The 144,179-nt window shown below is 47.4% G+C and overlaps 1 protein-coding gene across 1 annotated transcript; it reads left to right on the top strand.

Annotated features, from left to right (window-relative positions):
* Positions 1-34,233: 34,233 nt before the first annotated feature.
* Positions 34,234-117,941, top strand: LOC122383180 (serine/threonine-protein kinase/endoribonuclease IRE1-like). The gene is made up of 11 exons (XM_043369342.1): positions 34,234-34,356; positions 48,126-48,211; positions 51,294-51,385; positions 51,739-51,870; positions 52,044-52,237; positions 55,268-55,455; positions 88,341-88,459; positions 102,863-103,019; positions 103,307-103,510; positions 107,981-108,168; positions 117,770-117,941. The coding sequence occupies exons 2-11, from the start codon at positions 48,158-48,160 to the stop codon at positions 117,939-117,941; spliced, it is 1,500 nt and encodes a 499-aa protein (XP_043225277.1). The 5' UTR covers positions 34,234-34,356; positions 48,126-48,157.
* Positions 117,942-144,179: the final 26,238 nt, after the last annotated feature.

Genomic DNA, 144,179 nt, shown 5'->3' with positions numbered 1-144,179 from the left:
ATGCTGGAATATCAGTGTAAATGTTTTTGAATATACGACTTCTTAGAACCCTTTGCTGTCTGTTGGGGGGGGGGAGGGGAACTGGAGAGGGGGGGCACGCAGCTCATACCTGTTCTGAAAACTAACGGTTCAAAAACGTGATGAAACGTGATGATGAAAACTAACGGTTTGTAGAACGGTGATTGGTGATTGCTTAGAAATGAAGACCCAACCATCAAACGTAGTTCACATGCAAGCACAATATACCTAACGATTTTAAATGTAATTAGTGTTTAGAAAGTGCCCCTACAGCGCGTTGTCGCGAGTTGTCTCGTGCTGTAAATACATCGGGTCGCCGGCGGACGGAGGCTGGCATGGAACCACCGTTTGTATGTGTGGATGGCGACCTCAGTGATTATTTTGTTTTAACCCGCGCCCCGTTGGGCTCTGCCGAGCAACGCGCCCGGTTGGGGGGGGCCATTTTGGCCCCCCCCCCTAAGATCTCGAGAACCACGCAACATAGCGACAAGCGGTAAACGGCGTTGGATAGCCCCAACGGGGAACTACCTTTTGACCTAATTTTATTGACCTAGGTCAAACCGATGACGTCACAGGTCAGGTCAAAGGTCCAATTTTCACCGTTTACAGGCACTTCAAGAAATGCGTTGTAAAATCGAGTAAAATGCATTTCATTGAAAATCATCGATGGTGAAATGTTCTTCAAACACATATTTTGCTATTTGAGGTCACTGATACCAGGTCAGGTCACAGAGGTCAGGTCACGGGGAGGTCACAATATGAAAGTGTCGTGTGATACATGTTTTATGGTCCATTTTACATGACAAATGCGATTATATGGGTCAGGCAGCCTTTGGGGCCAGCTTAGATCACGTTTTGGTCAAGGTCAGGTCAAGGTCAGGTCAAATTAGGTCAAATTTCAAAGTTAATATTTTTGCATAAAATGGGTATCGAATCGATGCAGCTCGTCACGGGGAGTTCAATGGTGGTCTCTGTTTTGCCGTACGTGGTCTAGAATTGATAAAAATTGAGTTCAAAAATTTGACGTCATCATTTTTGAACAGTTTTTTCGCTATAACTTGGCCAAAAAACGAGATATCGATCTGAAATTTGGTATGTATATAGAAGAGCGCTGGGACTATCACATATATTCCGGTTTTTTTCGAAATTCGGAAAAATTTTGGATTTTTTCAAAGTTTTTCTAAAAAAATCAATTTTTTGATTTTTTTTTTGGTCAAAAACCAAAAATTTTGAAAATCCGAGATAGCAGTTTTGTAGCACCGCTTTTTGCTACTAGGCCATATAAAGAACTTTGAAATTGCTTGATAACTGTAGATTTGGTGAGCGTTTCAAGATTGCATGTTTTTTGCTCATTTTTGCTCGAACATGACCTCAGTTTGACCTCAATAACTCCTGACCTAAGGTGACCTAAGACTTGAAATTTGGTGTGAAGGTGTCAAATTGATGCCCGGGAAGGTACTGAAAATTTGGCGGCGCTGCGCGCCGCCGTTTTCTTGCTATTCAGGAAAAACCACAGGGGGGGGGGCCAAAATGGCCCCCCCCAACGGGGCGAGGGTTAATGGGAGCGCGTTTGCAAATAAATAACCAATTGTTGCCTTCACAACGTTCTGCATATCATGCCTGTGAATCTTCTTCCGAAATGCCGCGAACGGCAATCGAACGATGCGTTTGGAGGATTGTCAGCAATAATTTACACGTTACTCTCACATCTAGAGGCAAGCTCAAAGATCAGTTCAACAGGCGACGTTAAAACTCACATATAATGTATTTTCCCTGCGTTCTAGCTTTCAGAGGTGACCCAGATGTCACACATGGGTGACCTGGGTTTGACCTGAGAGGCCGTCCGTCGTAGGAGCCCCTCCAACGATAGCTGAAAGCCGACGGCCAATAGCAAATCCGCCGATGGCAGGTCACCTCATGTCTGAGTCTGCCCCTGAGTGGTGTGACGCTCGGGCCTCTATAATCCTGTAGAGACTGTCGTCGGAACAGTCGAGGTGGGCTCGATAACGCGGCGTCGTTCAAATATTGCATGACGCTAACGGCTCTCCATCGGGAAATTTCCACTGCAATGAGTGGTCCCCTATTGATATAGCTAATGCCCAGCGAAGGCCAGCCCGTTTTCACTAATCCGAACAAGGTATGTCTGTTGAACTCTGTCCTGTGTCACGTGAACTCGACTGGCGTCTGGGAGGGGGGGGGGGCTGCAGGCACGGTACACTGTCGGTCACGGGGCCGACAATATACTGCTGACCTGACTAACTGACCAGGTCAGTCAGCCCCCGAACAGTCTGGGCTGAATCCGGGCTGCAAAGAATGGGGTGGCGTTTATTGGTAGGTACAATTTGTCCCGCTGAGGTCAAACGGGGTCACATATCGAGAAACTGTTTTCAAGGAACGTTACTACGGCTTATAACCTGACCGATGATGTGCTTTGATTTGGGATTCGGACGAGGCTCATATACTCGAGAACCGTTGTGCAAGTTTATTTTCGAAATATCCAAAAATGACCTTTGGTCATCGTATGAAACTGGAGACCAATTTGCTACCAAGAAAGTAAGATGTAATACTGGCGAGTCGTCTGTTGTCATTTTTAGCGCCTTAGCTTTACTGGGCTGGTTACAATCTGCTGCGCAAATTTTTCGTCACGTGAACTCTGTTGACCTCTGCAGGTCAAACGGCTGGGGGTGCTACCGAATGGCTCGGGCTGTGAATAGTGTACGTCACAACTTCTATTGTGTGCATGTTTCAGCTTGATCTCAAGTGTCCAAAATCTGGGCTGAATCCTGCCTAAGTCTTGGCTGAATATGGGCTGTCTTGAAGTCCTCTGGCCACGGTCATGAATCGATGATGACGTCATCGGACATATCAGTCATCGGCAGCATGTTGATGGTGGTGCCGTCCTATATGATCGCTGTACTCCATCTCTGTGTACATACTGGGTGGGACCGACAGAACATGTCAGTCATCGGCAGCATGTTGATGGTGGTGCCGTCCTATACGATCGCTGGACTCCATCTCTGTGGACTGGGTGGGACCGACAGAACACGTCAGTCATCGGCAGCATGTTGATGGTGGTGCCGTCCTATATGATCGCTGTACTCCATCTCTGTGGACTGGGTGGGACCGACAGAACATGTCAGTTTATCGGCAGCATGTTGATGGTGGTGCCGTCCTATATGATCGCTGGACTCCATCTCTGTGGACTGGGTGGGACCGACAGAACATGTCAGTCATCGGCAGCATGTTGATGGTGGTGCCGTCCTATATGATCGCTGTACTCCATCTCTGTGGACTGGGTGGGACCGACAGAACATGTCAGTCATCGGCAGCATGTTGATGGTGGTGCCGTCCTATATGATCGCTGGACTCCATCTCTGTGGACTGGGTGGGACCGACAGAACATGTCAGTTTATCGGCAGCATGTTGATGGTGGTGCCGTCCTATATGATCGCTGGACTCCATCTCTGTGGACTGGGTGGGACCGACAGAACATGTCAGTCATCGGCAGCATGTTGATGGTGGTGCCGTCCTATATGATCGCTGTACTCCATCTCTGTGGACTGGGTGGGACCGACAGAACATGTCAGTCATCGGCAGCATGTTGATGGTGGTGCCGTCCTATATGATCGCTGTACTCCATCTCTGTGGACTGGGTGGGACCGACAGAACATGTCAGTCATCGGCAGCATGTTGATGGTGGTGCCGTCCTATATGATCGCTGTACTCCATCTATGTGTACTGGGCGGGACCGACAGAACATGTCAGTCATCGGCAGCATGTTGATGGTGGTGCCGTCCTATACGATCGCTGGACTCCATCTCTGTGGACTGGGTGGGACCGACAGAACATGTCAGTCATCGGCAGCATGTTGATGGTAGTGCCGTCCTATATGATGCGCTGTACTCCATCTCTGTGGACTGGGTGGGACCGGCAGAACATGTCAGTCATCGGCAGCATGTTGATGGTGGTGCCGTCCTATATGATCGCTGTACTCCATCTCTGTGGACTGGGTGGGACCGAGAGAACATGTCAGTCATCGGCAGCATGTTGATGGTGGTGCCGTCCTATATGATGCGCTGGACTCCATCTCTGTGGACTGGGTGGGACCGACAGAACATGTCAGTCATCGGCAGCATGTTGATGGTGGTGCCGTCCTATATGATCGCTGTACTCCATCTCTGTGGACTGGGTGGGACCGACAGAACATGTCAGTCATCGGCAGCATGTTGATGGTGGTGCCGTCCTATATGATCGCTGGACTCCATCTCCCCAGCTAACAGGAAACGTTTCCACAACGTTGTCACAACGTCGTGTTTCGGTAAGTTGCGAAATTACGTTTTAATTACGTTGTAGCAACGTTCTGAACGTTGTGAAGCCATGGTTTGGTCCGAAAGTCGTGGTAAAACGTCGTGACAACGTTTTATTGGTACGTTGCAGCAACCGCACACTTGCAGCATTATATTTTGATAATGCATGGTGACATATATGGCCATATAATGCATTTCCTTTGACTTTCAAATTTCAATGCGAATATTCAGTTTTCATCGTTAAATTTGACATATCGATAGGCGTTATCACAAGTGTATTCGCGGCCATTGGGGCGACGCAAGAAAAGAAGAAAACAACTGGCCCCAAGAACTTTAAATTATCAGTTAGCATGCACCTTTGCCTTGATATGTAGAGAATTTACCATTAATTGTTAGAGAAAATTGCATTTAAAATCTTCCACTTATGTTTTTTTCATCGTTTGCACAGTATGTTCTTTTACTAAGCCAGAAACACTAATTAGAAATAGTTCCCGCATCATCAAGAACAATAGGGAAGGCTTGAAGTGAATACAATAATCTAAACGGTTTTGTAAGCCATGTGAAGACACTTCTAAAATTGCCTGTAGAAATATTAAAGGCAAAAGTTCAACTTTTTCACAAGACGGATGGCTATAAACCTATTCAACGTGTGACAACTCAGCCGGTATTTCGTCGCCTACAGCCCAGCTTTCCCTAGTGACCGATAGAGGCGCTGCTATCGATGTCCGCCCGTGCCGCCTAACGTTTTAACACTTGGACTGTTCACGTTGTCAGCTGGTGGTCGCCAACACGTTGTTAAAACGGTTTTTCACAACCTTGACATTATAGGCACTGAATAATTAGCGGTGTTTTTACAAGTAAATTCTGATACCTTTCTCTGTCTCTCTCTAATATATATATATATATATATATATATATATATATATATATATATATATATATAAATATATATATATATATATATATATATATATATATATATATATATATATATATATATATATATATATAACATGTGTAAATTGCAAAGCGTCATTGGCATGTTTTGCAACATTACAGGCGGAGCTAGAGGCTTGCAACTATCCCTCTGTAAACGCGGCTGTTATCCGCGGCTGCCAGCAAGCCACGCGGGCCGCCACTCAGGCGAACGGTGGCTCGCGCCCTGACCTCGCCTGAGGGGCCGTGACGTCAGTCACCGGCCGGCGTTCAGAGCCAGCCGGCCGAGCCGCAGTCTACGCGGCGCGAGCGAGCAGTGAGGGCCGGCGGCGGGCGCGGCTGAGATAGCTGGAAGGAAGATGGAAGATAGCGCCAGTTGTCTGCGCTTGATGCGATTGTTGCTTTGACTGGTAAGTCAAAGTACCATTTACGAGTAGCATTTGCAAGATTGTGCCTTGTAATATCGTGCGGTCTAGGCTATAGTTCATTGTAGCTCTAGCCGCTAAGGTGTTGACATGTTTGATCTAGCCTGTCGCACTGTTACGGAAAGTGGTGCAGGTATTTTTGTGATTTTTTCATGAATTGAATGTCTGATTTTCCCTCATGTCTTCCCGCAGACGTCCTGCAACTCGTCAGCGCGCCTTGTGGCAGGCCTACTGTCGGCAATGCGGTAGCGAAGTGGCTGTCCGGAAGCTGCGACCGGAACGGGGGGTGCGCAGACCGTCTAGTCAGGCACTGCCAGCTGCCTAGGGACATCGAGGCCGCAAATGAGCCGGTGCCTAACGGTCCGCCGAGTGATCCTCCCAGCGAGGGTTAGTGAAGAAGTGAACTTCCACCAGTTCTGGCGTGCTAGCGGCTAGCGCCAGAGCCGGTAGAACCCAATTCCGTCCCACGCCCCCATGGGGGCGCCCCTGGGCCCCATGCCCCATCACCGATGCCGCCGCCGTCGTTTTTTTTTTTGTTGTAAATTGACCTGTATGATGTATTGAAATATACACTTCTTACATGCCTTTTTTTACAAGTCTAGAGAACGGGAAGAGAGCGTCGGAAACACATTCTGAGTATGTTGCGAACACGTTGAGAGGGCGTTGCGAAAATGTTTAGGACGTCAACTCAGGGTCGCAGGGACGGCAATACGAAGTAGCGACAACGTGGTGCGCACGTGATAAAAACGTCGCAGAGACGTTGCCAAAGCGTTCTATACTCCTTGTAGTCACGTTGCGGAAACATGGTGACAACGTTCCAGAAACACTGTTGGTACGTTACAGAAAACATTTCATAACGTTGGCGGGACGTTGTAAGAACAGTTTTGGGACGTCACGGCCACGTTACAGAAACGTTGCGATGACATTCAAATGCATGGTCGGATGACGTTCTCACGCCGTTGTCTGGAGTCTACAAAATTACGTTGTCACAACGATAAATCGGGACGTTGTGGTAACCATTTGACAACGTTTAAACGACGTTGTAACAACGGCAAATTGTTAGCTGGGTCTGTGAACTGGGTGGGACCGACAGAACATGTCAGTCATCGGCAGCATGTTGATGGTGGTGCCGTCCTATATGATCGCTGTACTCCATCTCTGTGGACTGGGTGGGACCGACAGAACATGTCAGTCATCGGCAGCATGTTGATGGTGGTGCCGTCCTATATGATCGCTGGACTCCATCTCTGTGTACTGGGTGGGACCGACAGAACATGTCAGTCATCGGCAGCATGTTGATGGTGGTGCCGTCCTATATGATCGCTGTACTCCATCTCTGTGTACTGGGTGGTTCCGACAGAACATGTCAGTCATCGGCAGCATGTTGATGGTGGTGCCGTCCTATATGATCGCTGGACTCCATCTCTGTGGACTGGGTGGGACCGACAGAACATGTCAGTCATCGGCAGCATGTTGATGGTGGTGCCGTCCTAAATGATCGCTGGACTCCATCTCTGTGGACTGGGTGGGACCGACAGAACATGCCAGTCATCGGCAGCATGTTGATGGTGGTGCCGTCCTGTATGATCGCTGTACTCCATCTCTGTGGACTGGGTGGGACCGACAGAACATGTCAGTCATCGGCAGCATGTTGATGGTGGTGCCGTCCTATATGATCGCTGGACTCCATCTCTGTGGACTGGGTGGGACCGACAGAACATGTCAGTCATCGGCAGCATGTTGATGGTGGTGCCGTCCTATATGATCGCTGGACTCCATCTCTGTGGACTGGGTGTGACCGACAGAACATGTCAGTCATCGGCAGCATGTTGATGGTGGTGCCGTCCTATATGATCGCTGGACTCCATCTCTGTGGACTGGGTGGGACCGACAGAACATGTCAGTCATCGGCAGCATGTTGATGGTAGTGCCGTCCTATATGATCGCGGTACTCCATCTCTGTGGACTGGGTGTTACCGGCAGAACATGTGAGTCATCGGCAGCATGTTGATGGTGGTGCCGTCCTATATGATCGCTGTACTCCATCTCTGTGGACTGGGTTGGACCGACAGAACATGTCAGTCATCGGCAGCATGTTGATGGTGGTGCCGTCCTATATGATCGCTGGACTCCATCTCTGTGGACTGGGTGGGACCGACAGAACATGTCAGTCATCGGCAGCATGATGATGGTGGTGCCGTCCTATATGATCGCTGTACTCCATCTCTGTGGACTGGGTGGGACCGAGAGAACATGTCAGTCATCGGCAGCATGCTGATGGTGGTGCCGTCCTATATGATCGCTGGACTCCATCTCTGTGGACTGGGTGGGACCGACAGAACATGTCAGTCATCGGCAGCATGTTGATGGTGGTGCCGTCCTATATGATCGCTGGACTCCATCTCTGTGGACTGGAGAGGACCGACAGAACATGTCAGTCATCGGCAGCATGTTGATGGTGGTGCCGTCCTATATGATCGCTGGACTCCATCTCTGTGTACTGGGTGGTGACCGGCAGAACATGTCAGTCATCGGCAGCATGTTGATGGTGGTGCCGTCCTATATGATCGCTGTACTCCATATCTGTGTACTGGGTGGGACCGACAGAACATGTCAGTCATTGGCATTGGTCAGTCATTTTTGTAAACACATATTTTGCTAGTTGAGGTCACTGATACCAGGTCAGGTCACTGAGGTCAGGTCACTGGGGGGTCACAATATGAAAGTGTCGTGTGATACATGTCAGTCATTGGTCCATTTTATATGACAAATGCGATTATGTGGGTCAGGCAGCCTTTGGGGTCAGCTTAGGTCACGTTTTGGTCAAGGTCAGGTCAAGGTCAGGTCAAGGTCAGGTCAAAAAAGGTCAAATTTTAAAGTTGATATTTTTGCATAAAATGGGTATCGAATCGATGCAGCTCGTCACGGGGAGTTCAATGGTGGTCTTTGTTTTGCCGTACGAGGTCTAGAATCGCAAAAAATTGAGTTCAAAAATTTGACGTCATCATATTTGAACAGTTTTTTCGCTATAACTCGGCCAAAAAACGAGATATCGATCAGAAATTTGGTATGTATATAGAAGAGCGCTGGGACTATCACATATATTCCGGTTTTTTCGAAATTCGGAAAAATTTTGGATTTTTTTTTAGTTTTTCTAAAAAAAATTAATGATTTGAATTTTTTGGGTCAAAAACCCAAAATTTTGAAAATCCGAGATAGCAGTTTTGTAGCGCCGCTTTTTGTCTATTAGACCATATAAAGAACTATGAAAAACCACAGGGGGGGGCAAAATGGCCCCCCCAACGGGGCGAGGGTTAAGGTCCTAGGTCATCGGGTGACCTTCCAGGTCAGGTCAATGAACCGAAAACCGGGAAAATCGGGACCTGTTAGAAAGTCGTAAAGTGTGGCTGCTATGTGGTTTTCCGGGGTGCTGATCACGAATATCGTATTAGTTTTCATCAGAGATGATGTCTTTAAGCATTTAGACCAGGTCGGGTCAGGTCAGGTCAGGTCAACCGGTAAGGGTTGTGACGGGTATTCGTAATACGTGTCAACCGCCTCGGACAGCTTCGTTACATGTTACGAAGTCACCAAAACTACTTCGTAAATGTTTAAGTGGTTGCTAAATTCGAATTCAGCTCCAAAAACTAGCCTGGAAACATGTAAAACTCGAAAAAGTGAACCGAGGTCACCCAAGGTCACCAAAGGTCAATGACCTGACCTGACCCTCAGGTGACCTTGACACCCACCCTAATGCATGGGAGCAACATCAAATCACATGTTTGAACGTTTGAAACCACGAAAAGCTTGCAAACGCGCGGTTAATGCGAGCCGACATGCGCCGAACCGCGATTTCGGCCAAACATGGTCACAGAAAAGAGGGCACAGGTCAAAGGTCATTGGGGTCAGGGTCATGAAATTTTCAGGGTAGGTGTAAAATTGATCAATGCGAGGGTACTGAAAGTTTCGTCGCGATCGGCCGCTTTTTACGCGAGTTATTCGCGAAAAACCTTACGGAGGGGTTGCATCAACCCCCCCCCTGTGCCGGCGAGGGTTAAGATTTTAAGATTGAGGTCAACTTTCGGGTCAAGGTCAGGTCAAAGGTCAAATTCAGGGGTTTTGCATGATTAGGCTTACGGACAGCGGAATCGATAGCTGCTGCTCGAAACTCACCACAAATGACCTCAAAGACCTAGTAAAGGTACCATGTGCGTATAAGGGTCATACTAAGTACGGGTCAAGGTCAGGTCAGGTCACGAAAGGTCACGGTTTTCACTTTTTGCTACATGGGCGTGCGACACATGTTTTATGGCTTATTTTTCACGCCAAATCCGATGATAATGGTTATATGTGACCCCAAGTCACTGTGCTGGTGATAAGTGTGCATTGAAAGCATAAAAAATCGTTTATACCATACATAACTAAACGAGGGCTGAGAAAAAAGGTCAATTTTTCAACTTTTTATTTTTGACATAAAAATGCACTTTTCTAGACGAGCTTTGTCCCAGGATTCTTGTGGTGCCATTTGTTTTCACATGCGATGTTCAGAAGTACCTCTAATTCGCGAAAATGCTTATGACGTCACCATGCCTTATGCATGTTGGAGCTATTTTTTACAATATGGGGGTCAAAAATCAAGAAAGAAAGTTGAAATTTGGGACGTCTTATGTTCTAATAGAGCTCTATAACATATATTCCGTTTTTTTGGAAATTCTCAAAATTTTGGATTTTATTAGCTGTTTTCTAAAAAAAATTAGTTTTTTGAATTTTTAGGGGTGAAAAACGCATTTTATGGGAAATCCGAGATAGCCATTTTAAAGAACTCGTTGAGTTGCGTCTTTTCATGTCCTTAACTTGCAGTTTGCTTAAAACCTCGATTTTTGGCGAATTTTTAAACATTTACCATTTTTTGACTGAAACCGCCATGTAGTTACATCACTAAAATCGATATATCTCAAGAATTTTTGAAAAAAAAATCTTAAAAACTGCACAGGAGACGTCAAATTGATGGGGGAGAAGGTATGCCAAGTTTCAAGTTGATAGCGCAAGCGGTTCATAAGTTATTTAACACTCGCCGGACCTATTGGTTTTCTACATACGCGCCGGCCGAGGGGGGGTGGCGGGTACGACCCCCCCTCGCCGTTTCGCCCCTGGTGGAGCTAGCGCGTCGCAGAAAAAACGAGAGTGTGCGCCGTTACGAGACGCAGAGATTGGTACCCGATTTTAAGGTCCTAGGTCAACCGGTGACCTCTGAGGTCAGGTCAAGTGCCCCAAGGTACGGTTCAGTTTTTGGTGAATAACTTCGCAAAAAACGGCCGCAGAGCGCCGATTTTGGCAGCATCGTGTTCGTCTCGCTCAGGCGCGTCGAATGATATACTTTGTGTCCGGGTCAGGTCAACTTGGAGTGTTGACCTCAGGTCAAGTTCAGGTCAGCACCCCCAGGTCACGAAGTTGGTCGAAAGAGGTCATGTCGCATATCATTCGATTCGGCAGGTCTTCCTGAGTCCATTGGTGGCTTTCCTGACTCGCTAGCTCAATTTGATCAAGAGTTATTGACGAAAAACTAATATGACCTTGATGACGTCATAAATGACGTCACGCAAGGTCAACATTGCAAAAGTGACGCATCTAACCTTGCAAGGAGTGCATAAAATCACGATTCTGTGTGCTTGAGATAGTTGGAGATCGTTCCCGGCGCCAGAATAGCAGTTTTCATTTTTCCCCTTTGACTTATAATGGTGAGGTCACGAAAATGACCTGACCTCATATGACCTATAGGAAAAATCCGAGATATACAAGTTGTGGGACTCATAATAGATACTAGATCCTGCAAGTTTCATTTCCCTGTGACATCTCCTCTGGCAGTGAGGGCGTTGCGAAGTTGCGACATCTGAAGACCGTGCAGAGGTTCACTTATGACGTCATAGGTCAGTGACCTGACCTGACCCAAAAATGCGGTTGGTGTCAAAAGATGCGGCTTGGATCAAAGGTCAGGTATGCCAAGTTTCAGCTCTCTATCGCTAGCGTGTTCGGAGCTATCGCGAAAAACCCTATGGGGGGGTGGCACCCGCCCCCCCCCCCTCGGCCGGCGAGGGTTAACGCCCCCCCCCCCCCCAGCCAAACGGTGGGTGGCGAAATACCCCAGCAACTGCCAGGATATGATGCGCTGTACTCCATCTCTGTGGACTGGGTGGGACCGACAGAACATGTCAGTCATCGGCAGCATGTTGATGGTGGTGCCGTCCTATATGATCGGTGTACTCCATCTCTGTAGACTGGGTGGAACCGAAAGAACATATCAGTCATCGGTAGCATGTTGATGGTAGTTCCGTCCTATATGATCGCTGTACTCCATCTCTGTGTACTGGGTGGGACCGACAGAACATGTCAGTCATCGGCAGTATGTTGATGGTGGTGCCGTCCTATATGATCGCTGGACTCCATCTCTGTGGACTGGGTGGGACCGACAGAACATGTCAGTCATCGGCAGCATGTTGATGGTGGTGCCGTCCTATATGATGCGCTGGACTCCATCTCTGTGGACTGGGTGTGACCGACAGAACATGTCAGTCATCGGCAGCATGTTGATGGTGGTGCCGTCCTATATGATCGCTGGACTCCATCTCTGTGGACGTGGGACCGACAGAACATGTCAGTCATCGGCAGCATGTTGATGGTGGTGACGTCCTATATGATCGCTGTACTCCAGCTCTGTGGACTGGGTGGGACCGACAGAACATGTCAGTCATCGGCAGCATGTTGATTGGTGTGCAATCCTATATGATCGCTGTACTCCATCTCTGTGTACTGGGTGGGACCGTCAGCACATGTCAGTCATCGGCAGCATGTTGATGGTGGTGCCGTCCTATATGATCGCTGTACTCCACCTCCGTGGACTGGGTGGGACCGACAGAACATGTCAGTCATCAGCAGCATGTTGATCGTGGTGCCGTCCTATATGATCAATTGTACTCCATCTCTGTGGACTGGGTGGGACCGACAGAACATGTCAGTCATCGGCAGCATGTTGATGGTGGTGCCGTCCTATATGATCGCTGTACTCCAGCTCTGTGGACTGGGTGGGACCGACAGAACATGCCAGTCATCAGTAGCATGTTGATCGTGGTGCCGTCCTATATGATCGCTGTACTCCATCTCTGTGGACTGGGTGGGACCGACAGAACATGTCAGTCATCGGCAGCATGTTGATGGTGGTGCCGTCCTATATGACGCGCTGGACTCCATCTCTGTGGACGTGGGACCGACAGAACATGTCAGTCATCGGCAGCATGTTGATGGTGGTGCCGTCCTATATGATCGCTGTACTCCATCTCTGTGGACTGGGTGGGACCGACAGAACATGCCAGTCATCAGCAGCATGTTGATCGTGGTGCCGTCCTATATGATGCGCTGGACTCCATCTCTGTGGACTGGGTGGGACCGACAGAACATGTCAGTCATCGGCAGCATGTTGATGGTGGTGCCGTCCTATATGACGCGCTGGACTCCATCTCTGTGGACGTGGGACCGACAGAACATGTCAGTCATCGGCAGCATGTTGATGGTGGTGCCGTCCTATATGATCGCTGGACTCCATCTCTGTGGACTGGGTGGGACCGACAGAACATGTCAGTCATCGGCAGCATGTTGATGGTGGTGCCGTCCTATATGATCGCTGTACTCCATCTCTGTGGACTGGGTGGGACCGACAGAACATGTCAGTCATCGGCAGCATGTTGATGGTGGTGCCGTCCTATATGATGGCTGGACTCCATCTCTGTGGACTGGGTGGGACCGACAGAACATGTCAGTCATCGGCAGCATGTTGATGGTGGTGCCGTCCTATATGATGCGCTGGACTCCATCTCTGTGGACTGGGTGGGACCGACAGAACATGTCAGTCATCGGCAGCATGTTGATGGTGGTGCCGTCCTATATGATGGCTGGACTCCATCTCTGTGGACTGGGTGGGAACGACAGAACATGTCAGTCATCGGCAGCATGTTGATGGTGGTGCCGTCCTATATGATGCGCTGGACTCCATCTCTGTGGACTGGGTGGGACCGACAGAACATGTCAGTCATCGGCAGCATGTTGATGGTGGTGCCGTCCTATATGATCGCTGTACTCCATCTCTGTGGACTGGGTGGGACCGACAGAACATGTCAGTCATCGGCAGCATGTTGATGGTGGTGCCGTCCTATATGATGCGCTGGACTCCATCTCTGTGGACTGGGTGGGACCGACAGAACATGTCAGTCATCGGCAGCATGTTGATGGTGGTGCCGTCCTATATGATGCGCTGGACTCCATCTCTGTGGACTGGGTGGGACCGACAGAACATGTCAGTCATCGGCAGCATGTTGATGGTGGTGCCGTCCTATATGATGCGCTGTACTCCATCTCTGTGGACTGGGTGGGACCGACAGAACATGTCAGTCATCGGCAGCATGTTGATGGTGGTGCCGTCCTATATGATGCGCTGGACTCCATCTCTGTGGACTGGGTGGGACCGACAGAACATGTCAGTCATCGGCAGCATGTTGATGGTGGTGCCGTCCTATATGATCGCTGTACTCCATCTCTGTGGACTGGGTGGGACCGACAGAACATGTCAGTCATCGGCAGCATGTTGATGGTGGTGCCGTCCTATATGATCGCTGTACTCCATCTCTGTGGACTGGGTGGGACCGACAGAACATGTCAGTCATCGGCAGCATGTTGATGGTGGTGCCGTCCTATATGATGCGCTGGACTCCATCTCTGTGGACTGTGTGGGACCGACAGAACATGTCAGTCATCGGCAGCATGTTGATGGTGGTGCCGTCCTATATGATGCGCTGTACTCCATCTCTGTGGACTGGGTGGGACCGACAGAACATGTCAGTCATCGGCAGCATGTTGATGGTGGTGCCGTCCTATATGATGCGCTGGACTCCATCTCTGTGGACTGGGTGGGACCGACAGAACATGTCAGTCATCGGCAGCATGTTGATGGTGGTGCCGTCCTATATGATCGCTGTACTCCATCTCTGTGGACTGGGTGGGACCGACAGAACATGTCAGTCATCGGCAGCATGTTGATGGTGGTGCCGTCCTATATGATCGCTGGACTCCATCTCTGTGGACTGGGTGGGACCGACAGAACATGTCAGTCATCGGCAGCATGTTGATGGTGATGCCGTCCTATATGATCGCTGTACTCCATCTCTGTGGACTGGGTGGGACCGACAGCCCCGTCGGAGCGGCTGGCTGCGGACGGACGGACGGACTCACTGACACCGACCCTGTTATCAGTGAACTATCGCGGTATCGGGTGGGACTCTCAGCCAGGGTCACCAGGGGGGAGGGGGCGTAGTTGATCACACTAGCTTATCTCGGAAAGTAAGAAAGGCAGAAAGACGCTGTAAAAAGGAATAGATATCTCGCTATAAGATCTTTCAGAATCATTACCCACGCCGGGCCGGTTCTTGTCGCCAACATCGCCGGGCCAGGGAGGATGTTTGAACACCCCCCCCCCTTCCCTATTCTAACTCGGCTCCTGAGCCGCGTAACGACCTGCGGTATAGTGGCGTTCGAAAAAAAACGCGCAAAATCAGGATAGCATATTTTCGGCAATTCTTAGGTCAGGTCAAAGGTCAGGTCACCAGTGGTCATCAAAAGTAAAATGCTGCCTATTCAAACTTTATTTTGAAACACAAACGCATAACTCGGGGATGAATACAGGTGCAGCACCGCAGAAAAGCGCAATCGATAGCCCTTTTACCCGACGGCCGCTGGGCCTCCGTGCCACCCGCCGGCCGCTGTGGGGCGGCAGTTGCCCCCCTTTACTTCTCCGACGATATTTTTGCAATGGGGAAAGATAGAGAAACCGAAAACTATGCACTCATACGTCATAATAGCAAGCCGAGGTTGTGTCCAAATTTGGTGTTGATTCCATTTGCAATGACGATACAGTGACGTCAGGAGTCAAATTATAGATAGGCGTTTCCTAGAATTTCCTCAAGATATATCCGACATATGACATCAATTTATATGTAGAACTACTGATCACTCGTCAGGAACTAGTTGAAAGTGTACCATAAAATGTGTCACAGCAGGTGCTGTTTAGTTCATTTACTGTTGCGTTTCATGCTCAGCGACATCAGAAATGCTCCATGTAGAAGGGCGGCAACATTTTATGACGCCAAAGGCAAAGGCAAAGGATCATTTTTCGATATCGTCTCCCAATCCACCATCAGTCGTCATCTCGTCTCCCAACCCGTCACCAGTGTCATCTCGTCTCCCAATCCACCACCAGTGTCATCTCGTCTCCCAATCCACCATCAGTCGTCATCTCGTCTCCCAACCCGTCACCAGTGTCATCTCGTCTCCCAATCCGCCACCAGTGTCACCGCCGGCAGCACCGGACGAACGGCAAACGAAATGAACTGACCGATAGAGAGAGAGAGAGAGAGAGAGAGAGAGAGAGAGAGAGAGAGAGAGAGAGAGAGAGAGAGAAAGAGAGAGAGAGAGAGAGAGAGAGAGGAGAGAGAGGAGAGAGAGAGAGAGAGAGAGAGAGAGAGGAGAGAGAGGAGAGAGAGAGAGAGAGAGAGAGAGAGAGAGAGAGAGAGAGAGAAAGAGAGAGAGAGAGAGAGGAGAGAGAGGAGAGAGAGAGAGAGAGAGAGAGAGAGAGAGAGAGAGAGAGAGAGAGAGAGAGAGAGAGAGAGAGAGAGAGAGAGAGAGAGAGAGAGAGAGAGAGAGAGAGAGACTGAGATCCTGATCGGGTCATAACCGGGGTCAAGGGTCACCAACCAGTATGGTCGGTGACCGCCAGTGCACCGTGTCTGCAGCGCCCCCCCCCCCCCCCTCCCAGACGCCGGTCGAGCTCACGTGACACAGGACAGAGTTCAACAGACATACCTTGTTCGGATTAGTGAAAACGGGCTGGCCTTCGCTGGGCATTAGCTATGTAAGTACCGGGCCACATATTTCAGTGATAAATGGTCCCTTGGAGAGCTGGTTGCGCCATGCAATGTTTGACCGACGCCGCGTTATCGAGCCCACCTCGTCTGTGCCGTTGGCAGTGTCAACAGCACTGAAGAGCTCCCGGCGCGTCGCCACTTCGAAAAGCGGCGGGGAATGCGGCTCCCTGCAATCGGCAGCGCACCTATCGTCTCCGTCGGCTCTCGGCTATCGTCTGAGGGGCCCCTCCGACGGCCGGCACTAGCCGGAAGTGGTGTCTGAGGTCAAACTCGGGTCACACCTGTGTGACCTCTGGTGTTCCGGAACAGTCACAATTGTGACCCCGGGCGGTCCGCAAGGGCTGTGTGAAGAGTGGAGCAGTGGAACAGTGACCTGACGTGAATGAACCGCTGTATGACGTCATATCGTACGGTGACGTCATAGTTAGGGATCTGGGCCCTGTTTCACCGGTGATAGCAGCACGCTGCTATCACACGTGTCAAATTGGGTTTCCATGGAAACATCAACAAACCATGACGCCGTCAATCTGTGTGATGTCATCAAATATTGATGCTAATATCTTCACGGCCGTGCGATCAAACAAATGTTATCAAACGCATTCAACGAGACAGCAACTCTGTTCCAAACGCAGCTCACGGATTACACGAAACGTCATTAGTGTGACCTCATCACATTACGTCAGCTCGCGCAATTTGATATTAGCGTGCTGCTATCACCGGTGAAACAGGGCCCTGGTCATTCCGGCTACATTATCTCGCGAGTTGCTGGGGGGGGGGGGGGGGGCGTTAAACGCCCCCACTTTTTTCGCCGGGCCATAGCATAAAAACGGCGCGCCGCAGGCGCGCCAAATTTTGGGTACCTGTAGGGAGTTGATTGAAGCTTATTGTGACAAAGTTTTAAAAAAATCAGTCGGAAAATTTTTGAGTTATCAAGGTTTTAGTGACATCATGATTTCTGAGTTTTCGACCAAAAACGGCATATGTTCAGAAAATCATATAAAATCACAAAATAGACATACAGACATGCCGTAAACGCCATTAAACTGCCAATACCATACGTTCGTATAATTGCATGCAGATTGATATCAATCTCGTACATGCAGATTCCGGACAATTTCAAATCGGCTCAAAATGGGCATATAGACCAAACAGGATACGCTGATCACGAATCCGAAGTCCGTTCCGCGGCACATATGAAACTTTTCCCGGAATTTCCGAATTCCGAATCTGCATGCAGATTCCGGACAATTTCAAATCGGCTCAAAATGGGCATATAGACCAAACAGGATACGCTGATCACGAATCCGAAGTCCGTTCCGCGGCACATATGAAACTTTTCCCGGAATTTCCGAATTCCGAATCTGCATGCAGATTCCGGACAATTTCAAATCGGCTCAAAATGGGCATATAGACCAAACAGGATACGCTGATCACGAATCCGAAGTCCGTTCCGCGGCACATATGAAACTTTTCCCGGAATTTCCGAATCCCGAATCTGCATGCGGATTCCGGACAATTTCAAATCGGCTCAAAATGGGCATATAGACCAAACAGGATACGCTGATCACGAATCCGAAGTCCGTTCCGCGGCAGATATGAAACTTTTCCCAGAATTTCCGAATCCCGAATCTGCATGCGGATTCCGGACAATTTCAAATCGGCTCAAAATGGGCATATAGACCAAACAGGATACGCTGATCACGAATAAGAAGTCCGTTCCGCGGCACATATGAAACTTTTCCCGGAATTTCCGAATTCCGAATCTGCATGCAGATTCCGGACAATTTCAAATCGGCTCAAAATGGGCATATAGACCAAACAGGATACGCTGATCACGAATCCGAAGTCCGTTCCGCGGCACATATGAAACTTTTCCCGGAATTTCTGAATTCCGAATCTGCATGCAGATTCCGGACAATTTCAAATCGGCTCAAAATGGGCACATAGACCAAACAGGATACGCTGATCACGAATCCGAAGTCCGTTCCGCGGCACATATGAAACTTTTCCCGGAATTTCCGAATTCCGAATCTGCATACAGATTCCGGACAATTTCAAATCGGCTCAAAATGGGCATATAGACCAAACAGGATACGCTGATCACGAATCCGAAGTCCGTTCCGCGGCACATATGAAACTTTTCCCGGAATTTCCGAATCCCGAATCTGCATGCAGATTCCGGACAATTTCAAATCGGCTCAAAATGGGCATATAGACCAAACAGGATACGCTGATCACGAATCCGAAGTCCGTTCCGCGGCACATATGAAACTTTTCCCGGAATTTCTGAATTCCGAATCTGCATGCAGATTCCGGACAATTTCAAATCGGCTCAAAATGGGCATATAGACCAAACAGGATACGCTGATCACGAATCCGAAGTCCGTTCCGCGGCACATATGAAACTTTTCCCGGAATTTCCGAATTCCGAATCTGCATACAGATTCCGGACAATTTCAAATCGGCTCAAAATGGGCATATAGACCAAACAGGATACGCTGATCACGAATCCGAAGTCCGTTCCGCGGCACATATGAAACTTTTCCCGGAATTTCCGAATCCCGAATCTGCATGCGGATTCCGGACAATTTCAAATCGGCTCAAAATGGGCAAATAGACCAAACAGGATACGCTGATCACGAATCCGAGGTCCGTTCCGCGGCACATATGAAACTTTTCCCGGAACTTCCGAAATCCGAATCTGCATGCAGATTCCGGACAATTTCAAATCGGCTCAAAATGGGCATATAGACCAAACAGGATACGCTGATCACGAATCCGAAGTCCGTTCCGCGGCACATATGACACTTTTCCCGGAATTTCCGAATTCTGAATCTGCATGCGGATTCCGGACAATTTCAAATCGGCTCAAAATGGGCATATAGACCAAACAGGATACGCTGATCACGAATCCGAAGTCCGTTCCGCGGCACATATGAAACTTTTCCCGGAATTTCCGAATTCCGAATCTGCATACAGATTCCGGACAATTTCAAATCGGCTCAAAATGGGCATAAAGACCAAACAGGATACGCTGATCACGAATCCGAAGTCCGTTCCGCGGCACATATGAAACTTTTCCCGGAACTTCCGAATTCCGAATCTGCATGCAGATTCCGGACAATTTCAAATCGGCTCAAAATGGGCATATAGACCAAACAGGATACGCTGATCACGAATCCGAAGTCCGTTCCGCGGCACATATGAAACTTTTCCCGGAATTTCTGAATTCCGAATCTGCATGCAGATTCCGGACAATTTCAAATCGGCTCAAAATGGGCATATAGACCAAACAGGATACGCTGATCACGAATCCGAAGTCCGTTCCGCGGCACATATGAAACTTTTCCCGGAATTTCCGAATTCCGAATCTGCATACAGATTCCGGACAATTTCAAATCGGCTCAAAATGGGCATATAGACCAAACAGGATACGCTGATCACGAATCCGAAGTCCGTTCCGCGGCACATATGAAACTTTTCCCGGAATTTCCGAATCCCGAATCTGCATGCAGATTCCGGACAATTTCAAATCGGCTCAAAATGGGCATATAGACCAAACAGGATACGCTGATCACGAATCCGAAGTCCGTTCCGCGGCACATATGAAACTTTTCCCGGAATTTCTGAATTCCGAATCTGCATGCAGATTCCGGACAATTTCAAATCGGCTCAAAATGGGCATATAGACCAAACAGGATACGCTGATCACGAATCCGAAGTCCGTTCCGCGGCACATATGAAACTTTTCCCGGAATTTCCGAATTCCGAATCTGCATACAGATTCCGGACAATTTCAAATCGGCTCAAAATGGGCATATAGACCAAACAGGATACGCTGATCACGAATCCGAAGTCCGTTCCGCGGCACATATGAAACTTTTCCCGGAATTTCCGAATCCCGAATCTGCATGCGGATTCCGGACAATTTCAAATCGGCTCAAAATGGGCAAATAGACCAAACAGGATACGCTGATCACGAATCCGAGGTCCGTTCCGCGGCACATATGAAACTTTTCCCGGAACTTCCGAAATCCGAATCTGCATGCAGATTCCGGACAATTTCAAATCGGCTCAAAATGGGCATATAGACCAAACAGGATACGCTGATCACGAATCCGAAGTCCGTTCCGCGGCACATATGACACTTTTCCCGGAATTTCCGAATTCTGAATCTGCATGCGGATTCCGGACAATTTCAAATCGGCTCAAAATGGGCATATAGACCAAACAGGATACGCTGATCACGAATCCGAAGTCCGTTCCGCGGCACATATGAAACTTCTCCCGGAATTTCCGAATTCCGAATCTGCATACAGATTCCGGACAATTTCAAATCGGCTCAAAATGGGCATATAGACCAAACAGGATACGCTGATCACGAATCCGAAGTCCGTTCCGCGGCACATATGAAACTTTTCCCGGAACTTCCGAATTCCGAATCTGCATGCAGATTCCGGACAATTTCAAATCGGCTCAAAATGGGCATATAGACCAAACAGGATACGCTGATCACGAATCCGAAGTCCGTTCCGCGGCACATATGACACTTTTCCCGGAATTTCCGAATTCTGAATCTGCATGCGGATTCCGGACAATTTCAAATCGGCTCAAAATGGGCATATAGACCAAACAGGATACGCTGATCACGAATCCGAAGTCCGTTCCGCGGCACATATGAAACTTTTCCCGGAATTGTCGAATCCCGAATCTGCATGCGGATTCCGGACAATTTCAAATCGGCTCAAAATGGGCATATAGACCAAACAGGATACGCTGATCACGAATCCGAAGTCCGTTCCGCGGCACGAAACTTTTCCCGGAATTTCCGAATTCCGAATCTGGTCTATATGCCCATTTTGAGCCGATTTGAAATTGTCCGGAATCCGCATGCAGATTCGGAATGCGGAAATTCCGGGAAAAGTTTCATATGTGCCGCGGAACGGACTTCGGATTCGTGATCAGCGTATCCTGTTTGGTCTATATGCCCATTTTGAGCCGATTTGAAATTGTCCGGAATCTGCATGCAGATTCGGAATTCGGAAATTCCGGGAAAAGTTTCATATGTGCCGCGGAACGGACTTCGGATTCGTGATCAGCGTATCCTGTTTGGTCTATATGCCCATTTTGAGCCGATTTGAAATTGTCCGGAATCCGCATGCAGATTCGGGATTCGGAAATTCCGGGAAAAGTTTCATATGTGCCGCGGAACGGACTTCGGATTCGTGATCAGCGTATCCTGTTTGGTATATATGCCCATTTTGAGCCGATTTGAAATTGTCCGGAATCTGCATGCAGATTCGGAATGCGGAAATTCCGGGAAAAGTTTCATATGTGCCGCGGAACGGACTTTGGATTCGTGATCAGCGTATCCTGTTTGGTCTATATGCCCATTTTGAGCCGATTTGAAATTGTCCGGAATCCGCATGCAGATTCGGGATTCGGAAATTCCGGGAAAAGTTTCATATGTGCCGCGGAACGGACTTCGGATTCGTGATCAGCGTATCCTGTTTGGTCTATATGCCCATTTTGAGCCGATTTGAAATTGTCCGGAATCCGCATGCAGATTCGGGATTCGGAAATTCCGGGAAAAGTTTCATATGTGCCGCGGAACGGACTTCGGATTCGTGATCAGCGTATCCTGTTTGGTCTATATGCCCATTTTGAGCCGATTTGAAATTGTCCGGAATCTGCATGCAGATTCGGAATTCGGAAATTCCGGGAAAAGTTTTATATGTGCCGCGGAACGGACTTCGGATTCGTGATCAGCGTATCCTGTTTGGTCTATATGCCCATTTTGAGCCGATTTGAAATTGTCCGGAATCTGCATGCAGATTTGGAATTCGGAAATTCCGGGAAAAGTTTCATATGTGCCGCGGAACGGACTTCGGATTCGTGATCAGCGTATCCTGTTTGGTCTATATGCCCATTTTGAGCCGATTTGAAATTGTCCGGAATCTGCATGCAGATTCGGAATTCGGAAATTCCGGGAAAAGTTTCATATGTGCCGCGGAACGGACTTCGGATTCGTGATCAGCGTATCCTGTTTGGTCTATATGCCCATTTTGAGCCGATTTGAAATTGTCCGGAATCCGCATGCAGATTCAGAATTCGGAAATTCCGGGAAAAGTTTCATATGTGCCGCGGAACGGACTTCGGATTCGTGATCAGCGTATCCTGTTTGGTCTATATGCCCATTTTGAGCCGATTTGAAACTGTCCGGAATCTGCATACAGATTCGGAATTCGGAAATTCCGGGAAAAGTTTCATATGTGCCGCGGAACGGACTTCGGATTCGTGATCAGCGTATCCTGTTTGGTCTATATGCCCATTTTGAGCCGATTTGAAATTGTCCGGAATCTGCATGCAGATTCGGAATTCGGAAATTCCGGGAAAAGTTTCATATCTGCCGCGGAACGGACTTCGGATTCGTGATCAGCGTATCCTGTTTGGTCTATATGCCCATTTTGAGCCGATTTGAAATTGTCCGGAATCCGCATGCAGATTCGGGATTCGGAAATTCCGGGAAAAGTTTCATATGTGCCGCGGAACGGACTTCGGATTCGTGATCAGCGTATCCTGTTTGGTCTATATGCCCATTTTGAGCCGATTTGAAATTGTCCGGAATCTGCATGCAGATTCGGAATTCGGAAATTCCGGGAAAAGTTTCATATGTGCCGCGGAACGGACTTCGGATTCGTGATCAGCGTATCCTGTTTGGTCTATATGCCCATTTTGAGCCGATTTGAAATTGTCCGGAATCTGCATGCAGATTCGGAATTCGGAAATTCCGGGAAAAGTTTCATATGTGCCGCGGAACGGACTTCGGATTCGTGATCAGCGTATCCTGTTTGGTCTATATGCCCATTTTGAGCCGATTTGAAATTGTCCGGAATCCGCATGCAGATTCAGAATTCGGAAATTCCCGGAAAAGTTTCATATGTGCCGCGGAACGGACTTCGGATTCGTGATCAGCGTATCCTGTTTGGTCTATATGCCCATTTTGAGCCGATTTGAAATTGTCCGGAATCTGCATGTACGAGATTGATATCAATCTGCATGCAATTATACGAACGTCCAACAAGGTACTATGTAACATCAAAGCAATTTTGATTTGTTACAACAGCTTCAGATCATGATAGGCTTGAGGTTTGTTACACCATTTGCCAGACAAATCTCTACAAAATGTGTATTAATTCCCAAACTAAGTAATTGATCATACCAGAATTATGTTTAGACTTGGTTTAGACAAAGAAACTCAAATAATCCACAAATTGCTATTGAAACACTCCCACTTCAAGAATTCAAATTCACAGCAATAACAGTACAAGTTCAGAAGCAAACAAACATTGCGCCAGATTTCGTATGAAACGCGCCATCGTCCTGAAGTTTCTACCACAGACGGTAGTTCAACCGCAGCCGTAGTGCGAAAACCCCTGCCCACCTTACCCCACGGCGGAGCTCGGTTGCAATTTGTAAATACGCCTTCGACTGAGGTTAGATATTGACCCGAGGAATCGATTGCGACCATTATTTTGGCGATCAGACGAAGCCTTGGGGCACTTTTGACGCGCCCCGTCCTTTAAGGGACGATTAAGGGATGAGGGATAGGAGCCACAGGCCTGGAACCTTCGACTGAGGTTAGATATTGACCCGAGGAATCGATTGCGACCATTATTTTGGCGATCAGACGAAGCCTTGGGTCACTTTTGACGCGCCCCGTCCTTTGAGGGACGATTAAGGGATGAGGGATAGGAGCCACAGGGCAAGAACCTTCGACTGAGGTTAGATATTGACCCGAGGAATCGATTGCGACCATTATTTTGGCGATCAGACGAAGCCTTGGGGCACTTTTGACGCGCCCCGTCCTTTAAGGGACGATTAAGGGATGAGGGATAGGAGCCACAGGTCTGGAACCTTAGGCTGAGGTTAGATATTGACCCGAGGAATCGATTGCGACCATTATTTTGGCGATCAGATGAAGCCTTGGGGCACTTTTGACGCGCCCCGTCCTTTAAGGGACGATTAAGGGATGAGGGATAGGAGCCACAGGTCTGGAACCTTCGACTGAGGTTAGATATTGACCCGAGGAATCGATTGCGACCATTATTTTGGCGATCAGACGAAGCCTTGGATCACTTTTGACGCGCCCCGTCCTTTAAGGGACGATTAAGGGATGAGGGATAGGAGCTACAGGTCTGGAACCTTCTACTGAGGTTAGATATTGACCCGAGGAATCGATTGCGACCATTATTTTGGCGATCAGACGAAGCCTTGGGGCACTTTTGACGCGCCCCGTCCTTTAAGGGACGATTAAGGGATGAGGGATAGGAGCCACAGGTCTGGAACCTTCGACTGAGGTTAGATATTGACCCGAGGAATCGATTGCGGCCATTATTTTGGCGATCAGACGAAGCCTTGGGGCACTTTTGACGCGCCCCGTCCTTTAAGGGACGATTAAGGGATGAAGGAAGGGAGCTAGGGCAAAATAAATGTCATATTCGTGTTCCCCGTCCCCCAATTGACCTGATGGCAGTTTTTGAAGCGATTCTGAATCCGACGCTGTATTCGTTGCTGTTGCTGACGCTAACTTCACGGACATCTTTTTGGTGCCGGCATAAGAGAACGTGGACGAATTTATGGCAAAATCTTTGTGAATAATATTAAAATCAACAAAATAAACAGTTATTGTCTTTTTGATGCCTTTTTTCCACCTGAATTACACAAAAAAATGATTTTTTGTTATTTTACTCGAACTCATGGCAGTAAGATATCTTAACTTGTAATAAATCGACCGAAGGCATTATTTTGTGCTGCATATTCTTCATTAAATTTTGTATTAAAATAAATTGAACATCAAAATCGTTTTTGTCATTCGGCAATGAACTTAACCAGCAACAAATACATTTTTTTAAAATAAATATATTCTCAGACTAGGCAACGCTGTCTCACGCGTCTCCCGCGCTTTTACGCGAACGCGCCGGGTTAGTCTCGAGATTTGCGTGAGTTACTGTAAATAAGTATAATTTCGTGGGGTAATTTAAGAGTTAAATGTTCATGTGCAATTTTTCTCGTTTTTTCATATTCAACAATATGATTTTTGTTTAAAGGCTGAGATACTGAGACTCATTCGACTTCGACCATCTTCGTTCAAGGAATCTGAGGTGGGATTGTTCATGTCAATTTTTGTAACAAGCTCAGGTAATGGTAACTTAACATAAACCATGTGTTTTGTCTTAACTTCTCTCCTTCTTGATTATACCTTCACTTCTACCTAGGCTAAGAAACTGATATTCAAGGGTAGCTGCTTTCACACTAGTAGCCTTCTGGTGGGTTCAGATTGTTTTCTTGCATTTAGTTATGATATGTTCTTGGATTTCCCTTGTTTAAATTAGGCAAATGTGAGTATTAATATTTATATAGGTATGCATCATTATACTTGAGCAATGGCAATGTAGTCTACCTGCTTATTAAGTAGATACGAGATTGCATGGGTAGGTAGGGTAAGGTGCCTAATTAGCGACCCTTTCCGATTTGCGACCTACCTCCCTACAGAAAAACTGGCAGGAGAAAACGGGGTAAAAACATCGTCAATAGGTCAGCCATACTTTGGTTTTCAAATTAAATTATTTTCCGGTCGTCGATGTTTCTGGTGGGACGTTTCAGGTGAGCTTAAATAAAAATGACGAGTTTCTTATCCAAAACGTGTGTGTTTGGGCCCTCTCTGACGAAAAGCGATGCACATTAGGATGACGCACCTTTTTTATTCTTAATCGACATTCCTTTTTTAATTGATTGCCGTTTTCCCATAGTGAATCGCTCAACTGTGCACAGCATGGCGGTTAAAAATGTGTCGCAACTCATATTTCCTTTTTGCGCCTGACATGGTCGCAAATAGCTCAAGAAGGGAAAGAAAGGGGAAAAGAGAGAAATGAAAATGAGGTGTTGCTGAAGCTTGCAATGTGTGGCAGGGGATGCCAAATGTCATCACCGACTGCAGGGGTGCCGAATTCAGCGCGGACCTCGAATATCATACAAGATAGCCCGCAAAATTTGGGTTTCCGCCTCCTTTTCGCCTTTGGTGCATCACGTGATCAGTTTTTACTTACGTAAATGTGTTGGATAAACGTTCCTGTTCGAGTGATTGAGTGCTTTGCGTATAGGTTACCTTTTTTGAGATAATATTTCATCTTTTCAGGCGTCGCATTTTTTGCCATTTTTAATATGGGGAAACCCATAGGCTTATTAGCGACCCTCCCCGGTCGCTAATCGGGAAGAGTTCCCTATTAGCGTTTTTTGCAATGGTTTGCCAAAATGCTCACTACAAATAAGTTAGTGAATATTGGGGCAGAAAATGACTATATTTTAATAGAAAAATGAACGATCTCTCCGAAAATCAAGCCAGTAACACAGTGGCACCTACAGAGCGTGAGCAATGACGGCTCAAATTAAGGGGGTCGCTAATTAGGCACCTTACCCTATTCATTAAGCAGGCGTCTCATGAGATGCCAGATTTGAAACATAATCTAACCTGATCTAACCTTGCCTACTAACCTACAACCTACAAGCCTAACACCTACAACCTACAAACCTACAATCTACAAACCTACAACCTACAAACCTACAACCTACCTTGCTACTGTAGACAGATCTGGCATCTCGCGAGATGCCTGCTAAATGATTACCATTGCATGTTGGTCATGTGCAAGTGTTTCACTTTGATATATGCTGCATTTCAACAATGTCTGCCCATTATGCTAAAAAGAAACTGATATAATGCGGTAGCTGCATTAAAAATTTGGAACCATAGTTGAGTTACAACTTTGTTCTGCGACCTTTTCAAAATTTTAGTCTGCGAACTTAGATCCCCAAACCACTTTTCTGACAATCAAAATATCCGAGATAGCAGTTGTGTAGCGCCGTCCTTTCTCTACACAACCACATAAAGAACTTTAACCCGCGCACCGACGGGGGTCTGCGCCAACTTCGTACCGACGGGGGGGGGGGGGGCGGATGACCGCCCCCCTGAGATTTCGAGAACGAAGCAAGATAGCGACAAGCGGTAAACGGCATCGGATACGCACGGACAAGGTCTACAATTTTTAAACTGGTCATTTTCAGGTCAGGTCAAAGATGACGTCACAGGGGTCGAAAAGGTCAAAATGGCGGCGCTAGATATGGAGAGTTTTTCTCGAATAACTTTCGAATTGGTCAAGATAGGAACAAACTAAGGGCATCATCGTGATCCTCTCGTCAACCCGCATCGAATGATATATATGTTGACCTCGAAAGGTCAAGGTCAAAGGTTGACCTCAGGTCACGTGACCTCGAGGTCATTATGTATTTCATTCGATGCGCCTTGACGAGCTGAACACAATGAGACCATCCGCGCGGCTGTATCTTGTTCCTGTACGGAGTCATTGTCAAAAAACCGCTGGTGACCTTTGATGACGTCACATGACCTTACAGCTGCCCAACAGCAAAACAGACCTCAAGGTAGTAAAGGTTGATCGTATATGAGGTCATATATGGTTTATTGGGCCATTCCGACCCGTTTTAGTGGTAAAAACAGGGAGTTGATTTTTCCCCCATTGACTTATTATGGGGAGGTCGCGAAATTGACCTGACCTTAGGTCACCGACATCAAATTTCCAAGATAAACAAATTGTAGCTACTAATGACCTAATAACATCCTGCGACTTTCAAAGGCCACCGACATCTACTGTAGCTCTGGCACGGTGACAAAGTTGCAAAAAAGTGACTTGAGGTTGGGTCATTCAAGGTGACCTGACCTTAAAAGTTAGGAGGTTCAAACTTGCACACCATGTGTAAAATTGATAAGAGAATAGTCGTACCAAATTTCGCGGCGCTCCCGCTATTCGCGAAAAACCTCAGGGGGGCGGATATCCGCCCCCCCGTCGGTGCGCGGGTTAAAATTGCTTGTTAACTGTAGAATTGGTGAGCGTTTCAAGATGTCATGTTTTTTGCTCATTTTTACTCGAACATGACCTCAGTTTGACCTCAATAACTCCTGACCTGAGGTGATCTGGGACTTGAAATTTTGTGTGAAGGTGTCAAATTGATGCCCGGTAAGGTACCTAAAATTTGGCGGCGCTTGGCGCCGCCGTTTTCTCGCTGTTTCAGAAAAAAGACACAGGGGGGCCAAAATCCCCCCTCCCATCAGGGCGCGGGTTAACCCGCGAGTTGCTGGGGGGGGGGGGGGGGGGCGTTAAACGCCCCCACTTTGTTCGCCGGGCCATAGCATAAAAACGGCGCGCCGCAGGCGCACCAAATTTTGGGTACCTTTAGGGAATTGATTGAAGTTTATTGTGGCAAAGTTTCAAAAAATCGGTCGGAAAATTTTTAAGATATCGAGGTTTTAGTGACGTCATGATTTCTGAGTTTTCGACCAAAAACGGCATATGTGCAAAAAACCATATACAATCACAGAATAGACATACAGACATACCGTAAACGCCATTAGACTGCCAATACCATGAAAAATCAAATGGCTATCTTCGATTATTGATTATCGTTCCGCATTTTCCAAAATCTTGAACTGAATTTTGGCACTTTCTCGTGACTTATCCACGACCATGATACATGCATTTCATAAATTGAATTTTTGAGCCAAGCACGTACGCGTATGATAAAATGAATGTCACCATCGTGTTTTACGCCCCAAATTACCCATAAAACATGTGTCACAGGCTGCGAATATTAGTTTTGATTTTCGGTGATATGTGCCTATCCGGTTGACCTGACCTTGACCCTGATCTAAACAGACCCCACCAGGGCGGCGGGTTATATGATCAAGCAATAAGCATGTATATTTTGCCTTTTTGGTACTGAGGATTAGCTGGGAAGGGTTGAATGCAGCGTCGATCCCACTCCGTCTTCGGCCGGAAGTGTCGACTCCGACTCGAACCGACTCAGACTCCGACTCGAACCGACTCGAACTCCGACTTCGAATCTGCAGCGCTGACCCGCGGTGTCTTTGTCCTTCACCGTGTGATACAGCCTGCAATCAATACTCTAGACCTTGTTCTAGATCACAACGCAGCTTATCTACTTCATATCAAGGGCGAGGCCACTTGACCGCTTATCCGATGTTCATACCACCAGCGTCTGCCTCTATAACTCCAGTGTTCGCCACGGGCCCCAAATTCCCCAGCCCAGCCCGGCCCGGGCCCATGGGTTCAGAGCCCGGCCCAGCCCGTAGCCCGCTCTTGGCAAATACTCCAAGCCCAGCCCGGCCCGGCCCGTCAAAAATAGCAATCTAGTTATTGTCTTAGTCTATTGCTATAATAAGCATGATTGATTACACTATTTTGAGAACAATTCAAATTGCATGAATATTAACATGGCAATCATGACTCCCTTCTTTCCAATGAATATAATCATTTTAAGTACCTATGGCACAAATTTTAACAGTAACAGCAAGCACCTCAGTCAATTAGGTCATGATTACACACCTATAAAAGTTTACATGATTATATTAACTACATTCTATGAGTAAAGTTATCTTGCAAGCTGATGTGTGTGAACATATCATTCATAATTGGTGACTCTAATGCATACTTGAAGGAAGTATTTGCAACATACTCTATACTTCCCAGCGCTTACCAGCAGAAAAAAGCTTGACTTATGGGAATTGATGAATCTGTCTGGGATTGACCTTGCTGTTAAATTCACTCCACTGATGCTGCAATATCAAAAGCCTGAGAAAGCATACAAAAAAGGTGACACTAACTTTAGCACTGTCTTCCAAAAAAAGAGAAAATCTATCCATTTATCAGCAAAACTGATTAAATCTATTTTCAATTCATGCCCACGTGTCAACCGAATCTCTGTGGACAACTATCTGCTGCTTTCCTTGCTATTTTATGTTAGGCTCTTTTCAAGATATGGATATCGCTAGCAGCGTAAGCAGAAAACATGGTAAGCTTGAAATGTCATTGGGTACTTTTGCGACTTTTACGCATCATCATCATCAATTGAAAATTAGCGAACACTTCTTGATTATCGCAGCTGCGGCAGGTCGCGATTCTGACCAATTGTATAATAGAACATATATGATCAAGTTTTTATTTTGTTTTACGTTCGAGTTTTCAGACTCCCTGATTTAGGTTTTATTTTTTATTTGTTTAATTTGGTTTTTTACCTTGATACTTACAAAAAAAAAACGTATTTATTATATACTGTTGTGTATACTACCTAGATGCCGCCACATAAACATAGCGCCGCCGCCATGATCGCGAATTTTGTTGAGAAGGGGCTGGTTTGTTGTGATTTATTTTGACAAATTTATGGACATTTAAAGAAGCTTTCATCGCGAAATACTCTGTAGAATTCCTCATTACTTACAGTGTGTTTTGTGAGTATCCTTAAAAGGTTCTGTTCGTTAAAAAGCCGTCGGTGAAGGAAAAAAGACTGTGTTGGAATTGTCTCACCAGGCGCGGATACAAGGGGGGGGGCCATGGGGGCCATGGCCCCCCCCTTGGCCGATTTTTTTCAAAAATAAAATAAAAAGTTAAAAAGTTAAAAAGCTGAAAAGGGGGCCTCCTGAAAATAAAGTGGCCGAAATCCGATGAGTTTTTTTTTAACCTACCCACTTAGTTATTTCTTAGAAGACTAGCTGAGAAGACTTCTTTGTTAGAAGATTGGTAAAGCTTTTCATAACTTGGAGGTCTCTTATACTCACAGAGATGACCACTTTTACAGGGCCTCCTAACCTGCACAGAGGGCCTCCAAGCCTGCACAGATGTTGAGATGTTGCCTGAACAGCTAGATAAGCTCAATAGACGCAGTTTTTTTTGGGGGGGGGGCCAACAAGTGGGAAGATGGGGCCTCCAACAGGTGGGATTATGGGGGGGGGGGGCTCCTGGTTTCTAATGGCCCCTCCCTTGGAGATTTTCTGGATCTGCCCCTGTGTCTCACTATCGCCATATATAAGTTTTAAACTTAATGTAGCCCTGTAGCCCATCATTGTTGAGTGGCTTCTTAGTTTTTGGAGTTGTAGTGCTAAGTAAGTTATTCTGATGACTACATTTTAACTTTTATTAACAAACTTATGATACTAGAGATTCTCTGATCTTTTTGGTTGCGTAATTTTTATGAAAACCCTCCCATGTGTCACATGATGTGATATTGGATAATTCTCAAGATTCCCAAAATTCAATATCAAGTAGGTATCCTTTCACATTGCTTAAATTTGGTTTAGTTTTTGTATTTTCCCAGTGGTTTTTGTTTGCATCAGTTTCCAAATTTTCTTAAATTGACATTAGTCGCAAAACCCATAGTGCACAAAGCTCTTGGTCCGGCCCGTCCATAGCCCGTTAAAGGGAGATTATGACCTTTTTCCACAAAATCTGAGTTAGGACCATTTTCTGACAAAACACAACAAGTTATAATGTAAATTAAAACCATTTTGCTCAATTCGGTACCTTGCCGCAAATATCTCAACTTGAAGTCACGTTAGCGGGGAGCGCTGAAAATGACCGTTGAATAAGTACTTACATCACTTTTTGGTACTTGTATGTAATTTTGTAAAATGAGCGTATTCATTACATTTGATCTTCATCACATCTAGTTAGTTAATGGTCGTCTATAGTGCCTTCAAAAGATATTCATGGTTTGGGGGTGGTTTATGTCTAAATTTACGCAACTATTTTTCCTGTTCATCATCTGTCGCCATCTATATTACTATTTGAGGAGGGTGCGTCTGTCCGTTACCGAGGTCCCGACTTGGTGGTGCTTTGCGTGGACTACAGGCCAGACCGTTGCACCTAGCACGCTGAAATTTGCACAACTTATAGATCAAGGATGCGCGACGTGCCTTTGAGGGGTCTCAGCTCGATCGGATTGATAAGGAGCGCGTGGCGCGTGCTCAAAAAGTGCAAATTCGCGTCATAGACTTTACATGTATAAATCGGCGTGCGAAACCGGGCGAAAACGGCTAATTTTGGCCGACACGGGTCCGGTCCCGGCGCAATATCTTGGTGACCAGGGGTCCGATCGGCACGGGGAAAACAGCATCGTGTACAGAATTGAACGGGCTATTGAATGGTGTGCAATGCAGAGGATAGCACGCGCCACGTGCACCGGAGAGGGCACTTTTATTGGAAAAATTGCAGTTTTTGAGGGATTTTGGAATTAATTTTATTTTTAGGTGACCGTTAAATGGAGCGAGTTGAATCAACGCCTATTTGCAAGAAAAAGGTACCGCCTCTCATATAAAAATTGTGAAAAGCTGATTGATCCAAATCAAGGTGGTGCAAATCACAGGAGAAAATGGTGTTTGTCAATTTTGTGCCACTTTATTAATCACACGGGGTTTGCTGCATAACCTGATACCTTTGGCAATTGAATATGGTACCATTGGATAGAGCATTCAATTCTGTCCAATATTCACTCTTCATTTTTGCATGATTAGCAACAGTATCCTTAAAAATGTAAATGTTCCAAACCATTACATTGTCATTTTTAGCGAAATTCATCGATGGCCCTCAAAAGACTTCACGCCAGTTTTCGAATCATTCTAAAGTAGAACGCATGATAATACGACACGGGCACCTCGATGCGATGCATCTTTTTTGTTTTATTACAAAATGCTTGGCCGTCAAAAAGCAATCGAACGAAATGGATGCCAACCAAATCGACACAGACCACCCCAATACCCACGAGTCAAAAATAACCCTTCTTCGCGTTGCGGAGCACGCGGGTAACCCTAGTATGCTGCTATTTTAGTAGCAACGACTCAATTTTGAATCGGTCCCGCCGACTGCACAATAAAAGAAGATAGATACAACACTTTTGCGGCATCACTGAAAAACTTATGCAGTACTGTTATCAAAATTCTCATAACACCGTTCGACAAACCTGAAGTCTTTTTGAAATAAATATGCTTGTATTTTTCGCTTCAGGCTCTGAGGCCAAAATAATGAATTTCGTAGTCGCAATCGCAAGATTTGGCTGCGTTTCTGGCGCATGCCGTTCATTTGTGGCGCAAAATAATGTTGGAAACAAAGAAGAGTAGGCACTATGTACCCCCGAATTAGAATCTAATTAATTCTAAACCGAATTAACTCTAATTCAAATTAGAATCCTTACAACCAAGCAACGACAAGGCGATAACATAAACAAAAACCCAAGCGTCGCTGTTTGAAACAAAAGCGCCATATACTGCGACTTTTTTATAGAGAAGGACAACGCATTTCGGTGGGTGTTACAAGTACTGCAAGTACTGCTTCTTTTTTGCAGAAATAAAAACCTTTTTCACATACGAAAATGTGCTAGGAAATTTTCATATTTTATAGAAACTACAGTAGAAATAGTATAGATGTCGAGTAATTTTTATTTAAGAAAAAAGAAAGCTCATTATCTCCCTTTAACTAATGATATTTGGGGGCCCGGCCCAGCCCGTAGCCCAGCCCGGCCCATGGCCCGTTGGGCTGGCCCGGCCCGTGGGCCGTGGCGAACACTGCTCTACTCAACACACTGTTGCATGGCGCAGATATAGATTGACCAGAGCTGATAACTTTATCAACTACGACTGTGATAACAGAGCGGCACATCTGTGGACGATCAGGGCCTCCCGGGGGTGGAGTATTTTTCGGCAGACGCTGAGCCCGTGTCCATAGAGGGAAGGTTTCTGACAGGTGTGTTGGAGAGTGGCTCAACTTTCCACTCCGTGTCTGAGACTCGGTAAGTGATAAGATAGTTTTAAGAATGAATTAACTTGTCATTGCGTTACGGCCATTGTTAGCCATGATTAATTATTCTAATTGGATAAACAATTTATTTGAATTGAATTGCATCATACACGTCTTTATCATTACATAGTCATAGCATGTCAAAACTAACGTGTTAACTTAGTTTAACCCGCGCCGTGTCGGGGTGGGTTGTCTGAACACCCCCTTCTAATTCGGCTCCTGGGCCACGTAGCGACACGCGGTAAGAAGCAATCGAAAGAACGTCTAAAATAACCCGCGCACCGACGGGGGTCTGCGCCAACTTCGTACCGACGGGGGGGGGGGCGGATGACCGCCCCCTGAGATCTCAAGAACGAAGCAAGATAGCGACAAGCGGTAAACGGCATCGGATACGCACGGACAAGGTCTACAATTTTTACTCAGGTCATTTTCAGGTCAGGTCAAAGATGACGTCACAGGGGTCGAAAAAGTCAAAATGGCGGCGCTAGATAAGGAGAGTTTTTTCTCGAATAACTTTCATATTAGTCATGATAGGAACAAACTAAGGGCATCGTGATCCTCTCGTCAATCCGCATCGAATGATATATATGTTGACCTCGAAAGGTCAAGGTCAAAGGTTGATCTCAGGTCACGTGACCTCGAGGTCATCATGTATATCATTCGATGCGTCTTGACGAGCTGAGCACAATGAGACCATCTGCGCGGCTGTATCTTGTTCCTGTACGGAGTTATTGGCAAAAAAACCTTTGGTGAACTTTGATGACGTCACATAACCTTACAGCTGCCCAACAGCAAACAGACCTCAAGGTAGTGCAGGTTGATCGTATATGAAGTCATGTATGGTATATGGGGCCATTCCGACCTCTTTTAGTGGTAAAAACAGGGAGTTGATTTTTCCCCCATTGACTTTTAATGGGGAGGTCGCGAAATTGACCTGACCTTAGGTCACCGACATCAAAATTCCGAGATAAACAAATTGTAGCTACTAATGACCTAATAACATCCTGCGACTTTCAAAGACCTCCGCCATCTACTGTAGCTTTGGCACGGTGACAAAGTTGCAAAAAAGTGACTTGAGGCTGGGTCATTCAAAGTGACCTGGTGACCTGACCTTCAAAGTTAGGAGGTTCAAACTTGCACACCATGTGTAAAATTGATGAGAGAATAGTCTAACCTAATTTCGCGGCGCTATGCGCCGCGGTTTTCCCGCTATTCGCGAAAAACCTCAGAGGGCGGATATCCGCCCCCGTCGGTGCGCGTGATAAGGACGAAAACACCTCGGTCATTTTTTGGGTCAGGTCAAAGGTCGGCACAGGGGGGGTTGATGCAACCCCCTAAGGTTTTTCACTAACAACTCGCGTAAAAAGCGGCCGATCGCTACGAAACTTTCAGTAACCTTGCATTTATCCATTCTACACCTACCCTGAAAATGTCATGACCCTGACCCTAATGACCTTTGACCTGTGACCTCTTTTCCGTGACCATGTTTGGCCAAAATCGCGATTCGGCGTATGTCGGCTCGAATTAGCCATGCGTTTGCAATCTTTTCGTGGTTTCAAACGTTCAAACATGTGATTTGATGTTGCTCCCATGCATTAGGGTGGGTGTAAAGGTCACCTGAAGGTCAGGTCAGGTCATTGTCCTTTGGTGACCTCGGTTCACCTTTTCGAGTTTTCCATGTTTCTAGGCTAGTTTTTGGAGCTGGATTCGAATTTAGCAACCATTTGTACATTTACGAAATAGTTTTGGTGCCTTTATAACATGTTAACCCTCGCCCTGGCAGGGGGGGGTCGATGCGACCCCCCTAAGGTTTTTCGAAGGTAGCGTAAAAACGACGGCGCGCAGCGCCGCCAAATTTAGCACAGCCTATGGGGCACCCTTTTTACATATGACCTGAAAATTTCAGGTCCGGGTGACCTTGGGTCAGGTCACCAGGTCAGAAAAACCGGTACAAGGTCATGGTCAAATTTCAATTTTCTTTTTGCGCCTGTCCAACTCACAGTTTTGCACTGAATTCCTTCAAACTTTCAGGATGTGCTAAGTTCACCGAGTTGTATAACATATAGTTCGGGTTTTTTGAGGTCACTGACCTGAGGTCAGTTAGAGGTCATTACGTCGTAATGTTAAGCCTATGGGAAAATACTAAATTCGGAAAATACTGGAGATATCCGCTTCGTTCTATCATTTTTGTGCTTTGAAACCACAGTACTTAACAGCAGGTCACTTGGTGCTTCTTTGTTTGGTGTACTTATCCATGGGTCAGGTCAAATGAGGTCAACTGAGGTCAAATGACGTTTTTGCCAATAACTTGGCACATAATGACGCTAGAACTTAAAAAATGGTATCATTGTCTTCTTGTTGATCAGCCGAATCGAATGATATGCAATGTGATGCAATGTGGTTAACTTGAACTTAATTTATTAATTTAAGTTTACTTAAAATTTAAGAAAAACTTTAAGCACACTTAAGCAAGCCAAAAAGTATATCATTCGACGCGCCTTGACGTGCTGAGTTCACTGGTGCTTTTCTTTTTGCGCTATCTTAATTAGATCAAAAGTTATAAGCGAAAAACCTTTGACCTGTTTTTAGCGAAATTTTTACATTTATACCCCCCGAAACCCCCCTAAATATTGACCTAGAGCAACCAAATTTGCACAGGGGCGAGAACTCCAGGGGTCCACCTACCTACCAAATTTGGTGTTTCTAGGTGCCATAGGAGCCAATCGCGAGGGGGGTCGCATCGACCCCCCCCCTGCCAGGCCGTGTTATAGAAAATGCCCTGCCAGGGCGAGGGTTAACCCTCGCCGGACCTATTGGTTTTCTACATACGCGCCGGCCGAGGGGGGCGAGTACGACCCCTCGCCGTTTCGCCCCTGGTGGAGCTAGCGCGTCGCGGAAAAAACGAGCGTGTGCGACGTTACGAGACGCAGAGATTGGTACCCGCTTTTAAGGTCCTAGGTCAACCGGTGACCTCTGAGGTCAGGTCAAGTGCCCCAAGGTACGGTTCAGTTTTTGGTGAATAACTTCGCAAAAAAAACGGCCGCAGAGCGCCTATTTCGGCAACATCGTGTTCGCCTCGCTCAGGCGCGTCGAATGATATACTTTTTGTCCGGGTCAGGTCAACTTGGGGTGTTGACCTCAGGTCAAGGTCAGGTCAGCACCCCCAGGTCGCGGAGTCAGTCGAAAGAGGTCATGTCGCATATCATTCGATTCGGCATGTCTTCCTGAGTCCATTGGTGGCTTTCCCGACTCGCTAGCCCAATTTGATCAAGAGTTATTGACGAAAAACTAATATAACCTTGATGACGTCATAAATGACGTCACGCAAGGTCAACATTGCAAAAGTGACGCATCTAATCTTGCAAGGAGTGCATCAAATCACGATTCTGTGTGCTTGAGATAGTTGGAGATCGTTCCCGGTGCCAGAATAGCAGTTTTCATTTTTCCCCATTGACTTATAATGGTGAGGTCACGAAAATAACCTGACCTCATATGACCTTTAGGAAAAATCCGAGATATACAAGTTGTGAGACTCATAATGGATACTAGATCCTGCAAGTTTCATTTCCAGCGTGCTCGGAGCTATCGCGAAAAAAACCTATTGGGGGCGGCACCCGCCCCCGCCCCCCTCGGCCGGCGAGGGTTAACCCTCGCCCCGTTGGGGGGGGGGCCATTTTGGCCCCCCCTGTGGTTTTTCCTGAATAGCAAGAAAACGGCGGCGCGCAGCGCCGCCAAATTTTCAGTACCTTCCCGGGCATCAATTTGACACCTTCACACCAAATTTCAAGTCTTAGGTCACCTTAGGTCAGGAGTTATTGAGGTCAAACTGAGGTCATGTTCGAGCAAAAATGAGCAAAAAACATGCAATCTTGAAACGCTCACCAAATCTACAGTTATCAAGCAATTTCAAAGTTCTTTATATGGTCTAGTATACAAAAAGCGGCGCTACAAAACTGCTATCTCGGATTTTCAAAATTTTTGTTTTTTGACAAAAAGAAATTCAAAAAATTGATTTTTTTAGAAAAACTTTGAAAAAATCCAAAATTTTTCCGAATTTCGAAAAAACCGGAATATATGTGATAGTCCCAGCGCTCTTCTATATACATACCAAATTTCAAATCGATATCTCGTTTTTTGGCCAAGTTATAGCGAAAAAACTGTTCAAAAATGATGACGTCAAATTTTTGAACTCAATTTTTAGCAATTCTAGACCACGCACGGCAAAACAAAGACCACGATTGAACTCCCCGTGACGAGCTGCATCGATTCGATACCCATTTTATGCAAAAATATTAACTTTGAAATTTGACCTAATTTGACCTGACCTTGACCTGACCTTGACCTGACCTTGACCAAAACGTGATCTAAGCTGGCCCCAAAGGCTGCCTGACCCATATAATCGCATTTGTCATGTAAAATGGACCATAAAACATGCATCACACGACACTTTCATATTGTGACCCCCCCGTGACCTGACCTCTGTGACCTGACCTGGTATCAGTGACCTCAAATAGCAAAATATGTGTTTGAAGAACATTTCCCCATCGATGATTTTCAATGAAATGTATTTTACTCGATTTTACAACGCATTTCTTGAAGTGCCTGTAAACGGTGAAAATTGGACCTTTGACCTGACCTGTGACGTCATCGGTTTGACCTAGGTCAATAAAATTGGGTCACAAGGTAGTTCCCCGTTGGGGCTATCCAACGCCGTTTACCGCTTGTCGCTATGTTGCGTGGTTCTCGAGATCTTAGGGGGGGGGGGGCCAAAATGGCCCCCCCCCAACCGGGCGCGTTGCTCGGCAGAGCCCAACGGGGCGCGGGTTAACCCTCGCCCTGGCAGGGGGGTCGATGCGACCCCCCAATGTTTTTTTTCGAAGATAGCGTAAAAAATTTGGCACAGCCTATGGGGCCAACTTTTTACATATGACCTGAAAATTCCAGGTCCGGGTGACCTTGGGTCAGGTCACCAGGTCAGAAAAACCGGTACCAGGTCATGGTCAAATTTCAAATTTATTTTGCACCTGTCCAGCTCACAGTTTTCGACTGATTTCCTTTAAACTTTCAGGATGTGCTAAGTTCACCGAGTTGTAAAACATATAGTTCGTTTTTTTTAGGTCACTGACCTGAGGTCAGTTACAGGTCATTACGCCCTAATGTTAAGCCTAGGGAAAATACTAAATTCGGAAAATACTGGAGATATCCGCCTTGTTCTATCTTTTTTGTGCTTTGAAACCACAGTACTTCACAGCAGGTCACTTGGTGCTTCTTTGTTTGGTGTACTTATCCATGGGTCAGGTCAAATGAGGTCAACTGAGGTCAAATGACGTTTTTGCCAATAACTTGGCACATAATGACGCTAGAGCTTAAAAATGGTGTCATTGTGTTCCTTATTATCAGCCAAATCGAATGATATGCGATGTGATGCAATTTGGTAAAGTTTAACTTATTAATTAATTAAAGCTTACTTAAAAATTAAGGAAACCTTTAAGTACACTTAAGCAAGCTAAAAAGTATATCATTCAACGCGCTTTGACGTGCTGAGTTCACTGGTGCTTTTCTTTTTGCTCTATCTTAATTAGATCAGAAGTTATAAGCGAAAAACCTTTGACCTGTTTTTGCGAAATTTTTACATTTATACCCCCAAACCCCCCTAAATATTGACCTAGAACAAACAAATTTGCACAGGCGCGAGAACTCCAAGGGGCCCACCTAGCTACCAAATTTGGTGTTTCTAGGTGCCATAGGAGCCAATCGCGAGGGGGGTCGCATCGACCCCCCCCCTGCCAGGCCGTGTTATGAAAAATGCCCTGCCAGGGTTGCCCTGCCTACCGGTTGACCTGACCTGACCTGACCTGACCTGACCTGCCCCGACCTGGGCCTCGTTTCATAAAGCGAGTCCGTAACTTACGCCGGTTTTTGGGCTTGTATTGCAAGCGCATGTGAAGCGATAAATTTGTTTCCCCTTCTCCCTTCTGTTCTTGCTTGCAAAATAATGAATTCCACTATCCAAACTATCGTCATCGCTTCACATGCACTTGCAATGCAAGACCAAAAACCGGCGTAAATTACGGACTCGCTTTATGAAACGAGGCCCTGGTCTAAACGCTTAACGACATCATATGTGATCAAAACTAACACGATATTCGTGATCAGCACCTCGGAATCCCCTTAGCAGCTACGATTTATGACTTTTTAACAGGTCCCAATATTCCCGATTTTTGAATCATTGACCTGACCTGGAAGGTCAACCTGTGACCTAGGACCTTAACCCGCGCCCCGCTGGGCTATTCAGCCATACGCGCCCTGCTGGGGGGGGGAGGGGGGCAGATTCTGCCCCCCCCTGTCTAACTTCCGAACCGATGGTCGTAGAAAGACGCGGAAAACGGCAATCGAATGCTCTCAACAAGGCGGATCTTAAGAGCCCAATTTTTTTTGCTTAAGTAGGTCAGAGGTCAGGTCAAGGTCAGGTCAAGGGTACAAAATGCAAGTTTCTACAGTAGGGGCATTCCACGTCAAATCGAACAAAAATCGGCTGTTTTGCACCTTACCATCAGCGATTTTATTATAAATTTGTGAGCGAGTTCCTGTGTGGCCCCGGACATTACATTGATGTTTTTTGCACATTCTGACCACAGGTCTTCTAAATATAGGGCATCAAATTTTTACAAAATGTTGCATCTTTATATTTTTGAACGACCATAACTTTGGTTGTACTTGTTTGATTTGAATGAAATAAACCTTACTATTTAGGTAATTTCTTAAGCATTTGTTTAGAATTGCACCTAATTAAATATATGACCTTGAAATTTGCTTAACTCTGTTCTTAAGCACAAATATTAAAATAGCAAAAAACACGTCACCTTCGATTTGGCTCATTTTCATATATTTTATTGCCTACCATATTCTTAACAACCTGTGAAAAAATTAGAGTGGGCCATTCATAAGTTTTGAAGAAAATTGCACATATGCAAACGTATGTTAGCACGCGCAGTGGAGGGGGAAGAGCGAATTTCGCCCACCCCTCCTGTTTTTCGCCAATATCTCATAAGATTAATGCGAAATTAATTATGGCTACCTGTCAAGAATTGAATTGGACATCTCATCGTGCAAACAATAAGAAAATCGGTTCACAACTGTTCTAGTAATAGCGGTGTAAAGTGAACATCCTGTCGCCGCAGCGACGCGGCGACTCGGCAGCCGGCGCCGACCGCTACGCGCCGCCTGAATTGTAGACTGTGCCGGGACGGAACGGAACGGTTCCGTCTTTACATCGCGCTCCCTACCGCTGATTACATTCGATTCGCGTCAAATTTTGTGAGAAGACTAAGAAATGTACAGGCAATCTTATGGTGAAAGAATTTTGAAAATCGGTTGGTAAACAATTGAAATATGAACGTGTAAACACAAAATTGTGATTGCTTTGTTTCCCGCATCGGCCGAGCCCGCCTCAGCCGGCGACATGTTACTCTTAGCAGGCCTCTAACTGCCATATTTATTATTGGATTAACTAGAAATTCCCCATTCATACTAAAAAATGTATGTTCTTTCGTATAGTGAAGATCAAAAGACGTGAAGATATCGTTGCGTGATAATGTTTTCGTTGAATTTACTTCATGATGCATTTCCACACGGCTCAAAATTCACCGCAAAATACCGTTTGCCTGAGACACTTTTACTATGGAACGTGAATGCTTGACTACGATGACTATGCATTTCCATTCTCGCAGAGTTTGGGATATCACTAATCAGCAATCATTCATTTCAGAAAGTGTGCACAAGCAAGCATGTCTTGACGCTGTCTTTCAAGGTCACGCGCGGTTGCGTGATGTTGATGCATGAAAACAGCGTTTGCCGCGAAAGTTATGAATGGCCCACTCCAATTTTTTCACAGATGGTTAGGAACATTGTGACGGACATAATATGTAAAAATTACCCAAATCGAAGGTGACGTGTTTTTTGCTATTTAAATTTTTCTGTTTTAATTCAAGGTCAAATGCATTTCAAGGTCACTTCAATTTAATTTTATAATTAAAAATCAAAGCCTTATCAATTGCCTATAAGACCCTGTTAATATCATTTTGATACCAGAAAAGGAACCAGAGTTATAGCCATTTAAAAAATTGATGTGTGGCATTTTTCGCTATATTCGATGACCTATATCTCAGCAATACGTTATCAAATTTCGAAAATATTATACGTAACTCAGTTTTGAACCATGCCCAGTCTGCCTACAAATTTTCAGAAAAATCGAAGGGGATGACGGATTTCGGTGTTTGATTTGACGTGGAATGCCCCAGTATCGGCCTTGCACCGTAGTTGCCGAAGAATGGACTGAGACTGATTGCCCAAAACGTGTTCGTAGACTACCAAGACAATATTCGTTGCACACAATGTCATTCAAAGGTCAAGGTCAAGGTCAAATCAGGTCAGGTCAGGTCACCAAAAACAAAATATAGAAAAGGGCATGTGCGACACATGTTTTATGGGTCATTTTACTCATGGAATTCAATAAGCACACTCAATAAGTGATATGGACCACCTCTGGATGAATTTCAGGTCGAGGTCAGGTAAAGGTCAGGTCAAGTGAAGTCAAATTTTGAAGTTGGTTGTTAAGGCCTAAAAAGGTGTCTATCCGATGCAGTTTTTCACGGCGAATCGAATGGTGCTATTGTTGTTTCCGTACGAGGTCTAGAACTTCCAAAATTTTTGTGTGTCGTGACGTCATAAAATTTTGAATAACTCCCACATTTTTGAACTGATTCTTCTAAAAATTGGTATGTAGGTGCACATAGACCACTTCTTTGACATATATTCCGGTTTTTTCGATAAACTCAAAATTTTGGATTTTATAAATATTTTCCCAAAAAAATCAGTTTTTTGGAAAAACTTTGGCCAAAATCCATTAATTTCAGAAAACCGAGATAGCCATTTGATAGACAAAGTAGAATCACGTATAACCTTTTTTGTTACGTCTTGATTCCTTTAAAAATGAAGATGTTAGCGGCGTTTGAAATTTTACCGTTTTTGAGGCGAAAATTGCGAACATGACGTCACTAAAACGTCAATTTCTCAAAAAATTTCCGACGGATTTCGCTCAAATTTTCAGGGAACGTGTCAAATTGATGTATGATAAGGTACTTAAAGTTAATCGTCGCTGGCGTAACGCGTTTAGAAGTTATTGGCGAAAAACGGGAGGGGGGCAGATTCTGCCCCCCCCCCAGCGGGGCGCGGGTTAACCCTCCCCGGCACAAGCCATTTTGCGTCCTTCGACGGCACAAAGGGGTGTTGGTACGACCCCCCTCGCGTTTGGCCCCTGATCGAGCTAGAGCTTCGCGGAAAAAACGAGTGTGTTGCCCGTCACGAGACGAAGCCGATTATACCCAATTTTAACCCTCGCCCTGGCAGGGGGGTCGATGCGACCCCCCCTAAGGTTTTTCGAAGATAGCGTAAAAACGGCGGCGCGCAGCGCGGCCAAATTTGGCACAGCCTATGGGGCAACCTTTTTACATATGACCTGAAAATTTCAGGTCTGGGTGACCTTGGGTCAGGTCACCAGGTCAGAAAAACCGGTACAAGGTCATGGTCAAATTTCAATTTTCTTTTTGCACCTGTCCAGCTCACAGCTTTGCACTGATTTCCTTCAAACTTTCAGGATGTGCTAAGTTCACCGAGTTGTATAACATATAGTTCGGGTTTTTTGAGGTCACTGACCTGAGGTCAGTTAGAGGTCATTACGTCGTAATGTTAAGCCTATGGGAAAATACTAAATTCGGAAAATACTGGAGATATCCGCTTCGTTCTATCACTTTTGTGCTTTGAAACCACAGTACTTAACAGCAGGTCACTTGGTGCTTCTTTGTTTGGTGTACTTATCCATGGGTCAGGTCAAATGAGGTCAACTGAGGTCAAATGACGTTTTTGCCAATAACTTGGCACATAATGACGCTAGAGCTTAAAGAAATGGTATCATTGTGTTCCTGGTGATCAGCCGAATCGAATGATATGCGATATGATGCAATATGGTTAAATTTAACTTAATTTATTAATTTAAGTTTACTTAAAATTTAAGAAAGACTTTAAGTACACTTCAGCAAGCTAAAAAGTATATCATGCGACGCGCCTTGACGTGCTGAGTTCACTGGTGCTTTTCTTTTTGCTCTATCTTAATTAGATCAAAAGTTATAAGTGAAAAACTTTTGACCTGTTTTTAGCGAAATTTTTACATTTATATCCCCCAAAACACCCTAAATATTGACCTAGAGCAACCAAATTTGCACAGGGGCGAGAACTCCAGGGGGCCCACCTACCTACCAAATTTGGTGTTTCTAGGTGCCATAGGAGCCAATCGCGAGGGGGGGGGAGGGGGGGGGGGGGGGGTCGCATCGACCCCCCCTGCCAGGCCGTGTTATGAAAAATGCCCTGCCAGGGCGAGGGTTAAGGTCCTAGGTCATCGGGTGACCTTCCAGGTCAGGTCAATGACCCGAAAACCGGGAAAATCGGGACCTGTTAGAAAGTCGTAAAGTGTGGCTGTTATGTGGTTTTCTTGGGTGCTGATCACGAATATCGTGTTAGTTTTGATCAGAGATGATGTCTTCAAGCAGTTAGACCAGGTCGGGTCAGGTCAGGTCAGGTCAACCGGTAGGGGTTGTGACGGGTATTCGTAATACGTGTCAACCGTCTCTGACAGCTTCGTAACATGTTACGGAGGCACCAAAACTACTTCGTAAATGTTCAAATGGTTGCTAAATTCAAATTCAGCTCCAAAAACTAGCCTAGAAACATGTAAAACTCGAAAAAGTGAACCGAGGTCACCCGAGGTCACCAAAGGTCAATGACCTGACCTGACCTTCAGGTGACCTTGACACCCACCCTTATGTATGGGAGCAACATCAAATCACATGTTTGAACGTTTGAAACTACGAAAAGCTTGCAAACGCGCGGCTAATGCGAACCGACGTACCTACGCCGAATCGCGATTCCGGCCAAACATGGTCTCGGAAAAGAGGTCACAGGTCAAAGGTCATTTTGGTCAGGGTCATGAAATTTTCAGAGTAGGTATAAATTGATCAATGCGAGGGTACTGAAAGTTTCGTCGCGATCGGCCGCTTTTTACGCGAGTTATTCGCGAAAAACCTTAGGGGGGTTGCATCAACCCCCCCCTGTGCCGGCGAGGGTTAAAATTGGGTATCATTGCCTTCCTGTCGTGACGGGCAACGCGCTCGTTTTTTTTTTTCGCGAAGCTCTAGCTCCATCAGGGGCCAAACGAGAGGGGGGTCGTACCCCCCTTGTGCCGTCGAAGGGCTCAAAATGGCCTGGGCATGCGAGGGTTAATGACCCATACGCCAGTCTCCAACGGCCCTTACGTCATCGTTTTGAGGGACGTTAACCCGCCCCCCAGTGGCGGTCTCAGCCAACTTCGCCCTAGTGAGGGGGGGCATATGTTACCACCCACCTCTAACTAAAAAACTAAGAGGGCTAGAAAGACGCGGTAAAAAGCAGTCGATAGCTCTCAATGCGTACGTTTGAAAGTATTTCAGTCATTTTTCACCTTAGAGCAATATTCGGGTCACCAGAGGTCATCAAAGGTCAAAATTTGCCAATCGTCATTATATTTTTCAGAAAACATACCGCTATCTCAGGAACTATGGTAGCTAGAAAAACGCATGGAACAGCAATCGATAGCTTTTGAACTCTTCTTTTGAAAAGGTCATTATTAATATTGCCCTCAGGTCAACGGTTTAGCCTCCAGAGGGCAAAAACTCCAAAAATAGCTGTTTTTACGAAAAGTGTTTTTCGACAATAACTTTCGACTACAAAAAGCCACGACATTTATATTGCCAAAATCGTGTTCCTCTCGCCGAGACGCGTCGAATGAACTATAAGTTGACCTTGAAAGGTTAACTTGAAAATTTGACCTCAGGTCAAGGTCATGACCTGACCGGAAAAGGTCATGTTGCATATCAGTCGATGCGTCTCAACAAGACAAACACAATGAGAACAACCCCAGCGTTCTATCTCTTTCCAATCGCGAGTTATTGGCAAAAAACTGTTTGTAGCCTCAAATGACCTCGGATGACCTTTCTAGAGGCTATCAGCAAAAATGACACCTTGGTCATCACGAGTGGACTAAGTCATTGTGATTCTGAAATATTTGGACTGTTCCTATGTGTACACACGGATCTAGAGGCATTTTTATTTTTCTCCATTGACTTGTAATGGAAAGGTCACGCCACTGACCTGACCTTAGGTCACGGATATAAAAAATCCGAGATATACAAATTGTAGGCGCCCATAACAGCATGCAATTCACCAAGTTTGAAACCTTTCTGACAAACACTGCAGACTGGACATGATTGCAAACTTTTTTTTAGGCTTGGTCAGTTAACTTGACCTGGTGACCTGACCTGACATGACCTGGGGTCAAAAATTTCACACATTGTCCAAAATTGATGTACGAAAAGCTACCCCAAGCGGCGCGGTGCTACGCGCCGCGGTTCTTTATTCACACGCAAAAAACGCGACAGGGTGGTAACATATGCCCCCCCCCCCACTGGGGCGAAGGTTAACCCGCGCCCTGCTGGGGGGTGTTTGAACACCCCCCCCTTGTGGTTTTTCGCAAATATCTCAAAGCCGTTTTTCTCAATTGTGTTCATAGCTCAATTCTACACATGTTGTGAAAAATTCAGATCAAGGTCATTCAAGGTCAGGTCACCAGGTCACTTGAAGTGACCTCACCTTATAAAAAGTTTCAATGTCTGTCATAGCTACACCGAGTGACTGATCACTTTTAAACTTTCAGCGATTGCTAAGAGCAATAGCATGTACAAAATATATATCTCAGAATTTTGATATCGATGACCTAAGGTCAGGTCAATTTTGCGACCTCCGGAGCCATCATAAGTCAATGGGAAAAAATGAAATGCGCCTCTTTTGGACGAAAGACATTATAAACACTCCCAAACACCGAATTACAAGTGGTTTAGACACACTGAACATGAAAATGGTGTCCGTGACCCTTGTTTATGCCCTGAGATCATCTTAGGTGACGAATGGTATCTTACAGTTTTTCGCAAATAACTTTTGATAGAGGCATGCTAGAGCGATGAAAACGCCTTAGATGTGTTCAGCTCGACGATACGGATCGACTGATATGCAACATGACCCTTTCCGGTCAGGTCATGACCTTGACCTGAGGTCAAATTTTCAAGTTGACCTTTCAAGGTCAAGTTATAGTTCATTCGATGCGTCTTGAGGAGAGGAACACGATGCCAGTGAAATTAAGCTCGTACAAGGCTTGGGTCAATAGTTGTTGCAGAAAAACTGTTTCCGAAAAAAATCGGCTATTTTTGCAGTTTTTGCCCCCTGCAGGCAAAACCGTTGACGTTAGTTCATATCTGAGGGAATTATTAAGAAAGGGCGTTGATAGGGCTATCGAATGCGCTTTTCCGCGGCGCTGTAGCTCTATTTGTTCCCGAGTTATGCGTTGGCTTCATGGAAATTTTCGACATTCGACCTGGAAATCGGCAAAATTTTGCCTTCAATGACCTCTGGTGACCTGACCTTTGACCTGACCAAAAAATTGATCGAAGTGATTTCGTCTTTATTTTTGACGCTCTTTCAAACGCCGCTTTCCGCGTATCGCTACGTGGCCCAGGAGCCGAGTTACAAGGGGGTGTTCAAACACCCCCCCCCCCCCCAGCAGGGCGTGGAAATCCAGGACCCACAGCCGGGCGCGGGTTAAAAGAACTGCCTTTGCAGGATAGTAACCAGGTTCCCGGTTGGATCGGAACATGGCGATGCCTGATCAACCTTCTTCAGGAAAACACACCCTGCCCATCACCAATGTAAGTAAATAATCATATGGTGTTTTTTTTTGTGCAATGGTCATGTACTCGAAAATAGCGTAGCTTATTTTCACCTACTATGCTAGTGTATGCACCCATTAACCCGCGCATGACTCGATAGGCGTTATCACAAGTGTATTCGCGGCCATTGGGGCGACGTAAGAAAAGAGGAAATCATCCGGCCCCAAGAGCTTTAAATTATCAGTTGGCATGCAACTTTTCCTTTATGTGTAAAGAATGTACCATTAATTGTTAGATAAAATTGCATTGAAAATCTTCCTTTTATGTTTTTCCATCAATTGCACAATATATTCTTTTACTAAACTAGAAACACTAATTATAAATAGTTCCAGCACCATCGTCAAGAACAATAAGGAAGGCTTGAAGTGAATACAATAATCTAAACGGCCTTGCAAGATGTGAAGATCACTTCTAAAATTGCCTGTAGAAATATTGAAGGCAAAAGTTCAACTTTTTCACAAGACGGATGTCTATAAACCTATTCAACGTGTGACAACTCAGCCGGTATTTTGTCGCCTACAGCCCAGCTTTCCCTAGTGACCGATAGATGCGCTGCTATCGATGTCCACCCGTGCCGCGTAACGTGGGGTATTTTCCATAACGCGAGTGACTGGGGGGGGGGGGGGCTCTCCAGAGCCCCCCCTCCTATCTCCGAAACTACTGGGCCGATCGTGAAAATTCAAACGGCGTCTGATAGCCCTGGAAAAACTGGTCGAAGTATTTTCATTGACCTCGAGGTCACCGATGACGTCACAGGTCAGGTCCAATTAAAAATTATCGACATTTTTGCTAGTTCACAATTTAGGCTCTGACCGCCGGACCGCCGGTCCGATCAGGCTCATTTTTGGTTTACGCACTCCTTGACGGATCCCTTAGATAACCTGAGGGTACCGAACTTTAACTTCGAAAGTTTAAGGTCAAGGCCAGGTCATCCTAGGTCACGAAAATTGTATATCATGTATCGGTCACTTGACGCATGTTTTACGGTCCATTTCACTCGTAGATTTCGAAAATAGTGTCGTCTGTGTCATTTGAGGTCATTGTCAGCTGAATTTACCGGAGGTCAGGTCACTTTCAGGTCAGAAAAGGCCAAATTTTGAAAATGAAATTTTTCAACAAAAAACGTGCCTTTCAGATGCATTTTGAGCTCAGGAACACGATGGTGCCATTTATATTGCTGTACGACGTGAAAAACGTACTGAAAAATGGATTTGAAAAAACATAAAATTGTAAAATTTTGACAATAATTCGAATAACTTGGCTATTTTTGAAGACATTGGGATAAAACTTGCAAAGATATTTCATCAGTGTGTGTTCTATCACATATATTCCGGTTTTTGCAAAAAATCAAAGACTTTTTGAAAAAATCAAAAATATGTTTTTTGTAATTGTAAATACATATTTTTCAAAATTTCAAAATTTCGAGATAGCAGTTTGATAGCTACGAGTATTTGTAGTCCACTCATCTAAATAAAATGGATCTAGCTTTAAAACTGAGCTCTTGAGAGCGTTTGCCGTAATTCAGTATTTTGCGTCAAAATCGGCCGACATGACGTCACTCTGACGTCATTTCCGGCCAAACTATGGTAGCTAGAAAGTTGAAATGTTATCACAAGGTGTCAAATTGATGCCTCTGAGTGTACCGCAGGTTTTGTGTTGATACGTCAAATGGTTTAGAAAATATTGCTAAAAACGGGAGGGGGGCTCTGTAGAGCCCCACCCCCAGTCATGCGCGGGTTAAAACTAAAATACACACTTATTGAAACGCGAAATGAAATGCATTTTTAAGGTATTCGACGTATGTACTTCAATTGAAGGGAGACATGGCACATGACGGTTAACTTAACCCGCGCCGTGCTTCGGGGGGGGGGGGGAGGGGCGTTTTAAGCCCCCTCAGTTTTTTTGCGAATACTAAAAAACGGAACGCCGCCGTTTTTTTGTACGCTGCCGTTTTCATGCATGCCGAGTTCATGCATCTTTTCCACACAAGTTGTAAAAATTTCAGACAAGGGTCGTTCAAGGTCAGGTCACCAGGTCACGTCAAGTGACCTTACCTCAGAAAAAAAAATTAAAGGCTCGCTATAGCTATACCGACTGAACGATCATTTTCAAACTTTCAGCGATTGATTAGAATAGCAATATGTATAAAATGCATATCTCAGTTTTTTCTGTGACCTAAGGTCAGGTAAATGTTGCGACTTCTCCATTATAAGTCAACGGGAGAAAATTGAAAGGCGCCTCATTTGGACGAATATCGTTCAAAACCCTCTCAAACATTGGGTCATGGGTAAACATGACAATCCGAATCGATAAAATGCACCTGTGACCCATCTGAGTGTCCCTGAGGTCATCTCAGGTCATGAACGGTCACCAGCAGTTTTTTTTTGCTATAACTTTTGATAGAGACGCGCTAGAGCGGTGAAAACACGTCAGATATAGTCAGCTCGACAATACGGATCGATTGATATGCAACAAGACCATTTTCGGTCAGGTCATGACCTTAAACTAAGGTCAAATTTTCAAAATAACCTTTCAAGGTCAACAAATAGTTCATTCGACGCGTCTCGACGGGAGGAACACGATGCTGGCAAAAAATGTGGCTTGCTTGAGTCAAAAGTTATTACCGAAAAACATTTTTCGTGAAAACGGCTGTTTTTAGATTTTTTGCCCTCTGGAGGCTAAACCCTTGACCTGAGGCAAAATCTGAGGTCATTATTCAGAAAGGTCTGTAAAAGGGCTATCGAATGCGCTTTTCCGCGGTGCTTTAGGTCTATACGTTCCCGAGTTAGCCTTTGGCAGTTTCCAATTTTTTTTTTAAATGGACTAAATTTCACATTTGATGACCTCTGGTGTCCTGACCTTTGACTGGACCAAAAAAAAAAAAACTTAAGTGTTCCCTCATTATTTTTTGACGCTCTTTTGAGTACCGCTTACTGCGTGTCGCTACGTGGCCCAGGAGCCGAGTTAGAAGAGGGGCGTGAAAACGCGCCCCCCCCCCCCAGCACGGCACGGAAAACATAGGCCATCAGCAAAGCGCAGTTGAAAGTAATATTATCGACAGGAAAAAATTGACGGAGACATCACCACCGTTGGGAGCATCACGTTCAGTCAAAGCGGCTTCTTGGGGAAGGGTGCCCTATCTACGGTCTTTCGGTAAGTAGAAGCGTGTCATATAGCTTGTTACGGCTGCGGACTTTGGTGTCTGGTGTCGTTCATACAATGCCCTTTTTTTAATTTTCGTCTGCAATGTTTTGGACTTCGGTTTGTATTAAGGCCATATGAATATGACAAAGTTTTCCTGTTAAAAACTGACAATACTAATGGAGCTTTTCGAGATCACGCTAGGGGACTCACAAGGACTAGCATTTGTGATAGATACTACATGGGTGCAATAAATGCCTACACTGGCTTCCTTTCTGTCTTTGCTAGGTCCATTGCTAGTTTTTTTTTAATTTTGATCTTGCTTGACATGCATGCCACTTGTACTACATATCTTCCCTGTACAGAGGACAATGCGACATGAGGCAAGAAGTGGCGATAAAGCGCATCCATTACCGCACTAAAGAAGAGCGACTACTGATAGAAAATGAAGTTGGCAACCTGTTGAAAGTCGAAGAGGAAGACGTCAAGGTCATCAGGTAATCCCTCTCTGACCAATGCATCAGCCACATGACTATGCATCTTGAAGTGTACATATTTGTACGTTTCGCCAGTCGCCGTTTCTTTTAGGTTTTTGCGGAAAGCCTCAGGACGTATTCAAACACCCGGTGAGCAGAACCAGGTTTAAAGCCCCTTTTCACTCATATTTAAGGTACTTTACGACGCAGAGATCTGTGAACTTCTACTATATTGCGATGGAGTTGGCACTGGGCACGGTGGAAGACTACGCGGAAAGGAAGCAGGGAGTGATCAAACCTGGTGTGGACGAGCTTGACAATCTCAATGAAATCAGCATTCTTCGTGATTCGTCAAAGGCACTTGAATGGCTGCACCAGCAAAACATCGGTGAGTTTTATTATTTACATTCACTACTTTGCATTCAGTTCTAGCCTAGATCTGTACGAAGCACACCGATTTATGGCTTGGTAGCTACCTGACGGCCTTGGCACGCGACAGGCAAGCGATGGACGGCAAGCGATGGAGCGATGGGGGACAGTCAATTCTGAAAATATCTGGAATCTGGATTGCCTGATAATTATTAGTTATACTAAAGAGATATGTAGTCAGACTTCAAGGGGAACGTCAACGTTATGTACACATGAGCTGAGGCAGAGGAATTCAGAGTGCTCTTGGGCTCTTTTTTGAACATGCACTTACTTTGGCGAGGTGTCCGGACAAATTGCCGAAAGGTGATTTGCCGAATGCATTTCGCCGAATGTCATTTTGCCGATGTGCTTTTTGCCGACGTGTCAAAAAGTCGAAATGCTAAAAGCCGAAATGCCATTTGCCGACATGCCTTTTTGCCGAAATGCCAATTTGCCGAAATGCTTATTAGCCGAAATGTAAATTTGTTGAAATACGATTGTCCGAAATGTCGATTAGTCGAAAAATGTCAATTAGTCGAATCGAAATGTCAATTAGTCGAATTGTAAATTTGCTGAAATGTCAAATTTCCGAAATGTCAATTTGCCGAAATGTCGATTAGTCGAAATGTAAATTTGCCGAAATGTTGATTAGTTGAAATGTAAATTTACCGAAATGTCAATCTGCAAATCTTTTGGGTTAGGTTAGGTATAGGTGGTATCTACAACCGCCCAATGCTATTGATAGTGTTGATGTATGAACTTCGCGGAAAAAAAAACGACCGTGTTGCCCGTAACGAGAGGGAGCCGATGATACCCAGTGTGAGGGTCTTAGGTCATTAGTTGACCTTCCAGGTCAAGTCAATGACTCAAAAGTCGAAAAATCGTAACCTGTTAGAACGTCGTAAAGTGTGGCTGCTATGGGACTTTTCGGGGTACTTATCACGAATATCATGTTAGTTTTGATCACAGATGATGGCTTCATGCATTTAGGCCAGGTCGGGTCAGGTTAGGTCCGAGGTCAACCAGTAGGGGTCCTGCCGGGTATTTGTAGTGGGTGTCAGCCGCCTCTGACAGCTTCGTAACAAGTTACGAAGGCACCAAAACAACTTCGTAAATATTCATATGGTTGCTAAATTCGTATTCAGCTCCAAAAACTGGCCTAGAAACATGTAAAACTATAAAAAGTGAACCGAGATAATCAAAGGTCAATGACCTGACCTGACCTTCAGGTTACCTTGACACCCACGCTAATGCATGGGGGCAACAGCATATCACATGTTTGAACGCTTCAAACCACGAAAAGACTGCAAAAGCGCGGCTAATGCGAGCCGACATGCGCCGAATCGCGATTCCGGCCAAACATGGTCTCGAAAAGTAGGTTACAGGTCAAAGGTCATTTGGGTCAGGGTCATAAAATTTTAGGAGTAGGTGTAACATTGATCACCTCGAGGGTACTGAAAGTTTCGTTGCGATCGGCCGCTTTTTACGCGAGTTTTTCGCGAAAAACCGTTCGATCCCCCCTATATGGGCCAGCCGAGGGGAGGGGGGCGGCGGGTGCCGCCCCCATATGTTTTTTTTCGCGATAGCTCCGAACACGCCAGAGATAGAGAGCTGAAAGTTGGCATTATACCTGACCTTTGATTCAATCTGGATCTTTTGACTCCAACCATATTTTCGGGTCAGGTCAGGTCACTGACCTATGACGTCATAAGTGAACATCTGCACGGTCTTCAGATGTCGCAACTTCGCAACGCCCTCACTGCCAGAAGAGCTTTCACAGGGAAATGAAGCTTGCAGGATTTAGTCTAGTATCCATTATGAGTCTCACAACTTGTATTACTCGGATTTTTTCTAACGGTCATATGAGGTCAGGTCATTTTCGTGACTTCACCAATCACCATCAAAGTCAATGGGGAGAAAAGAAAACTGCTATTTTGGCGCCGGGAATGATCTCCAACTATCTCATGCACACATGCTCGTGATTTCATGCACTCCTTGCAAGGTTGGATGCATCACTTTTGCAATGCTCACCTTGCGTGACGCCCTTTATGATGTCATTAGGGTCATATTAGTTTTTCGTCAATAACTATTAATCAAATTGAGCTAGCGAGTCGAAAGCGACCAATGGACTCAGTAAGACCTGCTGAATCGAATGACATGCGATATGACCTCATTCGACCATTTTCCTGACCTGGGTGCGCTGACCAAACCGTGACCCGAGGTCAATACCCTAAGTTGACCTCACCCAAACAAAAAGTATACCATTGGACACGCCTGAGCGAGGCGAGGACGGTGCTCCCAAAATCGCAGCTCTGCGACCGTTTTTGCGAAATTATTCACCAAAGACAAAACCGCACCTTGGGGCACTTGACCTGACCTCAGACGTCACCGGTTGACCTTAAGATCGGGTATCAATCTCTGCGTCTCGTAACGACGCAGACGCTCGTTTTTTTTTTGCGCTAGCTCCACTAGGGGGCGAAACGTCGAGGGGGGGGACCCGACCTGGACTAAATGCATAAAGACATCATCTGTTATCAAAACTAACGTGATATTCGTGATCAGCTCCCCGAAAACCCCATAGCAGCCACACTTTACGACGTTCTAACAGGTCCCGATTTTCCCGCCTTTGGGGTCATTGACCTAACCTGCAAGGTCAACCAATGACCTAGGACCTTAAAATTGGGTATCATCGGCTTCCTCTCGTCACGGCAACTCGCTCGTTTTTTTCCGCGAAGCTCTAGCTCGATCAGGGGCGAAACGGCAAGGGGGGTCCAACGGACCCCCCCCTTGTACGTTCGCGGCTGGAAAAACACCAATACGGGCGAGGTTTAACCTAAACTCTCAACATAGCAGAATACAATACAAAGAGTTACGAGTTGGTAGTTAAAAAGGTGTTTCACGTAACCCTGGCGTTTCCAGTGTGAGCTTTGCATATTGGAAATCAAATACGTGAACACTTCATATCGTGCTAACCAAAAATACAAACCAATTATCTATATGCGTTTCACAGTTCATCGTGACATCAAGCCGTCGAACATGATGCTGGTTAAAAGCAAAAAAGGCGAGATCGTGACAAAGCTCGCCGATTTTGGCATATCCAAGGAGATGACAGCCAGCAAGCTGAAAATGACAGCTGGTGTCGGTACCCTGGATTGGATGGCTCCAGAAGCCCACACGGGTGAATATCAACATGGAACTGTAAGTAAAATTAACGCCTCCATCAGACAGAAAGGAAAATACCGGCCTACGATAGGTACTCTAATGGATGCTTCTTACCTATTGTTACCGGAAATGATAAAATATAGCTTTCAAATAATTAGCTAAGTAAAGGTTAAAATATGGCATTTTCATTTGCTCCTGCAACTCACGGAAAGTAAAAAAATATGATTATCATTGCTAAAGGTTTTCGGATTTGTTTTTTTTTTTTTCAAGAGGATAGGTACCTACAAAATATTACATTTATTCAGATACGAGGTGTGACCAAAAAGAAACGAGACTGTGTCCGCTGGGGACACGGTTCAGCTTCTACAGACCGATTACGTATACCATAGTGATGCGGAGCATTTCAGCATCATATGAGCGAAGTTTCATTTTTCTGGCCCATTGTCCTTCCTTCCACGGTCGTTTCTCTAAGCCCCTGCAGAGCAAAAACTGTAAAAATGGCCGTTTTCACAAAAGAATGTTTTTTGGCAATAACTTTTGACTTCACACAGCCACAAAATTACTTTTGGCAGCATTGTGTTCCTCTCGTCGAGACGCTTCGAATGAACTATTTGTTGACCTTGAAAGGTCAATTTTAAAATTTGACCTAGCCCGCGCCCCGTCCCAGTCAGCAATCCCACTTCGTTGCCGATCGGGATTTTCGGACTCAGCCCGCACCACCCCGATCGGGACCGGAGTGGGACAGGATTGGGAAATGAGACACTTTGTACGGGCTGGAACGATCCGGATATCCCAACCTACCCCGTACGGTCGGTTGGGAGATCCCGCACGTATCCGGACCGCCTTATGACGTTTTAACCCTATTCCTGGCGGGCTCCGCCGGGACAAGAAACTGGCGGGGGCCGATTCGGCCCCCCGTTCAGATCTCAAAAACTACACATCGCAGCGACAAACGGTAAACGGCATCGGATACGCACGGTCAAGATCTACAATTTTTACAAAGGTCATTTTCAGGTCAGGTCAAAGATGACGTCACAGGGGTCGAAAAAGTCAAAATGGCGGCGCTAGATATGGAGAGAGTTTTTCTCGAATAACTTTCGAATTAGTCAAGATAGGAACAAACTAAGGGCATCATCGTGATCCTCTCGTCAATCCGCATCGAATGATATATATGTTGACCTCGAAAGGTCAAGGTCAAAGGTTGACCTCAGGTCACGTGACCTCGAGGTCATCATGTATATCATTCGATGCGTCTTGACGAGCTGAACACAATGAGACCATCCACGCGTCTGTATCTTGTTCCTGTACGGAGTTATTGGCCAAAAACCTTTGGTGACCTTTGATGACGTCACATGACCTCACAGCTGCCCAACAGCAAAACAGACCTCAAGGTAGTGAAGGTTGATCGTATATGAAGTCATGTATGGTATATGGGGCCATTCCGACCCGTTTTAGTGGTAAAAACAGGGAGTTGATTTTTCCCCCATTGACTCATAATGGGGAGGTCGCGAAACTGACCTGACCTTAGGTCACCGATATCAAAATTCCGAGATATACAAATTGCACATACTGGTACCCTAACTAAAGCCTGAAGAGAAGAAATTGATCGGTCAAAAACTCTAGCTCTGGCGTGATTGCAAACTTTTCTGAGGTAGGGTCACCAAACCGCCTCTGGTGACCTGACCTGAGGTCAGATCAACTCAAAATTTTCAGACATGTTGCGTAGAAGCCTTTTAGGAAAAGTCAGAAAATTTGAGCTTCCTAGCTCAACGCGTTTGGGAGAAATAACCAAAAAACCTCAGGGGGGGGGGGGGGCTCCTGAGGCCCCCCCGCCAGGAATAGGGTTAACAAGCGCTTAACTCCGATCCCGATCGGGATTCCCCAAATCTCCCCGCACAACCGGTTCGGAAATCCCGCACGCATCCGAACCGCCTTATGGCATTTTAACCCGCGCACCGACGGGGTCTGCGCCAACTTCGCACCGACGGGGGGGGGGGGGGGCGGATGACCGCCCCCCCCTGAGATCTCGAGAACGAAGCAAGATAGCGACAAGCGGTAAACGGCATCGGATACGCACGGACAAGGTCTACAATTTTTACGAAGGTCATTTTCAGGTCAGGTCAAAGATGACGTCACAGGGGTCGAAAAAGTCAAAATGGCGGCGCTAGATATGGAGAGTTTTTCTCGAATAACTTTCGAATTAGTCAAGATAGGAACAAACTAAGGGCATCATCGTGATCCTCTCGCCAATCCGCATCGAATGATATATATGTTGACCTCGAAAGGTCAAGGTCAAAGGTTGACCTCAGGTCACGTGACCTCGAGGTCATCATGTATATCATTCGATGCGTCTTGACGAGCTGAACACAATGAATCCATCCGCGCGGCTGTATCTTGTTCCTGTACGGAGTTATTGGCAAAAAACCGCTGGTGACCTTTGATGACGTCACATGACCTTACAGCTGCCCAACAGCAAAACAGACCTCAAGGCTCAAGGTAGTGAAGGTTGATCGTATATGAAGTCATTTATGGTATATGGGGCCATTCCGACCCGTTTTAGTGGTAAAAACAGGGAGTTGATTTTTCCCCCATTGACTTATAATGGGGAGCTCGCAAAATTGACCTGACCTTAGGTCACCGACATCAAAATTCCGAGATATACAAATTGTAGCTACTAATGACCTAATAACATCCTGCGACTTTCAAAGGCCTCCGACATCTACTGTAGCTCTGGCACGGTGACAAAGTTGCAAAAAAGTGACTTGAGGTTGGGTCATTCAAAGTGACCTGGTGACCTGACCTTAAAAGTTAGGAGGTTCAAACTTGCACACTGTTGTGTCCCCTCATCTGTCCACCTCGTCACACGCCCGGGAGACCCCAGAGTGCGGGTTTATTGCGAAGAAGCCAAGGGAAAGCACAACATAACCGATTGTTTACATTTTCCAATAACCACGTTCCCGGAAGAGAATGAAACTGTAGTGATGGGGGTCCTCCTCACTCGCCATCACTGACCGCGTAAACTACAACTACTACAACTTAGTCTCTTATCAGGGCTCGACGTTAAATCTACGGAGACCCAAAGAACTCGATCCGACATTACAGATATAGGATCGCTTCTTCAACAAGAAACTAAATATACGTAATACAGTCACAGAAATCCAGCACTAAACAGAGTAATAAATAAATACAACTTCGGCGCGCCTGAGACATATTCGGCGCACAAACAAACTCCAACACCACCCCTCCCTTTGAGGGAACACACTCTACTCGGGGCAGCCCCCTCGACCTACCTACTGGTACCGGTCCGGCGTGAACCGGTCAGGAGCCCGGCGCCGGCGACTGCCACGGCGCGGAGAAACAGGAGAGGTCCGAGGATCCGCCCGAGGCACGGATAGCTCCCCGGCGGCGTGTGACACAGGGCGAACTCTGGGCGGACTGACAGCGCCCTCAGCGCTCCCAGATGGGACCGAGGAATCCGGAATAAGGCTGGCCGGTAGCTCCTCCACTACCGGCTCCTCTGTGGCACGCCCCGGCACGAGACGCCTGGCGTGCACTCTGTCCCCCGTGCTTACCCTGTAGCTCACAGGGCCGGTCCTCTCCCGGATCTGGACCGCCGGCTGGCCTTCGACCCGACCGCTGACTGGCTTACGAACCCGTACCCAGTCTCCTGCCTCCCACCTGGGGGCGGCGGTCGCGGTGCGATCGTACCTCCTCTTGTACGCCGACTGATAGCGGCGGTGCCGCCGGCGTACCGCGCGTTTCCGGCTGTTTCCGGTGGGCGCGTCCCGCTTCAGCACGTCCAGGGTCGTGCGCGCCTCCCGCCCCCTCATCAAGCGGAACGGCGTCTCCCCGGTGGCGGGGTGCGGAGTGGCGCGGTACTCACCCAGGAACCGACGCAGGTAGGGTGAGCGCGGCTCTCGCGCCAGCCGAGCCGACTGAATGGCCCCTTTTATCGTGCGGTTCAACCGCTCGACCAGCCCGCACGTCTGCGGCGAGTACGGCGAGCTGAACGTCTGCCGCACACCACATTTCGTCAGAAATGCTCGGAGCTCTGCCGATCTGAACGCTGGGCCGTTGTCAGAAATGAGCTCGAGCGGGAGCCCCTCGCGAGCGAATAGCGTGTCCAAGAACTGGATGATCGTGCTCGCCGTCGCGTCAGAGCTGAGCGCGACCTCTGGCCACCGGCTGTAGAGGTCGCAGAGCACGATGCCGTACCTCTCGGTCGGCGGACCGTGCATCGGCCCGATGATGTCCACCATCAGCCTCTCCCACGGGCCCTCTGGCAGGGGAATGGGCTGCAGAGGTGGCTTCTCCCTGCGAACATGCTCGTCATGCTGGGAGCACACCTGACAGCCCCTCAGCTGCTCTCGCACCTCTCGGTCCAGCCGAGGCCACCAAAACTGCGCGCGCAGGCGCTGTTTGGTGCGGACCACCCCTTGGTGGCCCTCATGGGCGTTCCTGAGGACGCGCTCACGGAGCGTCTCCGGCACGACGAGACGCTCGCCGCGGAATAGCAGCTGGCCGTGCTGGGACAGCTCCTCCCGCACCTGGTAGAAACCAGCCACCGCCGGGTCGATTTCCTTCCGGCGGGGCCACTGCCCAGCCACGAACCCGCGGACGGCTCGCAGGGTCTCGTCCGCGTCCGAGGCAGCACGGAACTCTGCCTCTGTGACGGCCGCCGCCGCCACCCCGAGCGAGGCGATCTGAATGGTATCGTCGTCCGGCCACCAGGTGTCCGTTACTGGGAGGCGGGACAGGCCGTCCGCCACCCCGTTGTGCTCGGACCGCACATACTCCACATCAAAGGCGAACTCCAGCAGGCGGGCCTCCCACCGCGCGACTCGCCGGCCGACGCGGTTGGAGCCCTTCGGCCCGAAGATTGTGCAGAGCGCCTGGTGATCGGTGCGCAGGGTGAACCGGCGCCCCCACAGGTAGTGCCGAAACTTCTCGGTCGCCCACACGCAGGCCAGAGCTTTCTTCTCTACCACAGAGTAGTTCCGCTCGGCTGCTGTGAAGGTCTTGGAGGCGTAGGTGATGACCCTCGGCACCCCCGAGGCGTCAACCTGCGTGATGCAGGCACCGCAGCCGACGTCACTAGCGTCGGTGGAGAGCACTGTGGGGAGAGAAACGTCAAACATCCCCAGCGCGGGTGCCTGCCTGATCGCGTCCTTGACGCGGCGGACCGCGCTCGACAGCGCGGCCGTCCACTCAAAGGCGTCTGCCCTGAGCGCAGCGCGCAGAGGTTCGACCTCATCAGAGAACCTCGGAAGGAACCGGGCATGATAGCCCACGGCTCCGAGGAAGGCGCGGAGGCTCTTCTCGTCCCGGGGCTCGGGCGCGTCCAGCAGAGGCCGGAGCCGCTCCGGGTCGATACGGACACCGTCACCGGAGATCTGGTACCCGAGAAAACCGATCTCTCTGGTTGGTGACGCTCTTGCTCCAGTTCACACGAACCCTGTGGGCATCAAAACACTGGAGCACAGCCTTCAGCCGAGCGTCGTGCCCGGCCTGAGAGCGAGCGTGGACCAGGATGTCATCCAAGTACACCTCGACTCCTGGGATCCCCTCCAGCATGGAGGCCATCACCTTCTGGAAACAAGGTCCAGCGCTGGCGAGCCCGAAGTTCACCCGGGTAAAGCGGAACAACCCCAGGTGACTGACGAACGTTGTCAGGTCACGGCTGTCCGGGTGGAGCTCCAGCTGGTGATAAGCGTCCTTCAGGTCTAGCCTGGAGAACACCTGAGAGCCACTCAGACGGTCAAGTACATCCTCGATCCTGGGGAGAGGGTACCCATCAGTGATGACTGCCTTGTTTACCCGTCTCATATCAACACATAGGCGGATGGACCCATCTCGCTTCCTTCCGACCACCAGGGGTGAGACCCAGGGGGACGCACTCACCTTCTCGATCACCCCCTGGCTCTCGAGCTCCTTCAGTCTGGCACTCACCTCATCAACCACTGCCAGGGGCAGCCGGCGAAGAGGCTGCCGCACAGGTGCCACCTCAGGACTGACGGTGACACGGTGTTGGTAGCCAAGGATGGCAGGCTGGATCCCGGACGGTGAGGCAGGTGGGTCGGCAGGCTCAGCAGGGTGGCTGGGAGGCTCAGCAGGTTCCGGAGTAGCGTGGGAGGAAGAGGCTGTGGAAACAGCACACACACGGTTACCCACGATACACACATCGAACGCCTCCATCATGTCCAGGCCCATCAATGCACGGCCATGAGGCACGACATACACAGTGACACTGGCAGTTTTCCCCTTACATGATACACGTACACTTTTAACCCCTAAAACATCCAATACACTCCCCCCATAGGCACGCAGGCGCTGATCAGTTGCTGTCAGGTCCCCTCCCACCACACTCCTGGGAAGGATCGACACAGGCGACCCTGAGTCGACGGTGAAGGTCACCTCCTGTCCCTCCACCTGAGCATCAACTGTCAAAGGTGAGGCACTGACAGCGAGCACTTGTACACTGGACACTACACGAGTGGCACCACAGTGCAGGGCAAAGTGGTGTAGCTTCCCACACTTGGAACAGGTCCTGTTGTAGGCGGGGCACGACTGGTCACCTCTGCGGTGTCCCACACGCCCACACCCCCAACACCGGCTGGAACCCGCAGCCTGGTGTGGCTGCTGCTGCTGGCGCTGCTGCTGGGGTGAAGGCTGCTGGCGTCCTGGTGGAGGCTGCTGGCGTTGCTGCAGGGCAGGGGCCCCGCCTGAGCGGCGGCTCCTGGCCCCACCACGCTGAGGCCGCTGCTGCTGCAGGGCCTGCACCGGGACCGGTGCAGCAGGAGCCTCCATCACCCGTGCCTCCCGCTTTGCAGACTCGAGGGTGTCTGCAATCGTCAGAGTCTTTTCCAGGGACAGCTCAGACCCCTCCATTAGCAGTCTCTGTCGTAACTTAGGTGAGATCGTCTTTTCAATCACCTGGTCCCTTATGAACTCATCAGTGTGGGCCCCGTACTCACAGGTACTGGCCAGCTGGCGCAGTACGGAGACCCACTGGACCGTTGTCTCTCCCTGGTGCTGGGCTCGGCTACGGAAACGGTAGCGCTCGACGCACACGTTCTGCCTGGGGGCAAAGTGCCCCTCCAGACGACGACGGGTGAAAGCGAAGTCGTCCTCCCCCTCCTCCTTAACACAGGGCGGCAGGGACTCGTAGACCCGCTGGCCCTCCGCTCCAAGGCACGTCAGAAGCACTGCCTGGCGGCGTGCCGGGGCGAACGCATCCCCTCCAACGGCACACAAAAAATGTTCGAACATACGGATCCAGCGAGGCCACGGAACCGTCGGCTCAGCGCCGGCGATCGGCAGAAACGGTGCCGGGGCGGCCGTGAAATCCATCGCGCCACACGACTATGACGCGGAAAAACTCACGGTTCGAATACTCGTCGCCACTTGTTGTGTCCCCTCATCTGTCCACCTCGTCACACGCCCGGGAGACCCCAGAGTGCGGGTTTATTGCGAAGAAGCCAAGGGAAAGCACAACATAACCGATTGTTTACATTTTCCAATAACCACGTTCCCGGAAGAGAATGAAACTGTAGTGATGGGGGTCCTCCTCACTCGCCATCACTGACCGCGTAAACTACAACTACTACAACTTAGTCTCTTATCAGGGCTTGACGTTAAATCTACGGAGACCCAAAGAACTCGATCCGACATTACAGATATAGGATCGCTTCTTCAACAAGAAACTAAATATACGTAATACAGTCACAGAAATCCAGCACTTAACAGAGTAATAAATAAATACAACTTCGGCGCGCCTGAGACATATTCGGCGCACAAACAAACTCCAACACACACCATGTGTAAAATTGATGAGAGAATAGTCATACCAAATTTCGCGGCGCTACGCGCCGCGGTTTTCCCGCTATCCGCGAAAAACCTCAGGGGGGGCGGATATCCGCCCCCCCATCGGTGCGCGGGTTAACAAGCGATGAACTCCGATCCCGATCGGGATGTCCCAACTCGGCCCGCACGGCCGGTTCGGCAATACCGCAGGTATCTGACATATTAACCGCAGTCTTATAACCGCAGATTGCTGTTATGCAGATGCGACCACTTTGCTTGCGCCACCGCAACCCCCTCGCCTCTTCATTATTCTCCAATTCAACCTTTATAATGCCTGCACGACAAAATGAATTACAATGAACACTGAAATATATTCACAAATTTACTGGTTGCACACAGGTCAAATTTTTACAAATTCACAGCCTGGCTAGCACATTCATGGCGTCGGCCAGTATCTTAGCGCCGCTGCAAGGCGCCGGCACAGCGGACTCACTACCGGTGTTCACAGTCATTATAGCAGGCCTGCGCCTTGTTCGTGTCGGCTCCTCTGCGGACAGTGTGTCCGTGTGCCGTCACGGGCTTCAGAGAGCCACCGCGAAACTATGTAGACGGCTGGCATCTGGTCGGGCGGTTCACCACTGTGCGAAGGGAGCATCTGAAAATGACCAAGAGGTAATTAATCAAAGTTCTGGGACACACTAAAAATCACTAAGAAATAACCCACATCTGACATTTCACGTGGTATGCCTGGTAATTCAGGTTTCAAACCTACAATGCAACCAACGACACTTGACAATGAGACCAAACATCTTCTGCCCATGATAACTGATCAAACATGCGACAGCACGAGTGTAATTCACATGCCGTACAACCACAACGAACATAAAAATTTATATTACCTATAGCTTTCCCGCTCCCTACATCACGGATGAAGTGTGCACTATACTCACCCTGTTCTCAAAGACGGACTGATTTCCCTGCAACGACAACAGTTGAACCGACCGCTTGCTAGAGCCAGTTCAAAAGCAATATCCTAAGGCAGCAGCTCAAAGGAGGGATCGACACTTGACCAACGCGGCAGCTAGACTGGCCGCTGCGCTCAGAGGACGCGTCTGCCTGCACGCGGCCCATCTGATTAATTTCCAGGCCTTCTGGGCCACCGGATATGGTGCCCGAAGCGCCTTCTTAGATCGGTTGGGATAACAACGTAAATCACAAGCCTGTCTAAACATGGGATTCGATTGGGCTATCCGTACCGCGTCCCAACCGATTAAGCATGCGGTCCGGAAATCCCGAGTCGCCCCTACCGCCGGCCATCGAGGTCCGGTATCGATTGGGACAACCCAAGCCTACCCAACCCGGTAGGGACAAGTCGGGACATCCGGAGCATATCCCGACCGTCCCCAACCGCATCCCGGACGAATTGCTGGCTGGGGTAGGGGGGGGGGGGCGAAACGGCCCCTCTGTCCTTTTCCGTTGATATCTCCTAAACGGCTGAAGATATCGCCACCAAACTTTTAAGACCCCTCCGGGCATCAATTTTACACATTGTGACCATTTTTTTTCCAGAGGCTATGATAGGTTGGCCACAAATAACGTCAATGTTCTGCCATTTTCGACCGAAAAAAGACCTTCACGAGAAGAGCTGTCAGGCCTACAGCTTTGAAGATACAGAAAAATGATCAAGACATAAAAGGTGTAAAATTGACAGGGCTACAAAACTGCTATCTCGGATTTTTGATATGTTATGAGTTTTGACCCCCAAAAATCAAAACTTCAATTTTTTGGATATATTAGCCAAAAAAATCCAAAGTTTTTGAGTTTCGAAAAAACGGAATACCTATATGTGATATAACCTAGTACCTACCGTCTTTTATATACATACCAAATTTCAGATCGATATCTCCTTTTTTGGCCAAGTTATAACGAAAAAACTGTTCAAAAATGATGACGTCAAACTTTCAAACTCAATTTTTTGGCAATTCTAAACCATGTAGGGCAAAACAAAGACCACCATTGGACTCCCCGTGACAAGCCGCATCGAATGGATACCCATTTTGTGCAAAATATCAACTTTGAAATTTGACCTAATTTGACCTGACTTTGACCTGACCTTGACCTGATCTTGTCCTGACTTTCACCGGAACATAATCTAGACCGACCCCAAAGGCTGCCTGACCCACATAGTCGCATTTGTCATGTAAAATGGACCATAAAACATGTATCACACGACACTTTCATATTGTGACCCCCAGTGACCTGACCTCTGTGACCTGACCTGGTATCAGTGACCTCAGGTAGCGAAATATGTGTTTGACGAAAAATGTACCATCGATGGTTTTCAATAACTTACCAATTTACTCGATTTCACAACACATTTCTTGAAATGCCTGTGAACGGTGAAAATCTGACCTTTGACCTGACCTGTGACGTCATCGGTTTGACCTAGGTCAATGAAATTCGGTCACGAGAAAGTTCCACTGAGGGGCTATCAAACGCCGTTTGAATTTTGAAAATCGGCCGATAAACTTCCGAGATCTTGGGGGGGCCGAAACGGCCCCTCCCCCTACGGGTGGTAGGGTCCGCCGGTAGCCCTATGGGGCGCGGGTTAGGTCAAGGTCATGACCTGACCGGAAAAGGGCATGTTGCATGTGAGTCGATCTGCATCGTCGAGCTGAAGTCTGCTACATCTGACGTGTTTTCACCGCTCCAGCACGTCTCTATCAAAAGTTATAGCCAAAAAAACTGCTCGTGACCGTTCATGACCTGAGATGACCTCAGGGGCATACAGAGGGGTCACAGATGCATTTTTTCCGATTCAGTGTGTCATGTTTACCTTGGAAGCTATCTTTGAGAGCGTTTTGAACGACATTCGTCCAAAAGAGGCTCATTACAATTTTCTCCCACTGACTTATAATGGAGAGGTCGCAAAATTGACCTAGGTTTAGGTTTAGGTTTAGGAGTCTAGTGGGCTGGGGAGTAGACTAGGTCTAATAAGGGCCCACTTCGTGGATGTATAGGACATATTAATAGGCACTGCTCTGTTGCCCAAAGGCGATCGAGGCCGTTCTTGAAGCCATTGACTGTGGGTGCTGTTGCTCCGTAATAGCATCCTACATCTTCTCTTCTCCAGCTTTAGGCTGTGTCCCCTGGTTCGGCCCTCTTCACTGGGTTTGAAAAACTGGTTGCAGTCAACAGCTACTTTCCCTGACAACAGCTTGTAAGTCCAAATCAAGTCTCCCCTTCTGAGCCGGTCCTGTATGCTCATTAACTTCAGGTGTTTGAGTCTTTCCTTGTGTGATAAGTGGCGCACCTCACGTACCATTTTTGTAGCACGACGCTGGACTGATTCAAGAACCTTTATATCTTTCCTGAGATAGGGTCCAACAGCCTGCATGCAGTACTCAATGTGAGGGCGTACATACGTGGTATAGTATAGAGTGTCTTGAAGTTAGAGACTCGCATGGTGGGAAACGCCATCTTCAATTGGCGAAGTGCCGCCGATGCCTTCTTTGCGGCGAACTGGCAGTGCATTTCGGCCTTTAGTGTGTCTGCTAATTGCACACCCAGGTCGCGTTCCATCTTGCTCACCTGTAGGGTAACAATGGTACCATCTGGTTGCTTCATGTTGTAGTTGTAGTTGGAGCCAGGATTGCCTTGACCCACGTGCATCACCTTGCATTTTGACGGGTTGAATGCAAGTAGCCAACTCTTTGACCAGCGGGACAAAACGTCCAAGTCCTCTTGAATCATTTCAGCATCATAGTATTTGCTGATGCCCCGGAAGATCTTAACCCGCGAGTTGCTGGGGGGGGGGGCGTTAAACGCCCCCACTTTTTCGCCGGGCCATAGCATAAAAACCGCGCGCCGCAGGCGCGCCAAATTTTGGGTACCTGTAGGGAATCAATTGAAGTTTATTGTGACAAAGTTTCAAAAAAATCGGTTGGAAAATTTTTGAGATATCAAGGTTTTAGTGACGTCATGATTTCTGAGTTTTCCACCAAAATCGGCATATGTTCAAAAAATCATATAAAATCACAGAATAGACATACAGACATGCCGTAAACGCCATTAGACTGCCAATACCATGAAGAATCTAATGGCGATCTTCGATTACATATATGATAAAATGAATGCCACCATCGTGTTCTACGCCCCAAATTACCTATAAAACATGTGCCACAGGCTGCGAATATCAGTTTTGATTTTCGGGGATATGTGGCTACCCGGTTGACCTGACCTTGACCCTGACCTATGCTTGACTAACCCCTACATGGAGCTGACACTCTTGTAGGCCTTATATGATGGATTGTGCACCGTTTTGACAGAGTTACTGACGAGAGGCACCCATTGCGAAGTCCTGAAGTCCATGCTACTGAAAGCCCGATTTCAGGTGTTTGACCTGACCTTGACCCAACCTGTGACCTCAAAGTTCAACTTTAACCCGCGAGTTGCTGGGGGGGGGGCGTTAAACGCCCCCACTTTTTTCGCCGGGCCATAGCATAAAAACGGCGCGCCGCAGGCGCGCCAAATTTTAGGTACCTGTAGGAAATTGATTGAAGTTTATTGTGACAAAGTTTCAAAAAAATCGGTCGAAAAATTTTTGAGATATCGAGGTTTTAGTGACGTCATGATTTCTGAGTTTTCGACCAAAAACGGCATATGTTCAAAAAATCATATAAAATCACAGAATAGACATACAGACATGCCGTAAACGCAATTAGAATGCCAATAACATGAACAATCAAATGGCTATCTTCGATTATTGATTATCGTTCCGCATTTTCCAAAATCTTGAACTGAATCTTGACAATTTCTCGTGACTACTTCACGACCATGATAAATGAATTTCTTAAATTGAACTTTTTTAGCCAAACACGTACACATATGATAAAGTGAATGTCACCATCGTGTTCTACGGCCCAAATTACCCATAAAACATGTGTCATAGGCTGCGAATATCAGTTTTGATTTTCGGGGATATGTGCCTACCCGGTTGACCTGACCTTGACCCTGACCTATGCTTGACTGACCCCTACATGGAGCTGACACTCTTGTAGGCCTTATATGATGGATTGTGCACCGTTTTGACAGAGTTTCTGACGAGAGGCGCCCATCGCGAAGTCCTGAAGTCCATGCTACTGAAAGCCCGATTTCAGGTGTTTGACCTGACCTTGACCCGACCTGTGACCTCAAAATTCAACTTTGAAGTACTCATCTGAAGCGTCTCGTCTCGTTCTTTCGTTTGCCGCCTCGTGCGTTTCGCTGCGCCTATTGGTTCTCGAGTTATCGGCTAGGGGCGTTTAACGTCCCCCCCCAGCAAACGGTGGGTGGCGAAATACCCCAGCAACTGCCGGGTTAAAGTACTCACCTGAAGCGTCTCGTCGCGTTCTTTCGTTTGCCGTCTCTTGCGTTTCGCTGCGCCTATTGGTTCTCGAGTTATCGGCTGGGGGCGTTTAACGCCCCCCCCCCCCCCAGCAAACGGTGGGTGGCGAAATACCCCAGCAACTGCCGGGTTAACGTCGTAGAACATCTTCATATCACACTTAGTCAAGTTTGGTTACTCGTTAACATACAATAGAAAGAGCACTGGACCCAGAACTGACCCCTGGGGAACGCCGCTTGTTATTTGCACAGGACTTGAGATGCTGTCACCCACTGCGACTACTTGCCATCTGTCTCTTAGAAAGTCTTCCAGCCATGTCAAAATTTCGTCATTCAGGCCATATGCTTTCAATTTCTTGAGCAGATGTCTGTGGGGCACCGTGTCAAAGGCCTTCCTGAAGTTGCAATACACTATGTCTACTGGCTTGCCTTCATCAATCCATCTGGTCCACTTCTCATGAGACTCCAGGAGATTTGTCAGGCTGGACCTCTTTTTCCAAAATCCATGTTGATGCTGCGACACAAGATTGTTCAATTCTAGGTGGTTAGTAATATGTTCTCTGAGGATACGCTCCATCACCTTACAGACCTGGCTTGCTAGGCCCACAGGCCTGTAATTTTCTGGTTTCCTTTTACTACCCTTTTTGAATAAAGGTATCCGCACATCTCTTGAGTACTTTGGATGGAATCCCATCTGGTCCTGCTGCTTTGTTTTTATCAAGTAGGAGCAGATCAGGGTATATTGAGTGAAGCGTAGGACGAACTTTGGTAGGAACTTCTAGTATAACTACTAGAAAACCTACTATATGTGGTCGGGACTAGCAAAGAGTTAATTCAAACTAGAATATGGTACCGCTTATGGTTGGCAGTCGTGACGCGCACGTGACATTTATTTCTTTAATTTCTTAAATAACAGGTTTTAAGGGCCGATTAATGGGCAGATACATTCAATTAGCTATTAATAATTGATTCTGCAAACATGCAAGAATCTACATCATTCAATTCTAGCCGAAATCACGCGGCGCTCCCAGGATTCGAACTCACGACCCTCGGATCCGTAGCCCGATACGCTACCGACTGCGCTACCGAGGACCGCGCGCAGATGATCGGAGAGGCGGATCGCGGGTGCTGGCGTGCAGAGAAATCTTTACCCTGTACGCCGTAGAAGATCGGCTGGGTTTCGTGAAAAATGGTAGAGGAATTGTCGAAAGAAAATTCATCGATCTATCATTTGAGACTAAGAACCATTTATTCCTTCAAAGGTTGACCGAGATATCGCTCGCCGAAAACAGGCCATTTAACATGTAAATCCTATGGGCTGGTAGGAAATGTACGCCGTGGAGCAGCAGTGCTAGGTACCAACTAACTTCGGCGGGGGCCGGGAGCAGATGTCTCTTCACTTCGTCAGGTGTGATTTCTATGTTGTGTAATGTGTGAGCTTCCTCAGCCGGTCCCGTAGCTCAGTTGGTAGAGCGTTGGACTCCGCGTGGTGAGAGCACGCGTTCCCGGTTATAACAGTCCGGGTACGAAGCGCGACGGGCGCTTGACATTTATGGGCCTCCTGACAGGCATGGTTGCGGTTGGTGGCAGGCCGTAGCCAGACGAAGTCAGTGAGGGGACCGGCCGTGCGCGGCTATGTGCGCACGTTAAACTTTGGACTCTAAATTCTGCCATAGAACTGGAATTGCGCGATCGGAGGGTAGAGGGCAGGGTCACCGCAACAAGCTTCGCTTAGCGGTGGCTCTGTCCTTGTGAATCCTTCCAATCAAAAGGTTCGGACTAAATTTATAAAAAAACTAGGCTTTCAAACTCAGTTACCTCATCCTGGCTTTCAGTTAGAAATACTGACTTAAAGAACTTGTTTAAAGTATCTGCCGTTTCCTGATCGTTTTCTGTTAGATTGCCAATTGCATCAGCTTCAAGTGAGTGCACTGTAGGTTTGACTCTCTGTTGCTGCCTTATATAGGTACCTATGCAGAATCTTAGGGTCATCTTTTGCTTTTGCCACAACGTTATCTTCATACTTATCACGGGCTTCTTTAATTTGTCCTGTGACTCTGTTCCTTTGTTGAGCATAAAGCTGGTAATCCTCTCTCGCTTTACTTTTTGCATACCTTTTCCACATTTTGTGTTTCTTGGTAACTTCTTTTGTCAGACCATGATTCAACCATGGCCTATTTTGCCTTCCTGACTTTGGTGCTTTCCATGTAGGTACAAATCGGTTTATGAGATAATTTACAGTGTTCTTGAAGAACATCCATCCATCCTCAATGTCACCATCTTCGATTGTCATCCAGTTGACTTCTTCCAAATTAGCCTTCATACCTTGATATTTCCCCCTTTTGAAGTTCTTCCTGTCAAGTTTATTAATACTTCTCCTGTCTGATGCATGACTCCTTAAATAGTACTTCCACATTAGTACCTACAATGTGATCACTTTTGCCAAGTGGATCAAGGACCTCCATATCGTCCACGGCTGCATTATAACTGGTGAAGACCAAATCAAACCTGGATGGCTCATTGCCTTCTCTGTATCGTGTTGTAACATGAACATTTTGTTTCCAGCATAAATCCTGTGTAGTTTCATAGAACTGCGCCTGAGGAAAATTTGATGGTCCATCAACTAGCCCATCCTCCCAGTTGATCTGTGGGAAATTGAAGTATCCTAAGACAATGGTCTCAAATGAGCATTCTTGTTTTGTTTGTAAAATCCATTCTTAGAGCCCTTTGTTACCCTGGTCGCCAGTATTTGGGCTTCGATAGCATACACCTACGAGGAGTTTATCAGTTTTATTTGGTTTTATGTAGCACCAAACAGCCTCCTTGAACTGAGGCCTGTTTCACTAAAAACTTGTATTTACAAGCGTTTGTAGTTTACAATTCATAAGTATTTTTACCAACTACGTAAAAACCGATTTCACTAAGCTTCATCGCCAGTGGCACCTCCGATAAGAAAATGTTTGCAAATAAACTTGTAAACAGTAAAAATCAGTAAAAATGTTTTTAATCAAGAACTATAGCATGTTAAAGATATTGCTTCTTTGTATCAAATATTGTCTGGTATTCATGTCAAAAGCTGCCTGATTAAATTATATTTAATGATGCTGTTGGAAAAAGATATAAATGATAATTAACATTGTCCTATTATTGTAAGAAAATAACACGCAAAACATTTGACAGCAGAAGACTGTTGAATGCAATTATGGCGCGCGAATGACAAAACTTGACGATATTTTAATACCGATTATTTTGCTTCTTAGGGTGTGTGCTAAGTAAAAATTGAGCATGAAACGACTCAACAAAGCATAGTTGTTCTAAATATATGACTGTTTTGCATCATTGCACAAAAAGTATCAAAATTCCGAACGTCAGGACCACTGGAATTTCAGGTTTGTAAGTACGATGTTTTCTTTCAAGTTTCTGGTCTTCGTGAAACAGAAAGTTTGCGATTCCCATGTTTTCTAGCAAACTTTTTCTTGTAAAAAAGTTTGCAAATTTTAAACTCAAAATTCATGTTCAAAGGTTTCGTGAAATCCAAATCTCAAATGTTGGTAATTATTTCTTGTAAACTCAAGCTTTTTCTTTGTAAATACAAGTTTTATTTGTTAGTGAAACAGGCCTCTGGTCGTTAACCAAATTATTACAATCAATTACCTCAATTTGGTCACGTGCAAACAGAAGCACTCCTCCTCATTTTTTGTCATTCTCTCTGTCAAACCTTATTGCTGGGTGAAACCCTTACCCCGTTTACATGAGTCATTCAGCCTAAACGGAAATATCCGATTAGCCAGGGAACGGAAAAATGCGTTTCGGTGGCCCCGTTTACATGAGCCTTATCGGAAAAATCCGTTCCGGAACGGATAATTCCCTTTACGCCGGCAGCCCGAAAAATACGGATATTTTGCGCATTTTTACATGTATGGCGCAGCTCCTATCAAGCATTATTTGTGCTTGTTTTAGGCTAAATTTACTTGATTCTTAAAAGTTTTGTGTGTAGAATTGGAAATAATCATGGCACAAGCCATTATTTTACTTGTGTGCTGTAAAAGAAGTGTGATTAACTGTCAGAAAGCAAGTAAACAATTGAGGTCTTGGACAACATTGAAGAGCACATCTATATTGAAAGTCTTTTTGGTTTCAGAAAAAGGCTTAGACAGCTCATAATAGTCATAGCTCATCATGATGGACCTCCAGTAAGTTGACAAAATGAAAATGCATGAAAGGATGTGCAGGATGGTGCCACACTTCAGAAAACATTGGTATGAAAGTGGGTGGTGCGGGATTGTGTATACATTTTTGGTTGACACATTTGAAGCACTTGAATATTCCAGCATTTTATTTTCATTTTTTGCTTTTAGCTGCTCAGTTCTTCAAAGACAGGGGTTAAATCAGTACTAGGTGAATTGTGTAGTAGATGTGACCTGTGGGTGCATTGCTTGACTGTCGGGTGCAAGTTGCAACACAGTATCCATCATTTCCATGTGTTTTAGTCATAACAGAAATTACATCTACTCACCACCAAACTTTAAGACACTATCAGTGCAATTTTCAAAATGCATAGAATAATCCACTCTCAATCACACCAGGTAAGATGTGAAGATGAAGTCCGAGTGGTACCTACCTAATTGTGGTTTGGTAGGTTGGTTGACCTTGTAGATTGGTAGGAAGTAGTTTGGTATAATAGGTTGTAGGCATGTAGGTGTGTTTGTAGGATGGTAGGTTGAAAGTTAGGTTGGTAGGTAAGGTTAGGTATGGTTCTACAAATTCCACAAAACTTGCCAGTTGCCTGCTTCCACCATCCGAGATTAACCAAACTTTCAGAGACCTTCCCACCACTGAAGAATCTACTTCTTTGGAACAATAAGGTGAACATTTAAATATTGGTGGGGGGGGGGGGGGGGGCAGATGGCAGTGTCACTGAGTACATTTGGCTGTGTGTCTTGTGTATATTTTGGCATGCAGCCAAGTTACTGTCCCAACCAGCCTGCGTGCCCTGCCGTCTGGTGGCTGTTCGCTGAAGCATAAGTTATCTGAATCACTGCTAGGAAGCTTGAAGTACCTAGGTAGAGAACACTTTTGGGAGCATGTACTAAAGCAAAATAAATCAAGCATCATATCCAGTGTACCAAGCACTAAATGGCACTAGCATGCTGTTCCAAGTGGCTATAGGGAGCGACTGGCTGGGAAGGCTATTTTGGTTGCCCTGGAATTGAACCCTGATTGTTGAATCTAAGAAATAAGGAATTACCCCTAAACTAGAATGCTTCCCTTTTGAAGCATAGGACGTTCCTCTCAACACTTATGTAGGTACTTTATGAATCTGCTAGAATGGCGCGAAATCAGGGGCAAAAAGTGGATTTCATTGTCACTAGACCTACCTTTCAAGATAAATATGTATTTTGATGTGTAAACTAAAAAATTTCATCTATAAAACATGCATTTTCATGTCATTTTCTGCTAGATGCGCAAAAAATCCGTTTAGGCCTGACGTCCTAAACGGATATTTCCCATTAATTCATCGGATATTTCCGTTCCGCGTAGTCGTCATTTTTGCGCGCCCAAACCAGTTTACATGAGTCGAAACTTGCGCACTTTTCGCTAAACGGAAATATCCGTTCTAAACGTCATTTTCGCTGACTCATGTAAACGGGGTAAAAAAAAGCTCTCCTTCATCCAAACTTCGGTTATTGCAATCACAGCTGGCTTTTGAGCAGAGATCCTCCATTGGAATTCATCCATTTTGTTTCTAAGATTATTGGCATTCGTATACCAGAACTTAACCCGCGCGGGGCTGGGATCTCAAGCCGAACGCGTGGGGCTGGGGGGGGGGGGTAAATTTACCCCCCCCCTGTTATCTCCAAAACTAATGGTCCGATTTGGAAAATTCAAACGCCAATCGAAAGATCTCATCACGAACAACTAAAAACATGTACTTAATTTAAAGGTTGAGGTCAAGGTCAAGGTCAGGTCAAGGGTACAAATTGCAAGTTCCTACAGTATCGGCCTTGCACCGTAGTTGCCGAAGAATGGAGTCATGGACTGAGACTGAATGCCAAAAACGTGTTCTTAGGCTACCAAGACAATATTCGTTGCATACAATATCATTCAGAGGTCAAGGTCAAGGTCAGATCAGGTCAGGTCACCAAAAACAAAATATAGAAAAAAGGGCATGTGCGACACATGTTTTATGGGTCATTTTACTCATAGAATTCAATAGGCACACTCAATAAGCGATATGGACCACCTCTGGATGAATTTCAGGTCGAGGTCAGGTCAAGGTCAGGTCAAGTGAGGTCAAATTTTGAAGTTGGTTGTTAAGGCCTAAAAAGGTGTCTATCTGATGCAGTTTTTCACGGCGAATCGAATGGTGCTATTTTTTCGTACGAAGTCTAGAACTTCCAAAAAAATCATTTATCAAAATTTTTGTGTGTCGTTACGTCATAAAGTTTTTAATAACTCCCACATTTTTGAACCGATTCTTCTAAAAATTGGTATGTAGGTGCACATAGACCACTTCTCTGACATATATTCCGTTTTTTTTTCGATACACTCAAAATTTTGGATTTTATAGGGGAGGACCGTACAAGAGTACGCACCTAATGCATTTTGTCGTCTCAGGCCGTTCGGTTTTGGTTTACGGCTACGATCAGTATATTCCGATAAAGCCTGATCATTTGTCCACAAACTGTCATAACCACAGCGGCCTACGTCCAAGTTAAAGCGTGACCGTAAGCAATTTTCTAACACCCTGCATTTGCGTACTCTTGCCCGATAGGCAGTACAAGAGTACGCACTTCGTGCGGGTGGAGTACGCACTACGTGTATGCATTCCTACTCGCTGGAATCAATGCATTCATGCAAGTAATTAAACTATTGTTATCTTTATTGCCGCAGCCACTAAAACGGTCACTCTTAACAGAGTCGAGGCGCCCCGCTGTGGTCGTGCAAATGCCCCCTGGTCTACCAGAAACAGTGATGCTCTTCGTGGTTTCCCCAACTGCTCGGCGTCCCCCCCGAGTGTCATCCACCTTTTTGGCCAATCCCGTGAATCTGCTGAGGGGTTGCGCGCCTGATGCACTAAGTTGATTAATGCAACACAACCACGCACTCGGAAAACTGCGTACTCTTGTCCGCCACGGCAGTGCGTACTCATGGCCGACACATACGGTAGACACAAAGCGGGCTGAGAGCTGGCGCCACAGTCGTCGCGTAAACAATTGGGACTTGGCACACGCACCAGATTCCCCGTGGTATCTTGTTAGGAAAAAAATGAAAATTCTATTGCCGCTCCCTGAGGAAGGTCACACCTTTTCCTGCACCCCAAAAAGTCTAAAAGCGATGTGAAAAACACGTCTAAGCCTCTAAAAAAGACAAGTGAACCCGTAGCGCGCCCACCTTCCACTATCGAAGCCGCGTGAGAGACAGCTTCCTTAGGACTCGAGATGACGCTGATGAGGCTTTGCTAAGCAACCGAAACAGCTGCTGCGTACTCTTGTCGCCTGCGTCCTCTTACCCGCCTTTACCCTAATTATTTTCCCCAAAAAGTCAAATTTTTGAAAAAATTGGGCCAAATTCCAAAATTTTCCAAAAACCGAGATAGCCATTTGATAGACAAAGTAGAATTACGTATAACCTTTTTTGTTACGTCTTGATTCCTTTAAAAATGAAGATGTTAGCGGCGTTTGAAATTTTGCCGTTTTTGAGGCGAAAATGGCGAACATGACGTCACTAAAACGTCAATTTCTCAAAACTTTTCCGACGGATTTCGCTCAAATTTTCACGGAACGTGTCAACGTGATGTAAAAAAGGTACGGAAAGTTTGGCGGCGCTGCGCGCTGCCGTTTTTGAAATATTGCAAAAATTCGCGAGAGGGGGGGGGGTAAAAATTTACCCCCCAGCCCCGCGCGGGTTACCACAATTGACTTTCTTCTTTGATTGAGTTACAAACGTTTTGTTTCTATCTGTCATCCATGACGGCCTTGCATGACTCTTGCTTTGATCTAGACTCAGTCTTACCTTGCTCCTTAAACCCTATTAATGGCAGGGGGGTTGTTTTTATCCACCCCTCAGGTTTTTCGGGAATATCTCCGAAACCGCTGAAGCTACGATGCTGAAATTTTCTGACTTTTCCTAAAACTAAATTGGGCACATTCCCTGAAAATTTCAAGTTCATAACTTTACCAGGGGCGGCTCCAGAGCACTGGGAATTGGGGGGGGGGGGGTCCTATTCGTGAAGCGAGTCATTTGGGCGAAGATCACGATGCTGCACCAGTTTTACGAACAGTGAATGAAAGGTATCATGTGATAACATATACAGTTATTGTGCATCCTCTTTTGACACGTTTTTGCTATAATAGGCGGATCCAGGCGTCCAAAAAGGGGGGTTATGTTTTTCCTCCCAACATAGGTGCCCTGACACCGCCTATGCATGACCAATACAATTTTAGTCGTTCTCTCATAAGAAAATTGTAACATAACAAGACCATTACCACCCTTTTTAGAAACAGTACCAACAAAAACCTTATTTACTATACTTTTTGTCTACCCCCAATCTCAATGATCTGTATCCGCCTATGATTTTTGAAAATGCATATTTTTAGGATCCATGTGAATTCCTGGTTCATTCTCTATCGATCGGCAAAAGTTGCGTTAAGATTGGTTCAGAAACCTGGCCGTGATAAACAGTCTAAAATGTATCTGCAATTTGCCCGTTTTTACCCCCCCTCTACCCCCCCCCCGCTATTGACATTTTTGAATTTTTATCTTTTAGAAATCTAGATAACGTTGAGCGAAATCGAATGCCGTTTGAATTTTGAAAATCGGCCCGTTAGATCTCAAGATATCAAGGAGGGTCGTAAACAGCCCCCCCCCTGCCACTAATAGGGGTAGCCAGGAGCCTGCCACTAATAGGGTTAATGCAATTTTGCTTCTTTCAGTCTTGGATGTGCAAGTCTCTGGGGATGACCTTCCCTCGAAAGATCTTGTGTGTTTTCTTTCCTTTTCTGTTGAGCTCTTCTCTCAGTTTCTTTTGCTCCAGTCTTTCTTCAGATGAAAGGTCTTTCGTGAGATAGATGTTTGTAAAACCAGCATCCGGCAGCATGGTTCTTCGTTTGATCAATCTTTCCACATTTTCTTTTTCCTTCAATTTAACAAGAATCAGTCGAGGTTTCTCTGTCCCTTCAAACTTCTTCCCAAGCCTTGTGACTCCCATCACTTCAATGCTTGAGGCCTCTCTTTCGTCAAGGAGGGCTGCAACCACATTATGGAAACTTGCATGGTCATAACTTCTTCGTTCTTCTGGCTTTGTCGACTGACATTCAGGTATGTTATGAACTAGAATGTTCTTTTCTCTTAGTTCCTTTTCCTCCTTTGTCTTAACCATCCTTTTGAGCTGGTTAGCACTGTTCTTTAGTTTTTCTGTGTATTTTGGCATAGCTTGGACCACTTCTCTCTGAGCTGAGAAGCTTTAGCATTTGTTTGTTGCTCCTTCATCTGCTCTTCTACCACTTTTTCCATCTTTGCGAGCTTGCCCTCTATATTCTTCCCTATATCTTCTTTCGATTTTTCCTTTAATGACGCCAAAATGTTTTTTTTTCTGCCTCATCAATCCTGGCGACAATGCTTTTTCCTAGATGGACAATCTCCTCGAACTTCAGCTTGCATTCCTGGCAAAACCACATGAACTCAAACTTTGTATGGGCCCTAGACGACTCTACTGAGAGTCCTTGGCATTTCAGATGATACCATGACTTGCACATGTCACACATTATGCAGTCGTTTTTGTCGGTCAGTGTGCCCCCACATTTCCTAATACCCCCTTTGCAGCGGTATTTTTCACTTTTTGACTTACCGGCTATCCTCCACGGTCCTCCTTCTGCATCACTTTCAACACTTTGAGTTTCCTCACCCGTCCGTCACGAACGTCGCTAGCCGCCGAAATTTCATTTTGATTTTCCACCTCACTATCTTCAGCACTTTGTTGCAACCTGACCTTAGGCCACAAATATCAACAATCCTAGATGAAAATTTTATGCATACTGTTACCCGTATCAATCGCTGAAAGTTTAAAGTGATCGTTCAGTCGGTGTAGCTATAGCGAGCTTTTGAAGTTTTTTTTTCTGAGGTAAGGTCACTTGACATGACCAAGTGACCTGACCTTGAATGACCCGGGTCTGAAATTTTCACATTTCCCGCCGTCTTTGAGATATTTGCGAAAAAGCTGATTGGAAGGCGTACAAACACCCCCCCCCCCCCAGCACGGCGCGGGTTAAGTCGGCGTGGGCCTCTTTCAGAATGGCGTGTGTTTCTCCGTCACTATTGCCTACAGATTTTGGTTTTGTTAACCCGGCAGGCGGTGGGCCTACCAGCCACCTTCCGCGCGGTGGGGGGGGGGGGGCATTTTTTGCCCCCCGTATCTCCGAAACTACTGGACGGATCCGGAAAATTCAAACGGCGTTCGATAGCCCAGTCAAATTTGTCGAAGGAAACTAAATTTCATTGACCTCGGGGTCACCGATGACGTCACAGGTCAGCTCAAAGATAAAATGTTTCACCGTTCACGGGGCTTCTAGGGAAAGCGCTATAACACCGAGTAAAACGCATTTTGTCGAAAATCAGCGATAAGGCGTCAGCTGTCTAGTACATATGTTGCTATGAGAGGTCACTGGTCATACCAGGTCAGGTCACAGGTCAGGTCACCAAGGGTCCAACTTTACTAAGGTTATGCGATGTATGTTTTATGGCCAGTTTTTCATTTCCAACCCAATGGTGTTGGTTATAAGACCATCAGGCACTGTTTAGGTAACTCTCTGGTGGAGGTCAGGTCAAGGTCAGGTCAAAAAGGTCAAATTTTAAGGCTGATATTTTCGCATAAAATGGGTATTGATTCGATGCAGCTCGTCACTGGGAGTCTAATGGTGGTCTTAGTTTTGCGCTACGAGGTCTAGAATAGCTAAAAAATTGAGTTTGAAAATTTGACGTCATCAATTTTGAAGTTTTTTTCGCTATAACTTGGCCAAAAAAGAGGTGTCGATTTCAAATTGTGTATGTAGATGGGAGGCGGTAGGAACTATCACACATATTCCGTTTTTTTCGAAATTCAAAAAACTTTTTGGATTTTTTGGCTATTTTATTCAAAAAATATATTTTTTGATTTTTGGGGGTCAAAATCCAAAAAAATCGAAAAACCGAAATTGGAGTTTTGTAGCCCTTTTGATTCCAAACCTTTTATGTCTGGAATATTTTTCTGTATCTCTAAAGCTGTAGGCCTGACAGCTCTTCCCGCGAAACCTTTTTTTGGGTCGAAAATGGCAAAAATGACGTCACTCTGACGTCATTAGCGGCCAACCTATCATAGCCTTTGGAAAACTTTTTGGTCACCATGTGCGCTAGCTGCTCCCGGGAGGGTACTGAAAGTTTGGTGACGATCGGTGCAGCGGTTCTCGAGATATATTGAAAAAAAAACTAAGGGGGGGGGGGCAAAAAATGCCCCCCCACCGCCTGGAAGGTTACTGACCAGGGCGGAAAAATAAGTGGCCGAAATCCGAAGAGAAAGGCAGATTTGGGGGTACCCTACCTTGTAAGCCCCGTCACATATGGCCGGTCGCAGCCTTTGGGTCCCACCTTGGCCCCACCAATCATTTTCGGTAAGCGACACACCTGTTCCCGAGTTATGCGTTAGCTTCTTGGAAATTTTCCACATTCGACCAGAAAATCGGCAAAATTTTTCCTTCAATGACCTCTGGTAACCTGACCTTTGACCTGACCAAAAAAGTGAACAATACGTGTTGCGTCTTTATTTGCGTCTTACATATCACGATAGTACTATTGGTCTCAAGATAAGGGTCCAGGCGGCCTGTAGGTTTGATGCGGTGAATACCCTCACCCTCGCCACAGCTGGAGTGGGGGTAGGGGAGGGGGTGCGTTCGGCCCGAGTCTGACAGCGGGGTCGCTCGCCGCAGTGTGGTGTCCAGCGGTGCAGTCGGAATCAGGCGGAAATTCATAGGTGTAGCAACGTATCTCTTTGGTGAAGGATACCTTTCACCAAAGTTTCAGATTGGTGAAGGATCCTTCACCAATCTTGGACAATGCAAGGGAGGGTCTTCACCTACCTATGCATAGAACTACTGGATTCGACGGTTGATCAAATGTCTGTTTTTTTTAACCCGCGCCCGGCTAGGGGTCTTGGATTTCCACGCCCTGCTGGGGGGGGGGGGGGGTGTGTTTGAACACCCCCCCCCTTCTAACTCGGCTCCTGGGCCACATAGCGATACGCAGAAGGCGGCGTTCGAAAGAACGCCAAAAATAATGACGAAATCACTTCGGTCACTTTTTTGGTCAGGTCAAAGGTCAGGTCAGGTCATTGAAGGCAAAATTTCGCCGATTTCCAGGTCGAATGTCGACAATTTCCAAGAAGCCAACGCATAGCTCGGGAACCAATAGAGCTACAGCGCCACGGAAAAGCGCATTCGATAGCCCTATTAACGCCCTTTCTGAGTAATTCTCTCAGATTTGACCTAACGTCAACGGTTTTGCCTGCAGGGGGCAAAAACTGCAAAAATAGCCGATTTTTTCGGAAACAGTTTTTCTGCAATAACTTTTGACCCAAGCCTTGTACGAGCTTACTTTTACCGGCATCGAGTTCCTCTCGTCAAGACGCATCGAATGAACTATAACTTGACCTTAAAAGGTCAACTTAAAATTTGACCTCAGGTCAAGGTCATGACCTGACCGGACATTGTCATGTTGCATATTAGTGGATCTGTATCGTCGAGCTGAGCATATATAAGGCGTTTTCATCGCTCTAGCATGCCTCTTTCAAAAGTTAGTCGCAAAAAAACTGTTAGATACCATTCGTGACCTGAGATGACCTTAGGGGCATAAACAGGGGTCACGGGTGCCGTTTTCATGTTCAATGTGTCAAAGTTACTTGTAATTTAGTGTTTGAGAGTGTTTAGAATGACTTTCGTCCGAAAAAGACGGTTTTGAATTTTCTCCCATTGACTTATAATACCTAGAGAGGTCGCAATATTGACCCGACCTTAGGTCACCGATATGAAAATTCCGAATTTTGTACATACTGTTGCACTTATGAATTGCTGAAAGCTTCAAAGCGATCCGTCACTTGGTGTAGCTATGGCATACATTGAAACATTTTATGTGTTTATGAGGTGAGGTCAGTTGTAGCGACCTGGTGACCTGACCTTGAAGGACCCTGGTCTGAAATTTTCACAAAATGTATAAAATTGATAGATGATAAGGTGCCGCCGTTTTTCAGATATCCGCGAAAAACCGCAGGGGGGGGGGGTGGGTGTTCAAAAACCTCCCCCTCCCAGCAGGGTGCGGGTTAACACACTTTGACCATTTGCCCCAGTAGTCAAAATTCCTTAGCCGAGGCCCTGATTTACATCTTGCTGTCATGGCAAGATGCACAATTCAGTTTTAGGCAGGCATTGAAAATTTGACGTTAATGGGATGATAAGGGCGTAAGATATCTGCGAAAAACAAGGGGTTGGCGAAATTCGCCCCCCCCCCCCGCTTGCACTGTGCGTGTTGGTTGGCACGGTCCTGTCCCTTTTCATAAGGTTCAGGCGGCATCCTTCACCAATATTTTTGGCGCTCCTACACCCATGGGCGGAATTATGCCGGCGGCGGTAACCGGTCGAAGGGCCTGGCTCAGTCGCGTCTCGAGACGAGTTACCGAGCAGGGTGTCAGCGATAGATGGGAGGGGTGTGGTCAGGGCGCTGTCAAAAACAAAAAAAAAAAACAAAACAAAAAAAAAACAAACAAAAACAAAAACGACAGGCGGATGTCCCAACCAATCAGCAATGACACGCTGTGTCATCTCGGCCTGGAGCATGTCGACTGTCTGGTTCAGCTCCCTTGATAGAAATTTCAGACATTCACGTAGCGACGCAGTCGTTCAGGTGGACAATCTCTGTGAAACTGGCCGTAGCTCGGTGATCCGTGTCCGTGACCCGAAATCCGTTCGTCACCTCATGTTCTGCGGCCAAGGACTGTGCAATGCAGGAGTGCAGCCTGAATCGTTATCCCTCAGATGTGGACGCGATTAGGAACAGGAAAGTGTTGTCATAGGTAGTGGACATAACTTTTGTCGAACCCTATATTGTCGTCCTGTAGTGTCTTTCATTGTCAGCGAGACGCTACATGGAGTTAAAATGGCGAGCGGCCCTCCCGTCGGAATGGTGAGCGTCCTTCTCTGTCAAACGCGGCGCTAGTTTCCGCCTAAGCTCCGCTGGCCCGCTCGACTGCTATGTCATGCGGCACAGTCTACAAGTACAGGAGACCGGTCGCGAGATCGGAGCTCCGTAGCACCGAGCGAGTGCACACTGGTCGGAAACGCTCCAGCGAGAGGCCAGCGGCCTTTCCGCAAAAGTTTTTTGCTTGTTATTCCACAACTAGTGAAGCAAACTTCATAAAACTTTGCATACCTTCTCTGTCATATGTAAGCTATCATTTGGATGTCAAGCACTAAATATATGACGTGAATCTGTTAAGTTATGACGTCATAATTGAGTATAATACAGGATCTAGCACCACTTTAAGTGAACAAGGGAAATTGGAAGCTGCTATTCGGGCACCGGGAATGGTTTCATGCACTCCTTGCAAGGTCAGGTGCTTCACTTTAGCATTGTTGACTTTGCGTGACGTCATTTATGACGTCACTAAGGCCATATAAGTTTTTCGTCAATAACTCCTGATCAGATGGAGCTAGAGAGTCGGGAAAGCCATCATTGGACTCGGGAAGACCTGCCGAATCGAGTGATATGCGATATGTCCTCCTTCAACCATTTTCGTGACCTGAGGGGCTCCGACCTGACCTTGACCCGAGGTTAAAGGGACCCTCCCACCTTAACATTAGATTTGAGTTGAGATAGCCAAAATGGGGTCCCTGGCTCACAATTACCGGTTTCGGCACTCACAACATCGAGAAATGCCTTAAATCGGAAATATTGAATTTCAAAATTGCAGCATTTTGATTCAGAGGGGCTAATGCTTAGGAATACCCCTCTGAATGTGTGACGTCAGCGCAAATATCTAACGATTTTTAAATGTTTGACTAAAACGTTTTGTAGCACGCGGTGGTATATGCTATTTGCGCGCAACAACTGCCGCAAACGCCGCACTTCTAAAATAAAGTCGCTAGAAACAGCGGAGATACCGAAAAAGTAAACAAAAGTAAAAGTCTAATATCTTGAAAACCGGTGAATATTTTTCGGTGAAATTTGGTAGATAATCGTTTTCGCTCTTTCTGAACCGAGCGACATCACTTTCATGCCAATTCATAAACTTTTTTGAAGGTGGGAGGGTCCCTTTAACGCCTTAACCCGCGCGGGGCTGGGGGGGGTAAATTTTACCCCCCCTCGCGAATTTTTGCGATATCTCAAAAACGGCGGCGCGCAGCGCCGCCAAACTTTCAGTACCTTTTCTTACATCAATTTGACACGTTCCCTGAAAATTTGAGCGAAATCCGTCGGAAAATTTTTGAGAAATTGACGTTTTAGTGACGTCATGTTCGCCATTTTCGCCTCAAAAACGGCAAAAGTTCAAACGCCGCTAACATCTTCATTTTTAAAGGAATCAAGACGTAACAAAAAAGGTTATACGTAATTTTACTTTGTCTATCAAATGGCTATCTCGGTTTTTTGAAAATTTTGGATTTTGGCCTAAATTTTTTCAAAAAACTGATTTTTTTGGGAAAATAATTATAAAATCCAAAATTTTGAGTCTATCGAAAAAACCGGAATATATGTCAGAGAAGTGGTCTATGTGCACCTACATACCAAATTTTAGAAGAATCGGTTCAAAAACGTGGGAGTTATTCAAAATTTTATGACGTCACGACACACAAATTTTTTGAAAAATGACTTTTTTGGAAGTTCTAGACCTCGTACGGAAACAAAAATAGCACCATTCGATTCGCCGTGAAAAACTGCATCAGATAGACACCTTTTTAGGCCTTAACAACCAACTTCAAAATTTGACCTCACTTGACCTGACCGACCTTGACCTGACCTCGACCTGAAATTCATCCAGAGGTGGTCCATATCACTTATTGAGTGTGCCTATTGAATTCTATGAGTAAAATGACCCATAAAACATGTGTCGCACATGCCCTTTTCTATATTTTGTTTTTTAGTGACCTGACCTGACCTGACCTGACCTTGACCTTGACCTCTGAATGATATTGTATGCAACGAATATTGTCTTGGTAGCCTAAGAACACGTTTTGGGCGATCAGTCTCAGTCCATGACTCCATTCTTCGGCAACTACGGTGCAAGGCCGATAATGTAGAAACTTGCAATTTGTACCCTTGACCTGACCTTGACCTTGACCTCAAACTTTAAATTAAGTACATGTTTTTTTGTAGTTCGTGATGAGAGCTTTCGATTGGCGTTTGAATTTTCCAAATCGGACCATTAGTTTTGGAGATAACAGGGGGGGTAAAATATACCCCCCCCCCCAGCCCCGCGCGTTCGGCTGGAGACCCCAGCCCCGCGCGGGTTAAGTTGACTTCACCCGAATACCAAGTATAGCATTCGACGCTCCTGAGCTAGACAAACACGATGATGCCAAAATCGCGGCAGTGCGACCATTTTTGGCAAAGTAATTAACCAAAAACCGAGCCCGTGCCTTGTGGCACTTACCTGACCTAAGAGGTCACTGGCTGACCTAAGACCTTAAATCGGGTAGTACTTGCTGCGTCTTATAACGGCACACAAGCTCGTTTTTTTCCCGCGAGGCTCTAGCTCAATTAGAGGCGAAACGGCGAGGGAGTTGTATCAACCCTCCCCGGTCAATATAGAAAACCAATCGGTCCGGCCAGGGCTAAATACCGATGTGTTGTGAACTTTTGTACCATTTTCTTTTTGTGTTATGGGAAGCTAGCACTGAAGATGATATATTCGAAACGCGTTTGCGAAGGCTTTCTATAATACAGTACATTTATATTTAAAAAAGTTTCACTTATCTAGTCATACATGTCACAATGAACGTTCAACTAAATACCGGAATTGTGATCTAATGTAAAAAGACGGCCCAAGGTAACCTGACGCCAGTGACAGGTGTCCTATATTCGCAGCGCCTTATATTCACGAAGGTCTCAATTTCCACTTTCTTCAGCCGAGTGATGGTTACTAATAGCAAGGCTCTCTAAATGCAAGCCGTAATCGCCACGCAATATGTGGAAGGCTTTTGATGTCAATACATACATAAATGCAATAATAAAACCATATTGTATGCGCTTTCCACAAAATTCATAAACTCAAGCGCGTCTGTTTTTAATGACCAGTCAACTACGCATGGATGCGTGCAGGCCACACAGGTCAGCGTAAGCCGGGCGCGGCGGCCGAGCCGAAACTGGGGCGGGGCGGGCGGTAGTTGGGTAGGAATAGCGGCTCCTGCAAATTTTGCGCAAATATGCGCAGTTAGCTTTTATGTTGCCCTGGTGTAAATTTAAATCCTGCTTCATCTCACAAAAAATCAGAGTGGGACTAGATGGGACTACCTGTTGTTTCCTTACCTAAACTTTGCAGTTATATTCCAGAATCACTCTAGGAGAGCCCTCATAAAAAAGCTACAGTAGATCTTAGTTGGGGAAAAAGTATACCAAAAAATTTGCACTGACCAGTCGGCAACTTCATAACAAACATTTTGATGCATAATATGTGAGATTTCAATTTGGTGTCTATCAGCAATAAGACTCTGAATATCCGGCTCAAGAAACCTCTTGCTCCGCGTCAGTTTCCGAGTTCTGGGATACCCCATCTTCGGGGGCTGATTACAGTTATTTTTGGTCACCCGGATTAGTTTTTTTGGCCTAATTATAATAATTTGATCAATTTCAAATCGATCTATATAAAAAATAATCCGAAACTCCGGAATCGCCCGTGGCCTCTCGTGAGGGCGTTTCCGACCAGTGTGGAGTGTGGCGAATGTGGGGGTATTCACCGCATCAAACCTACAGGTCGCCTGGACCCTTACCTTGAGACCAATAGTACATAGTTAAGTGAAATATGGTGGCAGCTACTCAGGCGCACTGGCTGGCTCCACGTCCTGTTTGGGGGGGGGGGGGCAATGTCCCCCGTCGCGTATCTCCGGAACCAATAGCTGGATCGGAAAAATTCTAACGGCGTTCGAAAGAGCTTATCGAAATGCACAAGATGGGATATGTTGACCTTAATATTTGACCTGTGACGTCACAGGGAGGTCAAAAAAGTTCAAATCAGTCCATTTTCCAATAACGAGAAGTCGGTAGACGGTAATAAAAATAAAATTTAGGGGAGAGTGGTGCAGGAGGCCCCCCCTTAAGCTCAGTTGCTATTTTTAGACAACTGATAATATTTAAGAGCTAACGTGTGCATGCGCTGTGAGCATGCATCATTTTCCCATACATATTTGCATTCAAAATGAATCTAGGGGGTACACAAACCGTAAACTTTAACATTTTGGAAAAAGTTGCAAAAGGGCCTCTTACACTATGGGTATGGTAAGACGCCCCCCCCCCCCTCGGGCGTTTAACAAGGCAAGTCGACTTGTAAAAGACGTTTTGCGAACACAGCTGCAAGGCCTTTTATTTCGAAAAGCTAAGCAAATACGGTGTTATCGAAACCAATAACACTTCCAAAGTGCTCGAACAATGCGAAAACTAGCACAACCAAACGCTGATGACCAACGAAAATTGTAGGTATCTATTACCTCTAGAAAAAGAAACAGAAAAAAAAGAAACAAAAACACACTCCTTGAAAAAAGAATGCCACGCCTGCCGCAGGTGCAGGCGTTTTAGCATCGGGGGCGTTTTTTATCGGGGGGGGGGGGCGTTTTATAATCCTCGAAGGGAGGGCCTCTTAAAAAAATGCAGTGTTTTAACGTCACAATATTTATGGTTTATGAGACATTTGCAGCGCACCAGAACATGGTCTATTCTGAAGCTAACATGTGACAATTTCGATGAGATAAGATTGCATTTGATAGTCATTGTTTTTTCAGATATATAAGGGTGATAAAGATGCATATATCTAGCAAGTAAAGGGGCAAAAACAGAAACAGGCTTACCAAAAGTCGCTGCGACGCACCTGATACCTCAGGTTTCGTGAGTTGTTGTTTCAAGAGGGCTTCTGCTTTACAAGAACATTAAAAAATAAATAACATTATTGGTTTGGTAAAAAAAGCGATGGGGCCTCTTACCGACCCTGGGCGTCTTACACGGATCTCCCCTAAGTTCCGAAACTGAGTCTGGATATGTTGTATATGATAGATCTGGCATGTTGATAGTCACCTGAGTGGATGATGACCTTTGACGTCACAACAGAGGTCAGCCTCGACCAATCAGAAGACACTTTCGTGAATCGTAAGGAAAGACATGTTAAATTGTGAATATTCGGGTCTTTATGAAAACTTGTCATATATATGCAACCACAGAAACCTACCTGACCATTTTTCTTCTTCGACCTGTGACGTCACAGGAAGGTAAAATAAGGTCAAATTGTACCGGTTTACAATGAAAAACAATTTTTTACGTTACAATTTTTTTTTTACGTTTTTACTGCGAAAAACCACAGGAGGGCCCCTTGCCCCCCATGGGTCGCGATTTAAGACAATTAATTTTTTCCGAAGCATGTATATTTCTCTCCTCAATAGAATATCCCATTTATAATTAGTCATCGTTACATTTTCCCGTGTTCAATTGTTATCCTGCATATTTTATTTCAGGAGAAGACAGCTGACATCTTTTCGCTCGGATGTGTCTTCCACTATATCATCTTCCCCGGACAGCATCCTTTCGGCGATGTGTCCGACAGGATGGCAAACATCCAACAGGGAAAACCGTGGTGAGTATACAATGTCCTCGTAACACTCGCCCGCACAGGCCATTTTCCCATCCTAGAACGCACATGGGGGGTGCCACCCCTCCCCCCACGCCATTTCGATCCTACTGGAGGTAGAGCTTCACGGCAAAAAATACAACATATTCTTTGGGAAGAGACAAATTCAGTGGTACCCAATTTTACCTCACGAGGTCAATCATTGATCTTCCAGGTCAGGTCAAACTAAAAAAAATTGCTGTTTGGGGTCACCGTTGGAATATCACGTGTGTAGTGCCCATCATATACTGATGGCGCTGCCCTTTGTTGTGCCAGGCCAACTAGAACAGCTCTTTGTCACACTATTCGACTAGGTGTTTTACCGGCTGGTCATTTTTGGTCAAGCTAGGTCATGGTCAACGATATGTGTTTGTAGTTATGTGCGTGTCTGTGTGTATGCATACTGATGTGTGGACCGATTTGTTTGTGTGTCCCTTTTACATGAGATCATGATCTGAGAAGCTTTTACCAAAAATTTAGTCGAAAAAGTTCACGAAAAATAAATTTAGTAGGCCTAAATACAATGTTTTTAGATGACCTAGGTTGACCTTGAGTCCTTGACCCTGACCCTGACATATACATATCGTCGAATAACATGTTGCATGATAGATGGGAGGTAATACTAAAAAACATACCGAAATACACCTTTTTACGCCCAATTTAGGCGGAAGTGCACACATTTCAGTAATAGTGCAGGTGATTTCGACCGTTCGGCATAGTGCCTTCATATATTGAATCGCGGCACGATATTCGTCATTGTGCACCCCACTCCGTCATAGTGCAGATAAAAGTGGCTCAGGTTCAGACATATTGGACTTAGTGCAAATAATAATTCGTCAGGTTAATTCAAATTCGACATACGGCATGTGCTTACGGCAACGTTCAAATAAATCCAGCACGGTATAAATAAGCGATTATGTAAACAAATCTCACCTTCCTACGCAACTTAAGCCCTCAGCAAAGCTCTGGAGCTAATGAAGAATGTGGGATGTCACGTGAACGTGAAATGCGCTACACCTTTTTACGGCCAAATATAGAAATAGTGCACACAGTTCAGTATAATAGTGCAACCGATTTCGACAGTTCGGCATAGTGCACCTCTAGTTCGGCCAAGTGCATGATATTCGGTAATAGTGCACACGTTTCAAATGAAGAGCAATCAATTTAGAAGATGGTGCGTTCAAATTCAATGAGCCGTAGGTTCAATTTCGTCATAGTGCACGGTTTCGTCATGTGGCCTGATAGTCGGCGTCCAGCAAAGCGATTTAGGCGATGTTCAAGTGAATTCGCTGCTGGATTGGGAAAATATTTTTGAAAGCCCCTATCTGCCTGTCAAGAGTAGCGTGAATCTTGGTCAAAAACCTGCTCAAATGCAGTTTCAGCTCTCAGGAATTAACTTATCATTAGTCTCGCTCTAAGAACTCGGTGACACGGTCGAGTGGCGGTCACGTGGCATTCAGGGCTTCTGAATCGGGTGCATAACTTCGTTGCTGGTTCAAAAAGATCAGAAATGCTATGGATTCTTGTTATCGCCTTTCAGCATCATGGCGAATTTGATTGAACAAAGCCGAAAAAATATTGCTCATGCCGAATATATAAGCACCCGACGAATTATGTGCACTATGTCTTATATGATTGAAGCTAAGGCACCCAGATGAAACATTAAATACCCTCTACCTTTTGCATCCAGAGCAGTGCAGCTGGCTACTTGACTTTTTTGCGTTGCTGACTGACTACGAGTGTCATTGGAGGCTCAGGTAGCGTGAAATGTCAAATAAAAATTGTTATTACTTATTTATGCAATGCCGTGTTACTGAACAGTGCCTAAATTACATGCGGGACCCCGAAATTGAAACGATCTGACGAATAATGTGCGATATGTCTAATATGCCTGAGCCTGGGTCACTTTAAACCTGCACTATGACGAAATGGCTGCAATATGGCGAATATCGTGCCGCGATTCAATATATCAATGCACTATGCCGTACTGTCGAAATCGCCTGCACTATTTTTGAAATGTGTGCACTGCCGCCTAAATTGGGCCTTTTCATTACATTCATTAAAATCTCATTAATTTTCATTAGCAGTAAAATTTCAATAATTTAGTAAAATTTCATTAGCAGCTTGTTTGAACAGCACCACGCTACACTTGATGAACAGCAAGAGCGTTGTCAAAAATATTTTCTAGATGGGGCACCGAATTCGCTTGAAGGTTAACTAAATTGCTTTGCGGTACGCCGAATACCAATGCATATGACGAAGCAATGCACTCTGGCGAAACTGAAATCGCAACTACTGAAAATGAATGCATTCTCTTTTAAATTGCTTGCACTGTTTCGGAGCCGTGTGCACTATTACTGAATTTCATGCACTCGGCCCAAGAAGCGGTGCACTATGCCGAACTGTCGAAATGGTTGCACTATTTCTGAACTGTGTGCACTATTTCTATATTTGGCCGTAAAAAGGTGTAAATGTGTCAAAAGTTCACAAGGCCCATAACTAGTTAACGCAAGATATTGAGTGTTGGTCATTTGGGTCATGACATGACCTGAAAAACGAGGTCATACCTCCGAAACAAAAACCACAGAAACTGGAAATTTTGAGTGGACGCTGAAAAAGGTTAAAGGAGCAGCTATACCAAACATCAGCTTCTAGCTCTAAAAATGGGCGAGGGTTAAGATGAATTCTCTTAATTCTTTGCTTAGACACCCTCGAACTGCTTTGCAATTTACCAGGCCTAAAATTGAAAAAAACTAGTGTCACAATAGAGCAGACCATCAATACAAATAGGCTACGATGTATGAAGTACCTGCTTCGTCTATCGATGCATATACGATTGCCTGAAATGCGTCAATTGGATTTTGAGTTTGAGTGGTTTCAACAGCCTAACTTAACCTTCCATGCGGTGGGGGGGGGGGGCATTTTTTGCCCCCTTTAGTTTTTTGATATATCTCGAGAACCGCTGCGCCGATCGTCACCAAACTTTCAGTACCCTCCCGGGAGTAGCTAGCGCACATGGTGACCATTTTTTTTCTCCAAAGGCTATGATAGGTTGGCCGCTAATGACGTCAGAGTGACGTCATTTCTGCCATTTTCGACCCACAAAAAGGTTTCGCGGGAAGAGCTGTCAGGCCTACAGCTTTAGAGATACAGAAATATGTTTCAGACATAAAAGGTGTGGAATCAAGAGGGCTACAAAACTGCTATTTCGATTTTTCTAATTTTTAGGATTTTGACCCCCAAAAATAAAAAAAAGATTTTTCGAATATTATAGCCGAAAAATCCAAAAACTTTTTTTTGAAATTCGAAAAACCGGAATATATGTGATAGTCCCTACCTCCTATCTATATACCAAATTTGAGATCGATACCTCAGTTTTGGCCAAGTTATAGCGAAAAAACTGTTCAAAATTGATGACGTCAAATTTTTAAAAACTCAATTTTTTAGCTATTCTAGACCTCGTAGCGCAAAACTAAGACCACCATTAGACTCCCAGTGACGAGCTGCATCGAATCAATACCCATTTTATGCAAAAATATCAGCCTTAACCCGCGCACCGACGGGGGGGGGGCGGATATCCGCCCCCCTGAGGTTTTTCGCGAATAGCGGGAAAACCGCGGCGCGTAGCGCCGCGAAATTTGGTATGACTATACCTTAATCAATTTTACACATGGTGTGCAAGTTTGAACCTCGGACTACCTTTTAAGGTCAGGTCATTAGGTCACTTTGAATGACCCAACCTCAAGTCACTTCTTTGCAACTTTGTCACCGTGCCAGAGCTACAGTAGATGTCGGAGGCCTTTGAAAGTCGCAGGATATTATTAGGTCATTAGTAGCTACAATTTGTATATCTCGGAATTTTGATATCGGTGACCTAAGGTCAGGAAAAATTTCGCGACCTCCCCATTATAAGTCAATGGGGGAAAATCAACTCCCTGTTTTTACCACTAAAACGGGTCGGAATGGCCCCATATACCATACATGACTTCATATACGATCAACCTTCACTACCTTGAGGTCTGTTTTGCTGTTGGGCAGCTGTGAGGTCATGTGACGTCATCAAAGGTCACCAAAGGTTTTTGGCCAATAACTCCGTACAAGAACAAGATACAGACGCGTGGATGGTTTCATTGTGTTCAGCTCGTCAAGACGCATCGAATGATATACATGATGACCTCGAGGTCACGTGACCTGAGGTCAACCTTTGACCTTGACCTTTCGAGGTCAACATATATATCATTCGATGCGGATTGACGAGAGGATCACGATGATGCCCTTAGTTTGTTCCTATCTTGACTAATTCGAAAGTTATTCGAGAAAAACTCTCCATATCTAGCGCCGCCATTTTGACTTTTTCGACCCCTGTGACGTCATCTTTGACCTGACCTGAAAATGACCTTAGTAAAAATTGTAGATCTTGACCGTGCGTATCCGATGCCGTTTACCGCTTGTCGCTATCTTGCTTCGTTCTCGAGATCTAAGGGGGGGGGGGGGGCGGTCATCCGCCCCCCCCGTCGGTCCGAAGTTGGCGCAGACCCCCGTCGGTGCGCGGGTTAAAATTTGCCCTTTTTGACCTGACCTTGACCTGACCTCCACCAGAAAGTGACCTTAACCGTGCCTGATGGTCTTATAACCAACACCATTGGGTTGGAAATGCAAAACTGGCGCATGTGGTGACCCTTGGTGACCTTTGGTGACCTAACCTGTGACCTGACCTGGTATGACCAGTGACCTCTAATAGCAACATATGTACTGAACAACTGACGCTTTATCGCTTATTTTCGACAAAAATGCGTTTTACTCGGTGTTATAGCGCTTTCCCTGGAAGCCCCGTGAACGGTGTAACATTTTATCTTTGACCTGACCTGTGACGCGTCATCGGTGACCCCGAGGTGAATGAAATTTGGTTCCTTCAAACAAATTTGAAAGGGCTATCGAACGCCATTTGAATTTTCCGGATCCGGCCAGCAGTTTCGGAGATACGGGGGGGGGGGGGGGGCAAAAAATGCCCTCCCCACCGCGCGGAAGGTGGCCGGGAGGCCCACCGCCTGCTGGGTTAATCCTTGCCCATATAGGGGAACGGGGGTGGAAGGTTCAAACGGACCACCCCCTCGTTTTTTCACGAATAGCTCGCGTCAAAAGCGGCCGATCGCGAAAAAAACGTCCAGTTACCTCGAAGTGATCCTCCAACACCTATCCTGCAAATTTCATGACCCTTGCCCAAATGACCTTCGACCTGTGATGTATTTCTAGAGACCATGTTTAGCCGGAATCGCGTTTCGGCGTATGTCGGCTCGCTTTAGCGGTGCGCTTGCAGTTTTTTCGTGGTTCAAGCGTTCAAACATGTGTTATGATACTGGTCCCATGCATTAGGGTGGACGTCAAGGTCACCTGAAGGTCAGGTCAGGTCATTGGCCTTTGGTGACCTCGGTTCACTTTTTCGAGTTTTACATGTTTCTAGGCTAATCTGTTGTGCTAAATTCGAGTGTGGCAACCATTTGAACATTTGCGAAGTAGTTTTGGTGCCTTCGTAGCATGTTACGAGGCTGTGAGAGGTGGTTGGCACGTACTACGGATACTCGACAGGACCCATATTGGTTGACCTGACCTGACCCAACCTGCCCTAAATGTATGAAGACATCATTTGTGAAAAAATGACATGATATTCGTGATCAGCACCCCGAAAAAAAAAACATAAAAGCCGCACTTTACGACGTTCTAACAGGTCCCTACTTTCCCGACTTTTGGGTCATTGACCTGAGCTGGAATGTCAACCAATGACCTAGAACCTTAACCCTCGCTGGCACAGGCCATTTTGAGTCCTTCGACGGCACAAGGGTGATACAACTCACCCCCCCTCGCGTTTGGCCCCTGATGGAGCTAGAGCTTCGCGGGAAAAAAACGAGCGTGTTGCCCGTCACGAGAGGAAGCCGATGATATCCAAGTTAAAGGTCCTAGGTCATCGGGTGACCTTCCAGGTCAGGTCAATGACCCGAAAATCGGGAAAATCGGGACCTGTTAGAAAGTCGTAAAGTGTGGCTGCTATGGGTTTTTTCGGTGTGCTGATCACGAATATCGTGTTAGTTTTGATCAGAGATGATGTCTTTAAGCATTTAGACCAGGTCGGGTCAGGTCAGGTCAGGTCAACCGGTAGGGGTCATGACGGGTATTCATAATACGTGTGAACCGCCTCTGACAGCTTCGTAACATGTTACGAAGGCACCAAAACTATTTCGTTAATGTTAAAATGGTTGCTAAATTCGAAATCAGCTCCAAAAAACTAGCCTAGAAACACGTAAAACTCGAAAAAGTGAACCGAGGTCACCAAAGGTCAATGACCTGACCTGACCTTCAGGTGACCTTGACACCCACCCTAATACATGGGAGCAACATCAAATCACATGTTTGAACGTTTGAAACCACGAAATGCTTGCAAACGCGAGGCTAATGCGAGCCGACATACGCCGAATCGCGATTCCGGCCAAACATGGTCTCGGAAAAGAGGTCACAGGTCAAAGGTCATTTGGGGCAGGGTCATGAAATTTTCAGGGTAGGTGAAAAATTGATCGATGCGAAGGTATTGAAAATTTCGTCGCGATCAACCGCTTTTTACGCGAGTTATTTGCGAAAAACCTTGGGGGGTTGCTTCAACCCCCACCCCCCTGAACCGGCGAGACGGGGTGATTTCCCGCGCAACGAGACGGGGGTCTGCGCCAACTTCGTTACCGACGGGGGGGCGGATGACCGCTCCCCTGAGATCTCGAGAACGAAGCAAGATAGCGACAAGCGGTAAACGGCAAGGGATAAAGCTGGGGCATAAACTTCTCTGTCGGTGGGGATAGAGGGTAGCGAGGAGGGGGAAAGAAAGGGTTACGTCGGCGCCGACGATTGGCTGTTTTGCCCCGGGCTTTCCGTGCGCAGCCGCCAGCCGGCGCCACCGTCGGAAGGCCGGCCATGCTGATTGACAGAGGCGTCGCTAGGTGAGAAGCAGTAGAGAGTCGTTCAGCCGACGCTGGACCTGAGGGTGTAACGCTCTTATGGTAGGACCACCGCTGAAAGTTTTGCAGCATGTTGCAAGGGCTCAGAAAGTCGTATTCTAAGGAAGAAACGAATGATGTATTTTAAGGAATTGAATGCTGTAACTGAGCATGATTAAGATTATGGTGAAGTTAGATAAATATAGTAGTCTGATGCTCATGAGTAAGCTATATGAAATGTATATTTTAGAGAAGAGTTGTAGTACAACTCTTGTACAACTCTTGTACAACTCTTCTCTAAAATATACATTTCATATAGCGTACTCATGAGCATCAGACTACTATATTTATCTAAATTCACCATAAAGAAACGAATGAGACTATGTTTTGAGCCTAACATAGTTACAGGTGACGCAGATTAATGAAACTTTGGTTACATATTTTGCCAGTATTTAATGTGAAAGTTTGAATGTGTTATCGTCAGTATGTAATAACACAGAAGCTATGCCCAACTGATCATTACTTATTGAACGACCTAATAATAAAGATCTCAACGTATCTGAATAGACCTCACCCGACCCACGTTACAAATACAGGGTCCGGCGAAAGTTTACTCCTCTACCTATGACAACAGTTACCCGGTTCCCAATCTAAGGCATAACGGGGGTTTTGGCATGATGTCAAGGTCAGATCAGGTCTGACCGGGTGAAAACGCTTAAACTGCGCATACAGGCTGCACCCCTGCATTGCACGGTCATTGGCCTAAAAACTGAAGTCGTGAACGGATCTCGGGCAATGGGTCACCGAACTACGGCCAGTTTCACACAGATTGTCCACCCGAACGGCAGCGTCGCAGAATGAAGGTCAGAAATTTCTGCATCGGGGAGCTGAACCAGACATTCGGCATCCTTCAGGCCGAACTGACACGGCAAGCCATTGCTGATCAGTTGGGACATCTGCCTGCAATTGCATAGTCCGGCGATGGTGGGATAAGCATACGGCTACTGGCAGTGACGCCGATCATCCCAGGTCGGGCGTTCGCCCACCATTTCGACCGTGACAGAAATCGCATTTAAAAAGGCGGTCGGGAAGAGGAGCCAGTTGTTGACAAAATTGGCCAAGCGGCTCACGCGCAAGGACTATCTCATCTCAAGACAGACCGTGAGACGCTATTAGAAGAGCTCTCTGAGGCCCATTACTTACAGCTACAAGAGCCTCCAGCGGCTCCGAGTTCTGTTCTGAATCGACGTACGTTTGATGACAGGTCGACATGCATTTTCGTGCAGGACGGACTCAAACGGCTCATCGTTCTGCCAAGGCCCAGCGGTGGTGCGAATCGAACCTGCCGGACTTCTGAAGGAAGGAGGTGTTAGCCGGCTGCCATCCGGACCAAATCCTGATCGAGGAACTTTAAGCTATCGTCCAGCAGGGCCTGAACAAACAGAAGCCGGCGGCCAGCCCCGGCGCCCTGCAGTTACAGCTCAACAGGGAATGGTCGAAAAGCAAGCCGTCTGTGCTGCATAACCTGATTGCCAGCAGACCAAATCATGTTTGTGCTCAAATCCCTGTTCGTGGGGAATATATGTGCTGAACGTTAAAATCAAAATGAAATACATATACAGGGTGTTGCAGGTAAATTGGGACTAAGTTCATGACCTTACAAAAAAATTTGCTATGCGGAGGAACATCATGGAAATTTGACACAATATAATTTCAACAATTGTTTTTCATTTGATATTGAAATTTTAATCCTAACATATCGCGGATATCGCGCAGTCATGGAGCAGCGTCGGAGGGAAACGATTGGTGAGTTAGTTCGCGCCGGACAGAGCGCGAAGGACATAATAAGTTTAACTGGGTACCCAAAGTCTACCGTGTACCGAACTATCGCGACCGTAGGAGCTGGAGGGGATGTCGCTCGACGTTCTCACACACCTCGCAGTGACCGAAAACGGACACCAACATTTCTGAGCGGCTTGAAACGCTCGATTCAGGCCAAACCGAGGACCTCGATGAACAAGCTTGCGCGTGCCCGTCACGTGAGCAAGAGCACCATCAGCAGAGCCGTGAGAGAGGACCTCGGGATGAAGTCGTTTACCAGAAAACGACGAAGCCTCCTGACCGAACCAGCAAGGGCGATGCGAAGGGAGAGGGCACCGAAGGTCCTCAATCTCCTCAAGCACCTCGGGAGTGACGTCAGGGTATTTGTCGATGAGAAAAAGTTCATCGTAGAAGAGGTCGCCAACCGCCGGAACTCGCGGGCTATCGCCTACAGCCCTGATGAAGTGGCTCCCGTGATGAAAGGCAAAAATCCGGCATCAGTGATGGTATTCGGGGCCGTCGCAAGTGATGGCCGCATAATGCCGCCCCATTTCATACCTGCTGGTGTGATGATCGACACTGACGCGTATTTGACCATCCTGAAGGAGTCTCTCATCCCCTGGATGATGAAATACTATGACCTGAGCAAAGTCATGCTGGTGCAAGACTCCGCCCCAGCACATGCTTCCCAGAGGGTGCAAGATTTCCTGAGCCAGAGGATCCCCCTTTATGTACCCAAGGACATATGGCCCTCCAACTCGCCTGACTTGAATCCATGCGACTTCTGGATGTGGGGCGTGGTAGAACAAAAGTCCAACTCGACCACTCATGCCAACGTTTCTGACCTGAAGAAGGCCATCAGGAAGGCAGTCAGCACCATTGACCAGGACGAGGCCCGGCGCGCGTGCTCCGCTTTCCGGCGCCGTCTCGAGAGGGTGCGGGACGCCGACGGCGGTCACATCGAGTGACAAGGCTGTGCGTACATGACACAATACACGTGCGAAGTTTCAACTTTCTATGTTTTCATTCACCGTATTAATAGCATGTTGAAATTAGGTTTGAAAATTCCCAATTTACCTGCAACACCCTGTATGGCATTTTACAGAGTTTTTAACATATTTTTGATACGACAAAACTCATGTCAGACCCGGTATAGACACACAACTAAAATGAGATGAGTGTACGTAAGTACCAGTGTACATACGTCCCAGACTTACCCGAACATTTATTTTCTGGCTAGAAGTACGACTGCGCTCGCTTCTAATGATATGCAAGCATCATACTTTTATCAGATATCCCTTAGCTATCGAGCTTGGGGACTGTGTGCTTTTGGTGGCCGGTAACGACTCGAATCAACATATTATCCAGAGTCAAGTAAGAGTAGTCTTTTTCCGTTTTCAGCTTAAGCCACTAATAGGCAACCATGGTGAATCAACTCCCGTTCTCAACTTTGTAAACGGACTTTCGGCATGGTTTTTGCTGGAGAGCTTCAGCAGCTCATCTGCAAGCAGTTAGGATTGAGCAATATTTGTAAATGGCCCCACCCACCCTAATGCATGGGAGCAACATCAAATCACATGTTTGAACGTTTGAAACCACGAAAAGCTTGCAAACGCGCGGCTAATGCGAGCCGACATACGCCGAATCGCGATTCCGGCCAAACATGGTTTCGGAAAAGAAGTCACAGGTCAAAGGTCATTTGGGTCAGGGTCATGAAATTTTCAGGGTAGGTGTAAAATTGATCAATGCGAGGGAACTGAAAGTTTCGTCGCGATCGGCCGCTTTTTACGCGAGTTATTCGCGAAAAACCTTAGGGGGGTTGCATCAACCCCCTGTGCCGGCGGGGGTTAAAATGCATATTTTATCAATATATTTTTCATATGATCATTTGTAATATATTAATATAGTTTCCATAATACCTAATGGTAAAATAATTTCCATAATAACTTTGAAGCATACTAAATCTGTGGTACCTTTATAATGTTAAGTTTGATTTTTGAATATATTTCGTTTGCTATATCATTTGACGGAGGATCCATTTTCTATGTCGTCCCGGAATATGCTGCTAAAAATCAAATCTTCGGAACTGCTACGACATCTTAAGTTGGGTCGTAGGATGAAACCTAGGACTTTTGACATGAATACCAAATTATCTTAAGATTGTCAACGTGAATTAGAAGTATCCTAAATATCCAGACTGATCGTACGATAAAAAGTTAAGATGGTCAACATGAATACCAAATCGATCGTACGATGAAAACTGATCGTAAGATGTCGACGTGAATACGGGCCCGTATAAAGCATATTGATACACGAGTCAGGCTAATTTAAGCACGAGTGCACAAATATGTAGACGAGCGCAGCGAGTCTATTTGTGCACGAGTGCTTAAATTAGCCGACGAGTGCATCAATGTGCTTTATACACTCTGGGCCATTTACAAAAACTATTAGTATATACCATCCGGTGCATTCTATCGTGCTTTCCCATGTGTTTAGAAGGGCTCATTTTTTTGGAGTGGGAAGAAAAAAGGGGCATGGAGATTTTGGGGGGACTGTAAAATATACAGTAGGTATACCCGCGAGCATGTCACTTGTTGTCGAGCATGTTCTAATACCCACGCTGTCGCCTGATTTATCCGCCCTTGTTCTGCCTCTTTCTCTATTTCGCTTAGCATATACAGGGTGTCCCAGAATTGACCGAACATTTAATTCCTGGCTTAAAGTACGATTGCGCTCGATTCTAATCAGATACGAGCCTTAAACTTTTATAAGACATACTTTAGCTATCTAGCTTGGAAACTGTGTGTTTCTGGTGACCGGTCACGACTCGAGTCAGTTATTATCCAGAGTCAGCAAAGAGTAGTCCCTTTTCGTTTTCAGCCTCAGCCAACAAAAGGCAATCCTGGTGAATAAAGTGCAATTCTGAAGTTCGTAAACGGACTTTTGGCATGGTTCTTGCTTGAGAGCTCCAGTAGCTCATTTGCAAGCAGGCAGGGGTGAGCAAACCGCAGTTATATCAGCGAGCGAGGCCAAAGAGAGCAAGAGATAACCTGATCGACAAGCCTGGGCGCGACCAAAAAGGAGCATGCACCAGTCGTCAAGCGGGTGGTTGCCATGTCATGGACAACAAACGTCACCCATCTACCCAAAAAACAAGCTAAACGACAGATCAGGGTTAGCTACGAAACATCAGTCTTCTTTTGACCACTATCTTTGACAAAATTTTGGAATTTGGGCCCCTCATCTGAAAAATATGCCAAAACTAACGGAAAGACAGCGCAAATCGCTACAAAGCAGTCATAAATCATAACATATGCAACAAAAAAGTGAATGGAAACACACCTTGTGGTCCTACGAAGGTATTCTGCCCTTTGAAGCGACAAAAAAAAGTCGTGTGTGGACGTCAGATACTGACAACGCCCCAACAGCGGAGACGGTCATGCACTCGTCGAAAATCAAAGTGTGAGACATTTTGAGCCACGGTGCACTAATTCAGCTTCACGTGATGCCCCAAAGGCGACCGTTAACACAGATTGCTACTGTGGTAATATTCAAGCATTACAAAAACTGGTTGTGAACTGAATGGCCATAAACGGGTTTATTTTGGTAACCAAATCTTTTGGAAGCCAAAGGTCACGCCATGTTCAGGCATGGAGGCTCTCCACTTCAGATGCGAAAAAAAAAAAAACAGCGCAACAGTGGTGTAGGCAGAATTTTTGGTTTGGGAGAGAATGCCTTATGGCCTAGGAACAGTTTGGATGCAAAGTTAATCGAAAATATTCATATTATCCACCGGCAAGAGGTCAATGAAAACCGTCTTACAACCAGTTTCGGGAGACCCGTAAAACGACTGAAGCCAGCATCGTCTGGCATTTAGCTACAATTGGCGGCTAATGTTGTAGCTACCGTGTCTATTGCATGTGCTATTTCGAAGCTACCCTTACTGGCTATATCGGACGATAAAAAGAAAAAAGTGCAATTATTTTTCCTTTATCTTATGCACTGATTAACAGTGTTCGGTCAATTCTGGGACACGCTGTACTGTGGTCAAGTTGGAAGCTAAATAACATCATTCTTTGGCTTCAGACAGAGACATTATGGACGCTAACGAACAAATATGTTTATATTGCACTGCGTACTAAATACCCCAGATTAATTATATATCTAATAATATATATGATAATATTATAATAGATATAACTATCTATTGGGCGGCCGCCGCCACTACCGCCGTCTCCGCCGGCCGTCCCCAGCTGCGACTGCAACCGCCGCCTCTGCGGCGGAGCGCCGGTATCGTCGGCTGGCGGCACCAACCAATCAGCGACCGAGTTATGCCCCCGTCTCAGCCAATCAGCGACCGAATCGCCTCGATGTGTCGATTGTCTCGAAGAGTCCCGAAGTGTCCCGAATTAGTCCCGAAGTGTCCCGAATTAGTCCCGAATCGTCCCGAATGCGGCTATACCTTCAACACTAATCGGGACTCATTCGGGACACTTCGGGACACAATTGGGAATTTTACAGAGAAGGTATGCCCCCAGGTGGCTCGGCGCACGGACAAGGTCTACAATTTTTCCTAAGGTCATTTTCAGGTCAGGTCAAAGATGACGTCACAGGGGGTGAAAAAAGTCAAAATGGCGGCGCTAGGTATGGAGAGTTTTTCTCCAATAACTTTCGAACTAGTCAATATAGGAACAAACTAAGGGCAGCATCGTGATCCTCTCTTCAATCCGCATCGAATGATATATATATATGTTGACCTCGAAAGGTCAAGGTCAAAGGTTGACCTCAGGTCACGTGACCTCGAGGTCATCATGTATATCATTCGATGCGCCTTGACGAGCTGAACACAATGAGACCATCTGCGCGGCTGTATCTTGTTCCTGTACGGAGTTATTGTCAAAAAACCGCTGGTGACCTTTGATGACGTCACATGACCTTACAGCTGCCCAACAGCAAAACAGACCTCAAGGTAGTGAAGGTTGATCGTATATGAGGTCATGTATGGTTTATGGGGCCATTCCGACCCGTTTTAGTGGTAAAAACAGGGAGTTGATTTTTCCCCCATTGACTTATAATGGGGAGGTCGAGAAATTGACCTGACCTTAGGTCATCGATATCAAAATTCCGAGATAACAAAATTGTAGCTACTAATAACCTTATAACATCCTGCGACTTTCAAAGGCCTCCGACATCTACTGTAGCTCTGGCACGGTGACAAAGTTGCAAAAAAGTGACTTGAGGTTGGGTCATTCAAAGTGACCTGGTGACCTGACCTTAAAAGTTAGGAGATTCAAACTTGCACACCATGTGTAAAATTGATGAGAGAATAGTCGTACCAAATTTCGCGGCGCCACGCGCCGCGGTTTTCCCGCTATTGGCGAAAAACCTCAGGGGGGGGGGGGGCGGATATCCGCCCCCCGTCGGTGCGCGGGTTAAACTTGGATATCATCGGCTTCGACTCGTCACGGGCAACAAGCTCGTTTTTTTCCGCGGAGCTCTAGGGGGGTAGGGGGCAACGGACGGGCGAGGGTTAACATGACGTGTGTTTCCTGAAAAACCTTTCATTTTTCAGCCTCGCGAACATCGAAGATCCCAAATATGTGAACGTGGCGGCAAGGCATTTGATGGAAGAAATGATACAGCAAGATCCAACAGAAAGACCATCAACCACCTACGTGGTCAACCATCCGGCTTTGTGGACAACAGAGAATACGGAGAAGTTTTTCCAGGTAAGATTCAAATTCACCGAATTTACCTAATTCAAGGAACACGCCTTTTAGGGGCAAACAGGGGTTAAGATATATTGTAACCACGACAGGGTAGTAAGTACAGAAGTACATGATTTAAGTGTTTCTTATTGTAAATTACACACAAAACCTCCGGTACAAAACGACCTTGATCACTGTGTTTGGAGAAAAAAAAGTAACAAACGATAACCAACATTTGCGTGGTATGTCAGCAAACCTAAAGACGATCCTCGTCAGTGATTGTAATTGTGGTTTTGTACTGCCCTAAGGTTGTCAGCGACTGCATCAAAGACGACAAAGAACATGGCCCTCTGCTGAAAGAAGAAGTGAATGAAGAACTCGATCTTGCGTTCGTCACAGAACTGGTCAAACTGAAAGAATGGAAGAAAGTCGTCGACGCCACTCTGGATCAAGGGGCTTTCAAAAGCTACCATGAGACCACTGCAGACCTTCTTAGGTTAATAAGAAACAAGGTGATGAAAATATTATTATCTTTGCTTATTTTTCATGTTTTGCAGGCCTTAGCGTCGCACCACCAACAACGGTCGATTTGTCAACACCTCATTTCGTAGAGTAGAAGTTTCTCGATGCACAATGCACATTGCACAATGCACATCCAAGATGGTATCTCGAAGAAGCGCTACACAGATCAGCACCAGTCCACACTGCACTACTCCCACTTTTGATGATCTACTCCTTCTGCACTAAAGCTCGGTTTACAAATGTTAAATACCTGAAATTCCCCCACATGCTGGTGGACTAAATTTTCCGTGGACTGGTACAGGGGGATGTTTTATGCCCCCTTCTAACTCCCATCTTCGGAAACGTAGCGACAAGCATTAACTGACATTCACACGCATCAAATCTCACAACGATGCTGTTATTTTTATGTCAGGCAAAGGGTCAGGCCACCAGAGGTCATGAAGGTTAAATATCGCATGCTACACCAATTTTCGACAAATTGGCACGTAACACTAGGAAACAATATGACCACAGCACAGAGCCCAGTACAAGCGAACACTCGTAAGTATAATGGTTCTTTTAACCCGCGCCCCGTAGGAGGGGGGGGGGGGGGGAGGCGAAACGGCCCCCCTGTCCTTTTCCGTCGATACCTCCTGAACGACTAAAGATATTGCCACAAAACTTTTAGGACGCCTCTGGGCATCAATTTTACACATTTTACCAAAAAATGGTTTCAGAGGCTATGATAGGTTGGCCACAAATGACGTTAGAATGACGTCATGTTCTGCAATTTTCGACCGAAAAAAGACCTTCGCGAGAAGAGCTGTCAGGCCTACAGCTTTTAAGATACAAAAAATGATTAAGACATAAAAGGTGTGGAATTGACAGGGCTACAAAACTGTTTTTCGGATTTTTTCAGTTTAAATCCCCAAAAATAAAAAATTGGATATAATAGCCAAAAAATCCAAAAAGTTTTTTGAGTTTCGCAAAAACGGAATATGTGTGATAGTACCTATCGGCTTCTATATGCATACCAAATTTCAGATCGATATCTCGTTTTTTGGTCAAGTTATAGGGAAAAAACTGTTCAAAAATGATGACGTCAAATTTTCATTTTTGGAAATTCTAGACCACGTAAGGCAAAACAAAGACCACCATTGGAGTCCCCGTGACAAGCTGCATCGAATCCACAGCCATTTTATGCAAAAAATATCAACTTTGAAATTTGACCTGACATGACCTGACCTTGACCTGACCTTCACCAAAACGTGACCTTAGCTGGCCCCAAAGGCTGCCTGACCCACATAATCGCATTTGTCATGTAAAATGGACCATAAAACATGTATCACACGACACTTTCATATTGTATTCTAATGATGTAGTTTTTATGGTTCAAAGGTTCTTTCTTAACCCTCGCCGGCACAGGGGGTTGATGCAACCCCCCCTCTAAGGTTTTTCGCAAATAACTCGCGTAAAAAGCGGCCGATCGTGACGAAACTTTCAGTACCCTCGCATTGATCAATTTTACACGTTCCCTGAAAATTTCATGACCCTGACCCCAATGACCTTTGACCTGTGACCTCTTTTCCATGACCATGTTTGGCCGAAATCGCGATTCGGCGCATGTCGGCTCGCATTAGCCGCGCGTTTGCAAGCTTTTCGTGGTTTCAAACGTTCAAACATGTGATTTGATGTTGCTCCCATACATTAGGGTGGGTGTCAACTGTCAAGGTCACCTGAAGGTCAGGTCAGGTCATTCAGGGCTGGTAAAGTGTTATGTCCTATTGACGTCGTCGGGGACACAGTACCAGTAAAAGTTCAAGTACCCGGGGTCAAAATTACCACATTTAGTAAACTTTTACAGTAATAAAAAACTTTCAAATAAAGCAGAAACTAAACGCAAGTAAAAGATATCATTGAATCCACAACGTATATCCCCTTTAACAAGGACATAAAAAGCCCCTATACCTAATACATACCTACAACATGGTTATGAACAATTAGTAGCCACAACTCACTTCCGTTAACCCGCGCCCCGTTGGGCTCTGCCGAGCAACGCGCCCGGTTGGGGGGGGGGGCATTTTGGCCCCCCCTAAGATCTCGAGAACCACGCAACATAGCGACAAGCGGTAAACGGCGTTGGATAGCCCCAACGGGGAACTATCTTGTGACCCAATTTTATTGACCTAGGTCAAACCGATGACGTCACAGGTCAGGTCAAAGGTCCAATTTTCACCGTTTACAGGCACTTCAAGAAATACGTTGTAAAATCGAGTAAAATGCATTTTTTTGAAAATCATCGATGGGGAAATGTTCTTCAAACACATATTTTGCTATTTGAGGTCACTGATACCAGGTCAGGTCACAGAGGTCAGGTCACGGGGGGGGGGGGGGTCACAATATGAAAGTGTCGTGTGATACATGTTTTATGGTCCATTTTACATGACAAATGCGATTATATGGGTCAGGCAGCCTTTGGGGCCAGCTTAGATCACGTTTTGGTCAAGGTCAGGTCAAGGTCAGGTCAAATTAGGTCAAATTTCAAAGTTAATATTTTTGCATAAAATGGGTATCGAATCGATGCAGCTCGTCACGGGGAGTTCAATGGTGGTCTTTGTTTTGCCGTACGTGGTCTAGAATTGCTAAAAATTGAGTTCAAAAATTTGACGTCATCATTTTTGAACAGTTTTTTTCGCTATAACTTGGCCAAAAAACGAGATATCGATCTGAAATTTGGTATGTATATAGAAGAGCGCTGGGACTATCACATATATTCCGGTTTTTTGGAAATTCGGAAAAATTTTGGATTTTTTTAAAGTTTTTCTTAAAAAAATCAATTTTTTGAATTTTTTTTGGTCAAAAACCAAAAATTTTGAAAATCCGAGATAGTAGTTTTGTAGCGCCAGTTTTTGTCTACAAGACCATATAAAGAACTTTGAAATTGCTTGATAACTGTAGATTTGGTGAGCGTTTCAAGATTGCATGTTTTTTGCTCATTTTTCCTCGAACATGACCTCAGTTTGACCTCAATAACTCCTGACCTAAGGTGACCTAAGACTTGAAATTTGGTGTGAAGGTGTCAAATTGATGCCCGGGAAGGTACTGAAAATTTGGCGGCGCTGCGCGCCGCCGTTTTCTTGCTATTCAGGAAAAACCACAGGGGGGCCAAAATGGCCCCCCCCCCAACGGGGCGAGGGTTAACAGCAAAACTACCGTCGACAGTCGCTAACGAAAACTAGATCAAACTAGATGATCAAACACATACTAACAGACGCTTAGACACCGACCCCGTTGTCGGCTGTGCTATTTCAAGCGGGGTTGATTGACGACCAGTTGTAGCCAGCTATACGACTAGACAAACGACTAGATTCGGAACCGGGGGACATGGTAAATTCATGCGGGGTGGATAGTTTCTAGCCGTCGTCGTTGTGAGCTACCGATACAATAGCGACACCTATTGCATCTGTTCGACGATCGTAGCGCCCCCTACCCTTTCCGGGTTCTTCGTCTGGTACGCTACCCGCTGACCGAGTGATGCCGTGACATTTAATTAACAAACTGGAAATTTCGAAGCGCGAGTCTGATAAGCAATTTAGTACATATGACTGCTCGTAAAAAATAATAATATAGAAATGAAACCTAAGGAAACGCGCATCGTAGTTGCATGCAGACTGCATACCTACATGAATCGTAAAAAGGTCGGGGTCATTTTTCGCTCTCATTTTTTGGTCGGGGACGCAAGTTGCTTTTTTACCAGCCCTGAGGTCATTGACCTTTGGTGACCTCGGGTGACCTCGGTTCACTTTTTCGAGTTTTACATGTTTCTAGGCTAGTTTTTGGAGCTGAATTCGAATTTAGCAACCATTTGAACATTATCGAAGGTACCTTCGTAACATGTTACGAAGCTGTCAGAGGCGGTTGACACGTATTACGAATACCCGTCACAACCCCTACCGGTTTACCTGACCTGACCTGACCCGACCTGGTCTAAATGCTTAAAGACATCATCTCTGATCAAAACTAACACGATATTCGTGATCAGAACCCCAGAAAACCACACAGCAGGCACACTTTCTAACAGGTCCCGATTTTCCCGGTTTTCGGGTCATTGACCTGACCTGGAAGGTCACCCGATGACCTAGGACCTTAAAATTGGGTATCATCGGCGGCTTCCTCTCGTGACGGGCAACACGCTCGTTTTTTTTCCGCGAAGCTCTAGCTCCATCAGGGGCCAACCGCGAGGGGGGGGGGGGTCGTACCCCCCCCCCCTTGTGCCGTCGAAGGACGCAAAATGGCCTGTGCCGGCGAGGGTTAAGCCTTTATTTATGGTAATCCGTAGCAGTCACAGTTATGTCCCTATTAGTGGCAGGCTTCTGGCTACACCTGATTGCTCAGCGATGCCGAAAGGAAAGGCTGACGCCACTTCTACAACTAACGCTGTGCATTATTTATTCATGCTTTTTGCTTCATGCTCTTTACAGGTCCACCACTTCAATGATATCTCGAAGGAGGGACGAGAGAAGGTTGGCAAGGTGCCAACAGGAGTAGTCAACTACATCACTGGAGAGTTCCCTACCCTGCTCTTGCACGTATGGCTGGCAGGAGCTAGCATCGGCAGTACATTGGACATCCTGAGTCCCTTCTACACAGAGTCAAGACCTCCAAAAAAGTAAGTTTGATGTTTGACGTAAGTGATTCAAATTCGCTCACTTTCCTTTTTAAAACCTTGCATTTCTCATCAACCAGCAGTCAACAGACACTATACGATACACAGCAACGTTCACTTTCCTCTAAAGCCCTCGCCGATATGCCCGTTACTGTCATCAACTATAACGGAGGGAGATGGTGTGGTGTACGCTACGATTCCTTCACCTTTGGTAAGCAATATTGATTGTTGAAGTTAGTATTTTTCAAAGAAATGTAAAATATATATATATGTTTCATGTGAGTGGTTAAAAACTGACTAATGTCTAAATCTAATATATTTCCTCTTAAGTCATTTTACCTTCCAGGCGGTGGGGGGGGGGGGGGGGGCGCATTTTTTGCCCTCCCTTTAGTTTTTTCGATATATCTCCAGAACCGCTGCGCCGATCGTCACCAAACTTTTAGTACCCTCCCGTGAATAGCTTTGGCACATTGTGACCGAGCATTTTTTCCAAAGGCTATGATAGGTTGGCCGCTTATGACGTCAGAGTGACGTCATTTCTGCCATTTTTGACAAAAAAGTTTTGCGGGAAGAGCTGTCAGACCTACAGCTTTAGAGATACAGAACAATGTTTAAGACATAAAAGGTGTACAATCAAAAGAGCTACAACATTTTGATCTCGGATTTTTAAAATTTTGGATTTCGACCCCCAAAATTAAAAAAGTAGTTTTTTTAATATAATAGCCGAACAATCCAAAAAGTTTTTTTTTTTGTCAACGCCTTGCGCAAAAAGAAGAGCGGCGAAAACAGTTAACTTGAACAGAAATGGACAAGGGACGTAGGCATGATAAATCATGCAACCATGCATGACGTGCTAGCTTCAACAAATAATACGTATCTACAAAGTTTACACTACCGCATAACAAACCGTATAATAGCTACAAATACATTCTTACAACGAATCGGGATAGCAGATGACGTGCGATGCACTTTCTGCATGAATAATGAAGAAACTCTTAAACACATGCTGTGGGATTGTGCTATTGTACAAAATTTCATATCAGAGACGAAAACTTACTTAACCCGCGCCCCGTTGGGCTCTGCCGAGCAACGCGCCCCGTTGGGGGGGGGGGGGGGCATTTTGGCCCCCCCCTAAGATCTCGAGAACCACGCAACGTAGCGCAAACGGCAAACGGTGTTGGATAGCCCTATCAGGGAACTACCTTGTGACCCAATTTTATTGACCTAGGTCAAACCGATGACGTCACAGGTCAGGTCAAAGGTCCAATTTTCACCGTTTACAGGCATTTCAAGAAATGCGTTGTAAAATCGAGTAAAATGCATTTCATTGAAAATCATCGATGGGGAAATGTTCTTCAAACACATATTTTGCTAGTTGAGGTCACTGATACCAGGTCAGGTCACTGAGGTCAGGTCACTGGGGGGTCACAATATGAAAGTGTCGTGTGATACATGTTTTATGGTCCATTTTACATGACAAATGCGATTATGTGGGTCAGGCAGCCTTTGGGGCCAGCTTAGGTCACGTTTTGGTCAAGGTCAGGTCAAGGTCAGGTCAAACTAGGTCAAATTTCAAAGTTGATATTTTTGCATAAAATGGGTATCGAATCGATGCAGCTCGTCACGGGGAGTTCAATGGTGGTCTTTGTTTTGCCGTACGAGGTCTAGAATCGCTAAAAATTTAGTTCAAAAATTTGACGTCATCATTTTTGAACAGTTTTTTTCGCTATAACTTGGCCAAAAAACAAGATATCGATCTGAAATTTGGTATGTATATAGAAGAGCGCAGGGACTATCACATATATTCCGGTTTTTTCGAAATTCGGGAAAATTTTGGATTTTTTTTTAGTTTTTCTAAAAAAATAATTTTTTGAATTTTTTTGGGTCAAAAACCCAAAATTTTGAAAATCCGAGATAGCAGTTTTGTAGCGCCGCTTTTTGTCTAGTAGACCATATGTTACGTCTTCACGTAATCCTTTTTCGTTTTTATTTTCGAAATCGTCGTCCCACAACAGTTCCATCGGGCCACACCACTCAACCGCCACGACCATGGCGCACCAACACAAAATAATGGCGCACGCGCTGCCAAATGCGGCCATATCGACAAAACCCTTTCCAGAGACCGACAAACTATGTCTCTATCGTTACACCCCCCTCTCTTTAAACCGGACTCACGTCTAAAGTAACTCCTCTAAGCTGTTAACCAACGAGTCACTCGTCATCGTCACCGCAAACAAGCAGAGTACACGAGACACTTATAACAGGGAGTATGGACAAGGAGTAACGCTCCAAACACTCTCTGCACACGATCAGTCCAGGAACCGCGCCGGACGTCGCACTTCACGCCCTGAACGAGTAAACACTCTCGAACCACCCGTCGGAGTCCCGCTCGCCTCAGATGGCGCCACTGTCGGCTGCACAGCTGGTGCCACTGTCGTCGGCCCCGATAGTGCCCCTGTCCTCGGCACAGATGGCGCCACTGTCATCCGCACAGATGGTGCCACTGTCTGTCCACTCTCACTCACCAATTGGTGTGAACCGTTCGCCACCGCAACAGACCGTCGCTGCTCGTCGGTCGTCACCGGCAGCCCCTCAGCCGCCGTCAGTGCTGTCGGCCGCCGTCCAACAGCCATTAGCTCCGGCACGGGCAGCTGCTCGCCAGGCATCGCCCCCGTCATTAGCAGCTGTCCTCCAGCCGCTGCCGGTCGTCCTCGAGCCGCCATCGGCAGCCGCTCGTCAGCCGCCGTCTCCGCCATCGGCAGCCGCTCGTCAGCCGCCGTCTCCGCCATCGGCAGCTGCTCGTCAGCCGCTGTCTCCGTCATCGGCAGCTGCTCGTCAGTCGCCGTCTCTGTCATCGGCAGCCGCTCGTCAGCCGCCGTCTCCGCCATCGGCAGCTGCTCGTCAGCCGCCCGCGCCGGCTGCCATCCACCGGGCGTCCACTCCACTGGTCGTCCACCAGTAGTCGCCTCAGTGACAGGCGACTGCCTCTCCATGTCGCTCCCTCCTTCGTCCTCTTCGACTGCTACGTCACGACCCGTCGTCTGCTGTACTCCTGTCTTCAGATGACAGCCATGGATGAGTCGTCGCTTCCGTCCCTTCTTCACCACGTAGTCTGGGGGTCGAGCGCCCACTACGACGTATGGGCCCTCGAACTTCGGCTTGAGCTTGGCTCCTACTCCTTTTCCTGCCGTGAAGTTCCGACACCAAACTGTGTCACCTGGTTGGAACGTAGCCGGTCTTGTGGTTGTCCTTAGACTCTGCTCTTTCTGGATCTGCTCCAGGGCTTGCTGTTGAGTTTGCTTCATCCGATTTCTCAGCTTCAGCAGGAACTGGCGATGAGTTTGGTTCTTCACATTTTCAACGCTGAACTCGTCATCCAGTATGGTTTTGATCGGTCTTCCGTAGACCAGCTCACATGGTGAGAAACCTGTGGCGCTGTGACAGCTCGAGTTGTAGGCAGACGTGACCACCGACAGCCACTGGTCCCAGTCGCGCTGGTCTTCCCTGACGTAGTGAGTCAGCAGCTCCAGCAGCGACCTGTTGACCCGCTCAACTTGCCCGTTGCAGCTTGGGTGGTATATGGTTGTCCTCAGTTTCTTCACTCCGAGCATCTGGCATACTCCTTTGATCAGAGCGCACTCGAAGTTTCGCCCCTGATCGGTTAGAAGACTCTTCATGTCACCGAAGCGACTGATGACCTGTAACAGACACCGCGCCACATCCTCAGCGGTCTGTCTCTTGAGAGGAAAAGTCTCAATCCACTTGCTGAAAAGGTCAGTCATCACCAGCACATATTTGTGTCCACTTTCACTTTCAGGGAGCTCCAAGATGTCTGCAGACCAGTGAAGAAACGGTTCTCCCTCCACCGGGATGGTTCCTCGACCTTCCAAGCAGCCCGTGTACTTCGGTTTGGTCTTCTGACAGGATGAGCAGTTTCTGCAGTACCGCCTCACTTCACGCTGCATGTTGTACCAGAAAAACCCGGCTGTTAGGCGGTGAAGAGTCCGCCTGACGCCTCCATGCCCCGCCATCGGGACATCGTGAGCCAGTTGTAGCGCACGTTGTCTCTGACTTGTCGGCAGAATCACCTGAGGCCGCTGATGTCCTCTTGAACTCCGCCGGATGATGCCGTTGTACAGCCGCAGATCTGGTAGCCTCGTGTAGAACCTCAGTTCAGCTTTCTCGTCCTCTGTCAACTTGTTCGTCTTCACTTCTTGTTTCTTCAGATGCTGGATGAGCTGCCACAGCACAGGATCTGTCCGAGTTGCAGCAATCAGGTCGCCCAGCAGGTGAACGTCCAAGCCGTCTTCAGCAGTCTCGCTGCTGTTGTCTTCAGCTGTTTCTTGGGTCTTCAATGTAGAGCGGCGGACGTACCGCTCCGAAGTCGCAGACACGTCTCCCTCGGCCGTTTTCGACTTGACTCCCTGTGAAGTTGTAGAGACAGACACACCTCCTACTCGCACTTTCGTCGCACTTCCCACTAGAGTCGCCGCCGTGTCCTCCTCCAGAGTCTGGAACACACCGCTCTCCGCAGTCTGGTCCACGCCGCTGTTCAGACATCTGGAAACGCTGTCCTGCGTCCTGGACACGCCTTCCTCCGGAGTCCTGGAAGTGTTGTCCCCTGGAGTTCCGGACGCACCTCCCCTCGGTACGAACTCTGGTGCCGTCGGACGCAGCTGCTGCTTCCCTGCGCCCATCTCGAACACGCGAGACAGCGCGTCCACGTGTGGAATCTGGCGTCCCGGCACGTGTTCCACGGTGTAGTCGTACTGCTGCAGCTGCTCGATCCACCTGTCGACCGGATGGGCATTTCGAGCGCTGCAAGTACTTCAGAGCCTCGTGGTCAGTCCGCAGCAGGAACGGCTTGCCCACCAGGTAGTGATGGAACTTGGACGTGGCTTTCACCACTGCACCCAGCTCGCGCTCGGTGACGCTCCAGTTCTTCTCCGTTGGGGTCCACTTCCCAGAGGCAAAGGCCACTACACCAGTAGACTGGCCTAGCTCAGCACCCCAGCCTGTGCCGCTCGCGTCGGTGGTGAGCACGAAGTCGTCTGCAGGGTCTGGGCTCTGCAGGACCGGATACCACTGAAGATCTTTCTTCAGGTTCTGGAACTCCTCTTCGCATTCACCCGTCCACTTCCACGGCGTCTCCTTTTGAAGTAGGTTCGTCAGATGCACCGACTTGTCCGCAAAACGTGGTATGTACTGTCGATAGTACCCTACCATCCCGAGGAACCGACGAACTTCTTGCAGGTTGCTCGGTCGCGGCCAGTGCTTCACCGCTTCCACCTTGCTCTCTGTTGGCTGGATCCCCGTCTCGTCCAGCTGGTGCCCCAAGAAGTCGACCTTCTTGACAGCCACCTGGCACTTGTCAGGATGCAGCTTCAGTCCTGCCTGTCGGAACCGGATCAGCACCTGTTTCAGCGCAGTCAGGTGCTCTCCCATGGAAGGGCTGTAGACGATGACGTCGTCGAGATACACCACTGCTGTCTCCCAGTTGAGGCCTTCCAGTACGTCTTCCATTATCCGCTGGAACATCCCAGGGCTCGTCTTGAGCCCGAACGGCTGACGCGTCCACTGCTTGAGGCCATACTCGGAGATGAATGCAGTAACCTCTCTGGACTCAGGCGCGATGGGTACAGCCCAGTAGGCAGATCGTTGATCCAGTACAGAGTAGACTCTGGCCCTTCTTGTAGCATGCAGTAGATCTTCAATCCTCGGCAGAGGATAGGAGTCGTGCTTGATGACGGCGTTCACGGCTCTGTAGTCACAGCAGATCCTCACGCCACCATCTTTCTTCTTGATCATCACGATGGGTGAAGACCAGGGTGACGTAGAGTCTTCGATGACACCCTGTTCTTGCAGAGCGTCCAGTCTCTCTTTCAGTAGCTCTCGAAGATGGAGAGGTGTGCGGTAGGCTCGTTGGCGAACAGGTTCCTTCCCAATGGTGTTGATGACCAGCTGATGACCCCCTTGTAGTCTCCGATGTCCTCAGGTGACTGGGAGAACACATCACTGTACTCCTGCAGTAACTCGTGGAACAGGGTCCTGTTGTCTGGATCCAGATGGTCCACGGATGGCAGTTTCGGGTCCTGGCTTCGGTCTGTCTCCTCCTCAGGTTCCTCCAGCGGCTTCCACTCGGTGATGCTCTCCTGAGTCCCCAGCACCGTGCCTGCAGGGATGACCACCTTCTCCTCACTCAGGTTCAGGATCCGGACTGGAACGCCCTTGTGAGCCAGGTGCACTGCAGATGCCACACTCACTCCTTCAACTTCTTCTGGGCAGAAGAGGACAGGTTTCTCTGCTGCCACACGCCTGATGTTGATGAAGGTTTCCGACCTAGCAGCACAGGAGACTTGTTTTCTTGTTTTGATGGGCAGCTCAGTGTTGATTTTCCTGCCACCCACCACAAGGCTGCCAGAGGCGCACTCAATAGTAGCCCCCACCTTCTGCAGAATGTCCATTCCCAGCAGAGCTGGATCTGTGAGGTCACGAACCACCACGAAGCTGGACACGGCTTCCACATCACCGATGTTGACGCAGACTTGTGACCTCCCAACTGTAGTCACAACAGTCCCATTGGCTGCAATGAAGCGATCCACTGCTGGTTCCACCTTCAAGTGCAGGGAAGACGCCAACTCGTCACTCAGAAGACTGTTCACACTGCCAGTGTCAACAACTGCCAGAACATCGGCTCCTTCCAGCTGAACCACAGTACGTACCTCAGCAACTGGCTGTTGAGTACCCAGCCGCCTCACTGTCCTTGAAGTGGGACGGGCACTGCCTGGTGCAGAGGGGCACTGACGACGGTAGTGTCCACGGCCACCACACTGGAAACACTCCACCCCAGCTGAGCTTCTGGGTTGGCTGGTGGGCTCCTCCTGTCCAGAGGTCACTGACTGCTGAGGCCTTTCCTCTCCAGGGCGAGGACAGGCACTGGCAGAACGACAGTTCACGGCAATGTGACCCACCTTGCCACACCTGAAGCAGGTTCGCTTCCTGACACCAGCTGCCAGACTTGAACTCGGGTTCACCTTCCTCACCATGATACTGGAGGCTCCCATGTCTTTCTGTAGCTGTTCTGTTGTCTTTATCTTCTCCAACCTCCGAATGAGTCCTTCCGTCGTGGTCGTATCACAGTCCAAGAGTCTGAGCCGCCATTGTGAGGGAACTGACCTCGTCAGCTGTTCAGACACCAGCTGCTCATGACCCTCACGGCCCAGCTCAGGCATGGCTGCTCGGATCATAGCCTGCAGCTTGGAGACGAACACCCTGGGTTCATCGGTCAGCGACATTTTCAGCTCATAAAAATCATGCAGGTAAGTTTTACGTTTTTCAGCAGGCATCAGCCTTGCCAATATCTTCTCTTTGGCCTGTGCCAGCGTTTCTATGTGCTCATCATCCTCTAGTTCTCTTGCAAGCCATTCATGAGTCTCCGAGAAGAGGGCAGGGAGAATGGCTAGCTGACGCTCCTCATCCCACTTGTTGGCTCTTGCCAGCCTCACAAAGCCTCGCAAATAACTTTCAGGGTCTTCCCCCTGGTAGCTTTTTGGTTTCATCATCGCACCCTCCATTTTAACAGAACAATCAGCACTTTGTTCTAAAGATTTTAACCCACTCGTCACCTTCGGTTCTTCTGGCTCCCGTTCACTTTTTACTCCACTCATATGCACGTAACGTAAATGCCAATCCCTTGATTTCTCCTCAGAGTATGGATAATTCACATCCCACCGCTGATGTTACGTCTTCACGTAATCCTTTTTCGTTTTTATTTTCGAAATCGTCGTCCCACAACAGTTCCATCGGGCCACACGCCCCGTCCACGCCACTCAACCGCCACGACCATGGCGCACCAACACAAAATAATGGCGCACGCGCTGCCAAATGCGGCCATATCGACAAAACCCTTTCCAGAGACCGACAAACTATGTCTCTATCGTTACACATATAAAGAACTTTGAAATTGCTTGATAACTGTAGATTTGGTGAGCGTTTCAAGATTGCATGTTTTTTGCTCATTTTTGCTCGAACATGACCTCAGTTTGACCTCAATAACTCCTGACCTAAGGTGACCTAAGACTTGAAATTTGGTGTGAAGGTGTCACATTGATGCCCGGAAAGGTACTGAAAATTTGGCTGCGCTGCGCGCCGCCGTTTTCTTGCTATTCAGGAAAAACCACAGGGGGGCCAAAATGCCCCCCCCCCAACGGGGCGAGGGTCAAGGGAAGAATTTCGCGTGGAAATTTGCATTGACACTGCGAACTTCTTCTTCCCTACAATAGAGAAGCTAAGTAAAATACAAATATTAATAATAACTTTGTTTAAATATACAATTACAACAGCAAAATACCAATCTCAAGCGCATAGTAAACAATTATTCATTTCTCTACTAAAATCTGAAGCGATGAAAGAAAAGGGCGCCGCTCTCAAGCGACAGGCGATGGGAGAGGTAATAGAGAAGTGGGGTACGCTTTTAAATATATTAGGATAACTACCGCTAGATCCTCTACTTTCCAACATCCATCCATACTTATCCGCCGTGCACATCCGCCGCCGCCGCACCAGAGACTTTTGACGCCGCCCGCTGCTGACCCGCCGACCGCCGGTCGGCTGCTGCTGCCGCCCCTATTGAGGCATTGCTACCGTCGTCGATGCAGTCGTGTGAGGTGCACTCGTCGCTGGCTGCGGGCAAGCGCCTGCTGCCCCCGCCGGCCTTGCCTACCCGCTGCCCGCCGCCCCCTCCCAGCCACTAGACCCTTTCAATGTGTGTTTGCCCCCCCCCCCCCCAGCGTGTGTTCGAGTCATGCTATGATTCTTTAAAATTAATGACGTCAAATTTTTAAACTCAATTTTTAGCAATTCTAGACCTCGTGGCGCAAAACAAAACCACCATTAGACCTCCAGTGACGAGGTGCATCGAGCCAATACCCATTTTATGCAAAAATATCAACTTTGAAATTTGACTTTTTTTACCTGACCTTGACCTGACCTCCACCAGAAAATGACCTAAACCGTACCTAATGGTCTTATAACCACCACCATTGAGTTGGAAATGAAAAATTGGCCATAAAACATGCATCGCACAACCTTAGTAAAGTTGGGTTCATAACTTCATGAGCTGACCCTTGGTGACCTGACCTGTGACCTGACCTGGTATTATCAGTGACCTCTAATAGCAACATATGTACTAGGCAACTGACGCCCTATCGCTGATTTTCGACAAAATGCGTTTTACCCGGTTTTATAGCACATTCCCTAGAAGACCCGTGAACGGTGAAACATTTTATCTTTTACCTGACCTGTGGTGTCATTGGTGACCCCGAGGTCAATGAAACTTGGTTTTCCTGCACAAATTTGACAGGGCTATCGAAAGCCGTCTGAATTTTACGGATCCGTCCAGTAGTTTTGGAGATACAGGGGGGACAAAAATGCCCCCCCCCCCCGCGCTGAAGGTGGCTGGAAGGTCCACCGCCGTCCGGGTTAAACTCGAGAAATGAAGGCATCCAAGTGTACAACCTCTCATTACCGGGTCATTATATGTGGCTTTGTCTCGGTTGTGCGCGGAACGCGCTGCTGCGTAACACTATCCGTATCTGGCCGCCAGGCTGGTGCCACGAGAGCATGAGGAGGGCGTCGAGACGCAGGTGCCACTGGATAGGGCTCAGGTGCGCGAACTGGAGGACCGACTGAACCAGGCGCTGGCCGACCAGCAGAGGGTGGAGGATGACCTGAAGGTAACTGACCTCTGCTCTCCATTTCGGGTCTGCGTGGTTTGAGCAGATGCAATTGGATAGGACATTGCGAGTTGTGTGCGTCTGTCATTAAGCACATGGCTGTGACTAAGAAACAATGAATTGCAATGTTTCTTGTTGAAATACTTTTTACATGGATGTTGAAATGTTTACCTAAATGATTATCTATGTTACAGGCAAAGTGAAAACCCGGGCATTTTGCAAAATGCCTAGGCAGTTTGCAAAATGCCAGGCCCACCAGGCATTTTGCCATGGGCGTCACCACTACTAGGGACACTAGGGACATTGTCCCTAGAAGTTTTGAAATCATCGAAAACTACTAGGGATTGTCCCTAGAAGTTTTTGGAGTTCCCTCTACTGGGGACACGCAAAGAACCCGGGACACGATAATGGCGCAACTTGCTGAGCTCTCCGAACACATGTTGTGAACGGTCGCGTCAACATCGCCACGGTAAATAAAAAGGCCCGCGAGCGGTGTGCCTACCCACAGATGTGACGGTGGCCTCCAGGCACGTCCGTGTGGTCGCCGTAAAGCTCAGGGCCTCCTCTAACATACCCGCTGGGTGGGCAAATGCCCACCAAGTCACCACAATTGCCCACCCAGTGGCGTTGAGTTGCCCACCCAGAAGCAAATAAAAAATAAAGGTCCGGCAGGACGTCCGGTACTATACATTTCCGGTCTTAACCCGCGCCCCACTGGGGGGGGGGGGGGGTATTCATAGCCCCCTCCCGTTTTTCTGCAATAACCTCCAAACGGCTTGACGTATAGAAGCCAAACTTTCAGTACCTTCGGTTGCATCAATTTGACACCTTGTGTCAAAATATGAATTTTGTAACTGCCATAGGTCGGCCGGAAATGACGCCAGAGTGACGTCATGTTCGGCCGATTTCGACGCAAAACATTGAACCACGGCAATCGCTCCCAAGAGCTCAGTTTTTAAGCTAGATCCAATTTATTTGCATGAAAGGACTCAGAAGAGACTGCGCTATCAAACTGCTATCTGGGATTTTCAAAATTTTCAAAATTTGAGAAAAAAAATCAAAACTTTTATTTTTTTTCAAAAACTTTTTTACTTTTCGAAAAAAACAATATATGTGAGAGAACACATGCTTATGACTTACACTAGCAAGTTTCAATTAAAAAAATGGCCAAATTATACGCATTATTGCAAAAAAAAAAATTCACAATAATATTTTTTTTTTCAAATCAATTTTCAGTGCGTTTTTGACATCGTACACCAATATAAATAGCACCATCGTGTTCTTGAGCTCAAACTGCATCCAATAGACACTTTTTTGTTGAAAAGTTCTTACTTCAAAATTTGACCTTTTTTGACCTGAAAGTGACCTGACCTAAGCTAAATTCAACTCAAAATGACCTCAAATGACACAAACGACATCAAATTCGAAATACATATATGGCCTAAATGGACCATAAAACATGTGTCACCTGACCGACGCATGATATAATATTTCCGTGACCTGTGATGACCTGACCCTGACCTGAAAATCAAAGTAAAATTTTGGTACCTTGAGGGTATCTAAAGCATCTGTTCACGAGTGTGTAACTCAAAAATGAGCTTGATCTGACTTGTAAGACGGCGGCCAGAGCCCAAAATGTGAACAAGCCAAAATGCTAATAATTTTTACTTTGACCTGACCTCTGACGTCATCGGTGACCTCGAGGTCAATGAAATTAGGTTTCGCCCGACAGTTTTCCGGGGCAATCAGACGCCGTTTGAATTTTGACGATCGGCCCAGTAGTTTCGGAGTTAGGAGGGGGGCTATGAAGAGCCCCTCCCCTTATATTTCGAGCACTGCTCTTCATCGGTCTTACAAGGTAAAAATCAGCTTGGCAAAAAAAATCAGCTTGGTAAAAAATGGCACAGCTTAGCTTATTTCGCCTCACCCCCGCACCCTCCGCCCGGTCACAGGTTTTGAAATTGGTTGGACCCCAAAACAAGTGGCTGGGTCCGCCTTTGGGCAGGGGAATTGCGAAAATTTTGCCCACCCAGTGAAAAATCCTTAGAGGAGGCCCTGGTAAAGCTGGATACGGCAGGCCGGCACTCGACCGAGAAATTGGTCGAGTTTGTTTCCCAGTCACCCGAGGAGACACCCGAGCCGATTCTGGAGGTGCCCAGCATGATTGCTGAAACGAACTCGGCTGGTTACATACAGGTCCAGCTTATAAACCCGACCGATGACGATATGCAGCTGCCCGCTGGTTTCGAGCTGGGGCAGACTCAGCTGTATGAGGGGCTGGTCGCCACAGTCTGCGTGGACCCGGCGGGAGGTCAGGATCAGGGCAGTACTGGGCCGCCGCTCTGGGTCGGCCGCTGGTCAAGCCAACATTTCCTAAATCAATTCCCTCTGGAACATCGGAATGGGGATCGGAGACGGCGGGTAGAGGGGGGAGGCATCAGGGCCATGCCCCCCCCCCAAGGGAAAATCAGGGGTCATCATATAATTTGCCCCCCCCCCACCCCAAAAAAAAACAAGCGATGGGGCCCCGGCCCTTATTCGATTGTCACGAGGCCAAAGAAACCCATGCCAGCTATTAACAGCTCCATACCGGTCTTTTAGGGCCCTACACTGACCTCTGAGGGCCCTTCCGTGGTGGTCAAGCGCCCACATTGACCGTGGAGGACACGCATTGACCTCTGAGGGCCCACCGCTGGCCTTTAAGAGCCCCTAAGCCGGCCTCAGGGGCCCATCCGGCGTCGTGAGGGCCTCACATCGGCCTTTGGTGGCATTTCTGTCTCTGGGGTACCAAGACTAACCTTACGTGTCCCTGACTCCTGAGGGCCCTGTAATGGATTTTGAAGGCTCGATGCCGGCCTCTAAGGGCCTGCATCGGCCTCTGGGGGCCTATTTTGGCCTTTGGGGCCCTCTGCTGGTCTGTGGGATCTAACGCTGGCTCATACCGGTCTTTTAGGACCCAACACTGACCCCAGATGCCCCAATGCTGGCCTGTAAGGCCCATATTAGCCTCTGAGGGCCCCGCACTGGATTCTGAAGACCCAATGACGGCCTCTAAAGGCCCGCATCAGCCTCTGAGGGCCAATCTTGGCTTTTGAGGGCACTCTGCTGGTCTCTGGGGTCCAACGCTGGCCCATGCCGGTCTTTTAGGACCCTACACTGACCTCTGAGGCCCCATGCTGGCCTGTAAGGGCCAATATTAGTCTCTCAGGGTCCCGCACTGGATTTGGAAGATCCGATACCGGCCCTTTTATGGCCTGCATTGGCCTCTGGGTCACTAAACCGGCCACTGATGGCCCTATTTTGTTCTCTGGGGGCCCAAGACTTGCCTTTGAGCGTCATGTACTGGCCTCTGAGGGCCCACACTGGCCTCTGGGGCCCCATAGCGGCCTTTAAGGCCGGTATGGTAATAATGGGACCCCTGCAAGCTAGCACTGGGCCTCCCGAGGGTCGACAGGGCCTCTTTGCCAAATTGCCCCCGGCAAACGCCAAGTCTGCGATCGTCCCTGCATGCATAGGCAGAAGGATGTGGGCACGCGTTTCATGATCGAAGATAATGCCTACTACCGCGTAACTTCTTCGTTTTTTTTCCAACTAAACATTAATTATCCTCCCTCGTTTTAAAATTAGAGTGGCCGAAATCCAACGGGGAATGCAGATTTGGGGGTAGGTTGGTATTGGCGACCAGACTCAAGCAAAGGTTTGTGGCGACGCTCTGGAAAAGTGTCCCTAGAAGTTCTGAAACCGTGGTGACGCCACTGCATTTTGCAAACTGCCTAGGCATTTTACAAAATGCCTGACCCGCCAGGCATTTTGCAAAATGCCTGAGTTTCCATATATTCCACCGTTTTTGTTGACTTCAGGCGTTGACCATAAACGTTCCACTGAGCCTGAGCCTGAGCCCAAATACAGGGGTGTCACGAATACAGGGTGTTACGAAATTGTTGCGGGATATTGTACTTGTGTCCCGAAATTGATTGCTCGTAGTTGCGTCAGTGTTCTCCAGCACCTCGCTGACAAGTTATCACCGGCCACGTGGTCTGTCCCTGCGGCACATGGTGAAGCTCAAAGAGGCCTATGTAGCCCATCATGCCCCAAACGAGAATCGCCAGTAGATGCTTCACTGTCTCGACGGTGCAGCGCCTCTGAGCTGCTGTTGGCACAGAACTGTTTGTCGGGATGGTTAGTGACTTAGAAAAGCTCTAATATCGCCTCATCACTGAAAAAGTCTGAATCTCTAGTCCTGAATGGTCCAGATTTGGTGGGTCTTGGCGAAATCCAGCTGCATCTTTTCTGGATGACGGTATAAAGTCAGGGTTGCAGCCTGAGGTTTAGCGGCCTCAGCTTCATGGTAAGGTCTTCAGATACCGGGGGATGGCCGATTTAGATGCCGAGCGCCCTGGTCCAGATGCCCTGGTGCTGAACCCGTTAACCCTATTAGTGGCAGGCTCCTGGTTACCCCTATTAGTGGCAGGGGGGGGGGCTGTTTACGACCCCCTTGATATCTCGAGATCTAGCGGGCCGATTTTCAAAATTCAAACGGCATTCGATTTCGCTCAACGTGATCTACATTTCTAAAAAGTAAAAATTTAAAAAATGTCAATAGGGGGTAGAGTGGGCAAAAATGGGCAAATTGCAGATACATTTTAGACTGTTTATCACGGCCAGGTTTCTGAGCCAATTTTAGCGCAACTTTTGCCGATCGATAGAGAATGAACCAGGAATTCACATGGATCCTAAGAATATGCATTTTCAAAAATCATAGGCGGATACAGATCATTGAGATTGGGGGTACACAAAAAGTATAGTAAATAAGGTGATTGTTGGTACTGTTTCTAAAAAGGGTGGTAATGGTCTTGTTGTGTTACAATTTTCTTATGAGAGAACGACTACAATTGTATTGGTCATGCATAGGCGGTGTCAGGGCACCTATGTTGGGAGGTAAAACATAACCCCCCTTTTTGGACGCCTGGATCCGCCTATTATAGCAAAAACGTGTCAAAAGAGGATGCACAATAACTTTGTATATTAGGGTGTATCGTCGAATTTTGAATTTTTTTAATCGTCTTCACTACTAAATTTTATTGGTCCCTGGCATGTTTGAAGCCGTAGGATACCAATAAAAAAATCTGGGACGAAAACCTAGCCTGCTGCGAGCGGTTGAACGGAAGCCTGTCCGGACGGCGCCAGGCGTTGAAGTCTCCCCGTTAGTTACGTGCACACTAGCACCACGCGGCGGCTGGAGCCGTGCCGCCGCGTTCCCGGTCAGCCGTGTTTTAGCGTTCACTGACGGGTCGAAGTGATTATTCTAAGCTTTCCTAAGAAGCTTTCTGCCCCGCAGCTCATTATTGAGCAAGAATATCGCACAAACTGCATAGAACATTGACATGCAGGTTGTCGGCACATATGGAGAAGGGGATGTTTTGGTTAATGCCTCCTTTAATAGGAAGAGATTGTGGAAGAACAACACATTTCTCTTGGAAATTAATCATCCTCCTTCTTCCTACGTGCCTGCTTTAGTAATCGAAGTACCCCTATTGACTCTACGTTCTTGATTCGGCTGTCGATTTTATGCATGGAATTCCGCTATATTATATTTTCTCGCTCAATGTCCCCTGAGCTATATTGAGGCGTCACGGGACAGCAATGCTCAGCACACAACCGCAGAGAAAAAGTCAATGTGGCCATGCGTTTTGTATGCCAAAATGTGTGAGCCTTGGTGTGTACCAGCAGCCGTTGTCACCATTGTAATTTTCACGACTTTATCTTTATAAGGATGCAATTTCCCACTTCCTAGTTCCCAGACTGGGTTTGGAGATATTATAGTTTTACAGAAACATTTGGGAATGTCTGTAATGTAAGTTAAAGCGAATACCGAAAGGAATCCACATATTTTCGATTTCCTGTTTGCTGTATTGCTTATTAAATGCCAGACGTCATGATGGCATGGTTGCGATTGATGGTATGCCGGATGGCCATTGGCCAGGGTACGAACTCACGGTAAGTCAGCTTGGCCGGCAGGCATCAACAGGCACAATAGTCTTACACTGATATCGTCACCCTCAGTTATTCGTCACCATTCAGCAACAAGCCCAGAGCTTCGGGCTTTGAACCGTAAGGCACAGGTGTAGGAGCAAGACATTGCGCCGATTCGAAGGGCTGGAAGGGCAGCATCGCGGGGGCTGGAATGCGCCTGAGCGGCTGAGACCATCCCATTGGGACGGGGGTGTTCTGGGTGCACTCAGCCGCTCATGCTGGGAAATGCATCCAATGGAGCTCTCCATTCGAATGATTAGGGTGACCTTTAGTCTAGAACAAGGAAGGATGACTGTTGGCTGGTCCCGAGGATAGATACAAAGGACAGGTAATGCCATCATATGTATAATGAATCGAAGACGGCCCCGGTCCGATCCTCTGATAGAGGTTCATCAACACGTATCTCGTTGTGGACCACTTCGTTTTCCTCCACCGTAGTTTTTGCTCCGACCTGAACCGGCTGGAAGGTAACGATGTTCAGAAACCATTAAGATCGTAATTGTATATTCGTTGTATATTCGTTCACTGAGCAGGTAGGGCAGGTTCAACACAGTGAAAAACCTCATCCTATCATCCAATAATTATAAAGTAGTCTTCATGGAATGGAAAGGCTAACCTAACTCAACGAATATACAATTACGACCTTAATGGTTTCTGAACATCGTAATCTTCCAACCCGTTGAGGTCGGTGCAAAAACCACGGTGGAGGAAAACGAAATGGTCCACAACGAGATACGTGTTGATGAGCCTCTATCAGAGGATCGGGCCGGGGCCGTCTTCGATTCATTATATGATGTCATTACCTGTCCTTTCTATCCTCGGGACCAGCCAACCATCATCCTTCTTTGTTCTAGACTAAAGGTCAGCCTAATCATTCGAAACGGGTGGGGATGGGGTAGAGCTCCATTGGATGCATTTCCCAGCATGAGCGGCTGAGTGCACCCAGAACACCCCCGTCCCAATGGGATGGTCTCAGCCGCTCAGGCGCATTCCAGCCCCCGCGATGCTGCCCTTCCAGCCCTTCGAATCGGCGCAATGTCTTGCTCCTACACCTGTGCCTTACGGTTCAAAGCCCGAAGCTCTGGGCCTGCTGCTGAATGGTGACGAATAACTGAGGGTGACGATATCAGTGTAAGACTATTGTGCCTGTTGATGCCTGCCGGCCAAGCTGACTTACCGTGAGTTCGTACCCTGGCCATCCGGCATATCATCAATCGCAACCATGCCATCACGACGTCTGGCATTTACTAAGTACAGCAAACAGGAAATTCGAAAATATGTGGATTCCTTTCGGTATTCGCTTTAACTTACATTACAGACATTCCTAAATGTTTCTGTAAAACTATATCTCCAAACCCAGTCTGGGAACTGGGAAGTGGGCAATTGCATCCTTATAAAAATAAAGTCGTGAAAATCACAATGGTGACAACGGCTGCTGGTACACGCCAAGGCTCACACATTTTGGCATACAAAACGCATGACCACATTGACTTTTTCTCTGCAGTTGTGTGCTGAGCATTGCTGTCCCGTGACGCCTCAATATAGCTCAGGGGACATTGAGCGAGAAAATATAATATAGCGGAATTCCATGCATAAAATCGACAGCCGAATCAAGAACGTAGAGTCAATAGGGGTACTTCGATTACTAAAGCAGGCACGTAGGAAGAAGGAGGATGAGTAATTTCCAAGAGAAATGTGTTGTTCTTCCACAATCTCTTCCTATTAAAGGAGGCATTAACCAAAACATCCCCTTCTCCATATGTGCCGACAGCCTGCATGTCAATGTTCTATGCAGTTTGTGCGATATTCTTGCTCAATAATGAGCTGCGGGGCAGAAAGCTTCTTAGGAAAGCTTAGAATAATCACTTCGACCCGTCAGTGAACGCTAAAACACGGCTGACCGGGAACGCGGCGGCACGGCTCCAGCCGCCGCGTGGTGCTAGTGTGCGCGTAACTAACGGGGAGACTTCAACGCCTGGCGCCGTCCGGACAGGCTTCCGTTCAACCGCTCGCAGCAGGCTAGGTTTTCGTCCCAGATTTTTTTTATTGGTATCCTACGGCTTCAAACATGCCAGGGACCAATAAAATTTAGTAGTGAAGACGATTAAAAAAAATCAAAATTCGACGATACACCCTATTGTATATGTTATCACATGATATTTTTCATTCGCTGTTCGTAAAACTGGTACAGCATCGTGATCTTCGCCCAAATGACACGCTTCACGAATAGGACCCCCAATTCCAAGTGCTCTGGAGCCGCCCCTGGTAAAGTTATGAACTTGAAATTTTCAGGGAATGTGCCCAAGTTAGTTTTAGGAAAAGTCAGAAAATTTCAGCATCGTAGCTTCAGCGGTTTCGGAGATATTCCCGAAAAACCTGAGGGGTGGATAAAAACAACCCCCCCTGCCACTAATAGGGTTAAAATTACAACCATTCAGCACTTAGGAGGGACGTGGAATGGACAACATAACAGACCGTGCCAACCGCGCATCAATTTCGTGATATCTGTAAACTACGTCTTGCGTCATTCCGTCGAGATGGAACTACCACTGAATGGACTTGAGCCACCGTCTCCGTACCTTTCGTATATACGGAGTTGACAGTTTTAGCCGTGTGTATAAAAGCTGCGATGTCCAGTATTCTGCTCTGGTGGGCTACTGTTCTGGCAGAGACGATTGATAATGTAAACGTGTAACGATCAAATTTTCGTAATTTGATAGAGTATTCTTTTGTGGTCAATATCCACCCACAATATTTTCAAAAAGTCACCAAGAGCTCTTAGAAACAGTACAATCATTGTACCGAGCGCATGTTTACCAACGAAACCACGCCCGGTGCTCGGCACCCGATGGCCGCTGGGGCTCAGTGACCTGAACTCGGCGGCGCTACCCGGAGAACGCAGTGTCTTCTCACTTGGTGCGCATTGACAGCGATTAACTTTTGTAAGCGCCAGTTAGAAATGATGCTTACTTATACATCACCGCTAGTGCGAGTTTGATGTCAGACATTTTGCAAAATGCCTGGGAAAATATTTCAGGCAGTTTGCAAAATGCCTGGTGGGTCAGGCAGCTTGCAAACTGCCTAGGCATTTTGCAAAATGCCTGGCCGGTCAGGCATTTTGCAAATTGCCTAGGCATTTTGCAAAATGCTCGAGTTTTCACCTTGCCTGTAACATCTAGATGTTACAGGGAGTATGCGATTTCAGTTAGTTTGCAACGACCCTAGGGTGGTTGTAACCTCCCTGAACGATCAGTTTGTTTGCAACGACCCTAGGTACGTTACAAAATAATAGCCACCTTAACGGCGGAGACGGTAAGGCAGGGGTCGGCAAATGGTGGGGCATGCCCCCTTTGGGGGTAATGGAGCCCTTTCGGTGGGGGTAATGAGGGATTCTGAGAAAGCCTAGCTTTTTAGAGTTTGTAGCTCCAGTGACGGAGCCATCGTGACTGTTGCATCCCAGGGTTCAAAGATTAGCTCAGGCCAAAGGCACAGCAGTCAGCACACATTGATTAGATACCAATTTTCACGTACCTGCTCGCCTCACCATCTTACCCCTCCGTACAGTCGTACAAAAGCAGCTGCAACTTTTGACCGTCGCCCGTCTGTTGGCGTTTCAACAGCCGCTAACGTAAGGGGGAGGAGTCGATCGGACCCCCGCGGCCTCTCGGACTCTGATATGGAGCTGTGCATAAAAAAGACGAGCGTGCTACCCATGACAATAGGAAGCCGCTGCTGCCCATTTTTAAGGTCCTTGGTCATTCCGTCTCATTCAAGAGGGCAATGACAAGTGTCGAGAAAATCGGGACCCGCTATAACTCCTTGAAGTGAGAGTTTATGGCTCAAGATGATCTCCAGAAAAAGCTCATAAGCCAACGGTCATTATGGGTTCAGAGGCCAGTTTTACCAACAGAAAAATAGTCGCCTGCCGAAATTTTTGCCTAAAGATCGTTTCACATATGGAGCGTAAACGGTACAGCCCTATCCGCTTGCGAACCCATCGCGTTTACGCTCCGTATGTGAAGCGGTCTTGAGGCAAAAATTCCGGCAGGCGGTTATTTTTCTGTTGGTAAAACTGGTCTCAGGTCATGATATTTTCCGGGCTGGTAAAAAAAAAAAAAAATATGATGCGCTCGAGGGTACAATTTGGTCGTGATCCAATGCCTTTTACGTGAGCTTTTAAAGGGACACTCCCACCTTAACATTAGTTTTGAGTTGAGATAGCCAAATTGGTGGCCATGGCCTGCAAATACCGGTTTGGGCACTCACAACATCGACAAATGCTTTAATTCGGAGATATGGAATTTCAAACTTGCAGTTTTCGGATTCTAAGGGGCTAGTGCATTGGTATGCCCCCTTAGAATTTGTGACGTCAGCGGAGATCTAACGATTTTTAAATCTTTTACTAAAACGTTTGGTAGCACGCGGTGGTATATGCTGCTTTGCGCGCAACAAATGCCGCCATTTCAAATAAAGTCGCTAGGAACAGCGGAGATCCCAAAAAGTAAACAAAAGTAAAAGTCTAATATCTTGAAAACCGGTGAATATTTTTCGATGAAATTTGGTAGATATTCGTTTTTGCTCTTTCTGAACCGAGCGACATCACTTTCATGCCAATTCATTAACTTTTTTGAAGGTGGGAGGGTCCCTTTAACGAAAAACCACCCGCCGCCCCTATACGTACAAGGGTTAAATGGGATATAGCATAGGCGGCGGAACGGGGAGGGCACCGGGGCACCGTGCACCCTTTGATTTTTGCATTTTAACATTAGCCCTATGGGCGTTGCATGGAAAGAATGGGACCAAAAGTCAGCAGTGCCCCCCCCCCCCTTAATTGAAGGTGTTCCGCCGCTACTGGGATATAGGCATTAAATGTTTTGTGGAGGAAGTGTCATGTTTTAAACTTGATGCATGCACAAATACCCAAAGAGTTCCAGGACGGTATGGAATTTCAATAAACTTGGTTGTGTCAGCAATGGGGTCTGGTAGGTGGGGGTAATGGCCCTGCCTGGCGCCCAAAAAGGGGGCACGACCCCGAATGACCTGCCGACCACTGCGGTAAGGTATGTTGACGGATCGGGTAGGGACGCACGGCGAAGTGAGGGGAGAGAGGGGGAACAACAGGAGGGGGAGGGACGGCGGGAGGACGGCGCATGGCCGCGGGGAGGCAGGGGCGAGAGGGAAGCGGAGAGGGACACGCCGGGCGCCAGTCGACAGAGAGCAGCGAGCGCGTCAACACGTGCAGCAGTGATTTTTTTTCTGCTCGTGGGTGCGACGCGCAGGCAAGGGAGCTATGGCGAGACGATGAGTGTGGATCAGTGAAAGAGATGGGAGTCGGCGAGATCGACAGCAGGGGATTCGCACTCGGCGAAGGAGGTTGGAGGCTAGAGGACCGGCAGCAGGTGACCCAAGGGGAAGGGAGTCAAGAACAACAGGTAAGGGGCCATGAACGGTCTGTTTTCTGTCTTCCGTTGCCCGCCACGAGGGACCGAGATCATGAATGGCGTCTGGACCGAGTGTGGAGCGCAAGGAAATGCCTCAGGTGCTGACTGGGTCGACCTTGGGTGATATCTGTTGAGGTGTCGTTTTTTCTGCTGTGTTCAGTTCAGGACGGGAGCTGACCTCAGTGGACCTCATTAATGTTCGAGGACCGAATGTGGTACTACTGTGGCACCTGCAGAGGCGAGGTATGCATGTAAGTATACCTCGCAAACGCACAAGTCAGGCGCGTATCGCGGCTAGCGCGCCCTGTAGCACGGACGTAGTCTGTTTGCCCACAGTGAGTAGACGCAGGTCCATGGTCCCGCGGGCGTCGCCGGCGGCTAACCCCAATCGGCGGAGACGAGGGACGGAGGTCCGACAAACAGCCCGTCTTTTGGGTCACCAGTGTCCGATGGCGACGGTCGGGGAGGCCGAGGGCTGGTCACGGGCCCTGTGTGCGGTCGGACCGCACACAGCCTCCAAGCTCCGCCCACTGCGTCCCTACGTCAGCCTTCCGTCACCGCACACAGCGACCGCTGTGGCCGGTCGGGACTGGCCACAGCGGACCGTTCACCGCACGCAGCCGTGACGTCAGAACCGCCTACCCATCCCCTACCCCCACGCCTGATGGACGCACCGCACACACCGCACGCAGCAGTGTGCGGTGCCCGTGAACACCCCTGTTCACAGACGAGACCGGGGATGATGTTTAAATGTGGACGATCGAGCAAACAGTGGATTTTTGAGGACCAGATTGGACAGGAAGCAGAAGAGGAAGGACATGGGAGGTGAGTGAGCATGACTGGGGGTAGAGTGTGGTTGAGTGATTCGGCCGGTACGGCCGCTGGTGAGCCGGGAGCGGTCGGCTGGTAAGCCGGGAGTGGTCGGCTGGTAAGCCGGGAGTGGTCGGCTGGGGAGCCGGGAGTGGTCGGCTGGGGAGCCGGGAGTGGTCGGCTGGTGAGCCGGGAGTGGTCGGCTGGTAAGCCGGGAGTGGTCGGCTGGTAAGTCGGGAGTGGGCGGCTGGGGAGCCGGGAGTGGTCGGCTGGTGAGCCGGGAGTGGTCGGCTGGTGAGCCGGGAGCGGTCGGCTGGTGAGCCGGGAGTGGTGATGATGTGATGTGATGTGATGTGACTCCCTCCGCCCCTCATCGGGGCGTAGCCAGGCGGCTCTGGAAGTTGCGGGCGGCGGCCGCCAGGGCCGCCACCACTCTGGTCTCCCGGACCTCCTCCAAGTCCGGATGGATACTGCTGGTGAGTTGTAGGCGGGTCCTCATCAGAGCGGGACAGCGAAGGAGAATGTGGGCCGGCCGGTCCGCCTCCTCGCCGCAGATGGGGCAGCGCGCTCCATCGCACCGGTCGTCGTTGCATCCCTCACAGTCTCTGGTAGGGGAGCGACCGATCCGGTGTAGGTAGGCTCTTGAGCCTGCCCAGTGGCCCGCGCGGATCTGATGGACTTCTACCGCGCTCTCCCGTTCCAGGCCGGCCGTGGACGGGGGCCGGCGGTCGCCCATCAGAGACTTGAACCAGCCGGGGGGCCAGGACTGGATTGTCTTGTCCCTAGCCATTCTCGCCACGGTACTGGTGATCGTCCTCGTGTCGATGGGCGTCCTTTCTTGAGGGAGCTGGGCTGCTTCCCGGGCCACTCTGTCCGCCTCTTCATTGCCGTGTATGCCACAGTGAGAAGGGACCCACTGGGCCCTGATTTCTCGACCATCTTTGGCTAGCTGCAGTAGAGCTCTCCAGGCCGCCGTCCCCAGCGGTGTCGTCTGGGCGGCGGGGCCATTCCGCAGGGTCGCCAGTGCCGACATGCTGTCGGAGCAGATGATCAGTGGTAGGTCGTTATCTTTGGTGCGTGATGTTAGGGTCTCCAGGCCCGTAACTAAGGCGAGCATTTCTGCACGGTAACTGGAGCAGAAGTCACCCGCCGGAGCTCTTAGCTCCAGTACCTCCTCATCCGGCCACATGATGACTGCTCCAGCCCCTCCGTTCCTTGTGCCGCCCTCCGCGGACCCGTCCGACCACATCCACACCGCGCACTGTGGTAGGGATGCTAGGTGCTGGGCGGCAGTCCTCTCCCTCTCCTCCGCCGTCGCACCTGTCCTCAGCGGGCCGACGTCCAGTGTGAAGGAGATGCGCGCTCCCTGCTGCTCCCATGGTGGTACTCTCGGTGGGAGAATCGGCTCGATCGGTGCCGAGATCCCTGCATCGGCCCAGGCTTGGCGGCCCAGCGACCTCCATCCTCTGACCGAGGACAGGCGCGCCGGGGCCGCGGCCTCAGCTGTCGCTCGCAGGGGGTCGTTCGGAGGGAGCGCCAGCGCTCTCGTCAGTAGCCGAGCTGCGAGCGTCTGCTTCCTCTCCGTCATCGGGGCGAGCCTCGCCTCCGCCATCAGTGCGTGGCTCGGTGTAGATCTCGGGCACCCCGTCACGATCCGGGCCGCCGCTCGCAGTTCGCGTTCCAGGAGTTCTGCGTGAGAGGGGGCCGCCGCAGGTAGCCAGGCCGCGGCAGCGTGTTCCATGGCTCCTCTCACGTACCCACTGGCTATCGTTCTGAGAATGTCTTCGTCTATTCCCCAGCTTCGACCCGACAACCGCCTCAGGTGGGCGACGCGGGGGCGGACCTTCTTCCTGACTTTCTTGCAGTGTGCGCTAAATTGAAGACGACGGTCGAGTTCGATCCCGAGGAGGACCAGTGTATCGCTCGCCGACACCGTCTTCCCTGCCACCTTGATGGTGCATCCGACGGAGTCTTTGGCATTCTGCGATAGCACCAGCATTTGTGTCTTTTCCCCGGCGACTAGCATTTTGTTCCGGTGTGCCCAGGCGACCAGAGCATCCGCGGCCGCCTGTGCCCGACTCTTCGCCAGTTCCATCGTCCCCCCAGAGCACAACACCGCCGTGTCATCCGCATAGATGTAGGGGGAGGCCCCAGGGGCCCTGAGGCACTGTGCCAGCCCCGCCGCCCACAACAGAAACAACTGGGGCGACAGGACGCTCCCTTGAGGCAGGCCTGCCCTGAAGATCCTCTCGTTGGACAGAGCTCCCTGGACCTCCACCCTCACTCTCCGGTCGCGCAGCCACCCCCACACCCATTTGACGAGGCACAGGGGCAGGCCGCATTCTAGGAGCCTGAGCCGGAGTAGCTTATGGTCCACCACGTCGTAGGCTCTGCTGAAATCGAAGGCTGTCAGGACGTACTTCTGAGCCGTATCTGCGTCTTGTTTCTTCGATCGCTTGTCTCTCTTCGGTTTCTGCCATCCATCCTGTACATCTTGGACTAGCCGGCCGATACTATCCTCCGCGGACCGTCCCGCTCTGAACCCCACTTGTTCGGGGGGGACTAGTCCTCGTGCATCAGTCAAGAAGGTCAATCTCGCCAGGACAAGCCTCTCCGCCAGTTTGCTCACGCAACTCGTCAGGGCGATGGGCCGGTAGTTGGCTAGTAGCTTCTTGTCCTTATTTGCTTTCGGAATGGGGACGATTGTAGCCGCTCGCCACTCGCGGGGGACTTCACCAGTCTTCCATGATCGGTTAATGGCCTTCAGGAGAGCACCGCGAGCCACCGGACCCAGGTGTTTGATCATTTCTGGCGTGATGTTGTCCGGGCCGGGAGACTTGCGGAGTTGAGTCCGTTGAATGGCAAGAACCAACTCCTCAGAGAAGGGGGAGCAGCAGCCGGTGCGGGCGTTCTGACAGTCGGCACAGTTGTAGTGGTCGAACTGCTGGGTCCGCCGGCGTGTCGCCCTGTCAATCTTGGGGGCCCGCACCTGTCGGGAGACTGTTGCGTATTGATGGGCAAAGGCGTTAGCCTTCTCTTCGGCCGTGACAAGAAGCCGGTTGCCGACCCTCATTGCCTCTCTGTCTCTCTGTTCATCGTCCTCTGCTCCCTCCCACTTCTTCAGCAGGCGGGAGACCCGACCCACACTGGTTGATTGGTTCAGCTCTGTACTGACGAAATCCCGGTATGACTGTTGGGTCACGCGTTCCGTCACCTCGGCTGCTCGTCGCTTGGCTTCCAACCATCGGGCTTTGGATTCAGGGTCGTGGACTTCTCTTCTCGCTGCTCTGCGCTCCTCCACCGCACGTTGTACTTCTGGGTGAAGGGCCCACGGTTTAGGGTCCCGCCGTGCACCCTTCGGGATATGTGCTTTGCTGGCCGTCTGGAGAGCGGTGGAGAAGCGCGTATACAGCTGTTGTGTTGAGAGCTCCTCAGGTGGGGCCTCCCTGAGGGCTTCCTCACAGGAGTCGCTGAACTTCTTCCAGTCGGCACGGTGGTGAGCCCACCTGGTCTTGCGCCTCCGCTGAGGAGGGTCCGACACTCCACGGATTTCGATCACCATCGGCAGGTGGTCGCTCCCGAGGTCGGGACCCAGCGACCAGCGTGTTCTGACCGCCAGCTCGGGACCGCAGGCCGCCAGGTCCGGCGCAGACTGGCCTCCGGTTCTGTAGCTGATGAGGGTCGGGTCCCCACTATTGAGTGGGCTCCATCCGACATCCTCCAACCAGCAGTCGAGTCTGTCGCCGACAGCGTCCTCCAGGTCGCAGTTACGGTCCCAGGCTGGGTGGTGGGCATTCACATCGCCGACCAGTAGCCTTTCTCATAAAGCTTTGTCTAGTAAAAAGTAATAGTAAAAAGCACGATTTTACTGTTGACCAGTAAAATTTTGTTTCATAAAGCAAAAATTACTTTTACCTGGAGTTGCAAATTTACTAGGTTACTATAGCGCAGTTTTACTGGTGACCAGTAGGAAGATCCTGGGTTGTGTTTCATAAAAGCACGTGCCGTAGTAAAAAAGTCGAATGACGTTTGCTTTCGTGCTGTCAATTTCACCCTTGCTCTACCTTGCAGTAAAACAGCTTAGGAGTTTTGCTTTTAGCTTTAATTGTACTTTATGTCTTAATGCATGCCCTGAGTTTTCGGCATAAGCCTTTTATTGACAAATAACAAACTTCATTTTTCTTTAAAAACATCTATTGTTGCTAAAACCTCACGATAAATCATATGAAAAGTTGGCTCTCCATCCTGGCAAACTGAACGAGGTCAAGCGTATTTCTAGCAAGCTAATGTGAAGTGGAGATATGTTCAAAACGTTCAAAATGTGAACTGCGATGGATTTTCATTGAAGGAGAGACATTAATTGAAACAGTGGCGGATCCAGGGGGGGGGCAAAATGGGCATTTGCCCCCCCCAAACGGCATGATTTTAACATTACGCCTATGGACGATGCATGGAAAGAATCGATAAATTTTTATGGTTTGCCCCCCCAAACCTCTGAGCTGGATCCGCCTCTGAATTGAAAAAGGACAAGACACAGGGACAACGGGCTATCACTGAAACATAATAAAGGAAGACCCAGTAACCGAAGCATTTTCGATGTCGGCATAGAATAAACCTATAGAGCCTTGGAATAAACGCAAGTCCAACATTATCAATCAATCAATCAATCAATCAATCAATCATGTATTGAGTCCTCCATGTGAATGGTTTTTCAGTGCTCTCGTCATACAATCATTCACAATCTATAAAACTACAAGTGGGTATAAAACACACATCAATAAGAATGACGCACAGTATAAAAGTAAAGAGAATTGTCTGTACCAGTAAGATACTCAGATGGCAAAATGTGAAGTTAAGAATGCACAATACGCGGGTAAAAAGTAGACAAAGTAAATAAAAGTGAGCAGCGCAAAAAAAAAAAATCATCACAAAATACATCACAGCTTGTTTGCCAGAAAGCTAACGATGGAGACCGTTCCACGATTTTACTGCTCTAAAATGAAAAGTACGCCTAGCTCGCTCTGTTCTAATTTTAGGCAGGTCCAGCTGATCCCCACATGTGCCGCGAGTGAGCCTCCTATTCACATCAGAGCGACGCATCACGAGTCCAGCTAGAGATGGCGGCGCATCCTATTACTTGAATTATTTTACTACTTTATCCTATTTTATTTATTTTTTATTATCCTATTTATTATATCCTATATCCTATATCCTATATCCTATATCCTATATATTATATCCTATAGCATTATCCTACTACTTGAACCTGAACCTGAAGTGAAAGAAACGTAATTGGTCTTGTGAGTACAAAACAAATACGACGCTGAATACTTTGTGGGTGCTGAACACTTAGATGCAACTTGAAGCAAAATAGCGCTCACCGCCGTGACCATTGATGGTTCGAGGGGCACGTTGGAGTATTTGTCCCCCTCTGCAGCGCCCAAAGGTACGAACTTACGCATTTTTCCTCGCATTGAGAGGGAAATCAACAATTTTTATAAGAAGTTTGATTTAAACAGCACAAATAGGCATAATATATCACAATACGAGAAATTTTTGAAAAAGCAAAAATGAAGCACATTATTGAGGAGAATGCCTCCCCCAGTATAGCAAATAACTTCTGGATCTTCTAATGACTTTACCGGTTGGTCGGACGGAGTCATGCATTACGAGGACAGCGCTTTTCGAGGAGCGCTGTGGCCCGAAGGTTTGAACTTTGAATTGTGAAAAACGCCCGCCCGCCGCAAAACGCAAACACCGCAAAACGCGCAAAACGCACGCCCGAAACGCCAACGCAAAGGTCGCAAAAAATAAACAAACGCCCGCCCGCCTCAAACCGCAAATAAATAAACGCAAAAACGCCGCAAAACAATAAAACCGCCCGCATCGCACGCCCGCTAACCGCCAACCGAAAACGCCTAAAAATCGCCCGCCCGCCGCCAAAAAAAAAAAAAAAACACCGCCAAAAAAACGAAAAAGCGGCCGCCAACCGCAAACAAATTTAACACCGCAAACGACGCAAAAAAAGAAAACCGCCCGCATCGCCCGCCCGCCCGCCCGCCGCCAAAGACAAACACCGCAAAAAACAAAAAACGCCTGCCCGCCGCAAAACGTAAACACCGCAAAACGGGTAAAACGCACGCCCGAAAAGCCAACGCAAACGGCAAAAAAATCGCCCGACCGCCGCAAACCACACAGAAAAAAACGCCGAAACGCCGAAAAAAAATAAAACCGCCCGCACCGCACCGACGCTAACTGCTAACCGAAAACGACTAAAAGTCGCCCACCAGCCGCCAAACGCAAACACCGCAAATAAGCGCCCGGCCGCAGCAAGATAATAATTTATCAACGACTGGCATACCGCTAGGCTAGTCATTTTCACAAATCAAAAAGATATCTGCAAAAATCTCCTAGATGAAAGCGCCCGATTAAAAAACGGATGGCACGTGCGTGTTCCTCACCCCCAACTTCCTTCAGGTCAATCGTCATTTGGGTCACCTAACGCATTGACGACCGGCTGGGTGGAATGAACATTGCGCCAAGAAACGCAAGTATATTGTCAAATAGAATCCCCAGAATGGTGGATCCCAAAAGTTTGAAGCTACCACTTTGGCCCACTGGACGACACCTTAAACAGTTGCCGACCGGATGACACCCATTGTTTGGTCACCCACGCCATAGTATGCATCATGGGTGCGCCGAAATGACCAAAAGTCCCAATTTCCGGTGTGCAGGGTCATTTTCAACGGCACGTGGCACGTGGTTCTGGACTTTTCCGGCCACTTTGCGACATACCCATGGGTAGTGCACCGAATGGTGGTTGATCTGCATGGAAGAAAATGGGGGGTCGTTTGGATCGTTTTCGAGCAATCTGCCGTGGAACGCATTTTTTCATTTTGCCCATTGGCTTAACACGGGAATTTTCAAAGTCACGTGGCACGTGCACCAGATGGTCCGCGGAGGGGAGACCCATACCAGAACGTAGATCACCTGGCCCACTAGAAATCCTGAAAAAATCAGAATTTTTGGACCAGCCGTTTTCAAGAGCATCAAGTTGTACTGATCTCAGGCAGCTTTTGCCAAATTGTCAGGGAACTCAGATTTGTTTTTCAATAGAAAAACACAATTCTAAAGAATAGTGTTTTAACTATTGACAACAAACCTTCGGTTACATCAGTGATGCCATCCACTGGGGCTATTGTGTGCGACGTTCTCGTATGCCCACCTACAAGCAGCGTTGTAGGTAAGTGACGGCCAGCTACGACGAGTGGGATCTGCCGGCTATCGAAGTCATGTGCTCAAATAACTAACCGTGCACACTGCACAGTGTGAAGGGGAAGGCCGACGAGCAAATAGCAACTTTGACCGCGGCGCGGGAGCGCCCGTACGAGCTCATATTGGGCCGTACTGGCGGCACGTGGGAGATCTGTTTTCTCGCCCATGTGTTGTAGATACGTAAGTGTCTGTGCGGTTGTGGCTTGTGCGTTTGTAATCTTTGATATAACCATGTGAATATGTAGCTACAACAAAATACATGCAACTGAAATGTGATGGGCATTTTTTAAAGCCACGTACAGATTTGGTACGGACTAGGCTAGCCGAGGCAGGGAAATCCAACCCAGGGAAAGTCTAGTCCAATCCAGTGCCCGGGTCTGGGGGTGTTTCCCTTTCCTTTGCATTGCTCTGTAAATGAAGCAGCTACCGAAAATGAAATTTTAATGACCAGACGAAAGGTCGCAACAAAATAAATCTCCACCTTAAAAATTGAGCTCGAGCCAATTTAGGTCAAAATTCCAAGCCAGCTTGATTGCAGGGATCCTTAACTTAATGGCAAGAAGCGCACGGAATGCTGAAATATTTAAAAGTGGGTGTGCCGTGGGGGCCTGCTTTAAAAACTCTGATCCCCTTCCATCGAAAACAATATCTAGTTGCGTCAGCTATCTCTAAATCGCATGATTCATCAAACATTCGCCGGTTCCTTCATGGCATAAACCGATGTTATTTGACAGCTCGTGCAATTATCGATACGTGGATGCTGGTCCCGTGCCGATCATTGGTCTAGCTACCAAGATATATAGCCAGAACTGCAACGGTGTCTACCGCATTTCGACGGTCAAAATAAAATTAAAAAGATATCTTCCACACGGAGGTCCCATGACTCGTTTTCAAGCGTTACTGAGCTACGAAATCTTACTCTTTTACTAATTACTTTTCACTATTGTTTATGAGACAGAGGGCTTGGAGGGCAACAGTGATTAGTAAACTTGAAATCACTATTCTACTATACACCAGTAATAGTAAAAAATGTTTATGAGAAAGGCTACTGGTGGGGTCTGTTTATTGATAGAGACAAGTAGAAAAACACGGAACAAATAGTGCATGGACGCGTTTCGATTATTAAATCTTCATCAGCATGACAATCACAGAGAAAACAAGATATAGCACACAAACATTCGAGCTCGTCACAGTGCAATCGTCTTGATTTTAAAAGTTCATGCATATGACATATTCACTACTAATCCACCTGTAGGAGAATATCCACGAAAAAATGGTAGCAAAATAGATCACTGACATACATATGACACATGGATAACAACAAATTTATACAGAACGATCATGAACAAGTAGGTACTTATACAAACTAATGACGCGTCTTCTTTAAACTATACATCGCCGCTGGTTTTGCCCATTTCATCGAACCCACCCTAATATTAATTGTTTCGTTCATTGCTATAAATGCCGCCTCTGTCGCCTTCCGATTGTCTTTGTTTTTACATAATGCTATAATTTCCGCCCCGCCCCATCTTGGTAAATGATGTGTTTTCTGAGCATGAATTACTACCGCGCTATGTTCTGCGTTGTTTCGCATGTCCCGCTTATGTTCCTTTAATCTAACGTCTAAGCCCCTCCCGGTTTCCCCTATATATGATTTGTCACAAGAACCACAAGGAATCTTATACACTAAACTTTTTTCTTCTCCATTTCTTTTTGTGTGGTTTTTCAGTATATCCCCTACCTTTGTTCCCGAAGAGAAAGCTGTTTTAAATCCAGTCATTTCAATCTGTTTCGCTATCATCTCGGCTGGTTTCGAATTGGGAAGTGTTATATATCGTTCGGTTTTCTTCGTCTTTGTTGTCGCGCTTCGCTTTCGAATATTGATAGCTTTTCTTTTCAAGTTGACTAGAAATCCTTTGGGGTACTTTAATTTCGTGAACGATGCCATGATGTGCTGAATCTCTTCATCTATAAACTCTTCACTACAAATGCGATACGCTCTAAGGAAAAACCCCAACACTATCCCACTTTTAACCCGATCATTGTGTCCAGAATAGAAATGTACGTACGACTCTTTGTTTGTAGGCTTTCGATACACTTTAAATTTTGGCTGACTCCCACGCATGATCACAGTATCAAGAAATGCAATCGTCCCGTTGCTTTCTTTCTCAAGTGTAAACTGAATCTTTTCCTCTACCGAGTTAAGTCTATCAAGTTTGTCCTCTAAGTTCGTTTCCTTTGGCACTACTACGAGAATATCGTCAACATAACGTAACCAAATTACGTTACTGCCCATGATGCCCTGATAATGGTGCTTTTCGAGCCACTCCATGTACAAACATGCCGCCACCGGACTCAGTGGTGACCCCATGGCTAGTCCCCTATGTTGACTATACTCATCAGACTGAAATTGAAATCCCCCAAAGTTAAGGCACATTGCAAGTAATTTCAAAAAGTCATCTTTTGGCACAGGTAACTGTATTCGCTACTACAGATTTGATCGCCTCTAACGCACCGTCTACCGAAACGTTAGTAAACAAAGACTTCACATCGAAACTAGCCAGGAACTTATCTGATAAGTCCATGTCCTTGATCTTGTCCATGAGATCCTCAGTGTTGCGGAGATGTGCGTCACTGATCGTGCCCAACGTGCTTGAAAGAGGCCTGGCCAAGACCTTCGCGAGTCGGTGTGGAGCACTGCCGATCCCTGACGTTATCGGTCGCATCGGAACATTCGTTTTGTGTAGCTTCGGGAGACCGCGCATTCGTGGTGCAGCAGGCGCCTCTTCTAGCAGATGGAGAAGATTTTTCCCTTTTTCGGATTTCTTGAGTACCTGTCTTGCTTCTTGATTGAACTTCTTACTAATTTTGTCCGTGTATCCCGAAGGTTTCTTTTCGTATGTTTCAGTGTCTTGGAGTAGGTCATTCATTTTGTTTGTGTAGTCATCGATGTCCATAATCACCAATCCACCTCCCTTATCTGCCTGGGTGACAATCACGGACGAATCCTTAGCTAATCTTCTCAACGCTTCCATGTATCTCCTTGGCAACTTATCAGCCTCCTTATCAGCTAGAGCTTTACAACATAACAGCACGCCTTGAATAAAACCCTTTTCTACATCTTCATCGTTCCATCTAGTGTTGCGACGAACGTGATCCACATATTGATTTTTGTCCTTCCCCGTATCAAACTTTACTCCGAGGGCTAGTGCTTCTTTTTCGTTGTCATTCAGTGCTCGTGATGATAGGTTCGTGACGATTTCTAAATTGCCAGCTTCCTTCCATGGGCTGTTGTCGCACAAAGTCTTCAGTTTTCGTTTGAGTTTCGTCTGCTGTTTGTCGTTGAAGTTCTTCAGTTTCGTTCGTAGCTCAGTCGATATCGGCACTCCTTTCAATTCATCTCGTAGAATGTATATCTTGTCCCTTATCTCTGAGCACGCTTCTTCTAAAAAGCTACGGGCAGTTGTGCTAAATGGATGATCTTTACTCTTAAGTTGTTGAGGAGCCGATTTCGGCAATACTTGCTCTAGAATGCAATCATTCATAAATTTAAGACGATTGAAACTGCTTGAGAGCTTTCTTTTTGTGAGATATTCATGCTTTTCTGCGTTATTTGTTCCGGTGTTCATGTCAGACAAATGTATATTGATAGAGACAAGTAGAAAAACACGGAACAAATAGTGCATGGACGCGTTTCGATTATTAAATCTTCATCAGCATGACAATCACAGAGAAAACAAGATATAGCACACAAACATTCGAGCTCGTCACAGTGCAATCGTCTTGATTTAAAAGTTCATGCATATGACATATTCACTACTAATCCACCTGTAGGAGAATATCCACGAAAAAATGGTAGCAAAATAGATCACTGACATACATATGACACATGGATAACAACAAATTTATACAGAACGATCATGAACAAGTAGGTACTTATACAAACTAATGACGCGTCTTCTTTAAACTATACATCGCCGCTGGTTTTGCCCATTTCATCGAACCCACCCTAATATCAATCGTTTCGTTCATTGCTATAAATGCCGCCTCTGTCGCCTTCCGATTGTCTTTGTTTTTACATAATGCTATAATTTCCGCCCCGCCCCATCTTGGTAAATGATGTGTTTTCTGAGCATGAATTACTACCGCGCTATGTTCTGCGTTGTTTCGCATGTCCCGCTAAAACCAGCGGCGATGTATAGTTTAAAGAAGACGCGTCATTAGTTTGTATAAGTACCTACTTGTTCATGATCGTTCTGTATAAATTTGTTGTTATCCATGTGTCATATGTATGTCAGTGATCTATTTTGCTACCATTTTTTCGTGGATATTCTCCTACAGGTGGATTAGTAGTGAATATGTCATATGCATGAACTTTTAAAATCAAGACGATTGCACTGTGACGAGCTCGAATGTTTGTGTGCTATATCTTGTTTTCTCTGTGATTGTCATGCTGATGAAGATTTAATAATCGAAACGCGTCCATGCACTATTTGTTCCGTGTTTTTCTACTGGGGTCTGTTTATAACGCGACGGAGTGTCTGACGGTTGACTGGTAGGCATCGAGGGTCGAATCGGTCTTCACGCTCGTCGTTCGTCGCCCTGATGGGTGGGCGGTAGATGTTTATGATGTCGATCGGGGATTGGTCGAGGATTCTGACACCACACGCCTCGGTGGAGTCGTCTTCCGCGGCCAGAAAGGGTCCATCCATGACGGCGAAGGTGATGCCGGCGCGCAGGAACACACACACGTCCCCACCCTTCGCCGCCGCACCAGTTCTTCGGCCTCTCGCACGGCGAACGACCACCGGCGGTTGGTATCCCGCGAGTCTCGGAACCGACTTCGGCAGTTGAGCCTCCTGTATCGCAACTACGTCCGCCTGGACGGTCGGGAGCCAGCGTTGGAGTTCTGCCAGTTTAGGGCGGAGTCCCTCCGCATTCCAGGACACTATGGTCAAGTGGCTTCTCCGGCACCTGTTCCGGCGGTATCTTCGGTTTCGTAGTCGGCGACGTTGTCGGGTTCTTCTCTCGGGGGGTGCCGGTCGGGGCCGCCGCCTCCCCTCCCGCCGGCGCTATCGGGAGGGGGCGTGGCCCGGTGGTTAATTACTTATTGGGCCGGTGGCCGCGGCGCTCTGCGCGCTGCGGCTTCCCGGCCCGGACGGATGTCGTGAAGTGAAGAGTCGTGAAGTCTTGGAGGAGGTCCGGGAGAGCAGCGGTGACGGCGGGAGGCCGCCCCCGCCACCCCCCGGAGAGGGCACGATGACTCCCGTTTGGCGACCCGCAGCCGGAGTCGGCCGGCCGCGGGCAGGCCCGAAGGCCAACGCCCCCCACCACTGGACGGCGGGAGTCTCCAGGGGGCAGCCGGGAGTGGTCGGCTGGTGAGCCGGAGCGGTCGGCTGGTGAGCCGGGAGCGGTCGGCTGGTGAGCCGGGAGCGGTCGGCTGGTTAGCCGGGAACTTCTCCGGTCGGGTCATGACCTTGACCAGCAGTCAAATTTTCAAGTTAACCTTTAGGAGTTAACTTATGGTCATTCGACTCGTCTCGACGAGAGGAGTACGATGCTTGCAAAGTAATGTCGTGGCTCTACTGAGTCAAGGTGGTTGAAAAAAAAAACATTTTCTGTAAACCAGTTATTTCGTAGTTTTTTTTGCCCTCTAGAGGCCTGACAGTGGGCATGGGGGTCAATCTGAGGACGCAATCCGGAAAGAGGGTTAAAAGTGCTATCGAATGCGCTCTTCCGCGGCGCTGTGGCTTTGTTGGTTCTCGAGTTATGTGCCGCTGTTACCATTTTTTTTTTCCAAGTGTTGAACAACACGGAGTTTACAGCGCGCTCCTGAGAAACCGCGACGTCACCGCGAATAGGTGCGCACGGAGGAGGAACGTGCAGTTTCTCGTTCCGTGTAGTTAGCGGGACGCGACCGGCTGGACGCGGCGCGACTCAGTTGCGTGCCTGGGGACGCCGTCTAGCCGACGCTGATTTATGCGTCTGAGGAGGGTGCAGTGTTACGGTATGTGGTGGCGGCGCGAGTCGCATGAGAGGGCGAGCAGTGCGGCGGGCAGCTGCCCCCGCCTGGCAGAACCCGCGGCGCGGTCCAGCAGAATGGCCCTCAGCGGGGCGGCTCGGTCGCCCCCCCCCCCCCCAGCGTTTCCACCCGCGCCGCTACGTGACAGGACAATGGACAGTGACCGCGGCCGAGACACGCCCCGGCGAGACGGTCGCTCGGGTAGGGAACTGACGGTCGTCGCGCAGGTGTCTCGGGGTCACACTCCCTCCCCCCGACCCCCTGGGGAGCCGATTTGGGAGGAGGCGGGGGAGACTGGCCGATACGTCGGCGCACCCTCTTCCGAAGAGGAAAGGAAGGGATGGGACAAGGGGCGCTGATCGCCGGGACGAGGCAAGAGGGGCAGAATAAGCTACAGCGGGGAGGGATTGGGGACTGCAGGGGCCGTGCGGCGCTTGCAGGGAGTATGTGAGCAAACGGCAGGAAAGCGGCCGTAGTCGTTTCGGGGCTTGCGAGTTGTTGTCTCGCGGCCGATTTCATAATTTGGTAATATCTCACATCACGTGGTATTTTACGCCCCAAGTAACAACACTCTCGATGCCTAATATGCCCCAACTGTATGTCTGCGTGCTTGGGTTGCAGTTCACTTTATCACTATGTAAATCATAGCTAGTAACATAATACGATAATACCATTCAGCTTTCAAAAGAGAATGGGCGG

Source organism: Amphibalanus amphitrite, unplaced genomic scaffold (assembly GCF_019059575.1).
Source record: "Amphibalanus amphitrite isolate SeventyFive unplaced genomic scaffold, NRLGWU_Aamphi_draft 000157F_arrow, whole genome shotgun sequence".
Taxonomy (NCBI): domain Eukaryota; kingdom Metazoa; phylum Arthropoda; class Thecostraca; order Balanomorpha; family Balanidae; genus Amphibalanus; species Amphibalanus amphitrite.
This window is presented reverse-complemented; position numbering and strand designations above follow the sequence as displayed.

Bases quoted from the DNA above. Each gene is read 5' to 3' on its own strand.
- LOC122383180 (XM_043369342.1), top strand. From the start codon at position 48,158: ATGGCGATGCCTGATCAACCTTCTTCAGGAAAACACACCCTGCCCATC. The intron at 51,386-51,738 runs GTAAGTAGAAGC...TTCCCTGTACAG, and splicing joins GCCCTATCTACGGTCTTTCG to AGGACAATGCGACATGAGGC. The intron at 108,169-117,769 runs GTAAGTTTGATG...TCTGGCCGCCAG, and splicing joins GAGTCAAGACCTCCAAAAAA to GCTGGTGCCACGAGAGCATG.